This window comes from Chlorocebus sabaeus, chromosome 14, assembly GCF_047675955.1.
Source record: "Chlorocebus sabaeus isolate Y175 chromosome 14, mChlSab1.0.hap1, whole genome shotgun sequence".
NCBI lineage: Eukaryota > Metazoa > Chordata > Mammalia > Primates > Cercopithecidae > Chlorocebus > Chlorocebus sabaeus.
Genome location: NC_132917.1, coordinates 70,048,353 through 70,191,315, shown reverse-complemented (window position 1 = coordinate 70,191,315; position 142,963 = coordinate 70,048,353). Strand labels below are relative to the sequence as shown.

The 142,963-nt window shown below is 43.0% G+C and overlaps 4 protein-coding genes, 3 long non-coding RNA genes and 1 other non-coding gene across 29 annotated transcripts; 6 read left to right on the top strand and 2 right to left on the bottom strand.

Moving 5' to 3' along the window:
* Positions 1-14,144: 14,144 nt before the first annotated feature.
* LOC140713342 (uncharacterized) lies at positions 14,145-19,674 on the bottom strand. The gene is made up of 3 exons (XR_012095361.1): positions 19,481-19,674; positions 15,378-15,504; positions 14,145-15,183 (listed from the first exon to the last, which is right to left on the bottom strand). It is a non-coding gene; the product is annotated as an uncharacterized lncRNA (long non-coding RNA).
* Positions 19,675-54,857: 35,183 nt separating this feature from the next.
* FAM136A (family with sequence similarity 136 member A) lies at positions 54,858-60,995 on the top strand. Its single transcript, XM_007970318.3, has 3 exons — positions 54,858-55,065; positions 56,010-56,150; positions 59,521-60,995. Exons 1-3 carry the CDS (start codon positions 54,979-54,981, stop codon positions 59,707-59,709), a joined length of 417 nt encoding a protein of 138 aa, XP_007968509.1. The 5' UTR covers positions 54,858-54,978; the 3' UTR covers positions 59,710-60,995.
* Positions 60,996-62,931: 1,936 nt separating this feature from the next.
* Positions 62,932-75,031, top strand: SNRPG (small nuclear ribonucleoprotein polypeptide G). Of its 5 annotated transcripts, none has more exons than XM_007970323.3 (5): positions 62,958-63,061; positions 64,702-64,849; positions 67,111-67,133; positions 67,986-68,110; positions 74,729-75,031. In XM_007970323.3, the coding sequence occupies exons 2-5, from the start codon at positions 64,803-64,805 to the stop codon at positions 74,777-74,779; spliced, it is 246 nt and encodes an 81-aa protein (XP_007968514.1). In that variant the 5' UTR covers positions 62,958-63,061; positions 64,702-64,802; the 3' UTR covers positions 74,780-75,031. The 5 variants fall into 5 exon arrangements, with proteins under 5 accessions (XP_007968517.1, XP_072879164.1, XP_007968514.1 ...); XM_073023062.1 differs by lacking the exon at positions 64,702-64,849 and adding an exon at positions 66,323-66,436 and having other exon boundaries at positions 62,959-63,061; XM_007970326.3 differs by lacking the exon at positions 64,702-64,849 and having other exon boundaries at positions 62,932-63,061.
* A 165-nt stretch (positions 75,032-75,196) lies between these two features.
* PCYOX1 (prenylcysteine oxidase 1) lies at positions 75,197-97,492 on the bottom strand. The gene is made up of 6 exons (XM_007970319.3): positions 97,294-97,492; positions 96,005-96,211; positions 94,177-94,351; positions 80,834-81,045; positions 80,340-80,492; positions 75,197-79,631 (listed from the first exon to the last, which is right to left on the bottom strand). The coding sequence occupies exons 1-6, from the start codon at positions 97,403-97,405 to the stop codon at positions 78,973-78,975; spliced, it is 1,518 nt and encodes a 505-aa protein (XP_007968510.3). The 5' UTR covers positions 97,406-97,492; the 3' UTR covers positions 75,197-78,972.
* Positions 89,744-96,597, top strand: LOC140713341 (uncharacterized). The gene is made up of 2 exons (XR_012095360.1): positions 89,744-89,964; positions 96,450-96,597. It is a non-coding gene; the product is annotated as an uncharacterized lncRNA (long non-coding RNA).
* Positions 97,493-104,917: 7,425 nt separating the features above from the next.
* On the top strand, positions 104,918-104,988 carry TRNAG-CCC (transfer RNA glycine (anticodon CCC)). Its single transcript has one exon. It is a non-coding gene; the product is annotated as a tRNA-Gly (tRNA).
* Positions 104,989-105,302: 314 nt separating this feature from the next.
* On the top strand, positions 105,303-142,102 carry TIA1 (TIA1 cytotoxic granule associated RNA binding protein). 18 transcript variants are annotated; one of them, XM_073023056.1, is made up of 14 exons: positions 105,334-105,603; positions 115,436-115,529; positions 118,157-118,259; positions 121,481-121,579; positions 122,962-123,016; positions 123,189-123,221; positions 124,460-124,547; positions 127,688-127,763; positions 134,720-134,828; positions 135,215-135,310; positions 135,415-135,499; positions 136,216-136,339; positions 137,196-137,341; positions 139,460-142,102. In XM_073023056.1, the coding sequence occupies exons 3-14, from the start codon at positions 118,242-118,244 to the stop codon at positions 139,584-139,586; spliced, it is 1,056 nt and encodes a 351-aa protein (XP_072879157.1). In that variant the 5' UTR covers positions 105,334-105,603; positions 115,436-115,529; positions 118,157-118,241; the 3' UTR covers positions 139,587-142,102. The 18 variants fall into 18 exon arrangements, with proteins under 18 accessions (XP_072879160.1, XP_072879158.1, XP_072879159.1 ...); XM_073023055.1 differs by lacking the exon at positions 115,436-115,529 and adding an exon at positions 112,553-112,683; XM_038007058.2 differs by lacking the exon at positions 115,436-115,529 and having other exon boundaries at positions 105,330-105,603; positions 137,199-137,341.
* Positions 136,346-136,972, top strand: LOC140713340 (uncharacterized). The gene is made up of 2 exons (XR_012095358.1): positions 136,346-136,585; positions 136,744-136,972. It is a non-coding gene; the product is annotated as an uncharacterized lncRNA (long non-coding RNA).
* Positions 142,103-142,963: the final 861 nt, after the last annotated feature.

The following is a 142,963-nucleotide window of genomic DNA, read 5'->3' as shown; positions in this document are numbered from 1 at the left end:
ATGGTCTCACCTCTGAAGATGGTAGGGAAAGACCTGCTCCGGCCTCTCTCCTAGCTGCAGGTCGCCTCAGCTGTCCCTTGGCTTGCAGATGGCTGTCTTCTCTGTGTGCCTCTTTACGTGTCTTCCCTCTGTGCATGTCTGCCTCTGTCCAAATGTCCCCACTCCATAAGGACACCCAGTCACAATGGATTAGAGACCACTCTATGACCTCAGTTTAACTAGATTATAAATTAATCCAAGTGTACAGGCTCTATTGCCAAATAAGGTCACAGTCTGAAGTACTGGGGGTTGGGACTTCAACAAAATCATGTTCTCTGTCCCTGGATATTAGGAACAACATCACAGGTAGGTGGACACCCCCTGCGGTATTAGGAGTAATAATATGATTAATTATTGAACATCAATGATCAATTTTAATAATTATCAATGATACTATTATTAGGATACCATTATTCATTATGGATAATTATTTTAAATATATGATTATGCATGCTTAAAATTAATTATTAATATTAATGTCGTTTAACAATATTATTAGTTCTTAATATTAATTATGAGTTTATTACCAACATCACTTAGTATTGATTTAAGTAACATTAATTGCTGATACCATTATTTTATTAATAGTGATATTACTATTAATTATTAATACTAATCATTAACGTTTTTAACCAGTATTAATTTTTACTATCTTTATTGTGATTATTAATATCTATGATTACTATTAATTTTATATTAATATTAATAATTAATAGACTTGTTCCTGATAGCTGGTGGGGAGAGGATATTACTCCCAATATCGAAGAAAGTGTACACCCCTCTATGATGTTATTCCTAATAGCTAGGGAGTAGAGGATGACATTATTGAAACTATCGCAGTGGGTGTACATCCCTTCAGTCATCTTGTTCCTTATATCCGGGGTGGGAGAGGATGATATGACTCCCAATATCACAGGGGGCATACACCACCCCTGTGATATGGTTCCTAATATCCAGGGGGTGAGAGGATGATATTAGTCTCAATATTGCAAGAGGTGTGTGCTCCCTAGTGATGTTGTTCCTAATATCCAGGGACGGAGAGAACGATATCACTCCCAATAGAGCAGGGGGTGTACACCCCTTCTGTGACATTGTTCCTAATAGCCAGCGGGGGAGAGGAAGATATTACCCCCAATATTGCAGGAGATGTACACCCCCTTGTGATATTGTTCTCTATATCCTGGGAGGGAGACGATGATACTAGTGGCAATATCGCAGGGGGTGTACACACCGAATATCCAGAGGGAGAGAAAATGATATGACTCCCAATATCACAGAGAGTGTACATCCTCCTGTGATATTGTTTCTTATACTGAGAGGGAGAGGATGATATTACGCCCAATATCGCAGGGGTTGTACACACCTCCTGCGATATTGTTCCTAATATCCCGAAGGGGAGAGCATAATATTACTCTCAATATCGCAGGGGGTGTACACCTCCTTTGTAATATTGTTCTTAATATCCATGATGGGAGAGGATGATATGACTCCCAATATCGCAAGAAGTGTACAGCCGCCTGTGATATAGTTCCTAACATCTAGGTGGGGAGAGGATGATATTACTGCCCATATCGCACGAGTTGTAAAACCCCTTCGATATTTTGCCTACAATCCTGAGGGGAGAGGATGATATTACAATATCGAAGAAGGTGTACACCCCCATGACACTATGCCCAATATCCACGTTGGGAGACGATGACATTATGTCCAATATCACAGGGGATGTACACCCACCCTGGGATATTGTTCCTTATATCGAGAGGGGGAGAAGATGCTATTGCTCCCAATAACGCAGGGGCTGTGGCTGTACACCCCTCCTGGGATATTGTTCTTAATATCCTAGGGAAGAAAGGATGATACTACACCCAATATCGCAGGGGCTGTACACCCACCCAGTGATATTGTTCTTAATGTACTCCACCTCCCACCACCAGGGATATCGTTCCTAATATCCAGGGGAAGAGAGGATAACATTATGCCCAATACTGCGGGGGAGTGTACACACCCTCTGTGATGCTGTTCCTAGTATCCAAAGGTGGAGACGATGATATTACTGGCCATATCGCAGGGGGTGTACACCCTTCTGTGATATTGTTTTTGACATTCAGTGGGGCAGAGGATAACATTAATCTCAATATTGCAGAAGGTGTGCAGACCCCTTGATGTAGTTCCTACTGTACAGGGGAAAGAGAAGAATATTGCTCTCAATATCGCAGGGGGTGTAACCACCCTGCCCCCCGTATATTGTTCCTAATGTGCAGCGGGGTGGAGGCCGATAGTACTCCCAATATCCCAGAAGGTGCACACACACCTGTGATGTAGTTCCTAATATCCGGCGGGAAAGAGGCTGATTTTACTTTTGGTATCGCAGTGGGTGTACACCACCCCCAAACCCGGGGTATTGTTTCTAATATCCAGGCGGGAAGAAGATGACATGGCTGACAGTATCGAAGGGGGTGTACACCACTTCAGTGATATGGTTCCTGATATCCAGGGGGTGAGTGGATGATATTACTCCCAATAAAGTAGGAACTGTACAGACACTCTGGGATTTTGTCCTTAATAACCACAGGGGAGAGGTGATATTACTACCAATATTGCAAGGGGTGTACACCCCTCCTGTGATATTGTTTCTTATATCCAGGATAGGAGAAGATGGTGTTAGTACCAATATTGAAGGGATGGACAGCCCCCATGGGATATTGTTCTAAAGATACAGGTTGAAAGAGGATGAGATTCCATCCAATATAACAAGGGGTGTACACCCTGCCTGTGATATGAATGGTAAAACCTAGAAGAGAGAATGACATTGCTTCCAAGAACACACGGGTGTACACCTACCCTGTGATATTGTTCCTGTCATCTAAAGGAAGAGATGATGATACTACTACCACTACCGGATTAGATGATGATACTAATACCACACCCCGCTGTGATATTGTTCCTCATCACTTGTGGTTGAGAGCATGATATTACTTCCGATATGACAGTGGCTTAACACCCAGTCTGTGATATTACTCCTAATTTCCACTAGGTAAAGTATGATGTTCCTGCCAAGAGAGTAGTTGGTGTACAGTCGCCCTGTGATATGTCTCCGAATATTCAGGGAAACACAGGACGACATTACCCCAAATCTCCCAAAAAGTGTACACCCATTGTGTGATATGCTTCCTAATATCCGGAGGTGCAGAGGATGGTATTCGTTCTCCTATCGCAGGCTGTGTACACACAACCTGTGAAATTGTTCGTAATATCCTGAACAAAAGAGACTGCTAATAATGGACACACATTGCAGGGGGGAGTAATTGGCTATTATGATCTACATCGCAGAGGGGGTGAGGCACCCCCCGCGATATGGGGAGTAACAGCAACCCCCTCTCCCCACCTGGCTATTACCATCCACATCGCACAGCAGTTCAGGACACCAGCCCTGCCCCAACCTTGACCCAGACAGTGGATGTCATGGGACCACCTCAGGGAGGGTGGCAGCTCAGCTCTAAGGTATCCCTGCTGCCAAAGACCAACTGTTCCTGCTAGTTTGAATCTGGCCACAGGGTCTCTGTTGGTGAGATAGATGACCATGAGGCAGACACGCTGAAATCTAGCACGACAGAGCCCAACGCCCCCATGAGAGGCACCATAGCACGCAGACTTTGCAGACATACTAGCAAAGGCCACAGCAGGCCCTGAGTGAGGAGCAATCTGACCAAGATCCTGGGGTCCTGCCACACAGCCCTTAAACCAGGGACTGGAAACTGTTGCCCTAAAGAGCCAGGAGTCAGTATTTTCAGCTTTGCCAACTGATCTTTGCCTCAAGGATGCAACTCTGCCATGGCTGCACAACAGCAGCCTTCTGCAGGTGGCCTGTTAAGAGATGGGCATGACTGTACCCCCATAAAACTTTACTTATGGACATGGAAACTTCTCAGTATCACGAAGTGTTATTTTTTTATTTGTTCAACCATTTGGAAATGTAAAATCCATTCTTGATTCACGGGCCACAAGAGCAGGCAGGGACGGGCTGCCCCTTGCCAACCTCTGGAATGAGCTTAGAGAAGGAAATGACAAGCTGGGCCAGCGCAGCCTCCTCACAGCAGATCCGCTGCAGGAGGGTCCTTCTTAGCAACCACTTCTCATCCTTCCTCTTGGCTTCAAGTGCAGTTCAGGTGGAGAAAGAGAGAACAGAACTGGCCTCAGCAACAAGAAGGAAGGAGATGCAGGGTCAAGCAGCCGTGTGGATCGATCACACTCAACATTCACACCAAGTGGAGCACAGGCAGGACCAGCCCGGGGGGCGGCGAATGGAAGCTCTCTGGGGTGGGGGACCTCTGGGTGGGCAAGATTCTCTACCTAAAACTCATATAGAAGTTCTACACAGCAGTAGTTACAGAAAACACACTCTAAGAAAAAGGCCAAAATAAAAATAGGACACCAAGTTTGGCCAACTGGGTCTCACAAGCCAGTAGGTAAGAAAGCCCAGGAGGGCCCACCAGAGGAGCTGGGGGTGGGTTCCTGCCTGCAGGGGGCCTGGGACACCCCATTCCCACAGATGAGGACCCAAGCTTTGGGGAGAAAGCTGTCAGAGTCACCCAGTGAGCTGATCAGAGGTGGAGCCACAGAGCAGGTAAGGAGCCCTGGCCACGTCCCCATGAGGGCTGAGAAGCTGGGGTGGGGGCATACCCCCAGGGGCAGATACAACCAGTGGACCACGGGCCCTCCTCCTGCCTAGAGGATGCTCAGCTCCCAAGGGACCACCAAGGCCTGGAACCCAGGGACACACCACCTGACCATCATGCCCAGGCCTCCCGGACCAGGCAATGTCCAGTACAGGCAGGCAGTCTGGGCTTGGGACCAGGACAGGGGTGGATGGTCCTGCTAGGCAGGCCTCCTTCTCCCTACCAGCTGGGCTGGTTGCACTGTAGTTTTGGTTCTGGCAACTTATTGCTGCCCACTTTGGCCACACCAGTCCCTGGCTCCCTGGCTAGGCCCAGTGCTGTCCAACCCACCTACACAGGCCCCACACACCCAGTGCCCACCAGGCTCCTGTCAGCCAGGAGGACCCATGCTCATCCCCTGAAGTGTCCATGGGAGCCTGCATCCCACAGGGACCCACACCTCAGGGCCAACCTCCATGGGGGCCTCTTGGTTGTGGTAGCAGGGGCAAGGGGGAGGTGACCTCCAGCCCTCCCATCCTGGCCACTGTGTTTTGTGGGCATCATTCAGTCCTGGGAACTTCCTGGGGACCCCAGAAGGAAGAGAACAGGGTGGTCATGGCAGCCTCAACCCCAGGTTCTGGGCCCAAGCGCCACAGAAGGAAGATAACAGGGTTGTCATGGCAGCTTCAGCCCCAGGCTCTGGGCCCAAGTGCAACAGTCCTTTGGTTCTGGTTTGATCTGGGCGGTAACAGCAGGTCATGTCATTCACACAAGGATTGGCTTCAATATAATAATGCATCAAGGGACTGTGGAGGACACAGATCAGCCTCCAGGCCAGTTACACCTGGTGGCTTAACCAGTGCAGGCTAGGGAGTGGAAAAGCTGACCCCTGACCTCCCCACCTACCCTGCCCACCAGATGCCAGTAGCAGCCAGGGATCCCTGACTTCAGGCAGAGGCAGGCAGCACAGTTGCTGCCTTCTTTGATCCCATCCCAGGGCCCACAGGGCCTGGAGAAACCTGGCAGAGGCTGAGTTGGGAGAATCAGGCAGGGGGATGCCAAGTGAAGAATGTGAGGGACTGGGTATGAGGGGCACTAAGGGCGCAGGGTCTGCTTCCCCTGGGGAGGTGGCAGTGGGACATATAGTAGCCAAGGCTCCGCAGGCCCCACCCTGCTGCCAGGCACACGTGGTGCCCATACCCACCCCAACGGCTGCAGGAAGGTTCTTCATCAACAAAAGGGGAGAACGCACCCACACCCACATAGGCATTGATGCCCACACACATCAGAGAAGAAAATTCCTGCTGTGCCCAAGGTGTGGAGAAAGGGGCAATGTCCCCTTCCTCCCCATGGTGGGTCCAAAATTCCCTGCTCCTGCCAGCACCCCCACCCCCAACTCCACAAGCTGCTGACCTCCACCACAGTGCCATGCCTCGTGCCAAGAACAGCTCAGCGGTACATCCCAAAGGGTGCTATCCTGGAGCGGCTGTGCTGGGCAAGGGACACGTTTCCTAGTCACAGAGGTTTTCTTTCTTTCCCACTCACTGGCCCTGTGCCTCGGTTTCCCCTACTTGGGCTTTGGGGTGTGATGAGGGCCTGGGGTCAGGGAACAAAGTGTTCTGGTTTGGACACGCAGGAGGTTCTCTGCAGCTCTCTCAGGTACAGGGTATGTTGCTAAGTATATGCTTTTAAAAACCCTAGGAGGAGGGGGCACCCAGAAGGGGCCCTGAAGCCAAGGGCAAGGTCCAGCCTTTCCACCTCCCCAGCTGAAGACATGCTGGAGGACAATTCTCCAGAGTTTCATAACAAAGAGAAGAAAGAAATCAAAAAGACCTGGAGGATAGGCAAGCTAATGAGGGCTTACTGGGATTACCCTGTCTAATCCTCAAAACAAGCCTTGTTTCTGAGGAAACAGGTCACAGTAGGACATTCAGACCCTGGGCAGGGTCTTGTTTTTGTCTCTTTTGAGTGAATTTGGCTTATATTGTTCTTTTTTCTTTTTTTTTTTTTTTTTTTTTTTTTTTTTGAGACAGAGTCTTGCTCTGTAGCCCATGCTGGAGTGTAGTGGCATGATCTCAGCTCACTGCAACCTCCGCCTCCTGGGTTCCGGTTCAAGCAATTCTCCTGCCTCAGCCTCCCGAATAGCTGAGATTACAGGCATGCACCACCATGCCCAGCTAATATGTTTTTCTTTTTCTTGAGACGGAGTCTTGCTCTGTCACCCATGCTGGAGTGCAGTGGCACAATCTCGACTCACTGCAATTTCCACCTCCTGGGTTCAAGCTATTCTCCTGCCTCAGCCTCCCGATTAGCTAGGACTACAGGCGCCCACCACCTCGCCCGGCTAATTTTTTGTATTTTTAGTAGAGACGGGGTTTCTCCGTGTTAGCCAGGATGGTCTCGATCTCCTGACCTCGTGCGACAGAGCGAGACTAAGTCTCAAAAAAAAAAAGAAAAAGAAAAAAGAACAATATAAGCCAAATTCACTCAAAAGAAATAAAAACAAGATGACAAGTCAATGGCACTGAAAACAAAAAATCAACAGAAGAACTCAATAGAACAATAGCTGTTTCTTCATAAAGATCAACAAAATCGGTAACTATCAAGCCAGGCTAACAAAGAAAAAAAGAAATCACACAAATTACTATAAGGTGAGTACAAAAGTAATGGCAGTTTTCGCATTCTTGGAATTTGCTGTTTGATACTGGAATACCCTCTTAAATAAATGTGGTTATGTTATTCATCATTTTAATGAGCATTTCTTGCCTTTTCTTTTTTTTTTTTTTTTTTTGCTAATGACTTATTACTTATTTATTTTAGACTATGGAAATGATGTCAGATAAAAAGCAAATTCAAGCGACTTTCTTATTCAAGTTCAAAATGGGTCCTAAAGCAGGGGAGACAACTCACAACATCAACGCATTTGGCCCAGGAACTGCTAATTAATGTACAGTGCAGTAGTTCAAGAAGTTTTGCAAAGGAGGCGAGAGCCTTGAAGATGAGGAGCGTAGTGGGCAGCCACCGGAAGTTGATAACGACCAATTGAGAGCAACCACTGAATTCGATCCTCTTACAGCTACACGAGAAGTTGGCGAAGAACTGAATGTCGACCATTCTATGGTCATCCGGCATTTGAAGCCAATTGGAAAGTTGAAAAGGCTTGATAAGTGGGTGCCTCATGAGCTGAGCAAATATTTTAAAAATCATCTTTTTGAAGTGTCATCTTCTCTTATGAGGATGACACTATGAAACAACAATGAACCATTTCTTGATCAGATTGTGACATGCCATGAAAAGTAGATTTCATACAACAGCCAGCTCAGTGGTTGGACTGAGAAGAAGCTCCAAACCACTTCCCAAAGATAAACTTGCACCAAAAAAAGGTTATGGTCACTGTTTGGTGGTCAGCTGCTGGTCTTCTGATCCACTACAGTTTTTGAATCCTGGTGAAATCATTACATCTGAGAAGTATGCCAAGCTAATCGATGAGATGCACAGAAAACTGCAGCACCTGGAGCCGGCACTGGTCAACAGGAAGGACCCAGTTCTCCACAATGCCTGACCACATGTCATACAACCAGGGCTTCAAAGGTAGAATAAACTGGGCTATGAAGTTTTGCCTCATCTGCCATATTCATCTGACCTCTCGCCAACCAACTACCACTTCTTTAAGCATCTTGACAACTTTTTGCAGGGAAAACACTTACACAACCAGCAGGATGCAGAAAATGCTTTCCAAGAGTTCATCGAACCCTGAAAGCATGGAATAAACAAGTTTATTTCTCATTGGCAAAAATGTGTTCATTGTAATGGTTCCTTTTTTTTTTTTTTTTTTTAGACAGAGTCTCACTCTGTCGCCCAGGCCAGAGTGCAAAGGTGCAATCTCGGCTCACTGCAACCTCTGCCTCCTGGGTTCAAGAGATTCTCCTGCCTCAGCCTCTTGAGTAGCTAGGATTACAGGCACATGCCACCACGCCCACCTAACTTTTGTATTTTTAGTAGAGACGGGATTTCGCCGTGTTGGTCAGGCTGGTCTCAAACTCCTGACCTCCTGATCCGCCCGCCTCAGCCTCCCAAAGTGTTGGGATTACAGGCGCGAGCCACTGCGCCCAGCCCATTGTAATGGGTTCTATTTTGATTAATAAAGATGTGTTGCAGCCTAGTTATAAAAATTTAAAATTCATGGTCCAAAACCACAATTACTTTTGCACCAACCTAATAATATAAGAATTAAAAGAGGCCTTTATATTAGAGAGCCCATGGATGATAAAATAATAAAGAATATTACAATCCCCATAACCCACAAACTTGGTAACTTAGACCAACTGGATGAATTAAAAGACACAATCTATTTATTCTAAAACACAGGAGAAATAGTCTAAATATATTTATATCTATTAATAAAATGGAATCAATACTTAATAACCTTACAGAAAATTTATATATTCCAAAAATCTGACATTCTGTCATGTTATTCTAACTGGTGGGATTCGGGGATTTCCATTTTGACAAGAACATAGGTGAGTCGCACACACTTAATTTTAGTGCTCATTGGTCAGGAAACCTATGTCCACTATAGGATACTACAGAGCGATGCGTTATGGAGAATTGAGGCAAGATAATATGATTTTCAGAGTTAAAGGAAAACAACCTGTTTTATGTACAGTAATTCCTCATAATATCATAGGGGATACCATATTTAAACTTTGGGGTATCCCTAGGTATAATTCCTATTTGAGCCACATGTGAATTTCAGACACGGAGGCTTCCCAACTTTGGTGGCTTTCAACAAATGTGGAAGTTAATTCACAACCTATTTTGTGAAGGCACAAAATTCAATGAGCACTCATTTAACCTCTTATTTTAAATATTATTTTTGTAACCTTTGCATTTCCAATTAGGTGAAATTTTAAATCTCTTTCAGTTCTTATCCTTTTTTTTTTTTTTTTTTTTTTTTTCCCTGAGATGGAGTCTTGCCCTGTCAACCCAGGCTGGAGTGCAGTGGCATGGTCTCGACTCACTGCAACCTCTGCCTCCCAGGTTCAAGCGATTCTCCTGCCTCAGCCTCCCAAGTAGCTGGGATTACAGGTGCCTGCCACCACACCCAGCTAATTTTTGTATTTTTAGTAGAGATGTGGCTTCCCCATGTTGGTCAGGCTGGTCTTGAACCCCTGACCTTGTGATCTGCCCACCTCAGCCTCCCAAAGTGCTCAGATTACAGGCCTGAGCCACCGCGCCCGGCCTCTCCACTCTTTTTAGGCAGAGGGGAGTAAGGGTTGCTTTAAGTTAGCAGGGACTCCCATGTACCCAACCCATTTGTGTAAATTTCTTCCTTCAGAGCTCTTCAAATCAGCATCACCATTGTTAAAGGCCTCCCACATGGTAATAATTGTGCTACAGGGTTTTACAATCATGAAGTTTATGTTTGGCTGAATTAACCTCGTTGCTGTGGCACAAGGGGGCCATAGGTGTTTTCACCAATTATGAAGGGGGTTCACTGTGCAATGGCTACCAACTTTTCTGAGTACAATGAGACCAAACACATTCATACATAAATTCCATGAAGTGAATTTATTACTTACAAATAGCAAACAAAAGATAACAGAAGTCTAGGATTCAATATGAACCGCTACCACAAGATCAGGAAGGTTACCCAGAGCAGATGGATGGAGTTTTGACTATAAATGCTTCACTTGCACTACAACTGAGGGACCCCAGAAAGCAGCCCACCTTGGGTTTTCTCCCAGGATGTGGTTTGCTGGACACAAGCGTTAAAGGCCATTCTGTTTCGAGCAGGGACTATAACAGAGCCTGGGCTGTTCTGACCAATGTTACCTGATTATCAGGATATTGCATTCCCAGCATATCATACTGTTATCTTGAGAACTACCAGTAAGAAAGGGAGGAAAATGGCCCTGCACCCTTAAAACTGAAGGATCAGGATATTTGTTGTGACAAGAGGCACAGACAGTAGCGACAGAGTGTTCTCGTGAGCCATCTACTAGTTCTCTTGACCGGAGCATGGCACCTGACTGCTTTTCTCTTTCCTTTCAATGGAAACTGTTTCAGAATATTTTGAATATTTTGAGTTTCTACATCTATAGAGTTGCAGCACATGATCACTGGCAGTGTAGACTCTCTGCATGGTTAAAGGAAAGAGTTCAGGAGCCCATCAACCCACACTGGAGGAGACCACCTAATCCTACAGAGAGTGCCACTCCATCTTCCTGGGGTTGGCTCCACATGCAGTAAAGGCCATTATGTCTAAGGCCGTCAAGATTTGCAGTCCGAAGATTAGACTTTTGACATGCTGATAAGCAGCAGTGATAAGAAAAGCCCACACACTGGCTAGGAATTTTTCAATGAAAGCAGCTGAGACGCTTCTTCATATGCCTCGGTAGGGGCTAATATCAAACTCTTTCTTCCCATTTTCTTTACTCATCAGTGCCTGAACCATGAGGCACCATAGAAGTACACCTCATCAGGAGGGTGTATGGGATGGCAGCAAGGGGAGCAGCAGCACAAGAAACAAACAAGGCCACTACTTCTGCCTACATAACAACTATTGTCTTGGAGTGTACAATAATTAATAATGTTCACATGGCTGCCCTAAGCATACAGAGATGGTGACCAGAGTAGATGCAGGAACTACAGAGATACAGCCTGATTCTTGCTAATTAGGACTTAAGTGTTGGCTTATGTGCTGTGCTCTTGTGCATTAATAAGCCGGGGCCTCAAAACTGCCTGCTAAGCACAGGCCAAAAGTCATGCTGGGGTGCAATTAAACATTCATGTCTAGGAGATGACAGCATTTTAGTGTGGGAGAAGATGACAACACCTGAAGACCACAAAACACTGTGCAGACCAAAGGGAAGGCCCATCGTCAGCTCACAGTTCTGACCCAAGTGACTGCTGATGTGTTACAGAACTGTCAGCCAACAGCAGGTAGGTCAAGTTGAGCAGGTGTCCTGCATGAGGGCTGGTCCATTCCATTTGTGTTGCCAATTGCTTCAAATAGCGTCTCATGCACCCCACTGGTGAGGAAGGAATTAGCACCCTACGTTTACTGGCACCGTTAAACACATAACATCTATTACTAAACAGATAAGCCAGACATCAGTTATTAATTACATATAGGAGGATGGTGTAAGCTCCCACAGGCCCAAACATGGATTAACTTGGGAGCAGAGAGTTGTATAGCATTAAAAAAGTGAGGATGTTCCTTTTTTTTTTTTTTTTTTTGAGACAGAATCTCCCTAGAAGCTGGGACTACAGGCGCCCACCACCACGCCCAGCTAATTTTTTGTATTTTAGTAGAGACAGGGTTTCACCGTGTTAGCCAGGATGGTCTCCATCTCCTGACCTCGTGATCCACCCGCCTCGGCCTCCCTAAGTGCTGGGATTACAGGCGTGAGCCACCACGCCCAGCCGAGGATGTTCCTTTGTTCCTACAGGAGTATGTGATTGGTTTGTCTGTTGGCTGGTAGGAAACTGAATCATGTGACACTGACTGGTAAGACTGTAATACCGTAAAATACAATATATAAACTATAATACCATAATGGTGTAATACTATCTACTACAATACCAAAGGCATCGATGAAAAGCCCGACACTATCGTATGTGACTGAGAGACTGAATGCTTCCTCCCTCAGATTGGTTACAACATATTGTCCTATCACAGTTCTCTCTCCTTCCTTCAAAGTGAACAATCCAAATAACAGACAGAAATAATAAAGAATAAAGGGCAACAAATGCAAAGGACTCACAAGATGATACTCTATGGTAAACTTTATGTACTTAGGAATTAATACCAACTCATTATTAGCAAAAAATAAACATCTTTACATCAAAAGTAGTTTTTCCTTTAATAAAAAAAGGTGGAATGTGTATAATGGACAAGGGATAATCAAAATTTGCCAAATGAGGCTAGTAAGACAATCCCAACAATTCACAATCATTATTCACTGGTCCATTAATCACAGGACAATACATACAAATGAAACTTACCTGGCCAGGCGTGGTGGCTCATGCCTGTAATCCCAGCACTTTGCGAGGCTGAGGCGGGCAAATCATTAGGTCAGGAGTTCAAGGCCAGCCTAGCCAACATGGCGAAACCTTGTCTCTATTAAAAATGCAAAGAATGCCGGGCGCGGTGGCTCAAGCCTGTAATCCCAGCACTTTGGGAGGCCGAGACGGGCGGATCACGAGGTCAGGAGATCGAGACCATCCTGGCTAACACAGTGAAACCCCGTCTCTACTAAAAAATACAAAAAAACTAGCCGGGCGAGATGGCGGGCGCCTGTAGTCCCAGCTACTCGGGAGGCTGAGGCAGGAGAATGGCGTAAACCCGGGAGGCGGAGCTTGCAGTGAGCTGAGATCCGGCCACTGCACTCCAGCCTGGGCGACAGAGCAAGACTCCGTCTCAAAAAAAAAAAAAAAAAAAAAAAAAAATGCAAAGAATTAGCTGGACGTAGTGGCGGGCGCATGTAGTCCCAGCTACTCAGGAGGCTGAGGCAGGAGAATTGCTTAAACCCAGGAGGCGGAGGTTACAGTGAGCCGAGATCGCACCACTGCACTCCAGCCTGGGCAACAAAGTGAGACTCCATCTCAAAAAAAATAATAATGAAATAAAAAAATAAACTTAACTACATATTAGAAAAACATCAAAATTCAACCATAAATCCAGCACATTATCAAATGAATAGACAAAAATTCTACCAACAAACTTAAGAAAATATCATTATCTATGAAATTCAAGTACTATTGCTTAAAGAGCATTTGCAGAACTCTCACCTCAAGGTTTCCCTGCAAAACAAGGTGAAATGCATACCCAAGACTCTTTAAGAATGAGCCACTGATAAAAACAACATATTTGTAATTTGTGTAACATTTCATACATTTTTTTCAAGCACTGAACGATAATTAATTTGCATCAGGCTTTCCAAATTAGAAAAACTTCACTTATAGAACTTCTTTCCAGTGGGAGTTTTCACATGACTTTTCAAGTAAATGTTAAAACTGAAAATATTCTTGCAGTTTCTAAACTATTAGAGTTTTAATCCTGTGTACGTTTTTGTATTTACAAGGTCCAGCCAGCTACAGTGTGCATTTTCATATGTCCTTGAGTGGGTATGAGAGAAATGAAACATTCCCACATTCTGGACATTCATAGGGTTTTTCTCAGGAATGAGCTGATGTCTTCAAATGGAACTAACACAACTGAAGGACTTACCACAAATTTAAATTCAAAAGGCTATTCTCCACTCTGAGCCCTCCCGAATCTTCAAAAACAGGAAAATCTGAAGGCTTGACCACATTTCCCACATTCTTAAGGTTTCTCTGCAGTGTGAGCTCTTTCATGTTTATGAGGGAATGGGAAAGAGTAAATGTTTTACCACATTTCTTACATTCAAGGGGCTTTATATATATATATATATATATTTTTTTTTTTTTTTTTTTTTTTTTTTTTGAGATAGAGTCTCACTCTGTTGCCAGGCTAGAGTGCAGTGGCACAATCTCGGCTCACTGCGACCTCTGCCTCCTGGGTTCAAGTGATTCTCCTGCCTCAGCCTCCTGAGTATCTGGGATTACAAGCATATGCTACCACACTCAGCTAATTTTTGTATTTTTAGTAGAGACGAGGTTTCACCATGTTGGCCAGGATGGTCTCGATCTCCTGACCTCGTGATCCGCATGCACAGGGCATCCCCCTAACCCCCCATGGCTTTTTATGTCCTTGAAAAAGAACTAAGACAAGTGAAATGTTCCACCATGCCCAGTTAATTATTTTCTTTTTTTTTTTTTTTTGAGACGGAGTCTCGCTTTGTCGCCCAGGCTGGAGTATAATGGTGCGATCTCGGCTCACTGCAAGCTCCGCCTCCCGGGTTCACGCCATTCTCCTGCCTCAGCCTCCTGAGTAGCTGGCATGAGCCACCACGCCTGGCATTATTTTATTTTTTGTAGAGACAGGGTTTCACCATGTTGCCCAGGTTGTTTCACATTGTTTTAATCCAGGCTGGTTATGAACTCCTGGGCTCAAGCAATACACACACCTTGGCCTCCCAAAGTGCTGGGATTATAGGCTGAGTCACTACACCCAGCCTCTATATCATGACTTCTTTCATGGCGAGTAAGGTGACTGGAACGAGTGTAGGCTTTACCGCATCTCTTACATTCATAGGGTTTTTCTCCAGTATGAATTCTTTCCTGGAGGTGAAGGGAACTGAGGCGACTGAAGGCTTGGTCACACTGTTTACATTCATAGGGTTTCTCTCCAGTATGAGTACTTCTATGGTTACAAAGGGAACTCAAATGACTAAAGGCTTTGCCACATTGTTTACATTCACAGGGTCTCTCTCCAGTATGAATGCTTCCATGCTAAGATTCCTTCAGAGGACTTTATTTCCTCTTCTCAGTGCAAATTATCTTATATCTTTCCCAGGTTTTTCGAAGTGATCTTCAATATTCTGGTCTTTCCATCTGTTTCCTAAAATGCAGACCCACAAAATTATCATGAATTATTACAAACTATAGAAACATTACTAGATGTCATGTTCATTGTACACAGTGCCATGCCTAATTTATTCACCAAATCATTCCCTTGCCACATTCCATATCACAAATAGCACTGATGATAGGGAAATACTTCTGTAATTAAGTGAAATGTGTTGTCATACTTACCTACAGAAGCCAGGTTCCTGCAAGTTTCCTGCATCACTTCTCTGTAGAGATTCTTCTGAGAAGAATCTAGCAAAGCCCATTCCTCCTGGGTAAAGTTCACAGCCACATCCTCAAAAGCCATGGAGTCCTAGAACATTCCACACATGTGGATAGAAGGATGGGTGAGACTGACAGCACTGGGAATCTATACTCAATTCATAAGCTGTTTACATGATTCTAAAATTTCCAAGCATTTATTCTATGACTTGATTGTCACAACTCTTACTCTGTTCACACATACTCCCTCCCACACAGCAGTACTAATGCTAGAATTGAACTATTCAAAAAGGCAACAGCAAAGTAGAAACACCCATCTCATTAGAGAATCCAGGGAGTAAGATGTGCTGCTAGGAGTTACCTTTTAACTTCACTTTGTACATTTCTAGTATCTGTCATAATAAAGTCCTACCTGATGTGCATAAGTGAGTTAATAGTCCTGAGACTATTTATTCTTAAAAATGCCTGCTCGTAAAGTTCAATCTTTGTTTGTATTAGTAACTTACATTTTGAAAAGGATTCCACCAACCCAAGTAATAAGAATAACTCACTGCATCTAAATGGCTTATGCAATATATTTGCCAAAACTTTTTCTGCTGAAGGTCTATTATTTTGTGTCACTGCAGTGGTGCTTAAGGAACCAGACACCAAAACACAATCTGAACACTAAGTGTTCAGTGAGTTTCCCTGGTAAACAATATTTTACATGTGCTGTCACTTGTTAACTGGGGAGTTGAGCCCATTCCATGTGATTACACCAAGAGAGAATAGGCTTATTAAATTTAATTTGAGTAGTAAATAAAACCAATAATTGATATTTAACAATACTAATACAGCAATTTTTAAAATTTCTATTACACAATGTCAAGGCAGAAAGGAATAAGAGGAAATACGACACATGTTTTTTAAAATGACATTAATGTCACCACTTCCAGATGCTGTTCCTATGAAATCACATAAATTCCCAAATCAGGTTGTTTAGGCAAGAAAAACTACTTTTTCATACGTAGTAAAAATGACAAATGTCTAATGATTTTTAGTCATCTAAAAAAAGAGTGATGGCTTGTCTAACATACTTCTAAGATTTTCAAACGAAAATATTCAGGGCAGCACAGTATTAGCAGAGAGATGAGCAAGCAGACCAAGGGAAAAAAAAGTCTTAATGACCCAGCATTTACATAGAAAACTGAAGAATGATAGAGTAGGCACTGTAGAATAGAAAAAGAAATCACATGCACTTTAAAATATGAGGCAAACCAGGCTGGCATCTACTTGGGAAAATGCATTGCATTTTTCTCTGTTCCATGAACAATAATCAACTTATTATATATCAAATATGAAAGATAAAACCAGAACACTTTCAGAAGTCACAGGAAGATTTTTTTTACGAAGGATTAGGCAGAATTTTTTTTATGTAAGAAAAAAGTGATAAAGGAACAGACAAACTCAAACATATTAAAATTTAGGGAATAAAAAGAAAATAGAGTGAACCCGGCGTGGTGGCTCACGCCTGTAATCCCAGCACCTTGGGAGGCTGAGGCGGGCGATCACCTGAGGTCAGGAGGTTGAGACCAGCCTGGCCAACATGGCAAAAGCCTGTCTTTTTGTTGTTCATTTGTTTGTTTTTTGAGACGGAGTCTTGCACTGTCGCTTGGGCTGGGGTGCAGTGGCCAAGATCTTGGCTCACTGCAACCTCCACCTCCCGGGTTCAAGCAATTCTCTTGCCTCAGCCTCCTGAGTATCTGGGATTACAGGTGCCTGCCACCACGCTCAGCTAATTTTTTTGTATTTTTAGTAGAGACAGGTTTTCACCATGTTGGCCAGGCTGCTCTGGAACTCCTGACCTCGTGATCCGCCCACGTTGGCCTCCCAAAGTGCTGGGATTACAGGCATGAGCCACCGTGCCAGGCCTAAAACCCCGTGTTTACTAAAAATACAAAAATTAGCTGGGTGTGGTGGTGGGTGCCTATAATCCCAGTTACTCAGGAGGCTGACACAGGAGAATCGCTTGAACCCGGGAGGCAGAGGTTGCAGTAAGCAGAGATGGCGCCACTGCACTCCAGCAGGGCTACAGAGCAAGACAGCGTCTCCAAAAAAAACAAAAAACAACAACAAAAAACCCTCAGATATCCAGATAAGAGGATACAGATGTGTCCACTGTCATAAATTCTTCACCATGCTACAAGAGAGGAACTGACATTTTGGTGAATCTGTAAATCATCAATTTATCTATCACACTTTTATTTCACCAGTAGCATTTACAAAGCTAAGTCCTACAATTCCATTTGAAATTACCCTTAAAAAGAACAGACCTTTAAAACTTACTACACTCACTCTGGGGAAGAAATAAATACAAATTTTTAGCAAATAAAATACATCATTTTACCTTGCCTCTTTGGAAATAGTATTTTTATCTTTCAAGCTATACTGACAAAATGTATCTTATAGTCAATGAAAAACTGAAAAATAAGTGGACAAGCCTTTTCAAGGTAAACTCAGGGAGAGGCAGTGCTGACTCCAACACAGATCCTTCTAAGTGTCACAGCAGGCCATTCTATCCCTCGGGACACCCATCCTGTTCAGTAAAGTACTCAGTGACCACCTAGGAGGCACTGGCACTGCTCTCTGTCCTCCTGTGTGCCTTAAGTGCATTTTAATATTCAGGTTCTTGCACATCCTCTCTGGGGTGGAATCTAGAGAGCAGAAATCATTTCTGCCTTTTCCTCTCAATATCACCATCCCATTGGCAGACCATCAATGTGTCTCCGAGGAATAAAAACTCGGGCTGGAGGAACAATTTTAATGACCTAACTTTAATGACATTACATTGTATTGTCCATTCATTTTAATGTCCTAAAATTTTAATGACCCTAACGGGTCACCATTTTAGATGAAACTATACCAGGAGATTCCTCTAAGGCCAAGAGCATCCAGCTGCTCCCGTGAGAGACTCTACCCCCTACCTCAGGCTGTCCTTGGGGATGAGACGACCCCGGGGCTGATACTCACTAGACCCTCCAACAGACATGGCCACTGTGGGTATCCTGGGTCATCCCCAGACAGTTCTAAAATGCCAGGACTAGGAAAAGACAGGAGGGTGGCTAAGGACACAACACCCTGTAAAGTTTTCACGGGGGGACCTCAACCTAAAGACACTTTGGTAATACGTACACTTAGGAAAGATGAAGAGAGGCACAAAGATTTTTTTTACAGTAGAGCGTCAATGATTTATTCTCCGCTTTCCTCTCATGTAAAATGTTTGGAAACAGAAAAATATTTTGGCCAAGGTGGCTCACGCTTGTAATCCCTGCGCTTTAGCAGGCCGAGGTGGGCGATCAATTAAGGTCAGGAGTTCGAAACCAACCTAGCCAACATGGCGAAACCCTGTCTCTACTAAAAATACAAAAATTAGCGGGACGTGGTGGTGGGCGCCTATAAGCCCAGCTACTTGGGAGGCTGAGGCAGGAGAATCGCTTGAACCCGGGAGTCAGAGGTTGCAGTGAGCTGAGACTGCACCATTGCACTCCAGTGTATATATGTATATATGTGTGTATATATATGTATGGTATGCTTCCTCATTAACCTTATCAAAGCCTCTCATTTATACCCCTCCTGTGGACCCCAAACCACAAACCATGACTGCAGTAACCGGTTTATGAATCGCCATTTGCTCAAACACACCGTTTAACGTTTTAATAAAGCCTCAGGTTAATTTTAGGGGGAGAAAGGTGGGACTGGAAGCTCCATGAACCACAGCTCCTCCCACACTGGAACCCCGCACACCGAATCGGGGCTCTCCCGGATCACCTTCCCGTGGTCACCGCACCACCTGGGTCGGGGAGGCGCGGGGTTCCCGGGAGGGCTTCGGTCGGCGGAAGCGGCGCCCACAGGTACAGACAGGACGCAGGGGTCCCGCTGCCCGCCCCGCCCGGCCCTGCACAGAAGGGGACTGAGGCCTGGCTGCGCCGCGGCAACTCGGTCCGCAGGTTCCGCAGCCGATGGCTCGTTCCAGCAGGTTTCAACCAGCCCTCTTCCCCACTTCGGGAAGCCAGGCGCAGTCCACTCACCACTCCTCGGCTTCCCGGGTGTCCTGGCGTCAGCTAGGGATGTCCCAATACCCGCAGGTCACAGGGTGGCAGAGGCTGCTGCAGGGCCACCTGGGCCTCCCAGAGCCAAGAAGCAGTAGCGGAGACTAACAGAAAGAGCCTACTGTAGCGAAGGCGAAACAAAGCGCCCGCCAGCCAGATCCCGGAAGCCGCCCTCTCCTTTCCGGCGGCGCGCCTGATTGAAAGGTCCCCACCACAGCGCCCCTGATTGTATGGGGCTTCAGGCCCCACCCCCTCAGGCCCTGAGTGACAGGAGATTGCGATCTCACCTGAGGCTGGATGAGGCCAGAATGACCTTTTTGGCCCAGCGGTTTGTAGGGAGTGCGTCCTTCCTGCGCTCAGATCTGACCGTGCAAGGAGGACATTCGCATTTAACCTTGTATACAAGGTTATAGCTATTTGTGCATAATATGTATATATAATTGCAAGCAATATAATGACAATTCTGTAACTGCCCAGTGGGTTCACCTTGCCCGCTACCTAGACAGAGCCAATTTCTCAAGACGGGAGAATAGCAATAGAGAAAGAGTAATTCACGCAGAGTCGGCTGTGCGGGAGACCAGAGTTTCTTATTTTATTTTATTATTTTGAAACAGAGTCTTGCTCTGTCGCCCAGGCTGGAGTGCAGCCTCGGAGTTTTATGATTATTCAAATCAGTCTCCCTGAGCATTTGGGGATAAGAGTATTTCGAAAGTTTATTTTGCCAAGGTTGGGGATGCTTGTGCATGACACAGCCTCAGGATGTCCTGATGACAGTTGCCCACGGTGGTCAGAGCACAGCTTGGTTTTGTTGGAGATAAATGCTCGGCGCCACAAAGTGAAACCAGCACTCAAGCGAAAAAGTTTTCTCAGCAATGCAATTTACTTCTGCAGAAGTGTGCTGCTCGCATCAATCGCAATCGCAAGAGCACAGGGAACAAAGGAAAGCAGGGGTTTTTATTCCTAACGCAATCCCTACCTCTGGCATGGGCTGGGGCCAGACTTCAAGATCTAAACTGACCCGCTTGGTTATTTGTGAATATTTTCCCAAATAAGGAAGGGGGAAGGGAGATGTGAGTTACAACGGTGGGACGTGTGGTTTCGAAAGGAGAAATGGGTGCAGAGCAGGTAACCAAGGGAACAGATGTGAGTTATTGGTTAAAACTGATGGGAAGGTTTTGTTTGCAGTAACTAAGGGCAAGGAGGCATGGGGAACAAGAAAGCTGAGTTCGAGAACAAAAAACAAGAACGTTAACATGCCAAACCTTGGAAGAGAAACTGACTGTATCCGACAGTTTTATACATTTTAGGGAGACAGAAGACATCAATCAACATATGTAAGATGAACACTGGTTCGATACGGTACAACCTGAAGCAAAAGTGGGTCACCTCGAAGCCAGGAGGGGGCTTCCAGGTCACAGGTAGCTGAGAGACTCTTCTGAGTTTCTGATGAGCCTTTCCAAAGGAGGCAATAAGATATGCATTCTCAGTGAGCAGGGGATGACTTTGAATAGAATGGGAGGCAGGTTTGCCCTAAGCAGCTCCCAGATTGACTTCTCCCTTTATCTTAGCGATTTGGGGGACCCAAAATATTTTCCTTTCCAATTTCCCCCTTTTGTTTTAAAAATGTTTTGGAGATAGCGTTTTAGAAGAAAATCAGTCTCTCGTGCCAGGTTTTGTCCGATTTCTCATGGAGTAGCTGGGATTACAGGCGCGACACCACACCTGGGTAATTTTTTTTTTTTTTTTTTTTTTTTTTTTTTGGTAGAAACGGGAGTCTCCCTCGGTTGCCCAGGCTGGTCTCTGATGCCCAACGCGGGGCTCCCCGTAATCTCTACAAATAATCCAGTGAAGGAACACCAGAGCGTGGAAAGCGGAGGACGATTGACAAAGGACTCCCGAGTAGGTTTTCACTTCAAGCTCTATGGTAAGTAGGGCGCTCGGAGAATTCCAGGGAAACCTCGAGAAAATATGGGTCAGGCTGAGAGTAAGTTCGCTAATTACTTATGCCTTGTGCGGCAGTTACTGCGCCGCGAAGGGGTAATTCTGAGTACCCAAAATCTCACATCTTTGTTCCATCTGGTAGACAAGTATTCTCCTTGGTTCCCGGAATATGGAACCATGAATGTAAAAGATTGGGACAAACTCAGATCAGACTTAAAACGAGCACAACAAGAGGGCCACCATATTCCCGTCTCTGCTTGGTCTGTGTGGTCGGCAATTAAAACAGCACTGGAGCCCTTCCACACTGAGGAGAAGGAGGAGTTGCAGGATGACATAGGAAAGTTGAATAATCAGGAGTCTAATTATCAGCAAAGTGAACCATGACAGTCTAGTTTTAAAAAGGGCGAGAAACGGGAAGGTATGTATGCTAACCTCCAAAAACTAGTAGAAGAAACAGTGCCACCTACTGCGCCTTTAGGGGAAGGTCTGGAATGGCCACCCCCAGGCCACCCTTAAGAATTTTTGGAAGGGGAGCCTGAGGTGTGCCTTGCGGCTCCCACTGTTGCAGGCCCCGCCAGTAACTATGGCGAAGGGAAGCTTCAGGCTTGTCCAACAGCCAATTACGATGAGGGAATGATCCAGGCTTGCCCACCTGTTAGTTATGGTAAAGGAATACTGCGAGCCGGTCCAAGCACAAATTATGGCACAGGGACAATCCAGGCGTCCATTCGCCAGGCACAAGAAATGGGGGATTTGAATGCTTGGCAGTTTCTGGTAATTATTTCGCCAGCTGAGGAGCCCAGAGAACTTGCTCAAGCACGCTGGGAGCCATTTCCTTTTAAAATATTAAAAGACTTAAAGCAAGCAATTGGACAATATGGGCCAAATTCTCCTTATGTTCATTCCTTGTTACAATGTGTGGCTTATAACAGACGTTGAACGCCTATGGATTGGGAAGCATTAGCCCGATCCACCCTGTTCCCCTCTGAATTTCTCCAATTTAAAACCTGGTGGACGGATGAAGCAACAAATCGGGCACGCAGAAATGCTCAAGCCCAACGTTCCGTTAATATCACATCTGATCAATTGCTTGGAATCGGACAGGCATGGGGTACTCTAAATCAACAGATGGTAATGGGTGATGAGGCTGTCGATCAGCTCAGAACTACGTGCCTAAGAACCTGGGAAAAAATTCACGACCCTGCTACTGCTTATCCTTCTTTTAACACAGTTTAACAGAGCCCAAGGGAGCCTTATCCAGATTCTATCGCCCGTTTGCAGGATGGGGCTCAAAAGGTTATTTCCAGTTCTCATGCCAAGAAAGTGATCGTTCAGCTGCTTGCTCGTGAAACTGCTAATACAGAATGTCAGGCAGCAATTAGACCTATTAAGGGAAAGGCAGATCTAAATGAGGAAAAAACTTTAAGTGAATACATTAAAGCCTGCGATGGCATTGGGGAGCACTTATATAAGGCCAGCCTCCTTATATAAGGCCAGGGGGAGACAGGGGGATGATTTTACTCCCCATATCGCGGGGGGTACCTCACCCCCCTGTGATGTGGATCCTAACAGCGAGGGGGAGAGAGGGGGTTGCTATTACTCCCCATTACAATGTGGATCGTAATAATTACTCCCCCCTGCAATGCGTGTCCATTATTAGCAGTCTCTTTTGTTCAGGATATTAGGAACAATTTCACAGGTTGTGTGTACACAGCCTGCGATAGGAGAACGAATACCATCCTCTGCACCTCCGGATATTAGGAACCATATCACACAACGGGTGTACACTTTTTGGGAGATTTGGAGTAATGTCGTCTTGTGTTTCCCTGAATATTCGGAGACATATCACAGGGCGACTGTACACCCACTACTCTCTTGGCAGGAACATCATACTTCACCTAGTGGAAATTAGGAGCAATATCACAGACTGGGTGTTAAGCCACTGTCATATTGGAAGTAATATCATGCTCTCCCCCACAAGTGATGAGGAACAATATCACAGGGGGGTGTGTACCTTCTCCGGTAGTGAGAGTAGTATCATCATCTCTTGCTTTAGATGACAGGAACAATATCACAAGGTGAGTGTACACCCCGTGTGTTCTTGGAAGCAATGTCATTCTCTCTTCTTCTAGGTTTTACCATTCATATCACAGGCGGAGTGTACACCCCTTGTTATATTGGATGGAATCTCATCCTCTTTCAACCTGTATCTTTAGAACAATATCCCATGGGGGCTGTCCATCCCTTCAATATTGGTACTAACACCATCTTCTCCTATCCTGGATATAAGAAACAATATCACAGGAGGGGTGTACACCCCTTGCAATATTGGTAGTAATATCGCCTCTCCCCTGTGGTTATTAAGGACAAAATCCCAGAGTGTCTGTACAGTTCCTACTTTATTGGGAGTAATATCATCCACTCACCCCCTGGATATCAGGAACCATATCACTGAAGTGGTGTACACCCCCTTCGATACTGTCAGCTATGTCATCTTCTTCCCACCTGGATATTAGGAACAATACCCCGGGTTTGGGGGCGGTGTACACCCACTGCGATACCAAAAGTAAAATCAGCCTCTTTCCCGCTGGATATTAGGAACTACATCACAGGTGTGTGTGCACCTTCTGGGATATTGGAAGTACTATCGGCCTCTACCCCGCTGCACATTAGGAACAATATACGGGGGACAGGGTGGTTACACCCCCTGCGATATTGAGAGCAATATTCTTCTCTTTCCCCTGTACAGTAGGAACTACATCAAGGGGTCTGCACACCTTCTGCAATATTGAGATTAATGTTATCCTCTGCCCCACTGAATGTCAAAAACAATATCACAGAAGGGTGTACACCCCCTGCGATATGGCCAGTAATATCATCGTCTCCACCTTTGGATACTAGGAACAGCATCACAGAGGGTGTGTACACTCCCCTGCGGTATTGGGCATAATGTTATCCTCTCTTCCCCTGGATATTAGGAACGATATCCCTGGCGGTGGGAGGTGGAGTACATTGAGAACAATATCACTGGGTGGGTGTACAGCCCCTGCGATATTGGGTGTAGTATCATCCTTTCTTCCCTAGGATATTAAGAACAATATCCCAGGAGGGGTGTACAGCCACAGCCCCTGCGTTATTGGGAGCAATAGCATCTTCTCCCCCTCTCGATATAAGGAACAATATCCCAGGGTGGGTGTACATCCCCTGCAATATTGGGCATAATGTCATCGTCTCCCAACGTGGATATTGGGCATAGTGTCACAGGGGGGTGTACACCTTCTTCGATATTGGGAGTAATATCATCCTCTCCCCTCAGGATTGTAGGCAAAATATCGAAGGGGTTTTACAACTCATGCAATATGGGCAGTAATATCATCCTCTCCCCACCTAGATGTTAGGAACTATATCACAGGCGGCTGTACACTTCTTGCGATATTGGGAGTCATATCATCCTCTCCCATCATGGATATTAAGAACAATATTACAAAGGAAGTGTACACCCCCTGCGATATTGAGAGTAATATGCTCTCCCCTTCGGGATATTAGGAACAATATCGCAGGAGGTGTGTACAACCCCTGCGATATTGGGAGTAATATCATCCTCTGCCCCTGAGTATAAGAAACAATATCACAGGAGGATGTACACTCCCTGTGATATTGGGAGTCATATCATTTTCTCTCCCTCTGGATATTCGGCGTGTACACCCCCTGTGATATTGCCACTAGTATCTCCCTCCCAGGACATACGGAACAATATCACAAGGGAGTGTACATCCCCTGCAATGTTGGGGGTAATATCTTCCTCTCCCCCGCTGGCTATTAGGAACAATGTCACAGAAGGGGTGTACACCCCCTGCTCTATTGGGAGTGATATCGTTCTCTCCGTCCCTGGATATTAGGAATAATATCACTAGGGAGTGTCCACCTCCTGCAATATTGAGACTAATATCATCCTCTTGCCCCCTGGATATTAGGAACCATATCACAGGGGTGGTGTACACCCCCTGCGAAATCAGAAGCAATATCATCCTCTCCACCTTTGGATGTTAGGGACAATATCACAGGGGAAGTCTACGCCCCTTGCGATATTGGGAGTCATATCATCCTCTCCCACCCAGGATATAAGGAACAAGATGACCGAAGGGATGTACACCCACTGCGATAGTTTCAATAATGTCATCCTCTACCCCCTGGCTATTAGGAATAACATCATAGAGGGATGTCCACTTTCTTCAATATTGGGAGTAATATCATCCTCTCCCCACCGGATATCAGGAACAAGTCTATTAATTATAAATACTAATAAATATAATAAAAATTAATAGTAATCATCGATATTAATAATCACAATAAAGATAGTAAAAATACTGGTTTAAAAATGTTAACGATTAGTATTAATAATTAATAGTAATATCACTATTAATAATGATATAAGCAATTAGTGTTACTTAAATCAATACTAAGTGATGTTGGTAATAAACTCATACTTATTAAGAACTAATAATATTGTTAAATGACATTAATATTAATAATTAATTTTAAAGTTGCATAATCATATTTAAAATAATTATCCATAATTAATAATGGTATCCTATTAATTAATAGTATCATTGATAATTATTAAAATCGATCATAGATGTTTAATAAGTAATCATATTATTATTCCTAATACCACAGGGGGTGTACACCTACCTGTGATGTTGTTCCTAATATCCAGGGACGGAGAGCATGATTTTAGTTTTAATGTCGCAGGAGGTGTACACTCACCCTGTGACACTGATCCTAATATCCAGGGGGGTAGAATATGACATGACTCCTAACACAGCAATGAATGGACAGCCACCCGGTGATATTGCTCCTAATATTCACGGAAGAAGCATATGATATTACTCCTAATATTGCAGGGAGGGTACAGCTCTTCTGTGATATTGTTCCTAGTATCCGGAGGGGGAGAGGATGATAATAATTCCAGTATAGCAGGCTGTGTTCACCCGCCCTGTGATATTGTTATTAACATCCTGGAAGGGAGAGGATGATATTACTCCCCGTAGAGCAGGAGGCGTACACCCAGCCTGGGATATTGTTCCTAATATCCATGGAGAGGAGAGGCTGATATTCCTCCCAGTATGGCAGGGGGTGTACATCCACCCTGTGATATTCTTCTTAATATTCCAAGGCCGAGAGGTTGATATTACTCCCAGTATCGCAGACACTGTATACCCCCGTGTGATACTCTTCCTGATATCCGGAAGGGGAGAAGATGGTGTTAATCCCCATATCGCAGGAGGTGAACACCCACTCTGTGATATCTTTCCTAATATGCAGGGGGAGAGAGGATAATATTATTCCCAATATTGCAGAAGCTGAACACGCCCCCCTGTGATATTGTCCTTAATATTCCAAGGCACAGAAGATGATGTTACTCCCAATATCGCAGAAAGTGTACACCCCCTAGTGATGTTGTTCCCATGAACCAGGAGGGAAGAGGATGATACTACTTTCAATATTGCAGGGGGTGTACACCTCACCCCCCGCGATATGGGGAGTAAGAGCCACCCCCTCTCCCCGCCTGGCTATTACGATCCATGGTGGACTCACAGCCTGTTTACGATATTGTGAGTAATATCATCTGCCCCTCTGGATATTATGAACTCTTTCACAGACTGGTGTACATCCTCAGTGTGTACCCCCTCAGAGGGGGTCTGTATTGGGGATAATATCATCCTCTTCCTCCCTGAATATTAAGAACAGTATCCCGGGAGTGTTTCTACTCCCTGCGGTATTGGGTGTCATATCCTCTCCCATGTGGAAATTAGAAACAATATCACTGGGGGCGTGTACACCTTCTGTGATATTTAAAGTAATATCATCCCCTTCCCTCCAGGATCATGGGAACAATACCCCTGGGTGGTGTACACTTTCTGCCATATATGTAGTAATATCATCCCCTAAAAATGGTAAAAGTACGGCCGGGGTGATGGCTCACACCTGTAATCCCAGCACTTTGGGAGGCCGAGGTGGATGGATCATCTGAAGTCGGGAGTTCAAGACCAGCCTGACCAACATGGAGAAACCCCGTCTTTACTAAAAATACAAAATCAGCCCGGCGTGGTGGCGCATGCCTGTAATCCCAGCTACTCAGGAAGCTGAGACAGGAGAATCGCTTGAACCTGGGAGACAGAGGTTGTGGTGAGCCAAGATCACGCCATTGCACTACAGCCTGAGCAACAAAAGAGAAACTCCATCTCAAAAAAAAAAAAAAAAAAAAATGGTAAAAGTACAACCACAACTGGTGCTGGGAAGAAAAGGGTTACAATACTTAACATGTGGTCCATGTACCAGCAGCCTGGGCTCACCTGGGAGCTTGTTAGAAACACAGCATTTCCAGACCTTCTGAACCAGAATCTGCACTTTACCAGGATGCTTCATAGTTTGAGAAGCCCAGGAGTAGGGAGGATTTGACTGATTACAGAGGTAAGGAAAGGTTCCTGAAGGAAGCAATGAGTAAACTTAGATCTGAAAGGAGAGAAGGCACTAAGTCAAAAAGGGAGGGAAGAGTTGCAGGAGGAGGAAAAAGCATGTGCAAAGCCCCTGTGGTGCTGGAAGCCTGGTGCACATGAAGAAATAAAAAGGCCAGTGTGCATGTTTAACACAGAGCACCAGGCAGAGCACAGGGGAGATAAGCCTGGAGACAGAGGAGGGCCCAACATACAGGGCCTTGTGTACTAAGGCGTTTTGCCTTTATATAGGAAACCATGTTGTGTTTTCAACATGGGCATCACTGAATTATATCTCAACAATGAAGTGATCGCTTTTGCTGCCTTTGACCTGTTGATGTGATGAAATGAATAGTTTATACTGATATATCACTTTATATTGAACTATGTCAACATTCCTGGAATAAACCCTACCTGAGTGTGATGTTTAGTCATTAAATATACCCCTGGATTTTGTTTGGAAGTACATTATCATTTTGCATCCACATTCATTCATTAAATCAGTCTACATGTTTTGTATGCTTGTTGGGGGGATGTCTTTGAGTTTTTTGGGTTTTTTCAGACAGACTCTCTGTCACCCAGGCTGGAGTGCAGTGGTGCAATCTTGGCTCACTGCAACCTCCACCTTCCAGGTTCAAGTGATTCTCCTGCCTCAGCCTCCTGAGTAGCTGAGGTTACAGGTGTGCACCACCACACTGGCTAATTTTTGTATATTTTGTAGAGGTGGGATTTTGTCACATTGCCCAGGCTGGTCTTGAACTCCTGAGCTCAAGCAATCCTCCTGCCTCGGCCTCCCAAAGTGCTGGGATTACAGGCATGAGCCACCATGCCTAGCTTGTTGAGGGGATGTTTTGTTCTCTTTTTGTTTCATGCTAGCTTTGTAAAATAAAATTCTCTACTATCCAATAATTTATGTGTTACAGGAATTCTTTTCTTTTTATTTTTTTAATTTATTTTATTGTATTTATTTATTTATTTATTTATTTTGAGACAGTCTCGTTCTTGTCACCCAGGCTGGAGTGTAATGATGCGTTATCAGCTCACTACAACCTCCGCCTCCCAGGTTCAAGCAATTCTCCTGCCTCAGCCTCCTGAGTAACTGGGATTACACGTGCCTGCCACCACGCCCGGCTAATTTTTGTACTTTTAGTAGACTTCGGGTTTTGCCATGTTGGCCAGGCCAGTCTCGAACTCCTGACCTCAAGTGATCCACCAGCCTTGGCCTCCCAAAGTGCTGGGATTACAGGCGTGAGCCACCGCTCCCAGCCAGGAATTCTCTCCTTTGAAGACTTGAAAAAACTCAGTATGCAAGAAGCATCTTGAACATATATTGATAATTTATATTATCTTTAAAAAGAATTCCATCAGGTTTAAAAACATTAGCATAGCATTATGCATTATATTCTCCTAATAATTTTTGTTCAGCATGGTATCTGTGTTCCTTTTCTGATTACTTATTTTGTCTTTATTTGATTAAGTGTGGTATTGCTTTGTTTTTAATAACAATGTGTTGAATCTGCTTATCTACTTATGGTAGTGGCTATATTTTGCAAAGCTCTCTGTTAATCCTCTCCCCAACCCCTTCTCCATTAAGAGACCCTGCAGCCTTGACCTCAGTACACACATGTGAAGTCGAGCCAATCAGGTACCTCATAATTGCTGTTTCCAGGGTATACATGGGACCCAAGCCAGACCAATCAGAGCTCTTTCCCAGGCTTTTTCTTGTAAAAGCTAGCAGTAAGAGCTGCCTTCTTTTCCTCTCTGGGTACAAGCTGAAAGGATGTGACCCTCAAGCTGCCAAGATCCACGCTCTTCTCCACATGGAGGATCAAACAGACCCAACACACAGAGAAATGCAGAAATGAAAACCAAAAATCACTCAAACTGCCCTGGGGTCCTTTGGTTCGGGCAAAGCCAGCCCTGTCTCTGCTCTTTCTTTGATTTGATGACGTAAACCAATACATTCCTTTACTAATATCAGTTAGTCAGTGTTGGATTTATTAAATGTGGGACTCATCTTTTTCCTTGAAGGTCTAAAAGAACTTCAGTGTGTTTTTATCTTGGATTCATTTTTCCTGGTACTGATGCTGCAATCCCTGATTTCTTTGGGTCTGCCTTTCCAAGACTGCTCTCTTATTTGAAGCCTTTCTGGGTTACCTTTGTTTTGAGTGTCTATTAACAATGGCTGTACTTTGCTGCACACACACCAGCGGGATATGCTCCTGGTGAAAGGTGCATTTGTACTTCCAGAGCCTTAGCTTGTTTGTGTCCTGCCCTGAGTGGCCAAGTAAACTCACCCTGCCCCACACCCATGACTCCATAACACAAGGCTCTCTGGCCGTCTACAGCCTCTGGTATTTTCATCATCATAGCACTCAGGGTTTCCATGCCCTGACTCAACTTCCTTCTGTTTCTTTCTCAAGCTTTTCCACCATGCCCACCGGAATTAGTTTTGAGTGTAACAAATGCCCCCATACTGCCAACCTTTCTACGAAGGTTTCCTTTACCTCCCTGCCTTAACTGAAACCTAGATTTTCCCATAAGATCCCCATTTCTAAAACATGTTTAAATTCTATGGAAACCACTACCACATTTCATTTCAAAGTATTCTTTCCTTTTTATTTCATCGTCCTTCCTCTTTATGTACTCCAGTAGGCAGATCCATCTTCATTTCTATTATTGCATTATCGTTTTTTTTCATTTCCTAGAAACTGTATTTTATTTTATCTAAAGAACAATGCAAGCCTTCTCACATCTGTAATCCCACCACTTTGGGAGGCCAAGATGGGTGGATCACCCAAAGTCAGGAGTTCAAGACCAGCCTGGCCAACATGGCAAAACCCCATCTCTACTGAAAATAACAAAAATGAGCCAGGCTTGGTGGCACACACCTGTAATCCCAGCTACTTGTGAGGCTGAGACCAAAGAATCACTTGAACCTGGAAGGTGGAGGTTACAGTGAGCAGAGATGGTGCCACTGTACTCAACAAGACTCTGTCTCAAAAAAAAAAAAAAGAAAAGAAAAAAGAACAATGCAATGCAAGCCTGGACAACATGGTGAGATCCTGTCTATACAAAAAAATTAAAAATTAACTGAGCATAGTGTCATGTGCCTGTAGTCCTAGCTACTAGGAAGGCTGTGCCTGGAGGATCACCTGAGCCTGGGAGTTCAAGGCTATCGTGAGCTTTTTTTTTTAAGAGACAGGGTCTCACTCTGTTGCCCAGACTTCAGTGCAGTGGCACCATCATAGCTCACTGCAGCCTGAGGCTCCTGGGCTCAAATGATCCTTCTGCCTCAGCCTCCCAAAGTGCTGGGGATTACAGGGATGAGTCACTGTATCTGGCCTACAGTGAGCTATGGTCACCTGGTGGCTCTTCAGCCCTTCTTAACATCCATAACAAATCTTGCAACCTCCACTGTGTCTGCTGCCACAGTCAAGATGTTAGGCAACAGCCCTCAGCCACCCATGACCTCTTCCCTTCCTCTCTACCTCCCCCATCCAGCCGGATTACATCAGCCAGCACCTCTTGGATCTGTGAAGAACTTTGCTGGCACTCTAAACTGCTCCTCAAAAACTACTAAGAGATGCAGTGTGGTGGCTCACACCTGTAATCCCAGCACTTGGCAGGCTGAGGCAGGCAGATCACTTGAGGACAGGAGTTCAAGACCAGCCTGGCCAACATAGTGAAACCCTATCTCTACTAAAAATACAAAAATTAGCCGGATGTGGTGGCAGGTGCCTGTAATTCCTGCTATTAGGGAGGCTGAGGCATAAGAATTGCTTAAACCCAGGAGGTGGACGTTGCAGTGAGTCTAGATCGTGCCACTGCACTCTAGCCTGGGTGACAGAGTGTAACCCTGTCTCAAAAAAAAAAAAAAAAATACTAAGAACTTGCTGCTTTGTTACTGCCCCCTGAGTCTCCACTGCCCTTGAATCCCACTGGCCTACAAGGGACGCTTATCAAGAAGCAGGAAGGCATGGTGGTTACAGGTACGGCCTCTGGAGCCAGATAGCCTGGGTGTGAATCCTGGCTTTGCTACTTGCAAACATGTGACCTTGTGTAAGGTGCTTAATTTTTCTGTTTCCTCATCTGTAAAATGCAGACAATAATGATAATGCCATAAGATTAGAATGAGGATTTGAAGACATATTTCCAAAGCACCTAGAATAATACCTGGCACATTGTAAGCCAGGCATTCGTGAATAAATAAATGAGACTCTCTGTACCAACGGAGCTATTTCCCTTATGTCCAGCATTGATCATGGTGTCCCTAGTCTTCTCCATTCATTTTCCTTTTAATTTTTTAATTTGAAATATTTTCGAGCACACAGGAAAGTAAACACAGAGACTAATACAGCCAATGCCTAGTGTGCTTATCAGGCAGACTAATTTTTAAAACATTTGTGTAGCAGAGAGAGAAATATGTGTGTTTGTGTGTATGTGTGTAATATTCTAAGATATAGAGACAGAGTTCTGCCTGAGGAGAAGCGAGTTCTTTTACTTAACTCAAATACAAAAGTGAAGCTTCTAGGACTTGGGCTGGACAGGTGAAAAGAAAACACACAAAGAAGCCTGGGAGATTGGATCCAGAAAGGAAGATATGATAAGGGTGGAGGAAAGAAAGGCCAAACCTCATAGTGAGTAGAATGTTCTTCTCCACAGAAGCAGGAATGGCTGAAGCCTTTCTGAACCACACGATCCTATGTTCAAGTTAAAGCTGTTTGCTCTGCCATGATGCTGTATGACTTCTCTTGTTGCCTCAAACTTTCAGTCAACAACCACCACTCACACTCGCTCCATTGTGTTTGCGGTACTGAGAGGGCATGTAGCAATCAGAGAAAAACCTAGTGTAGGATGACAAGGTCCAAAAATGGAATAGCACATATGGGAGATGAGATGCTGCCCTGCAACCAGCAGCAGCCCGCCGGGAAACCATCCACAATAAACAAACTAGGAGACCAGACTGCTATAAATCAGACTTGCAGCAAGCCAGCCTGCTGTCTCTAGTGACAATCCAGGAGGCAGCCTCCCTAATTTTTGTCCCCACATCCAATTTATTTATTTATTTATTTATTTTTAGATGGAGTCTCACTCTGTTGCCCAGGCTGAAGTGCAGTGGCACGATCCCGGCTCACTGCAACCACCACCTCCCAGGTTCAAGTGACTCTCCTGCCTCAGCCACCCTAACAGCTGGGATTACAGGTGTCCATCACCACACCGGGAAAATTTTTGTATTTTTAGTAGAGATGGGCTTTCACCATGTTGTCCAGGCTGCTCTCAAACTCCTGGACTCAAGCGATCCACCCACCTCAGCCTCCCAAAGTGCTGGGATTACAGGCATGAGCCACCACGCCTGGCCCACACATCCAATTTAAAACAAACCAGAGAAAGCCACATATGCCCCTCTTATGAATCACAGAGGATTGAGCACATTCACTTCGCCTTAGGGGCCCCTACAGCTTCCCCATACTAATTGCCTCACACCAGAGCACACCTGATGCCTTCGCTTTCTTCCACTGTGAAGCTTTCCCACTCTGCTTGCCTTTGAGCCTTCACTAAACACAAGTGGTGGTGGCTGACTCCCTTGCTATAGCAAGTTCATAATAAATAGGCTTTGCTTTTCTCATTCAGCTGGTCTTTGTGTATTTCCACTGTCCCAAGGGATGACCACTCCACATGATGTCCACCTCTCCAGGTTGCAGAGGCCCAGGGTGCCCTCAGGAGATGGCAGCTCCAGTGGAGTAGTGATGGGGATAACCAGGTATGAAGAATCTGGTGCTAAAATATACTTGAGGTTCGTGTACATACAACCTGACTGCACTCCAGGCAACTCTCTGGATACCAGCTGGCTTTCCCACACCTCCCACCCACAACTCATCCCTTTGCAGTTGTCCAGATACAATATCTTGTTTCCTTCATATCTGCCTGTTGAATACATTTAAGCATTATTATTCCTGTGCACAAATGATGCAGAAACCCAACCTTGGCCATGCCCTGTGCCTCACTCCTCTGAATAACACAGGTCTGCCCTGGGTGGCTTGAGGTCTTTCCATGTAGGGGTTCCACTGCACAGGTGGACCAAGGGCATTTACTCTTCCCCTCTGCTCTTCCATTAAGAATATGCTCAGCTGGCCCTCTGCTAAGTTACTCTCCATGCTTCTAACAGGGAAGAGAGAAAATCCCACTAATGTTCTTTCTGGTCATGGCCAGCATAACCTCAAGTCAGCAGAAGAAATGCGTCCCACCTCCTTTGGTGTCTGGTGGAGCCACCCTGCATGTCCACTAAAAGTTCAGCTGGAACCTGATGGTCTTGCCTCTCTTGGGTTCCTGACCAGGAGCCACAAGCCATGGCTAGAGGTCCCAAGCCCAGTGGTGCTGCTGATACAGTGATAGTCCCCCTCTCACTCCCTGAAGCATCTCTCACCCCCTCTCAACACAGACCACCTAAATGGCAATCCCTTCTCAGTCCACCATCACTCTCCCTACACCCCACTAAGTTACGTTGACTTAATGACAGAAGTAAGTGTACAGATCTTGTCTTTAAAGGTTGAAGGCAAGCTGGGGGTGGTGGCTCACGCCTGTAATCCCAGCACTTTGGTGGGGCCAAAGTGGAAGGATTGCTTGAGCTCAGGAGTTTGAGATCAGCCTAGGCAACGCAGTAAGACCCCATCTCTACAGAAAATAAAATATTAGCCGGGCATGGTGGAGCACACCTGTAGTCCCAGCTACTCAGGAGTCTGAGGTGAAAGGATCACTTGAGCTGTGATCGTGCCACTGCACTCCAGCCTAAGTAAGGCCCTGCCAAAAAAAAAAAGAAGAAAAGTTGACGGCAACCTTTTCATTCCTCTAGGATTAAATGACCCACAGTGGTCTTGGTCCAGATACTTGTCCTGTGAGAACTGAGATGTCTGACTTTATGTGAAGTGCCACGGATGTTCTACCATCACCAAGAGAAGCTATGTCCAGCCATTAGTTTCACTCTTCTTGTTGAGCCTGGGTATATTTTTAATATCTGTGTGGCATGGTGTTTATGTGGGTAAAGTATTCAGTATTTACAGTAGATGAAATAAGTCTTTGGCAACTCTGGATTCCCTCTTAAAACTTCTCTCCTAATCCCTGGTCCTCTCAGGAGCCCAGTCTCCACATTCAGCCCTCTAACTGTCCACAACTTTGGCAATGTCTCCTCAAATCCCACCCCCCACCCAGTCTTGTCAACCCCTCAGAATGGATCTCTCCTCTCTTCTTACTCTTCACAATTTGGAGCCAGGGATGTTGCCTAATTAGGAAGGGACTCTTGGCCTCTTTGATAAGGAACCAGAGAGATGGTTTAATCCAGTCGAGCTCATTTTACAGATAAAGAAACTGAATCCCAGAAAAAGGAATGCCTAAGACCAACCCAGATCCAAAGATTTCAACCAAAGTTCCCCGAATGAACCTTTACTGTAAGGAGAAGCAGAGTCCTTTGGGTTGAGTGTGTGTGACAGGCCTGAGGTCGCCTCCTCTGGTGGAACAGAGCCCAGCCCCACAAGAGACCTTCCTTAAGGGGTTACTCAGCACTTCTGCTCCCAAGGCCTGGCCCACAAAAGGTTCCACAAATTATTATTATTATCACCATTGTTGTTTTTGCTATAATAACCACAGTAATAAAAGGGGGAGAGAGGGAAATACAGGATTCCCAGGAACAATAATAATTATTTACCTCATACCTCAGAGACACTAACTCATGGCCTGCCACCACACCCCTGAGAGTTAATAGTATTGTCCACAATTTATAAAAGGGAGAAAGAAGAAAGAGAAAAGGGAGTGACTCTATCACTGAGTTAGCTGAAGGACAAATTGGTAGAAGTAGGCTAAGAACACAGAAGAGTTTGATGCTCAGCCCAAGATTGAATCTGTAAACCAATATTTTCAACAGAAACTAGATCTGCAACCTACACAGTACTTCAACTCAGGACTTTCCAAACTCTTTTGATCATTATCCACAGTAGGAAATATAATTTCACATTTACACCTATGCATATAGCACTTTAAGAGGCAAAGGCGGGCAGATAGCTTGAGCCCAGGAGTTCGAGACCAACCTGGGTAACATAGCAAGACCTTGTCTCTATAAAAAATACGAAACTTAGCTGGGCATGATGGCGCATGCCTGTGGTACCAGTTACTTGGGAGGCTGAGGTGGGAGGTTGCAGTAAGCCATGATTTTCCCACTGCACTCCAGCCTGGGCAACAAAGCAAGACCTTATCTCAAAAAGAAAAAAAAAAAAAAAAAGATGTAATAGCTATGAACCAACCTACACATTCTCACACTCTCACCCTACCCTCACCACCTTGGAAAAATGGGACAGTTCAACTCAATAAGTATCTACCAGGTACATCTGACCAGCACTCTACCAGATGCTGTGAGAAATGCTCTGATTGACAATACAATTTTGACTTGCGAGGTCAGCAGGAGCAGGGGAGAGTACGTGAGTTTTGGAGTCCACAGATCTCATTTGAGTCCGTTTTCCACTGTGTGTTAGCAGTATGACCTTAAACAATGTACTTGACCTCTAAAAGCACTTCCTCCTAACAATGTTGAATTTTACCTGAACCCAGTGATTCTGAAAAACAGTGAAGGTTAAGAAATCCCCAACTCTTTGTGTTCTGGAAAACGCTTACTGCAAGGATCCACACTTCTCCGTATGACTTACAGAAAACTCACAGATGCCTCCCTTGTTTACATATGACCAGGCCAGACACAGTTTCCAAATTCCCATTCTTTGCCTTATAAATAATTACCTGAATTGCTTGCTCCCATTGATCAATAGGAACAAGATGTTGGTTAACCAAACTTTGGATTGAGCTTTCCTCCTCTCTCTAGACCTCTGAGGTTTGGCCACCCTCAGCCTGAGCCAGCACAACACTCCCGAGAGAAACCCCCAGAAAATTTGATAGCCTCACAGTAAAACATTCTCTGATCTACTATCTTGTTGATCACATCGTCCTCTTCTCCTGCTTCCCAACACCTGGTTCTTTTTTTTTTTTTTTTTTTTTTGAGACGGAGTCTTGCTCTGTAGCCCGGGCTGGACTGCAGTGGCCGGATCTCAGCTCACTGCAAGCTCCGCCTCCCGGGTTTACGCCATTCTCCTGCCTCAGCCTCCGGAGTAGCTGGGACTACAGGCGCCCGCCACCTCGCCCGGCTAGTTTTTTGTATTTTTAGTAGAGACGGGGTTTCACCGTGTTAGCCAGGATGGTCTCGATCTCCTGACCTCGTGATCCGCCTGTCTCGGCCTCCCAAAGTGCTGGGATTACAGGCTTGAGCCACCGCGCCCGGCCCCATCTGGTTCTTTTCTAGCTTTTTTACTCCTCTAAAAAAACCCTTGGCCAGGCACAGTGGCTCACATTTGTAATCCCAGTACTTTGGGAGGCTGAGGAGGGCAGATCACTTGAGGTCAGGAGGTCACCTGAGGTCTCAACCAGCGTGGCCAACATGGCAAAACCCCATCTCTACTAAAAATCAAAAACGTAGATGGGCGTGGTGGCACATACTTGTAATCCCAACTACTCGGGAGGCTGAGATATGAGAATCACTTGAACCCGGGAGGCAGAGGTTGCAGTGAGCAGAGATCACACTGCTGCACTCCAACCTGGGTGACAAAGTAAGACTCTGTCTCACAAAAGAAAAAAAGAAAAAGAAAAAATCTCCTCTTCTTTGTCTAACTCTCAAGATCTTAGCAGACGTTATGGTCACAAGGTGCTCCCTACTGTCGTAGTCCCTTCCCCCATTGCAGTAGTCCCCTCCACTATTACAATATTCTCTCTCCCCGATTGCAACAGTCCCCTATCCCAGTGCGATGCTCCCCTCCTCCTACTCAATTGTATCCTCCGGCTAATGCAACAGTCCTTCTCCCTTTATTGCAATAGTCCCCTCCCCTTTTGCAACAATCTTCTTTTTTTAAAGATGGGGTCTGGCTGTGTTGTCCAAGCTGAACTAGAATTCCTGAGCTCAAGTGATCCTCCTGCTTCCCAAATAGCCCTCCAGAGTAGCTGACCATACAGTTGTACGCCACCATGTCCGGCTGCAACAATCCTTTTGAATTAAAGTGTCTCCTTACTAAGTCTGAATGTGGTTTTTATTTGACACTTGTCTGTCAAATAAGGATAACAGTAACATCTGCAAAGCTGTGGAGAGGGTTAGAAGTCCTATCTTTAAGTTAAGTGCCTGGTATATCTGGTGCACAGTGGGTGGTCGGTAAACAGAAGCTACTGTTATTATCATTGAAGGTAAAATCCCAGATGAGAAAAGTGAGGTCCCACTCAGCCCCCACTTGCACTCAGCTCCACAGCCTACCTGGCAACAAGGAGTGTTATCATGAAGTGGCTTCAGGAGAATGTGACCCAGAGGATGGGGAAGACAAAGGCTGGGGTATTCAAGCCATGTCATTTCAGAGGTGTATAGAAAACACACTCGGATGACAGTCAGAGATATCCATGTCTATTCTAATTTCTGACACTCACTGTGTGATGACATGAAACCCATGTCTTTCTAGGGCCAGTTTCATGAGAAGGTCGATTTGGATCAAGAATTATCAAGCTCAGGCCTGGCATGGCGGCTCACGCCTATAACCTTGTTAACAGTGGAGGGTGTCCAGGTTTCTGGTGTCTTGAACAAAGAACTGGACAAAGCACACAAACAAAACAAGGAAGGAATGAAGGGATTTATTGAAAATAAAAGTACACTCCACAGTGTAGGAGCAGACCCAAACATAGGGACTCAAGGGTCCCGTTACAGAGATTTTGTGAGTTTAAATACCCTCTACTTGGGGTACGCCCAATGTAAATGAAGAGGATGAAGTAAAGTTACAAAGTCATTTGTGTATGCCCTATGGAGAGAATATTTCTTCTCATAGCTGAATTCTGAATCAGTCTTATGTTCCCAGCCTCCGGACCCTAATTTCCTGCCTCAGTCTCAGCACTTTGGGAGATCAAGGCAAGAGGATCTCTTGAGGCCAGGAGCCTAAGGCCAACATGGGCAGCATGGGAAGATCTTGTCTCTACTAAAAATAAGTATTTTCTTTTATTTTTTTTTTCTGAGATGGAGTCTCGCTCTGTCACCCAAGCTGGAGTGCAGTGGTGCGATCTTGGCTCACTGCAACCTCCACCTCCTGGGTTCAAGCAATTCTCCTGTCTCAGCCTCCCAAGTAGCTGGGATTACAAGCACGCGCTACCACGCCCGGCTAATTTTTGTGTTTTTAGTAAAGATGAGGTTTCACTGAGTTGGCTAGACTGGTCTCAAACTCCTGACCTCAGGTGATGCACCCACTTTGGCCTCCCAAAGTGCTGGGATTACAGGCGTGAGCCACTGCACCCGGCAAATTATTTTTTTAAAGAGTTTTCAAGCTGTGCCCTACATCACTCTGGGGCTCCACAGAGATGCATTCAGGGTTCCACAAGATATGTGAGAATTTTAATTTTTTTAATGTTTTAAAATTCTTTTTTATCTGCCCTTCAAAAAACACCTGCTCAAGTATATTCTATGCCATGTTTTAGCCTAGGAGACATCACTGGGGAATTTTCTTGTGCTACCAGGTTAACTTGCTTTAATCCAGGCTCAGACTGAAGCTTCTTCTGCCACCTCTGCTTCGTAAAAGAGTATCTCAAGACTGAAAGAGGAAGTGGTGGGAAGAGGCCACCATATGTAACTACTTACCTGGTAAAATCAAGGTTGTCTTGATTCTGTGTAAATAAAGCAAAACTGAGATGTACAATGGAAGCTGAGACTGCCCTAGGACTGGTATGTCATTCATAACCCAGTTTCAATTTTTTTGTGTTGATTGAAATGACCTTGTTGTTCTAGAGCTATACTGGCCAACAGAACTTTCTGCAATGATGGAAATACTGTGTATCTACATACAGCAGCCACAAGCCACATATCCTAGTGAGCATTTAAAATGTGGCTAGTGTGACTAAGCTGAATTCTTTAATTTTTTTATATTAATTTTTTTTTTTTAATTTGAAATGGATTCTCACTCTGTCGCCCAGGCTGGAGTGCAGTGGCATGATCTCAGCTCACTGCAACCTCCACCTCCTGGATTCAAGCAATTCTTCTGCCTCAGCCTCCCGAGTAGCTAGGACCACAGGCCTGTGCCACCACGCCTGGCCAATTTTTGTATTTTTAGTAGAGACAGAGTTTCACCATATTGGCCAGGCTGGTCTCAAACTCCTGACCTCATAATCTGCCCGTCTCAGCCTCCCAAAGTACTGGGATTACAGGCGTGAGAAATCGTGCCCGGGCCCCTTTTTTTTTTTTTTTTTTTTTTTTTTTTTTTTGAGATGGAGTCTTGCTCTGTCACCCAGGCTGGAGTGCAGTGGTACTATCTCAGCTCACTGCAACCTCCACCTCCTGGGTTCCAGAGATTCACCTGCCTCAGCCTCCTGAATAGCTGGGATTACAGGCAAGCACGACCATGCCTGGCTAATTTTTGTATTCTCAATAGAGACAGGGTTTCACCATGTTGGCCAGGCTGGTCTCGAACTCCTGACCTCAAGTGATCCACCCACCCTAGCCTCCCAGAGTGCTGGGATTACAGGCACAAGCCATTGTGCCTGGCCAAAAAAATTTTATGTTTAAAATACAGATGGAGTCTCACTGTGTTGCCCAGGCTGGTCTTAAACTCCCGAGCTGAAGGGATCCTCTCACTTCAGTCTCCCAAAGCGCTACAATTACAGTCCTGAGCCGCCACATCTGCCTTTATTTACTTTTCATTTAAATTTAAGTAACAACAGGTGGCTAAGTGGCTGCCATCCTGGATGGCACAGTAGATAGTCTATTTACAATAAAACTTTGAAATGTAAACTTTAAAAATTAATCAAGATTGTTAAAATAACATCATCCGTTCTTTATACTGTAGTTGTCCCCCCACCCTGCTGCACACCTAGTTGTTAAATTTGAAAAGTAACTAACCAAAGAGAAAATTATTCTTTTGTTGTTGTTGTTTTTTGAGACAGAGTCTCACTCTGTCACCCAGGCTGGAGTGCAGTAGCACAATCTCGGTTCACTGCAGCCTCTGCCTCCTCTGATTCCTGTGCCTCAGGATCCAGAGTAGCTGGGATTACAGGTGTACACCACCACGCCCAGCTAATTATTCTGTATTTTTAGTAGAGATGGGTTTCACCATGTTGGCCAGGCTGGTCTCCAACTCCTGATCTCAAGTGATCCACCCACCTCATCCTCCCAAAGTGCTAGAATTACAGGTTTGAGCCACCACACCCAGTAGGAATTCTTTTTAAAATGTTATAAGCAAAATGATCCATAAGAGCCTTTTAAATTCTATAATTCTTGTCCAAAGACACACATGATCATTAATCTGGAGAAGAAAAATCTTCCCTGGAAACTTCACTCTTTAAAATATCAAGAAGTCTCTTATTTAAAGAAAGAACTAAATTCATTCTGCATGTCCTGAATGGATCCAGCCATCACCCAGGAGTAAAAGTCACAGACCCCGCTGCCAGGTAGGCATTTTAACTACCAATTTTACAGATATAAATTATTAAATAATTGGTCTAAGTTTACATCACTGGTAACTGGCAAAGCAGAACTCAAATCTAGACCTGCCTCAAGTTCTTGACCATTACTCTGAATTTCTATTGACTTCAGCACTCGTAATTGCAAATACAATAGAGAAAAGGTATCACAGGGGATATTTCAGAAGCCACGTGCATGGAAATCCACATTATCCCCTTGGAACTGGGCTCCAAGTCTCTCCAGGGAAAACTTGCTCTCCGCCCCACAGGGGTTGTTAGGAGAGGTGAATTAGACAAGAAGATGCTTTGGGTGAAAATCCCTTCAGTCTTTTGGGGCTTGTCATAAGTGAATCATAAAATTCCCCACATTTCACCTTATTCTCTCTGATAAGCAGTGGCTCATATGCTCAATGATTTGATTCATAACAACAATCCTTGGTATTGAAAAGACATTTTCTTCCAAGAATATAAAAATACTCTGTTCTTCTTACTTCCCTGAAACTGCATACTTTTTTTTTTTTTTTTTCTATTTTTAGATTAGGAAACTGAGGCCCAGAGAGAGGAAGGGTTTCAGCCAGAAGCATGTAGCCTTCCAGCCTGGTCCCTGTGAAAGGAAATTAAATCTTGGGACCCCAAACTCATTAAGCCAAAGGGAAAAGTCAAGCTGGGAACTGGGTCACACAAATCTGCCTCCCCTTTTGGTTCCTAAATAAGATGGCTACAAGATAAAAAGCTACACACCTCCTCCACATTTTGCCCACAAGTAATTTTTCTAGTGAGCTGCAAGATATTTTAAGGTGTTTCTGTTAAAATTTCACCATGGCAATGTAAACTGAGAGCTTATGTTTACAGGTGCAGTCACCCCAGACACAAATGCATATCTGATTGTTCCCCTGCCCCATGTTGTCTATGTTATCTTACGTAAAGTGCAGATCCCCTGTATTTTTCCTCTGCCCCATTTGTCTATGTCATCTTATTTTTAAAAATGCAGATATACAGCCAGGCGCAGTGGCTCACGCCTGTAATCCCAACACTTTGGGAGGGCGAGGTGGGTGGATCACGAAGTGAGGAGTTCGAGACCAGCCTGGCCAACATGGTGAAACCTCCTCTCTACTAAAAATACAAAAATTAGCTGGGCATGGTGGCAGGTGCCTATAATCCCAGCTACTCGGGAGGCTGAGGCAGGAGAATCGTTTGAACCCGAGAGGAGGAGGTTGCAGTGAGCCAAGATCATGCCATTGCACTCCAGCCTGGGAGACAGAGAGAGACTCCGTCTAAAAAAAAAAAAAACAAATAAAAAATAAATGCAGACTCACTGAGCCAAACAAAGGCAGGAATGACTATTTCTCCCTATCCCCTCTCACATGAAAACTGTGTACTTCTCAATATCCCTCCCTTTCCCCTTTAAATTTAGAGCCCTCAAAATCATCTTCGGAGAAAGGCATAGACCTGGCTCCCGAGTGCACGTACTTAACTTTGGCAAACAAATTTCCTAAAATGATTGAGACTTGTCTTTCCCCTCTGAGATTCTAGTTAAGATTATTTCTTGGCCGGGCGCGGTGGCTCAAGCTTGTAATCCCAGCACTTTGGGAGGCGGAGACGGGTGGATCACGAGGTCGGGAGATCGAGACCATCCTGGCTAACACAGTGAAACCCCGTCTCTACTAAATATTACAAAAAAAAAAAAAAAAAACTAGCCGGGCGAGGTGGCGGGTGCCTGTAGTCCCAGCTACTCGGAAGGCTGAGGCAGGAGAATGGCGGGAACCCGGGAGGCGGAGCTTGCAGTGAGCCGAGATCTGGCCACTGCACTCCAGCCTGGGCGACAGAGCAAGACTCCGTCTCAAAAAAAAAAAAAAAAAAAAAAAAAAAAAAAAAAAAGATTATTTCTTCACATGGGGCTTGATTTTGCTCCATTTTTCCAACAACCCCTCACAAGTTACCCAGGACCATCTCAAGCACATAGAAGAAGCCAGAGGCCATGCCACCCACAGGGCAATCTTGGAAGGGGAGACAATTTACAGAAATGTGAGATATTACCTTCCTAGTCATCAATTTATTCAGCAAATATTTCCTAATGAAGTATGTGTGTTGTAGTAACTGGTGCCAAAGAAGATACAGAGAACGATCTGACATTCTCTGGACACTCATTGTCTTGGAGGGACAACGAAAAAGGAAGAGAGAATTACTTTACTGTAGAGTGTTAAGGGGTAGGTTTCCCACATTATGTCTGGGCCCATGGTGATATGGCTCCAATGAGTGGAGGAACACCAGGTTCTTCATCCCACTTCGAATTAGAAAAAACGACAAGGACATACGTGGAGTGGTTTTAAGGAGCGGAGAATTTAATAGGCAAGAAAGAAGGGGAAAGAAGAAAAAGCCCCCTTGTACAGAGACAGAGGGATGGCAGGCTGCAAAGCCAAGAGAGGGACCCCCAAGTGGGGCAGAAACCAGTCAGGTATACATAGAGGCTGGAGTAGGCAGTGTCTGATTTGCATAGGGCTCAGGGAATTGGTTTGAACAGTCATGTCATTCACAGAGTCCTGGAAAAAAACTGGCCCTCCCACTCTAGTCTTTTAATATGCAAATATAGGGCACCCTGATGTTCTACACACGGGGCGGGGGGGGGGGGGGGGGGGCGGGATATGTGGGGACGGCCATGTTGCCAGGAACATGTGGGGCAAGGGCAAGAAGGCCACCGGAATTGCCATATTTGGGTGGACCCAGTTTATAATGGCCGGCACTTGCATATCAGAGGTTGCCCGCCTGCCTCTAAGAGCTGCTTTAAAAATGAAAACTTCCCCAAGAACCCCTTTTCCTCTCTATCAACCTAAAATAATTTCTTTTCTTTTTTTTCTCTTTTTTTTTTTTTTTTTTGAGACGGAGTCTCACCCTGTCGCTCAGGCTGGAGTGCAATGGCATGATCTAGGCTCACTGCAACCTCCACCTCCCAGGTTCAAGCAATTCTCCTGCCTTAGCCGCCCAAGTAGCTGGAATTACAGGCATGTGCCACCATGCCTGGCTAATTTTTTTGTATTTTTATTAGGGATGGGGTTTCACCATGTTGGCCAGCCTGGTCTTGAACTCCTGACCTCCGGTGATCCACCCTCCTCAGCCTCCCAAAGTGCTAAGTGCTGGGACTACAGGCGTGAGCCACCGCACCCAGCCTAAAATAATTTTTTTTCTTTCTTTTCTTTTTGTTTTTGAGACGGAATCTTGTTCTATTGTCCAGGCTGGAGTGCAGTGGTGCGATCGTGGCTCACTGCAACCTCTGCCTCCTGGGTTCACATGATTCTCCTGCCTCAGCCTCCCGAGTAGCCAGGATTACAGGCCCACACCACCATGCCCGGCTAATTTTTTGTGTATTTTTAGTAGAGACGGGGTTTCACTATGTTGGCCAGACTGGTCTTGAAATCCTGATGTCGTGATCTGCCTGCCTCGGCCTCTCAAAGTGCTGGGATTATAGGCATGAGCCACCATGCCCGGCTAAAATAATTTCTTAATAACTCCTACAACAGTGGCATTTGAGGAAAGAACTGACAATGTATGGGCTGGGTGTGGTGGGTCACACCTGTAATCCCAGCACTTTGGGAGGCCAAGGTAGGAGGCTCACTTGAGTCCAGGAGTTCAAGACCAGCCTGGGCAATATAGTGAAACCTCATCTGTAGGAATAATTTTAAAAATTAGCTAAGCATGATGGACCACACCCATAGTCCTAGCTACTCGGGAGGCTGAGGTGGGAGGATTGCTTGAGACTGGGAAGCAAAGGCTGCAGTGAGCTGAGATCATACTACTACACTCCAACCCACACAATACAGCAAGACCCTATCTCAAAACAAAACAAAATTAAGAACGTGTTTTTCAGTCAATCACAGTTCCCATCACTCTGCATGCCTTAGTACTTACACCAAACCAACTTCAACCATTCGTGTTCCCTCCAGGACCCCCGCTGAGGGAGTGCGTCTGAGTCCCCTGCTTTCCAATGGAATAAAAAGGGTATTATGATGGAGGATGGCAGAAAACACAAAACACTATGGGGGCATACAGGAGGGAACACCAATTGTGTGGCATCTGATCCAAGTCTTAAGGAGGAGCCCACAAGGCACAGAAGAGCAGTGAGGAAGCACATCCCAGACAGAGGGCACAGCATGTGCAGGGACGCAGAGGCATGGAAAGGACTGATGGCACACTCAAGAGACTGTGAGTGGTGGCACAGCCTACACATGGCAAGAAATCAAGAGATGGTGTGGAAAGCTAGGTTACAGGCAGGTTGGGTGCGGTGGTTCATGCCTGTAATCCTAGCTCTATAAGGCCTAGGCGGGTGGATCACTTGAGGTCAGGAGTTTGAGACCAGTCTGACCAACATGGTGAAACCCCGACTCTACTAAAAATACAAAAATTAGCTGGGCATGGTGGCACACGCATGGAATTCCAACTACTGGGGAGCCTGAGGCAGGAAAATTGCTTGAACCCGGGAGGTAGAGGTTGCAGTGAGCCGAGATGGCACCCAGCCTGGGCGACAGAGAGAGGCTCTGTCTCAAATTAAAAAAGAAAAAAAAAAAAAAGGCCAGGAGCAGTGGCTCACGCCTGTAATCCCAGCACTTTGGGAGGCCGAGGCGGGCAGATCACCTGAGGTCAGGAGTTCCAGACCAGCCTGGCCAACATGGCAAAACCCATCTCTACTAAAAATACAAAAATTAGCTGGGCATGGTGGCATGTGCCTGTAATCCCAGCAACTCGGGAGGCTGAGACAGGAGAATCACTTGAATCCAGAAGGTAGGTTACAGGCAGATGCTGATGGGTCTGGCTGTCCATCCTAAGAAGTTAGAACTTTCTTCTGTAGGCTAGTGAGGGACTTTGAGCAGACAACAGATAAAGGAGAACTCTGTAAATAATACCAGATTTACAGTTTAGAAAGCTCACTAAAATTTGGAAGGCAGACTGTACAAGGGAGCACTAAACAAAGGACTAATATTACAATAGTTTTGGAATGATAAAGGTGGGAAACCAAGGCAGTTGTTACTGTCACTCATGTCCCATAGCTGATAGTGGTACTCTGGACAGAGAAATAGAACTCACAATTTCTTGGTCACTGTGGAGACCCATGCAGCTCGTTTTTATTTTTTATTTTTTAACTGATTCTTTATCTAAGGAACACAAATCTCAATCTACAAACTGAAATGTACAAGAAATATAACTTTATTTTTCCAAGACTAAAGAATTTCTAGTCATGCATGTTGGCTCACACCTGTAATCCCAGCACTTCGGGAGGCCAAGGTGGGAGAATCTCTTGAACCCAGGAGTTTTAAACCAGCCTGGTTAACGTAGCAAGACCCCGTCTCTACAAAAGAAAAATTTTAAAGTTAGTCGGGCACTGCCTGTAATCCCAACACTTTGCCAGGTCAATGCAGGTGGATCACTTGAGCTCAGGAATTCGAGATCACCCTAGGCAACATAGAGACCCCAGCTCAGGAAAAAAAAAAAAAATTAGCCAGGTGTGGTGGTGCAGGTTCCAGCTACTGGAGAGGCTGAGGCAAGAGGATTGCTTGAGCCTGGGAATTTGAGACTGCAGTGAGCCGTGATTACACCACTGTACTCCAGCCGGGGTGACAAAGCAAGATCCTGTCTCAAAAAAAGAAAGAAAAAAGAAAGGAAAGGAAAGGGGAAAAAATTTCTAATGTGAGCTCCCTTCTGCTGGGTAGCAAGGACATAATCTCAATCAATTTGGGAGTTAATCCCCGAGTTTCATCTGGTGGGAAGGTGGATAGAATCATCTGTCCACACTGGCATCTATGAGGGAAAAGGTCTCCATTCTTGGTTCATACCAGCTGCCTCTTCCGAAGGACGAGATTTCTCTAGGTCCGGTTCTCTCAGATACTTCTGGGCTCTGGGCTCCTCTCAGCTGCCTGGAGATCATTAGGCAATTCCCATTCTGGGCCATGGGAAAGGGATATCGTCGGGCTGTCTGTGGTCCTATTTAGTTTCAAGCTACTCTGGGGCCAGCTCCTACTCACACTGAGCCTTGGAGAACCCTGTGGACTGCCTAAGGCCCTGTCTGCCCAGACCCACCATGCAGCCATCACCCCTCTGGAGCCTGGCCAACTCCCTGAGACTCTACAAAGGCAGACATGACCCCTTTGCTCCTAGATTGCTTAGCCTAGCTGGGGGGTTCTATCAACCGCCATCCCAGGACTTACTCAAATCTTTACATTTGAATTATAATTTCAGCCCTTTTCTGCTTAACATTGATCACTAGCTGTATGCGATGTTTCCTCTTACTTGTATATGACATGGAAACATTTGTAATATAATTGTAAAAGCAAGATACCAAAGTATATATATTTTATTACTACAATTTTTATTTATTTATTTATTGAGATGGAGTCTTGCCCTGTTGCCAGGCTGGAGTACAGTGGTGCGATCTCGGCTCACTGCAACCTCCGCCTCCCGGGTTCAGGCGATTCCCCTGCCTCAACCTCCCCAGTAGCTGGGACCACAGGCGCGTGCCACCACGCCCGGCGAATTTTCTGTATTTTAGTAGAGACGAGGTTTCACCATGTTGGCCAGGATGGTCTCAATCTCCTGACCTCATGATTCACCTGCCTCAGCCTCCCAAAATGCTGGGATTACAGGCGTGAGCCACCACGCCCGGGCTACTACAATGTTTTTTAAAACCCATATAGAAAAAAAAAAGACTGCAAAGAAATAAATCAAGACCATATAGATGAGATTGTGACCCTGGAGATGACAGAACACCTAGAAAAAAGAGACATGGAGCTGCCATATGAGCTCTAGAATGCTTACTTCAGATGATATATGAGAAACAAACATTTATCATGTTTCAGCAAAAGAAAGAAATCAAAAATTTAACAGCGATATTTGAAGTAGTAGTGTAGCCAGGTATGGTGGCGCATGCCGGTAATCCTAGCTACTAGGGAAGCTGAGGCAGGAGAATCACTTGAACCCAGGAGGTGGAGGTTGCAGTGAGCCAAGATCGCGCCACTGCACTCCAGCCAGGGCAAGAGAGTGAGGCTCCGTCTAAATAAATAAATAAAAATTAATATATAAATAAATAAAGTTAGTTGTAGGATAGTATTATGGATTTTTACATTTTTATCTATTTATTGTTGCTTTTCTCTGGTTTCCAAATATTTCTAGCAATCTGATTACCTGTATAATGAAATTAATGAGGGGTTAGTATGTGCCAAACACTAGGCAAAGAATTGGTGAAAAGCAATGAATAAAACAGACATGGTCCCTCTCCTCATAGAGTTTTTAATCTAGCAAAGAAAACCAACATGGGACAAGTAATGAATAATAGTGATGCGCACTATCACAGACAAGTACAGGGTGCCAAGAAAATGTAATGACAGAGGGGCATACTGAGTGGGAAGGGGGCAATCAGAAAAGTCTTTTTTAAAAAAACATTATGCCAGCCAGGCATGGTGGCTCACACCTATAATCCAAGCACTTTGGGAGGCAGTGGCTCGTCATGCTAACCAGGTTGGTCTCGAACTCCTGACCTCAGGTGATCCACCCACCTCGGCCTCCCAAAGTGCTGGGATTACAGGCATGAGCCACCACACCAGCCAAATATAATTTTGTAACTTCTCAAGAATACTTTCAAATCTTGGAGTTAAGAAACTTGTTTTTTGTTTTTTGAGACAGGGTCTCACTTTGTCACCCAGGCTGGAGTGCTGGGGCACAATCATAGCTCACTGGAGCCTCCATCTCCTGGACTCAAGCAGTCCTCCCACCTCAGGCTCCTGAGTAGCTGGGACAACAGCTCCACCATGCCCGGCTAATTTTTTTATTTTTTATTGAGGCAGGATCTCCCTATATTGCCAGGTTGGTCTCAAACTCCTGGCCTCAAGTGATCCTCCCTCCTCGGCCTCCCAAAGTGCTAGGATTGCAGCTATGAGCCCTCTTGACCAGCCAGAAGGATTCTTTTAAAACAAAACACAAAAAGAATTATCCGTAATGGGAAAAAATATAAATAGGATTCTTTTAAAACAAAACACAAAAAGAATTATTAAAAGTCCACAAAGTAGGAGGAAATATTGTAACACATAACTGACAAAGAGCCATTACGATACTATGTAAATATATTCGACAGGCCGGGTGCAGTGGCACAGGCCTGTAATCCCAGCACCTTGGGAGGCCGAGGCGGGTGAATCACAAGGTCAGGAGTTCAAGACCAGCCTGGCCAAGGTGGTGAAACCCAGTCTCTACTAAAAACACAAAAATTAGCCGGGCGTGGTGGCATGCACCTGTAATCCCAGCTACTCAGGAGGCTGGGGCAGAGAATTGCTTGAACCTGGGAGGTGAAGGTTGCAATGAGCCAAGATCACGCCACTGCACTCCAGACTGGGCAACAGAGCAAGACTCTATCTCAAAAAAATAGAATAAAATAAAATAAAATAATAAAATAAAATAAAAGTACTCGACAAGCCAACAAGTAAATAGAAAAGATTTTTTTTTGAGATGGAATTTTGCTCTGTCGCCCAGGCTGGAGTGCAGTGGAGCAATCTCAGCTCACTGCAACCTCTGCCTCCCAGGTTTAAGCAATTCTCCTGCCTCAGCCTCCTGAGTAACTGGGATTACAGGCCTGTGCCACCGTGCCTGGCTAATTCTTGTATTTTTAGTACAGACTGGGTTACACCATGTTGGCCAAGCCAGTCTCAAAATCCTGGTTTCAAGTGATCCGTCCACCTCAGCCTCCCAGACTTCTGGGATTATAGGCGTGAGCCGCCATCCAGCCACAATAGGAAGATTTAAACAGGATCAATTGTAGTAGGCCAGGCAATAATAATAACAATAGTGGCTTTAGGGTGATAACAGTAAGCTAGAGAGATGTGAATAGATTCAAGAGATATTTACATAATTGGATATTTATAATCATAAAACATTTGCTTTATTTTATATTTAATAATATACTTATATAAAATAATTATTCAACCAAAGTTTTGAATATATATGTATTTTTTTGGCAGAGAGCTCTGAAGCAATTGTGTGTGTGCGTGTGTTCGTGTATATATATTTTTTTTATTTTTTTTTTTAATCTGAGACAGGGTCTCTGTCGCACAGGCTGGAGTGCAGTGGCGTGATCTCAGCTCACTGCAATCTCTGCCTCCCGGGTTCAAGTGATTCTTATGTCTCAGTCTCCCGAGTACCTGGTATTACAAGCATTCACCACCACGCCCAGCTAATTTTTGTATTTTTAGTAGAGACAGGGTTTCACCGTGTTGGCCAGGCTGGTCTCGAACTCCTGGCCTCAAATGATCCACCTGCCTCGGCCTCCCAAAGTGCTGGGAATACAGGCGTGAGTCATCATGCCCAGCCAACAATTGAATATATTTTTAAAAAGTACTCATGACTTCCAAAGTGTTGATTGAATTCTTCATTCTGCAGAAGACAGTTTTCTTTGCTTGTGAGCTTTTTTTCCCCCACCAAGGCATCATAATTGACCAAGGAGTATCATGACTAGAGAGTGATAACACTTCAAGCTCATTCTTATTGGCATTAATTTTTTTAAAAAGTGATAACATGAGAATTGCTTTCTAAATTATCAGTTTGATTTATAAAGTTTCATCTGGAAGTCTTCAAGCAAGGTTGGCCATAGCTGGGTTTCTGGCTATCACCCATAGCTAACCTGAGGGTTAGAAAAGGTAGCGGCAATTAGCAAAATTTACTTCCTCCCCTCATCCCAGGCCTCCTGGCCCCCATTTATCTCACCCACATCCTGAACATGAGCAAATAGGAAAGAGCCCTAGTCCCTCTTATGCCACTGTTTGTCTCTGGCAGAGAGGCTGGGAGTGCTTCTGCCACTGCTGGGCTGGCGTTCACAGGATGGCAGGCAGGAGAGGTGGGAAAGGAATCAAGATGACAGAACTGACTACCCAGGATCCTGAAAGAGCTGTGACTTGTTTCCAGTGAATCAGCCCAGGCTTGAGCCAGATAATCCTGAAACCTCATTTTCCCACCCTCAAAGTACCAGGGTAATATATCACAGACAGGTATCTGAGCTTCCTAACATGACATCAAACTCCGCTTCCACCATGACTCCCATCTGATTTCCACAGCCAGCTAACTGCAAGTCAGGAATCATTTTTCTTTTCCTTTTTTTTTTTTTTCTTTCTTTCTTTCCTTTTTTTTTTTTTTTAGGCAGAGTCTCGCTCTGTCACCTAGGCTGTAGTGCAGTGGCACCATCTCAGCTCACTGCAACCTCCACCTCCTGAGTTCAAGTGATTCTCCCACCTCAGCCTCTGAGTAGCTGGGATTGCAGGTGTGTGCCTCTATGCCCAGCTAATGTTTTTAAATTTTAGTAGAGATGGGGGTTTCACCACGTTGGCCAGGCTGGTCTCAAGCTCCCAGCCTCAAGTGATCTGCCTGCCTCAGCCTCCCGATGTGCTGGAATTACAGATGTGAACCACCACTCCAGCCAAGAATCATTTTTCATAAATACTAAAAGTACCATTCAATTTGTGTATACAAACTAACAAGCCTGAATTACTCAAGGACTTTTAAATTCATTTAGCGTGATTAACTTGGTTCTTACAAGTAGGAGCTGTTGGAGAGGTTCTGTCTGGAATTTTAGGAATAAGAGGGAAAGGTGAGTAGTTTCAGACTGTGCTATAAAGAAGAAAGAAAGAACTTTCTGTGGAACATGGGACATAAGTATAAACACTAAGTCAGTCACAATGGAGATTTCCTACTTTTTCTAGTCTGGAGTTAGCCCATCAGGATTGGAATTCTAGCTTCACCAGTTTAAAAATGTGCAATCTCTGGCAAGTGGTTTCACCTCCCTAGGCCTCAATTTTCTGCCCTGAGTGAGAGAAAAGAGGAGAGTAAAGTACCCACCTCATAGGGTGCTTTGTCACGGAAATTAAATGAGATCATCCCATAGAAGGCACTTAAAACACTGTCTGGCACATTATTTAATAGTTGGCATCACCCTTTTTCCAGCTGCTGCTGGGAGCCGCCTATAGTCGAGTTTGAAGTGAACAGGCTGTCTCAAGACCCTGAACTGTGATTTATGGGGAGATACTCATACTTGTACTCACTAGAGAGGGCCTGGTGCTGGAAGAACACAGCTTGCTTTCTTTTTTTTTTTTTTTTTTTTCTTTTTTTGAGACAGAGTCTCACTTTGTTTCCCAGGCTGGAGTGCAGTGGCATGATCTCAGCTCACTGCAACCTCTGCCTCCAGGATTCAAGTGATTCTCCTGTCTCAGCCTCCCAAAGTAGATGGGACTGCAAGTCCCTGCCACCATGCCCGGCTAATTTTTGTGTTTTTAGTAGAGACAGGGTTTCACCATGTTAGCCAGGCTGGTCTCAAACTCCTGACCTCAGGTGATCCACCTGCCTCTGCTCCCCAAAGTGCTGGGATTCCAGGCATGAGCCACCGCGCCTAGTCAGAGCACAGCTTTCTTCAAAGAAGCTTGGGTTGAGTCAAACGCCCCCCTGCCCTCAAACTAGAGTTCTCCTGCCATCTAGTGCCCAATGGCAGAAAATGGTTAAATTCCAATGACGGCCCCATTCCTTTGTTCCACCCCATCCCCATCTTGCACCCCCATGCCTGACAAGGCTTTCTCTTCAGCCCCATATGCCAAGCAAACACCCATTCATCTCAATTCAATTCAAAGCCTCAATTCAAGCCTTATCTCCTCTAAGAAAGCTTTCCTGAGGAACCTGGATGGCTCACTCCCTTCTTGCCAGCCTGGGCCACCTCCTCCAGCACACCTCTTCCAACACTGCCCCTCCCCCTTCTCCATGGAGTGTGCGTTTCCCTTCTCCACTGAGACTACCCTCTGGACCCACACCCCTAGCTGACGTACTCGATAAATGAATGCACACGACAGTACTGTTATGGGTGGGACAGTGAGGCATTCCGAATAAAACTGCTTCAGGAATTCAGAAACAGTTTCATGTTGCTGGCACATAGTGCCTCATTGATGATCTGCAGCCCCTGCTTTTCTCTGAGGTTCATTTTTTATTAGAAATAAATGCATAAACATACATCTACCCTGTGATCCAAGAATCCCATTTCTAGATATTTACCCAAAAGAAAAGAAAATATGTGTCTACAAAAGACTTGGTCAAGGACTGCATGGTGGTGCATGCCCATAATCCATTTGATAGGCAGAAGCAGGAGGATAGCTTGAGGTCAGGAGTTTGAGACCAGCCTGGACAACATAGCAAGATCCCGTCTCCAAAAGAAAAAAAAAAGTGGTCAAGGATGTTCATAGTCACCACTTTATTCATAATAGCTACTAACTGAAAAGATCCAGACACCCATCAGCAGGGGAATGGATCAACAAATGTAGGCTGGGCCTAGTGGCTCATGCCTGCAATCCCAGCATTTTGGAAGGCCGAGGTGGGTGGATCCCTTGAGCCCAGGAGTTGGAGACCTGCTTGGCTAACATGGTGAAACCCCGTGTCTACAAAAAAATACAAAAATTAGCCAGGCATGGTGGTGCATGCCTGTAATCCCAGTTACTCGGGAGGCTGAGACATGAGAATCACTTGAACCAGGGAGGTGGAAGCTGCAATGAGCTGAGTCCGCATTACTGCACTCCAGCCTGGGTGACAGAATGAGACCTTGTCTCAAAAAACAACAATAACAAATGTGATATGTCCATTCAATAGAATACTACTTAGCAGCAAAAAATAACCAACAACGCTGTTCAATATCAAAAGCATTATGCTAAGCAATTTTTAGCAATATGCTATTTTTAAAAAGTCAGACAGAAAAGGAGTACTTATTGAATAACATACATATGACATTCTAGAAAGAGAAAATGTAATCTACAGTGACAGAAGCAGACCAGTGAGGGCAGGGGTGGGGAGATGGGGAAGAAAGGACGGAGATTGGGACAAGACAGAGTTTGGGTTTTTGTTGTTGTTGTTTAGAGACAGAGTCTCACTGTCGCCCAGGCTGGAGTGCAATGGCGTGATTTCGGCTCACTGCAACCTCTCCCTCCCGGATTCAAGCAATTCTCCTGCCTCAACCTCCCAAGTAGCTGGGACTACAGGCATGTGCCACTACACCAGGCTAATTTTTGTGTTTTTAGTAGAGACGGGGTTTCGCCATTTTGGCCAGGCTGGTCTCAAACTCCTGTGCTCAGGTGATCCACCTGCCTCAGCCTCCCAAAGTGCTGGGATTACAGTCCAGTCCTAAGCCACCGCGCCCGGCCGACAGGGTTTGTTAAAACTCATCAAGCAGCACGCCTAACATCTGGGCATTTATCCGTATGTAAATTACATTAAATTATTTTAAAGAATGTAAAGGTAGGGATCAAGGGAGGGGAGGAGGAAAGGCAGGCAGCAACCGCGGGGCAGGTGTTCCGGTGACTGGTTCCCAGGCGGGAGGACGACGGTGGGCTCGCAGACACCAGCATGCAGTAGCTCCGTTCGGCCGCCAGGTGGGGGGCGTGGGCCAGGGAAGGGAGGGCGGTGAAGGGCGGTGAGGGGGCGGGCCCATACGCCGATTCTATATGGGCGCCGGCGCGGAGCGCCGCGGGGTAGCGCGGGGTAGCCATGGCGGAGCTGCAGCAGCTGCGGGTGCAGGAGGCGGTGGACTCCATGGTGAAGAGTCTGGAAAGAGAGAACATCCGGAAGATGCAGGTAGCGAGGTTGGGGCCGAACCGGGACCCTCTTCTCAGCGGGTGGGTTCCGGGCCCTTCCCTCAGCCACCATGCGACGCCTGGCACAGCAGCCCGCGTCCCCGGAGACCGGGTGTGGGCGGCCCTGGGGTCGCCGCGGCTGCCTCGGACAGGACTTCGGAAGCTTTGGCGGATCGGATGAAATCCGTGTGCCCTCGCCATACGCGAGGCTGTTTTCCGCCCCGTCCGGCCCGGGGCAGGAGCGTCCCCGGCGCCAGGTGGGAAGCCCCTGTTGGCAGGCGCTCGCCCCACCACCTTCCCCTCTTACGCGGCCCCTTCCGCAAGTGAGCGGCCCGAGGCCCAGCAGAGGCGCTGCCAAGCTGAAAGACCAGAAAGGCGAGGGCTTCCGGCCTCCCGGATAGCCAGGTCATGCCCTCTTCTCTTGCGCCCAACTCCGCTTCACACAGCGCGGGTTTCTACACTGTTCTCTGAGCCCCGCAATGCCTCTGTGTGTGTCGGTCCTGCTTCTCTCACGGAGTATGCGTTTCCCAGATAGTGCCCCTTGAGTCATTGATTAGAGGGTTGGCTGCCCTCTGGTGGAATTTGTATTACTAGGTTGCTGACCTCTGAACCCCGTGGAAGAAGCACCTAGTTTTCAGAATTTGGCTTCGTCAGACCACCCTACCCTCACCCACTCGGGCATACCTCTGTTCACCCAACCATCGGTGCAACAGGTGCCGATGAGCTAGCAGCAAGGAGACCATGAAACACTACACTAGACATTGAGGATAATTTTCCCCAGTGGTGGTTTTAAGGTCCTGGTGTCTATTCTCAGGGAAGGCGAAAGCAGAAGGTAGAGAGGGAGGTGCAGATATACACATGGCCTTCTGACTCCTGTAGTGCTCCATAGTCATCTGTGTCCCCAGAGGCTTTCCTACCTAATCTCTCTCTGCCCTTTCTCCCCAGGGTCTCATGTTCCGATGCAGCGCCAGCTGTTGTGAGGACAGCCAGGCCTCTATGAAGCAGGTGCACCAGTGCATCGAGCGCTGCCATGTGCCTCTGGCTCAAGCCCAGGCTTTGGTCACCAGTGAGTTGGAGAAGTTCCAGGTGAGAAATATCCTAGACATAGCACTCTAGTCTTTGATACAGACTTTTACAGGAGATGACAAGCATTTGTTCAAAACTCTTGGCTTTAGTGTCTTGGTTCTGTTAAGAGTTGTGATAGTCATGGCCAACCAGGTTTCACAGAATTTGAAATTTTGCAAAAAGTCTTGGCAGTCGAGTGCCTTAAGTTGAACATCATTTCCTATAGAAATGATGTAGGCCAAGTGCGGTGGCTCATGCCTGTAATTCCAGCACTTTGGAAGGCTGAGGCCGGTGGATCATGAGAGCAAGAGATCAAGACCATCCTGGCCAACATGGTGAAACCTCATCTCTACTAAAATACAAAAAATTAGCTGGGCGTGGTGGCACGCACCTGTAGTCCCAGATACTAGGGAGGCTGAGGCAGGGGAATCTCTTGAACCCGGGAGGCGGAGTTGCAGTGATCCAAGATCACACCACTGCACTCTAGCCTGGCAACAGAGCGAGACTGTCTCAAAAAAAAAAAAAAAAGAAATGATGTAATGGGGAGTTACCAGGGGAGTTCATGACCCAGAGCCCTTATACAGTTTGTTGGGGAGGAAGCGTTTGTTTGTTCCTTTTGTCATAACCACCAAATATAATATGTATACTGTATAATATAAAGTTTCCTGACTGGGCGCATAGCTCACGCCTGTAATCCCAACACTTTGGGAGGCCAAGGCGGGTGGATCTCAAGGTCAGGAGTTCGAGACCATCCTGGCCAACATGGTGAAACCCCGTCTCTACTAAAACTACAGAAATTATCCAGGCATGGTGGTGGGTGCCTGTAATCCCAGCTACTCGGGAGGCTGAGGCAGGAGAATCGCTTGAAACCAGAAGGCGCAGGTTGCAGTGAGCCAAGATCACGTTCCATTGCACTCTAGCCTGGGCAACAAGAGTGAAACTCTGTCTCAAAAAAAAATAATAATGGCCGGGCACGGTGGCTCACGCCTGTAGTCCCAGCACTTTGGGAGGCTGAGGAGGGCGGATCACGAGGTCAGGAGATACAGACCATCCTGGCTAATACGGTGAAACCCCATCTCTACTAAAAATACAAAAAATTGGCTGGGCGTGGTGGCAGGCACCTGTAGTCCCAGCTACTCAGGAGGCTGAGGCAGGAGAATGGCGTGAACCTGGGAGGCGGAGCTTGCAGTGAGTTGAGATTGTGCCACTGCACTCCAGCCTGGGCGACAGAGACTCTGTCTCAAAAAATAAAATAAAATAAAAATAAATAAATAAAGTTTCCTAAAACATATTAATTTATTTTTAAAAGAGCAGAATCTCTAGAAAGGTAGGATAGCCTTGAAAAGGTAAAGATTAGAATAACACCCTTCCACCATTTTGTGGACTTATATACCCACCCAGGACTGCCCCTACTTGCTATACCCAGAGGGCCGCCCCTCTGTCACTAAGGAGCAGTCATTTATGTGAATCATTATTACTGTTGACTCACTGATTTCTGGCTCACAAGCCCCTCTGAGGTTACTAAAAGAGCTCCGTCTTTCCTTCTCTGGAGCAAAGAGTATCCACAACTTCATTTTACTCCCATCTTCTAAGTATATTTTTCTGGAAGCTGGGGGAAGCAAACCTACTTCCAAGCCAGCCTTTCATAGCCTGAGGTTCCATCCACATGGAAAACTTATACCTAATGTGATACATCTTTACATTTTTCCATTCAAAACTTCAAAGTTACTGCCATTATGAAGGAATAACTTCTTCAAGATCATGGAACCCCAAAGGGTTTCTTTGTGTTCTTTTTGACAGCTAATTTTATAGATGGGGTCTTTGAAAATTTGATTCTTGGATTGCTCTATAACTCTCCTTGCATTATCTTTTTAGTCCTCTCCAAGTGGACTTCCACTCTTCACTGGACCAGAACTGCTCCTGCCACTCACTTCCATGGGGCCGAATCCGGGGGTCATTTCTCAGTCTTCATCTTACTCTGTCTGCATCATTGACACAATGGATCCCTCTCCTTCTTAAAGCACTTTATTCAGTTGGTCACCAGGATGTCTCACTCGCCTTGTTTTCTGCCTCCTTCCTTAGCCTCCCTTTCTTACCCTCCTTTGCTATCTCTTCCCCGCTCCAGCCTCTGAGCATCAGAATGCCCAGGGCTGTCCTTGTTTCTTTTCTCCTTTCTGACTACTTCTCTAGTCTCCTCTAGCCTCATAGCTGTAAATATAATCTCTATGCTGACAACTCCTGCATTTATATCTATAGGCCAGACCTCACTCATAAACTCCACATTCACATATCCAACTAATTCCTCAACATCTCCATTTACTTTGCCTCTTTCCTCTCACTGGAATATAAGTTCTGTAAGGGTAAGAACTTTGTTTTACTCACTGCTCTATTCCCTAACATTAAAAGAGTGCCTGGCACATAGTAGATGCTCAATAAATATTTGTTGAATTGAATGTTTTCCTGTAGAAAGAACAGACTTTAGACCGGGCGTGGTGTCTCACACCTGTAATCCCAGCACTTTGGGAGGCTGAGGCAGGCGGATCACCTGAGGTCAAGAGTTTGAGACCGGCCTAACCAACATAGAGAAACCCCCTCTCTACTAAAAATACAAAATTAGCCGGGCATGGTGGCGCATGCCTGTAATCCCAGCTACTCAGGAGGGCGAGGCAGGAGAATCACTTGAACCTGGGAGGCGGAGGTTGTGGTGAGCCGAGATCATGCCATTGCACTCCCACTCAGGCAACAAGAGCGAAACTCCGTCTAAAAAAAAAAAAAAAAAAAAAAGAAGGTGTTTGTAAGTCTTACAATAACGTCTAGGGACCTCTCATTTCCTGGAAGAATGTTCTGTACAATTTATTCTGTCATTCACTTGCTTTCTAGTAATAGTTGGAGCCCTCCTGGTGCCATCTTCTGTTTGAGTCAAGACAGTCTCGGAAAGCCAAACACAGTGGTTCACACCTATAATCCCAACATTCTGGGAGGCCGAGGAGGGAGGATCACTTGAGCCCAGGAGTTCGAAACCAGCCTGGGCAACATAGGGAGATCCCATCTCTACAAAAATAATTTCTAAGAAAATATTAGCCAAGAGTGGGGGCTTGTGCCTGTGGTCCTAGCTACTTGAGAGCGGAGGTGGAAAGATAGTGTTAGCCTCGGACGTTGAGTCTGCAAAAGCCATAATTGTGCCACTGCAGCGCAGCACTCCAGCCTGGGCAACAAAGTGAGACTCTGTCTCAAAAACAAAACCTTGGCCAATCACACTACCGTGTCCCTTTAATTGACCAAGATAATACATATTAAACCTGTACCACAGGGCCTAACACATAACGAGCACACAGTAAGTAGATGGAGGCCTTACTCTCAGCTTTTTCTGTCTTCTTCCTTCTTGCCACAGGACCGCCTGGCCCGGTGCACCATGCATTGCAACGACAAAGCCAAAGATTCAATAGATGCTGGGAGTAAGGAGCTTCAGGTGAAGCAGCAGCTGGACAGTTGTGTGACCAAGTGTGTGGATGACCACATGCACCTCATCCCAACTATGACCAAGAAGATGAAGGAGGCTCTCTTATCCATTGGGAAATAAAAGTCTTTGCCAGTGGCCATCGGGGCTGAGGGCAAGAATATATTTTTTATAAGGAATTGGGAATTTTAGTCTTTTAAGCAAGGTTTACAAATGAAGAAATGAAAGATGGCCACAAGTGTAAGGCATATGTCACTTGCCTCTGGACACTGGTTATTTTATGTTTCAGTCCTAAAAAAAATGAAATGGAAAAAAGTGGTGCTAAATCGGGTCAGAGAGATTACAGGAGAGTTTTAGAGCTTATTATTTCCTGTGGCCAGCGCTTGTCCTGTAACAAGCCAGAGCCTTCCAAGGTACCAGACTCTTCTTACTACACAGGTACTAACGGGCTGGCAGGTTAGAGTTGGTGGAGTCTGAGAAGACATATTTTCTCTTTGTTGCCAACATCCTGTTTACCAGAAGTGTCACCATACCATTTTCCATAAGCTGTGAAACAAAATCAATGAGGTCACTAACTTAGAAGGGAAAGAAAGTTTTCTGGGTCTTTGTTTTGTAGGTTTTGGGTAATTTATACAAGGACATACAAGTTGATCTTAAGATGTGGAATTGGGAGGGAGACTAGTTTGGATAAGAACTTTGAAAGGTTCCTTATGGATCCCCATTTCTGGTCATCAAGATGTGGATGTATGTTTCTTAAAGTTATTACATGCTACATCTTTCAGCCTGGAGACCATGCAGAAACATGAGAGGTGATGACACTAATTATGGGAAGCAGAATTACTGGCTGATGGCCCCTGAGGCTGTGTATAGCAAAATGACAGGACAATCCTGCAGTAACACTTTTCCCTTCAAGAGAAGGGGCTTTTGATTGTGATATATACTAGTATCTAGGAATGAACAGTAAAAGAGGAGCAGTTGGCTACTTGATTATAACAGAGTAATGAAGTACTGGATTTGGAAAAACCTGGTTTTATTAGAACAGATGGAATGAACGCCTAAACCTAGCATTGCCTACTTAGCCCCCTGAATTAACAGAGCCCAACTGAGACAAACCCCTGACAATAGGAATTCAAGGGAGAAAAAGTAAGCAACTTGGGCTAGGATGAGCTGACTCCCTTAGAGCAAAGGAGAGGCAGCCCCCATTACCAAATACCATTTTTGCCTGGGGCTTGTGCAGCTGGCAGTGTTCCTGCCCTGGCGTGGCAACTTACTGTTTTGATAGCAACTTCGTTGTATTTTCACCAACTTATTACTTGAAATTATAGCCTGTCCATTTGCTGTTTCTAGGCTGTGACATATTTTCTTAGTGGTTTGGTTTTAAAAATAAATAAGGTTTAATTTTCTCCCCACTATTGTGTTTTCTTTCCTTATATCTGGGCAGTGAATATATAACTTTCTCAGGATGCTTCTCCTTTTAAAAGGTTAAATGAGTTTAAAATGTCCAGAAGAGCAGAAATTAGTTGTTATGGTTCAGATTCAGAACTGGTTCATTGTAAATGGGAAAAACTTTGAGAGGAGACTAGGACATTGTGACTTAAAGTTCATTAATGTAGAAAAGAAACTATCTATGAGGCTAAAAAGAGAAATTCATTATCTATGTCAGTCTCTAGCTTCAACTAAACACTAATAGCAAGTGGTAGTAAAGGTACAAAGCTATGACCCTGCTAGAAAAAAATAGAGTGTCTAAGATTTTGAGTACTAAGAGAGTGCAAAATATGTGATGAGTTTAAGTCTTTACTATCATTGGTATTTAAATAGAGCCATTCCAGAATATCAGGAATTAACTGAATTTTTGAGAACCATCCCCTATTTAAAATCAACACGGCATTTTATTTCGGTTTAGTCTTCTATAATCCGTGCATTCTCCTATTTTGGGGTAACATAACTGGGAACAAGTCCGAGGCCACTTTTTACACATCTTGACATGAAAAAGGAATACCTTGTATTAGAGAATGTTTGTGTGCTGCACTTCACGTTTTATATACGGGGCAATGGCACATCAGTGAGTTCTGGAGGTAATGTTTGAAAAATTGCAGAACTGCCAGGCATGCTGGCTCATGCACTCTGGGAGCTGGAGGCAGGCGGATCTCTTAAGGCCAGGAATTCGAGAACAGCCTGGGCAACAAAGCAAGACGTCGTCTCTACAAAAAAAAAAAAAAATTAGCTGGGTACAGTGGCTTGCGCCTGTAGTCTAAACAACTCAGGAGGCTGAGGTGGGAGGATTGATTGAGGCCAGGGGTTCGAGGTTGCAGTGAGCCATGATCACATCATGCATCCCAGCCTGGGTGACAGAGCAAGACCTCATCTCAAAACAAAAAAAAATTTTTTTTGCAAGACCCGTCAGTCGGAAATAGATTGAAATTCTTGGAGACAGGCCCAGTCACCTTACTCTCCAATGGTGCAGAGGCTGCTAATTTGCATGTTACCGGAACCCTACTTGGTCTGAAAGTATGCTGTAGGATACCTGCCAAAGAAATATAGAGGCCCGGCCGGGCGCGGGTGGCTCACGCCTGTAATCCTGGCACTTTGGGAGGCCGAGGCGGGCGGATCACGAGGTCAGGAGATCCAGACCATCCCAGCTAACACAGTGAAACCCCATTTTTACTAAAAATACAAAATATTAGCCGGGCGTGGCGGCGTACATCTGTAGTCCCATCTACTCAGGAGGTCCTGAGGCAGGAGAATGGCGTGAACTCAGGAGGCGGAGCTTGCAGTGAGTCGAGACGGAGCCACTGCACTCCAGCCTGGGGGCAGAGCGAGACTGTCTCAAAAAAAAAAAAAAAAGAAAGAAATATAGAGGCCCATTCCTCCAGGGATCATTATTTGGTATTTTGGTATATATGAAGAAAACAAGCGATACGATCCACAGACATGCGGGATTTGCCGGGTTTGCCCAGAAGTTAGAGAGGGGACTGTTATCTCAGTATTTCAATTTTATTTTTTAAATAGAGGAGGGGTCTCGCTATGTTGCCCAAGCTGGTCTCGAACTCCTGGGCTCAAGAGATCCAAAGTTCTGGGATTTACGGCGCCGGGCTTTTTTTTTTTTTTTTTTTTTTTTTTTTTTTGGCTGTTCCATAGACAAGAACACGGATACTCCATCGTCAGAATACCCGTTATCTCAATTTTGCACACGGAAAACCGAATTTAGAAAGGTGCCTAGAAGGCCCACCCCTCTGTCCTGGCCAATCGCTGACGACGCAACCGGAAGCTCAGCAATGACCGAGGCGCTCAGATATCGCGAGGTGAAGTGTTAAAAACTGCCAACAATCGATTGGCTAACTAGGTCGATGACGCCAAACGCAAGACGCCGGGCCTACCGCGGGAGCTTGAGGGAAGCAGTGCATTCAGTTCCAAGGCGTCTGTGAGCCCGCGGAGTATACGCCATGAGCAAAGCTCACCCTCCTGAGTTGAAAAAGTAAGTATGTGTGAGAGCCAAACCGAAGTGGTCGCTTCTTTGCGTCACCCGAGTCCCTTGGTGTTTCAAGCCGAATGACTTGAGCCGCTTCACCTTATTTCTTCTTCCGGTCCGAGGTCGCCGGGATCCCGGCCAGGCTCCGGCGCATGAGACGTGAAGCCCGCGCAGAGCTCGCGCGTTGGCGTGGTTACCGCCGGCAGCCACCAAACCTCCTTCTGGCCGACTAGTCTCTCTGTCCCGCGCTCCGGCCCCTAGTCACCCGGCGCTGTCCCTCGTTCCTTGAAGATCTCCAATGCCAGCTTTTGTTGAACATCTCTAATAGCATCATGTTCTAGATAGACGGCTAGAGGGGGAAATTCTCTAAAGGAACTAAGGAGGGGATGGAAGGGAAGTGTTTTTAAAACTACGTGAGGCATCGGAATCCAAAAGCCACTTTAGCCTTAGAGAATGTGTTTGTAGGTGTTTCTTTGAGCTTTTACTTAGAAACCTCATTCTTTTTTCTTGCCTATTTTTACATTAAGCTTGAATGTCATGTGTTATCTTGCTCTGATATTGAAACTATGTAAGAACATTCATTTCTAAAATTAATGTTCTAAAAAATAAAATATTTTTTAGAACATTAATTTTTTTCTAATCAGAAAAGGCTAATTTTTTGAAGTTTTTTTTACACACCCAGTAAAGACAAACAACTTTAAGGAGGAGAGCCTTAATTTATGTAGGACTCAACGTAAAACTTTAAACTCCTCAAATACTTTTTGACTGGACTTAACAGGTTATGTGTTTCCTCAGTACGTTTCTATTTTGCTTGTACTCCCTGATGCTGGAATTCTACATGTATTAATTGGATTACACAAAGGATGCAAAATTTTTACAGGAATCAGTTTTTTCTGGTGTAGCATGTGGTTGGCTTTGTGTATAGTTCATTTATTACCAGGCCCATGGAAGTCAGACATAAGGAAAAGTTCCTATTTAATAATTTTGCGGCCGGTGGCGGTGACTCACGCCTGTAATCCCAGCACTTTGGGAGGCCAAGGTGGGTGGATCACCTGAGGTCAGGAGTTCGAGACCAGCCTGGCCAACATGGTGAAACCCCGTCTCTACTAAAAATACAAAAAATTAGCCAGGAATGGTGGCGCGCGCCTGTAGTCTCAGCTACTCGGGAGGCTGAGGTAGGAGAATCGCTTGAACTCGGGAAGTGGAGGCTGCAGTGAGTCAAGATCTCGCAATTGCCCTCCAGCCTGGGCAACAAGAGGGAAACTCTGTTTCAAATAATAATAATATTGCATTTAAAGGTATATTTGTATCAAAGCCATCTTTTGTATGAAAACTACTTTCATGTATATTTTAGTTAGGTCTGTTAAGGAATTATTAAAACATAGCCTAACGTTAGAAAAATAGAAGTTAGTCAGAAATTATTGTGAAAATTATTCTTTTTATCTGAAAGTTATTTTATTGGTGAGTTGGTGATGTAAGTATCCTCTGGATTCATCAGGGACTGGTGAAATGGTGATTTTTCTTTTTTTAAACAAAAGGACCATTCTCTACTTGTAATCTAAGATTTTATTTGTGATTCATAACATAGGTTTTGAAAATTTCAGAGAAGGAAGCTAGTTTTAATACCTTTCTCTTCTCATCCATAGGTTTCATGAATTGTGAAATCCCGTGAGATCTGCCGTCAAAATGACTTTCAAATTTTTTCTTCCTTTGCTTTCTCACAGATAGCATCTTCTTTTACACCATTATGCCCTCCTTCTGGCTTAGCGTAACTCAGGGGTTCTTAAATGGGGGGTAAGGAATCTGGTGCTACCGGCTTCTAGTGAGTAGACACCAGGGATGCTGCTAAACATCCTACCGTTATTCGGCTGCCCCCGACAATACAAAATTACCTGGTCCCAAATGTCATTAGTGCAGAAGTTGAGATACACTGGCTTAACCGAATTCTTCCTTCCACTTCTTAAAATTTGCTGCCACAGTGGTCTTGCCAGTGACAGCTTTAATAATTTATCACAGTATGCAAAACTGAATCCATACTTAAGCCAGCATTCAAACGCCAAACCTTACAGCTGCTAATACTCACGTGTTCCCTTCTCCAGTCAGACCAAACTATTTGTGTTTGCTCTCACTTGCTGTGTGACTGCGAAAAATTGATTTAGCTTTTCCAAGCCTAGTTCTCCATCTGTAAAAACGGTAGAAATGACAGACCATAATTGCATGCAAAGTCGTTGTAAAGATTGTATAAGATCTTGTGTTATATTTGATATGTTTTATGTATCTTATTAAAATAGTTTTGTTCATCATGCTTCATAAATATGTGTGTATATATTATATATAATATGTAATATATATTACATATATAATTTTATATATAATATTACATATATATTACATATATATATATATATATATATATTTTTTTTTTTTTTTGAGATTGAGTTTCGCTCTTACTTCCCAGGCTGGAGTGCAATGGTGCAATCTCGGCTTACTGCAACCCGTGCCTCCCAGGTTCAAGCAATTCTCCTGCCTCAGCCTCCCGAGTAGCTGGGACTACAGGCATGCACCACCACACCCGCCTAATTTTTTTTTTTTTTTTTTTTTTTTTTTTTTTTTTAATTAGAGACGGGGTTTCTCCATGTTCATCAGGCTGGTCTTGAACTCCCGACCTCAAGTGATCCACCTGTCTCAGCCTCCCAAAGGACTGGGATTATAGGTGTGAGCCACTGCACATGGCCCATAAATATATTTTCACTTGTAAATGTATCTACTCCCTCCTTCAGTCATGCTCCTTGTATTATATTTACATTCTCCCATGATAATCCTATACATTAAAATTGACTAAGTGCCCCACTTCATGGCCCATATACTAAACGTTTTTTTTTCCATTTTTTTATATTTTAAAATTTGAATGAAATTTCATGTTTTCTGGCCTATAAATGGAAGAGGTTAAAAACTGGTTTGACTGCATGGCTTAGTATTCTCGTATTCCACTAAAATAGAATTTTCTTTTAATTCATATTGTTTGAAGTTTCAAATGTGCATTTATTATACTAAAGTATACTTAAATGTTGAAGACTACCCTGAACATTTATGCTTGTTGTTTTAATATTAAATGAACACTATTTATCTCAAATATAAAATACTTGTTGAATTGGATATGATTTGATTACTGTTTGCTGTCTTTACAACTTAGTTTTGGAAATAACCAAATGTAGGCAAGTCTTTGTTTTTCTCTTATGACTATAAAATCCAATCATTGAAAATTAGGTCAGTGAGACCAGATGTGGTAGCTCATGCCTGTGTAATCCCAGCAGCACTTTAGGAGGCTGAGAGGGAGCATATTTTTTGAGACCAGGAATTCAAGACCAGCTTGGCAACATAGTAAGACTCCATCTCTTTAAAAAAAAAAAAGAAAAGAAATTTCGGTCAATGAAACAACATAGTATTGAACAATAAGAATGTTTTCATAATTCACATTAGTGTACTCTACTTAATGTAGATTAATGTAGTTTAAATATATTTCATTTTTATTGTCTTTCCTCTTCCCAAGTTACTTTGCATCGTAGAATGTCTAATTTAGGTAACCCTTTATGCCCCCCCTGTTTTTTTTTTAACCTGAGACAGGGTTTCACTCTACTGCCCAAGCTGGAGTGCAGTGGCGCATTCATGGCTCACTGCAGACTCAACTTCGCAGGCTCCAGTGATTCTCCAACCTCAGCCTCCCAAGTAGCTGGAACCATAGGCACGTGCCACCACCCCCAGCTAATTTTTGTATTTTTGGTGGAGATGGGGTTTCACCATGTTGCCCAGGATGGTCTCAACTCCTGAGCTCAAGCAGCCCACCCACCTCAGCCTCCTAAAGTGCTGGGATTACAGGCATGAGCTACCTCGCCCTACTCCCTCACTCTTTACAGCAATACAGTATTTTTACTGTTTTAAATTTCATTATTCCCATTGTATAAATTTTAGCAAATTATCTTAACTGTATTTATGTACTTGTTTATGCTTAAATTTTTTTAATTGGTTATATAATCTTTACCCTTTTCCTTTTTCAGATTTATGGACAAGAAGTTATCATGTAAGTTTGTTGTTGTTTTGGAGTTTAAGTCATTCAGTTGCTTTTTACATGTGTCTTAGCAATATGTTTGGAGCAACTTTATAAAAATTTAAAGCGCAGAGGACCTCTAATTCACATCCATTAATTAAACAGATTACTTAATCCTAACTTGACAATTTTATTTACCTAATTTCTGATATTGAATTAATTTAACAGCACTTCAGACTTTATCTTATATAAGCCTTTCCTCACTCTGGCAAAATTAGTAGGATTTATCAACCTTTTTTCTTTAAATAAGCTACAAAGGACTTAGACAAGGAACAATTATTTTGTTTCTTGGGAATATGTAGAAATAACAGATTTGTTCAATTTATCTAAAAATCTGACCCACGCAGTACTTGAAATATGTGTAGGGGAAAAAACCGCGAGTGTTAGAAGCAAGCAGCCTTCAGCTTGAGTCTCACTTCTACCATACAGTAGCTGTATAACCATGAACCCAGTTACTTAAAAGCTTGGGCACGGTGGCTTACACCTGTAATCCCAGCACTTTGGGAAGCCAAAGCAGAAGGATCCCTTGAGCTCAGGAGTTGGAGACCAGCCTGGGCAACATAGGGAGCCCCCATCTTTATAAAAATTTTAAAAAGCTCTAAAGTTTAGTTCTGTCCGATAAAGTAAGGATAATACTACTTTTTAGGATTCTTATAAATTAAAATGTGGAAGTAAATACAAAAATGTTTAACCCAGTTCTTGGCATACAGTAAGGATAGTGGGTCAAACATCTCAAATACTTGTGTTTTATCCCACCTGATTTCTAGTGAATGCTTGATAGCTAATGGACAGTTTATCTAAAACGTCTTTTTCCCTTTTTAATAGTGAAATTAAATGGTGGCAGACATGTCCAAGGAATATTGCGGGGATTTGATCCCTTTATGAACCTTGTGATAGATGAATGTGTGGAGATGGCAACTAGTGGGCAACAGAACAATATTGGAATGGTGGTGAGTAAAGATACAAGATTTCTCTTGGATATTTCATTTTTCTTTTGGAATGTGTATTAACTTTCCTAGTTAGTAACCCCCAGAAATGGCAAATAATAGGCAAGATTAGACTTTCCATCTCCTTTTTAGTTGAACATATGGCAGTTACTCAGATGTGGTAATATCCTGGTTACCTGTAGGTAATATCTCAACTATACAGAACCTAAGATCCTAGGGCTTGAAATAGCTGTTGGAAATCCTTTTTAAGCTTTATTCTACAATAGAGGCTCATAGTTGGTCCTTCATTAGAGCAGGAGTTCTGAAACCTTAACATGTATATGAATCCCCAGGGAATCTTGTTAAAATGAAGATTCTACTTCAGTAGGTGTGGGGCGGAACTTATTAAGGTTTTGCATTTCTGCCAATGCCTAATGCAGATCTGCCAGTTCACAGATAACACTTTCTGATTTTACTTGTATACACAGTTAACCTGGGTTTTCTGGTTTACCATACCCAAAATTTTAAGGTAGCCAAGGTAAATGTTACAAGGGATAATCACAGTGACAGTTATTCACATGAGAGAAAAAGCAGGAAAAAATTAAAAAGCACATACTGAGCCCTCATAGGATTAAACATTCCTACATTCATTGGGCTGTAGTTTTAGCGATTACTGAAGAAGAGTTTTGATACCCCCACTTTGAGTCCTTCTTTGTCTAACACAGGACAACATACCTAATAAAGTGGTAGACCCAAAGCTATTGAAAAAGGTGAGCCAAAAAGGACAACTTACTTTTAGCAAATGATTAAGCATAAAGACCTCCAAGGAGTGTTAAGAGTTGCTAATTATTAGCCTTGATTTATTAACCTTGATTTTTAAGTTTGAGCAGTACAGTTGAAGATAGACCTATTTTGACATCTCTGTTTAATTTTTGTACATACCATTCTTTCTAAGGTTTGTGTTATTATTTCAGATACTTTTTTCAGATACTTATTTCAGATACTTTTTCATTACTATATTTTGAAAAGCAAATCGATAGTCATGACTGAAAAAACAGTTTAAGAGTCTCCAGATACCACACTGTACCTCCAAGTTCCTTGTAAATTGACTTTCAGGTATATTCCCTTGTGAGCTTCTGTTGAATAAGGCTGCCAGCATCATTAGTAGACAAGTCCTTATAAAAACACTTTCTAGATACCCCAAGATTTTCCTCTAAGCCCTTATTTTTACAAATAAATTTTCATTCTAATAGAAGCTGGATTCGGTTTTTAGTTCCTTGCAACAAATTTGCTGAAAAGGATTCAGGAAGGAATCCTAATTGTCAATTCTGCTTTGAGAAGATTAGAGAATTATATAACACACTGCTCATTGGAATTTTATCAGAGAAGGAATAGAGCATCCCTCTGTCAATTTTCCCCCAAAACTTTATGGACTTAATTTTCTTTGCACAGAAATTAGTTGAAAGCACTGCCATCCCAAGTCATTTAAGTAATGATTACCTACTTAGTGTGTTGGGCAGCCTCCTCTTCCATCTCTGAGGTTTATGTGACACACATACCCCCAACCCCCAGCCAAAGAAAAAAAAAGTTTTCATCAACAGACAATGATTCTTGCTGCTGAGTCTTCACTTTGAAAAAGAAATAATAATACATCAGTCTTCTTTAATAAAAAGACATTTTAAAAGGCAAGAACAGAGATGAACTTTTTGACTTTTCTAAAGTTGGAAGAAGGGAAACAAATAGGTTAAGATTTTGTTCATTTTGTTAGAAGTTGTTTGACAAAGGACAGTTGGTTTCAATATTACCTTGTCCAAGTCAGTGATCCATTGAGGCCACTGAAATTACTTAATACTGTTTTATTGCAGTTATGTGTGTATTGGCTGGGCACAGTGGCTCACATCTATAATCCCAGCAGTTTGAGAGGCTGAAGCAGGAGGATCTCTTGAGCCCAGGAGTTCAAGATCAGCTTGGGCAACATAGTGAGACCTCATCTCTACAAAAAATTTAGAAAATTAGCTGGGCGTGGTGGTGTGCACCTGTAGTCCCAGCTACTCAGGAGGCTGAGGCAGGAAGATCACCTGAACCCAGGAAGTCGAAGCTGCAGTGAGCTGAGATCACACCACTGCACTCCAGTCTGTGTGACAAAACGAGATCCTGTCTCAAAAAGAAAAAGGATGTATGTGTGTTTTCAGGAGTTTGTTTGTTTTTAACCTGTCAGCTGGATCATTACCTAATGATAAATCTCAACTATTTTCTCTTTTTTTTTTTTTTTTTTCTGAGGCGGAGTCTCGCTCTGTCGCCCAGGCTGGAGTGCAGTGGCCGGATCTCAGCTCACTGCAAGCTCCGCCTCCTGGCTTTATGCCATTCTCCTGCCTCAGCCTCCGGAGTAGTTGGGACTACAGGCACCCGCCACCTCGCCCGGCTAGTTTTTTGTATTTCTTAGTAGAGGAGGGGTTTCACAGTGTTAGCCAGGATGGTCTCGATCTCCTGACCTCGTGATCCGCCCGTCTCAGCCTCCCAAAGTGCTGGGATTACAGGCTTGAGCCACCACGCCCGGCCCAATCTCAACTATTTTCTGAGACATCCCCAGAGTTGTCAGTGGCATCGCCTCTATCTTACATTTTATTATGTTACATAATTCAGGCACTCTTGCTAGAGTTGTGCTTCTGTAGCATCATTGAAGCACAACAAAAGGAGCAGGATGTAATTCTGGACCTGATGGTTCAAGTTTGATTTGGAGAATTAGGCCTCAAACACAGTGGCAAAGAGGAATAGCACTACGGTAGGCCTCCTTTGTCCTCAGAGTAGGTACCAGAAACCACAGATAGTAGTGAACCCTTTGCACAAATTTTGTGTGTGTGTGTGACAGAGTCTCACTCTGTTACCCAGGCTGGAGTGCAAAGGTGTGGTCTCAGATCACTGCAACTCCGCCTCCTGGGTTCAAGCGATTGTCCTGCTTCAGCTTCCCAAGTAGCTGGGACTATAGGCACACATCACCACACCCAGCTAATGTTTGTATTTTTAGTAGAGACAGGGTTTCAGTATGTTGGCCAGGCTAGTCTCAAACTCCTGACCGCGTGATCCACCTGCCTTGGCCTCCCAAAGTGCTGGGATTACAGGCATGAGCCACCACACCTGGCCAGCACGAATTTCTTTTTACTGCTTCACAATCTCACAGATAGAAGATTCGTCCTTACCATAAATCTTAGCAGTCTCAACATATGATTCTTTTTCTTATTAAGTCAAGAACTTGTACCTTTTCACTTAAAGAAAGCACTTTACAGCTTCTCTTTGGCATATCTGTATTGCCGGCATCACTGCTCTTATACTTTCAGGCTATTATTAAGTGAAATAAGGGTTACTTGAACACAGGTAACCCTTTGATAGCACAACAATCAGTCAGAAAACTGAGATAACTGATTAATGGGCAGCATGGAGATGCTAGACAAAGGATAATCCACATCCAGGGACAGTATCATCACACTGTGAGGGATCATCACACTGCTCAGAACAGCATGCAATGTAAAACTTATGGATTGTCTGTTTCTGGGATTATACATTTAATGTTTTTGGACCACAGATAAGATGGGACAAAGTTCACCATCTAACCTTATTTTCTAAATAATATCTGACAAGACAAGTGTGTAAATTTAGCAGGGAGGTAGGCAGGAAGACTAACTTTTCTTGCTTTGGTCAGTGAGATGTGATGTTCAATATCTGTTGCCAAAAAAAAAGTAGGGAATTTAAAAGTCTGATAACTGGCCAGGTGCAATGGCTCACACCTGTAATCCAGCACTTTGGGAGGCCAAGGCAGGAGGATCACTTGAGACTAGGAGTTTGAGATCAGCCTGGGCAACATGGTGAGACCCTGTCTCTACAGAAAATTTAAAAATTAGCCCAGCTTGGTGGCTCATGCCTCTGGTCCCAGCTACTTGAGAGGCTGAAGTGGGAGGATCACTTGAGCGCAGGAGGTCAAGGCTGCAGTTAGCTGTGATAGAACCACTGCATTCCAGCTTGGGTTGACAGAGCAAGACCCTGTCTCAAAATAATAATAATAATAATTAAAATAAAATTCTGATAACTGGGTAAGCATATTTCTACTCCTGGCTTATTCTGGGCACGGTGATGTGCGCCTGTAGTCCCAGCTACTCAAGAGGCTGAGGAGGGAGAACCACTTGAGCCTAGGAATTTGAGGATGCAGTATGCAGTGATTGTGCCTGTCAATAGCCACTCTACTGCAGTCTGGTCAGCATAGCTAGTCCCAGTCTCAAAAAAATGGAGGGGAGCTGTATTCTTACTGGTTTTTGTTGTTGGCTTGAGACAAGGTCTCACTCTGTCACTGAAGCCAGAGTGCAGTAGCATGGAGCTTGGTTTACTGTGGTCTCAACCTCCCTGGGCTAAGTTGATCCTCCCACCTCAGCCTCCCGAGTAGCTGGAACAGAGGTGTGCATCACCACCCTCAAATAATTTTTGTATTTTTTGTAGAGACAGGGTTTTACCATGTTGTCCAGACTGGTGTCAAACTCCTGGGCTCAAGCTATCTGCCCACCTGGGCCTCCCAAAGTGCTGGGATTACAGGCGTGAGCCACCGTGCCTAGCCATTCTCTTTTAAATCTCTTTACTACCTTATCATACTTATTGCTGATAATTGGCTGCCAGGTTCCAAGACACTTTTCCTACCAGTTGTGTTCCCTTCTATTCTGTCAGCTGCAGTATTCACATGTGAGTTCTTTGATTCGTATTTACCAGGTACTTGAGCCCTCTGTGTGCCTGCTACTATTTTAGGCACTAGGGTTTTGCACCAAAGCCCCTGGCCTCATAAAATTTACATTTGCATGGAGAACACAATAAATTACAGTGTATGTGTAAATAAAACAAGCATGATACGGGGAGAAAAGAACAAGTTACAACTACTTTTACTCTAGCTGCCTATAAGTATAGCTCCAGTTTGAATCTTTTTAGAATGCCTCCATTTCTAATAAACACCTCAAAAATATTACATTACTTATCCTTTTCCTCCTGTACCCCTCCATTCACCTATCCAGTTCTACTTGACTGATGGGTGATCTATCGATTATTATGATCTACGGTCTATTAGGGACTTCTTGTTTTTAGTCCCCTAGCCTTCCTGTTTCACTTATTTTTCTACCCCTCTTGAATTCATTTACCAGCTGATTCATTTATACTCTGATGTTTGTTTTTGTTTTTGTTTTTGTTTTTTTGACAAAAGACAGTTTTGCTCTTGTTGCCCACACTGGAGTGCAGCGGCGCTATCTTGGCTCACCACAACCTCCATCTCCCAGGTTCAAGTGATCCTCCTGCCTCAGCCTCCTGAGTAGCTGGGATTACAGGCATGTGCCACCACACCCAGCTAATTTTGTATTTTTAGTAGAGATGGGATTTCTCCATGTTGGTCAGGCTAGTCTTGAACTCCTGACCTCAGGTGATCCACCCACCTTGGCCTCCCAAAGTGCTGGGATTACAGGCGTGAGACACTGCACCCCCTGATAAGTATTCTTATCTTCATTTATGGCTTATCTACTAGGTCAAGCACTATTCTCCTAGGGCCCTTTTTTAATAACCTTTCTGCCTCTAGGTTCTGTCATTTTCAAACTTTGGTGTATTTAATATCTTGTTGCCAGGACACTTATGATTGTCATTCCCCCAAATGTGAAACTCTCACTGGCTCATTATTAGTTTCTGATGTCCTCCAAACACTAAGATTGGCATTTGAAGCTTTCCAAGATTGAGTGCCAAGTATCTTTGTTTCCTGATTCTTTTCATGAACTTTTTACTGCATTCAAATTAGATTACTTCCTTATCCTCTTATACTTTGTCTTCATCTCAGTTCTGTCTAGAATTTCCTAAAATCTCCTTTTCAAAATTCTACCCAATTTTCAAGACCCAGGTAAAATGTCATTTTCATAAAGCATGCCTTTCACAATTTCCCATCCTGGTTTGTTCCCTAAATGATCTTATACCTCCAAACTGTACCTAACATACTCTACTCTACATATTTTACTCATTAATTTTTGGATCCCATAGAGTCAGGGATGGGCATTTAGAGTCCTGCATTTTAAAAGATGAAATTAGAGCCAGGTGTGATAGCTCACACCTGTAATCCCAGCACTTTGTGAGACTAGGGTGAGCAGATCACTTGAGGTCAGGAGTTTGAGACCAGCCTGGCCAACATGGTGAAACCCTATCTCTACTAAAAATACAAAAATTAGCTGGGCGTGGTAGAGGGGCTTCTGTAATCCTAGCTACTTGGGAGGCTGAGGCAGGAGAATCGCTTGAACCTGGGTGGCAGAGGCTGCAGTGAACCAAGATTGCACCACTACACTCTAGCCTGGGCAACAGAGTGAGACTCTGACTCAAAAAAAAAAAAAAGAAAGGTGAAATTAAGTCATTGGAGACTTGGCATTAGAATCTCACAAAGCTAATTGTTAGCCTTAAATCTAGAAGATGTCGGTCTTACAAAGGGCTTAGAGTTGTTTGGTGACCTTTTGGCTTGAACAAAGCTTTACAAAACAAACTGACATGTAGTATTGAAAAACCATTAATGATTTGGTGAAAATTCTTAAATCATCATAGTTATGTTGTTACATGAGTTCTTTTCAAATTTATTTTTCTCTTTCTTAGGTAATACGAGGAAATAGTATCATCATGTTAGAAGCCTTGGAACGAGTATAAATAATGGCTGTTCAGCAGAGAAACCCATGTCCTCTCTCCATAGGGAAATTAGGTCATACACATTTTCATATTAGACTTTTTGTTAAATAAACTTTTGTAATAGTCAAAAATGCTTTCTCAAATGTTCTGAATATAGAATATTAGCTCTCATTCCAATTTTTTCTAACATGAATTTTCCTGATTGACACTGATATCAAAGGGTTTTATGCATTAAAGTGGAAGAATCTTATTAAATGTGAAACATGGCAAGGATTCCTTTTGTCTATCTTTCAACACTAAACAGATAAAGAAGTTGCAAACATGAATGAGTTTCTTCTAAAACACTAATTTTCAAAACTTAAGAATAGTAACTTTGATCTAGTCTGACTTTCCCAAGTACATCTACATTCCAAATATAGTACAACAGAAGAAAAGACAGGAAGTAATGATGTAGTTTATTTTGAACATAATCATTAAGTGGGGAAAATTTTTAATACAAGAGTAGAAAGAGGATTCCAGAGAAAAACATTCCAGTGTATCGTGGTTCTTTGTGATTAGAGGAGGGTAGCGAGGATGCTGTCCACAATGTATTCACCTAGTTAATGAACTGTATGGCCCACAAGCTCAAACAAGAGATACATTATAGATGGTTGTATTATAAACCTAATCTTAAGAAATCTTACCAAGCAAATGCTTAAGGCTGATTTTTTTTGTGATCTGATAAAAAGCCTGCAAATTGTGAATCATTTTTAAACTGTACAGAATGGAATACACACAAGTATGGTAAAGTTCTTGTAAAACACCAAACACAATGGCTCACAGATATATACCTCTCTCACTCTTAAATGGCATTTCCTAATTATAGAAAATGTTTACAACAAAAGAACAAGAGAGATCAAACTAACAATCACAATAAGGAGAACTGATATGAAGTCCCATACACTGTTACTCCATTTTTCAGCAGCTCTTTGTAAATCTTCGTTGACTTATTTTATTTTATTTTATTTTAGCAACAACATAGAGCTGAATTGTAGAACTAGTTCTTCAAGTGTGGTTCCTATAGTAGAACAGCAGCATCACCGGGGAACTTAATAAAATGCAATTTCTTATGTCCCACAACAAACTTATTGAATAGACAGGGTGGAGCCTAGCAATGTTTTAACAAGCCTTTCAGGTAACTGATGCATGCTCAACTCAGAAAACCACTGGAGCAGAGCTGGCTTTCATTCAGCCCCTGCATCATTTTTACCAGTCTCTTCTATTTTAAAAAAAAAAAAAGAGTGGTCTGGAGCAGCAAGCTCTGACAGTGGTTTTTCTTCCAATAAAACTCTTCTTTAATACTACAGTTGCCTAAAACTACCTAATGCGCCTGGAGTAGCAGGTTCTGCTAGAATTTTTCTCCCATTAAAAAAGTACTCAATACTGTAGTTGCATTAAAACTACTAATGTCCTTGGTGTATTGATAACCTGTGTTGGTTTTGCCAAAGCAATTTCACATGCCCTACTGGAAAATTTATCCAGAGTAGGTTTGATGTAATACCAGCAACATTTTAAATTTTTTTTTCTTTTTTTTTTTTTTTTGAGACATAGTCTCACTCTTGCCCAGGCTGGAGTGCAGTGGTGCGATCTCTGCTCACTGCAACCTCCATCTCCAGGGTTCAAGCGATTCTCATGCCTCAGCCTCCCAAGTAGCTGGGATTACTGGCACACGTGCGCCACCATGCCTGACTAATTTTTGTATTTTTAGTAAAGACGGTTTCACCGTGTTGGCCAGGCTGGTCTCAAACTCCTGACTTCAAGAGAGCCACCCGCCTCGGCCTCCCAAAGTGCTGGGATTACAGGCGTGAGCCACCACACCCAGCCTAAAGGTTTTTTTTTCTTTTTTTTTTTTTTTTTTTGAGACGGAGTCTTGCTCTGTTGCCAGGCTGGACTGCAGTGGTGCAACCTCCGCCTCGCGATTGAGGCAATTCTCCTGCCTCAGCCTCCCAAGTAGCTGGGATTACAGGCGTGCGCCACCACGCCCAGCTAATTTTTGTATATTTAGTAGAGATGGGGTTTCAGCATGTTGGCCAGATGGTCTTGATCTCCTGACCTCGTGATCCGTTTGCCTTGGCCTCCCAAAGTGCTGTGAATACAGGCATGAGCCACTGCACCCAGCCTAAATTGGTATAATAAGTAAAAATATATCTCATTGCAAAACAAGTCTACATATGATAGAAATTAGTATTTACCAATATTTAGCATATACATAACAGTATTACATTCTTTACAAATTGTCTTAAAACACAAAAGGAAACAAATATGATTACCTCAACATATCTGTTAAGAATAAAACTAGAAAAAAACACCCTTTTGACAAACCATGAGTTTAATCCCCTACCTATCAAATATATCTTGGCAGTTTTATCAGCATATTAACATTCACAACTGTGGTAGGGAAGAAGTCACTTTTACTCAGAACCAAAGTTAACACTATTTTGCTAAAGTAGCTAATGCCATGATCTTATGAAGGACTTTTTTTTTTTAAGTTTCTATTCAATGGAGGGTTTTTTTTTTTTTTTTTTTTTTTTAAGATGGTCTCTGTTGCCCAGGCTGGAGTACAGTGGCATGATCATGACTCACCGCAGCCTCGACCTCCAAGGCTCAAGTGATCCTCCCACCTCAGCCTCCTGAGCAGCTGGGACCACAGGCGTGCATTATCATGCCTGGCTAACTTTGAAAATTTTTTGTAGAGATGGGGTTTCACCATGTTGCCCAGGCTGATCTAAGCGTTTTATTTTTTTTTAATAACATTACATGTTAAATTGGTTGCATTTACTTTTGAATTCTTAATCTTTTGCTTGTTCTGTTCTACCAGTGTCTTGACAGTTAATCATGATCTTTGTACAGTAGATGCAGAACTAGTTCTCAAGTTTGGCTGCATGTTAGTTACCATTTGGATGCTTTAAAACCCTACAGGTGATTCCAATGTGCAGCCAAGGTTGAGAGCCACTGTCTTAAGATTTCAGCAACCAATTTCTCACCCAGAATGCTACAGTAACTGAAACACCTAACTCTTTGGACATATGCTGGACTTGGTTAACTCTGGTGTCATTCCAAGTATTCTGTTCTAGCGCCAACTGTTAGGCTGTCTGTGCTTATCAAGATTACTTCTAAAGTTCTTACTAAGAGAAGGATCCTTGCAAAATGGATCTGCTTTGATACAGATTGGGTTTCTTAGGACTTCTAAGGCACTAAAACTCCTTTGTAGGCATTTTCACACCCACATTGATGATTCTCAACCCTGGATGCACATTAGAAACTTTAAAAAGCTACAAGGCTAAGGTCCTATCCTCAATCTTTGAATCTAAATCTCTAGTTACGGGGGTCTCTCCGTATTTTTAAAAGCTCCTGAAGTGAGGATTTAATAATAGAATGCCAGTTTCTTAATTCAGTAGCCCATATTTGTTTTTCATTTTACTTGAGATTTTTGTTTAACATCTTCAAGTTACATTACTAAGACTTCTAAATTTCACCCCTAATCAAATCAAGACAGAATAATCAAAAGACAACATTCTGAAAGTCAAGGCTTTAGGCATGGGCACATGTACTTCAAACAGGTATGAGATTACTAAGAGTCAGGCATAAGACACCAGCTCCCATAAATTTTATCTGACTGAAGATTACATCTACCTGTAAAGTTCAAAAGGACTACTCCCCAACTAAGACATCTTTAAGTTCTCCCTCAGGTACTCACCTTAAAATGTTCTACAATTTTGATCAAAATCCAGGGCCCCACCCCAGACCTACTGAATCAGAATCTTCAAGAGAGGAGCTTGAGAATCCATATGGTTTAACAAACTTCAGGTGATTATTTTTATTTGCTTTTTTTTTTGAGATGGAGTTTTGCTCTTGTTGCTCATGCTGGAGTGCAGTGGCACGATCAGCTCACTGCAACCGCCACCTCCTAACTCCAGGTGATTCTTATTATCAAACAAGTTTAAGAAGAACTCCTAATGGATAGTAAAAGAATACTTTGAGATGGCATAAGTGCAATAGCTATACCTTCACACTTAATTAGAACCGTGTGTTTTCCTATGACCAGCAGGGATTACTTTTATTAAACAATGATAATGGCAAACTATCTGGTTCAAAATCACCTCTGCTCAGATTTTCTTCTTTTTTTGCCACTGATAGTCATTTGGAACTAGGAGGGGAAAAAAGAGTGTGTCACTTCATAGCTCAGTTTTCAGTTTCTCATATAAGCCATCCTGGTCAATCATGTCTGTGTGCCCATTCCAGCGGTGATAGGCAAGAAGCGCAGCATTGTGAGCTGCAATGGCACTCATCTCCATGGCACTTGCTGCACACTCTATGCCATTGAGGTAATAAAGTCGATCATGGAGAATGATAGAGGGGCATTTCTCTGGGGGCTTATAGTGAGGATATGCAAGCCATGGCTTCTTCACAGCATAATCATAGGACAGAAAGAGCTTTAAAATTTGTGCTTTAGTTAGAGTTTCTTGGGAAAAGATCTTCCAAACATATGTTCCATCTGTTGATGGCTCAGGATCTTCCTTTTCTCTCACAGAGGACACAATCCCAATACTGTTAATGAACAAATCTGAATTATCAGTGGTTAAAACTGTACTAAGGCCAAATTTATCTATGGGTCTAGAGCTAAAGATAGATGTATTCAATTCCCCTTTAACTAAAGTTGTCACTATATGTTGATAATATTGATGGAATTCCTCAATTGGAGGGTCAAAGTTGAGAAAAGTAATATTAGACATTTTTCGATTCAGTGGAGTGGCCACCAAGACGATGTCATAGAAGTCTGAATGAGTCTCAGTTCCAATTTGGTAGACCACTTCATACATCTTTGTTGGATTTCCTAGAGGAAATAAGGCATTTATTTGTTCAGTATTTTTAACATACCTTCTAAAAATAATTCTATACCTTCTTCATAATTTCTCTATAATTCTAAAGAATTGAAGAAGTTATATCCCTTAAGATAGCTGTCCCTTGCATTTTTATTACATTGAGGCCAATTTCTTACTCAGAATGTCAATAAGTACAAAATACAGAATTTTTACTTTTGAAGATAAGATTATTTTTCAAATCCAAGGAGTCATGCCACTGCACTTAACTACATTGGGAATTTTTTTTTTTTTTCTTTTTAGATGGAGTCTCACTCTGTCACCCAGGCTAGACTGCAGTGGTGTGATCTTGGCCCACTGCAACCTCTGCCTCCCGGGTTCATGTGATTCTCCTGCCTCAGCCTCCCAAGTAGCTGGGATTACAGGCGCCCACCACCAAGCCCAGCTAATTTTTTGTATTTTTAGTAGAGACAGCGTTTAACCATGTTGGCCAGGCTAGTCTCGAACTCCTGACCTCAGGTGATCCACCCTCCTTGGCCTCCCAAAGTACAGGGATTACAGGCGTGAGCCACTGTGCCCAGCCCATTGGGGAATATTTCTATATGGCACAATATATACAATTTTAAGTTTCATCATTTTAGAACTGAGTAAGAGATGACAGAAGAGAGCAATCATTTTCTGCAGGGGAAATCAGGAACAAAAAGACAGAAATTCAAGCTTACCTGTGTGCTTGGTCTTTGTTTTCTCCTCTATGTACATTACTGAGCCAGATATAAGATTGCTTTTGGACGCCTGCAGGAGCCCTGAGCAAACAAGTTTATTGCCACCTTCTACTGCCCAAAGGCCAGAATCAGAACAGGACAGTGACACTGCCCCTGTCAACAGGAAGAAAAAATGTGTTTTAATTCTGACTTTTAAGAGGCTCTCTACCCACTCTCCCTTCCCAATTACATGTTCTACTCTAAATGTCTCTAGACATTGCTAAATGGCCCCTGGGAGCAAAATCTCCCCCAATGAAGAATCACTGAACTAATGAAAGCTAAAGACCCCCTCCCCCTAAAAATCAACGTCTATATACGCACAATTTTGCCAACAATGTCTGAGGTTCACAGAGAAAAGTAGCCTCCGATCCATGGCCTAAAGTCTGGAACTACCATAGAATCAGGTGAGCCCCTTTGTGAACTCATGTCCACCACTGTTCCAAGCCCTGGCTTACCCACAAAGGCGTTGATGTCCGTGCTTTGGCCATAATTGACCCTCATAACAGGAGCAATCATTTCATTGAGGAATTTCTCAGAGAAGCCGGCCTTTTGCAAGGTTTCAAGAAGTGTTCGATTAAGCATTCCAAGGAAGTCATCTCCTCCTAGAGCATGAAGTAATTTTTCAACACTACTGAAGGCATAGTCATGAGATTGGTAGCGGTAGATCCTTTAGAAAAGAGAAATTTCCATTAAATACCAAACAAGATGTGGGGAAGGGGATGTATAAAGAAGGGAAATGGCGTCATAAGATCAAACTGACATCCGAGTGCAGTGGCTCATGCCTGTAATCCCCACACTTTGGGAGGGAGAGGTGGGCGGATCACCTGAGGTCAGGAGTTCAAGACCAGCCTGGCCTGCATGGCGAAACCCCATCTTTACTAAAAGTACAAAACTTAACCGGGCATAGTGGTGTGCGCCTGTGGTCCCAGCTACTGGGTAGGCTGACGCAGGAGGACTGCTTGAGCCCCGGAGTTCAAGGCTGCAGTGAACTGTGATCATGCTGCTGCACACCAGCCTGGGCCAGACAGTGAGATTGTCTCTTAAAAAAAAAGAAAGAAAGAAAAGAAAAAAAAGGGGAGAAGAAACTAAGGAAGAAAGAAAGAAGAAAAAGGAAAAATAAAAAGTAGAAGTAAGGCCAGGCGCGGTGGCTCATGCTTGTAATCCCAGCACTTTGGGAGGCTGAGGCAGGCAGATCACTAGGTCAGTAGTTCAAGGCCAGCCTGACCAACATGGTGAAACCCAATCTCTACTAAAACTACAAAAATTAGCTGGGCGTGGTGGCGCATGCCTGTAATCGCAGCTATTCAGGAGGCTGAGGCAGGAGAATCACTTGAACCCGGGAGGAGGAGGTTGCAGTGAGCCAAGATCGCGCCACTGCATTCCAGCCTGTGTGACAAAGCAAGACTCCATCTCGGGAAAAAAAAAAAGTTAGAAGTAAAAGACTTTGTCTAAAGGTCACATGGCAAGTATAAGGCTCAATCACAACTTGCCCACTCTGCTCTCAGTCACCCACACATGCACAGTCTCCACTGGAGCACATGTGACCCATTCACTGGTCTGTAAATATCCTTACATGTTGTATCCCCACCAGTGCACAAGCTCTTCTCTCCAACCTGAATACACTTCCCATTCCTAACCATGGAACATCTGTTCTTCCTTAACAGAACATGAATCCCACATTCTCTGAAAAGTCTTGCTCAGCTTCCCAGTCCACAGTTATATCATCTCCAAAAGCCTCTTAAAACAGCACCAGTGCCACTCATTCAACAATTAGATGCTTTCTATTATTTATTTTTTAGAAAACATCACTTGACCAAAAACAAAAATATCACCCAACATTTCTCTGCATTTTATGGATTTAAAACAACATTCACATAAATTAGTACATTCAGTAATTCAAACACAATTTTTCACATTGCAAATGGTACAAAGACAGAAAACGGGCTTAAATTTGGGATAAGTAATAAGGGGCTTACAGTTAGGGATAAGTAATAAGGCACATGCAGAGATAAGTATAAGAATATAAGAAATTAAGAGCCAAGGAAAGATCCCTATCACTGATCATGGGAGGGAAACTTTCACATCAAGGTTCTTCTCTCAAAATGAACTGTATTTTTTTTACAGAACAAGGGACAGTATTATAACCATTTCAGTATTACCTACTAAAAGCATACTAAAAGTAGTGTAAGTGTAAAAATGTTAAATATATTTTTATTGGAAAAACATCAGATATCTATGCCAAAACTGAGAAACTAAAATAACACCTTCTAACCACAGCATTTGGGTCCCAGTCTTTAGGAGACTGGAAAAAGTAGGATGGAAACATTGAATTCTTCAGAAAAATAATAGCCTGGATATCTCATATCCAAAGAAGAGTGATCTTTGGCTAATGGTCAACAATGAGAAAACAGCAGTCAATTCAATAAGCTACTAATGATGCTGTAAGAAACATATTCCCCACCTGCTCCTGCCAGAGCTGCAACCTCACTCAAGCAAATCTCCTTGGAGGGGGGTGAGATGAAACTATATACACAACATAAACAGAGAGCACTCTAATTGTTTCATGATACAACTAATTGTATTGGAATAAATACACTGCTGGGTGTGGTGGCTCATGCCTGTAATCCTAGCACTTTGGGAGGCAAAGTGGGGCGGCATCACTTGAGGTCAGTAGTTGGAGACCGCCTAGCCAACATGGTGAAACCCCATCTCTACTAAAAATACAAAAATTACCCAGGCGTGGTGGTGCATGACTGTAATCCCAGCTACTCAGGAGGCTGAGGCATGAGAATTGCTTGACCCAGGAGACAGAGGTTGCAGTGACTCAAGATCACACCACTGCACTCCACCCTGGGTGACACAGCAAGACTCCATCTCAAAAAAATAATAACAATAAATGAAAAAATAGAATAAATACTACTAAAAAACAGCACCCAGGTGAGGTAGCATGCACCTGTAGTCACGGCTACTCAAGAGGGTGAGGTGGGAGGATCACTTAAGCCCAGGGGCACAAGGCTGTAGTACATTATGGTTGCACCTGTGAACAGCCAGCCAACACACTTCAGCCTGGGTGACAGAGTAAGGAGGATACCTTGAGGCCAGGAGTTCAAGACTAGCCTGGGCAACATAGCAAGACTCTGTCTGTACACAAAATGTAAAAATTAGCCAGGCACAGTGGTTCATGCCTGTAATCCCAGCATTTTGGGAGGCTGAGGTGGGCAGATCGCTTGAGGTCAGGAGTTTGAGACCAGCCTGGCCAACATAGCAAAACCCCATCTCTACTAAAAATACAAAAATTAGCTGGGCATGGTGGCGCATGCCTGTAATACCAGCTATTTGGGAGGCTGAGGCAGGAGAATCGCTTGAACCTGGCAGGCAGAGGTTCCAGTGAGCTGAGATCACGCCACTGCACTCTAGCCTGGATGACAGAGTGAAACTCCGTCTCAAAAAAATATATGTATTAAAAATTAAAAATTAGCCAGGCATGGTGAGGCATGCCTGCAGTCCCAGCTACTCAGGAAACTGAGGCACGAGGATCACTTCAGCCCTGGTGGTTAAGGCTGCAGTGAGCTGTGATCGCGCCACTGCACTCCATCCAGCCTGGGCAACAGAGTGAGACCTTGTCTTAAAAAAACAAAAACAAAAACAAAAAAAATAGTAATTGTTAAAAATATATAACTGGGGCCAGGCACAGTGGCTCACGCCTGTAATTCCAGCACTTTGGGAGGTGAAGGCAGGTGGATCACCTGAGGTCGGGAGTTCGAGACCAGCCTGACCAACATGGAGAAATCCCGTCTCTACTAAAAATACAAAATTAGCCGGGCATGGTGGCGCATGCCTGTAATCCCAGCTACTCAGGAGGTTGAGGCAGGAGAATTGCTTGAACCTGGGAGACGGAGGTTGCAGTGAGTCGAGATCGCACCATTGCACTCCAGCCTGGGCGACAAGAGCAAAACTCTTGCCTCAAAAAATATATATATATAAAAATATATATTTTATATATCATATATATCATAGACTATATATTATATATATTATTATATATTATATATTATATATTATATTTTATATATATTATATTATATATTTTATATATATTATATATTCTGATATATTTATATATTATATATGATATATATAAAATCTTATAGTTTCTGCTAGTCTGTTTGCTGAAACAGCTTTTTTTCATTTCAGATTACACTTGTATAACCCCTGATATTTATTTATTTATTTATTCATTCATTCATTCAATAAATGTTGTGGAGCATCAACTCTCAGTCAGGCACTATTCTAGGTACTGAGAATACAGAGGCCAACACGAGAAAAAAAAATCCTGCGCTCATGCATCTTAGGTTCTAGTTGGGGAAACAGTTAACAGGTTGGAGGATGGAAGTGGTAAGGAGAAAGATAAGGCCAGACACGGTGGATGACACCTGTAACCCCAGCACTATGGGAGGCTGAGGCAGGTGGATCACCTGGAGGTCAGGAGTTCAAGACCAGCCTGGCCAACATGGTGAAACCCCATCTCTACTAAAAATACAAAAAAATTAGCCTGGCGTGGTGGCACACACCTGTAATCCCAGCTACTCAGGAGACTGAGGCATGAGAATCGCTTGAACCTGGGAGGCGGAAGTTGCAGTGAGCCGAGATCGTGCCACTGCACTCCAGCCTGGGCAACAGAGAGAGACTCTGTCTCAAAGGAAAAAAAAAAGGAGAAAATAGGTCTGAAAGGAAGACTAGAAATGCATGGGGTTAGAAGGGTTGAAATTCTAAATAAGATAGTCCAAAAGCAAGAGTGGTCAGTAAAAGCCTCACTGAGAAGGTGATATAGAGCAAAGACCTGAAGGAGATGAGGATGCAAACCAGGCAAACACCTGGGGGAAAATATTTCAGGTAGTGGTAAAAGCAACGCAAAGGTCACATGACAGAGGCTTGCCTGGCACATTCAAGAAATAATGAAGCAAGAGCAGCTGAAGCAGAGTGATCTGGGAGAACAGCAGGTGGTACAGCCAGAAATGTTACTGGGGAGAGGGAACTTCCAGAATGGCAGAGGAAGGACCTCTGGAAATCTGCTCCTCCATAAAAGCTATGAGAATACTGCCAAAAATGATCAACATTGACTCTTTCAGAGCTCTGCAGATAAACCAAAGCCTTTCCAAGTCCAAGGAGTATTTATTTAAGAAAAATGTCTGGCCAGGCATGGTGGCTCACGCCTGTAATCCCAGCACTTTGGGAGGCTGAGGCAGGCGCATCACTTGAGGTCAGGAGTTCGAGACCAGCCGGCCCAACATGTTGAAACACCATCTGCACCAAAAATATAAAAAATCAGCCAGGTGTGGTGGTGCACTCCTGTAATCCCAGCTATTCAGGAGGCTGAGGCAGGAGAATCACTTGAACCCAGGAGATGGAGGTTGCAGCGAGCCAAGATCGCGCCATTGCACTCCAGCCTGGGCAACAAGAGGGAGACTCCGTTGAAAGAGAGAGAAAGAGAGAGAGAAAAATAAAATAAAATAAAAAATAAAACCAGCACACTTCCAACTGCAATGTGAAACCAGCAAGCTAGAAGCCACTGGAAAGAACACAAGTTTGTAGCTCCCAAAAAGCACTATCCTTAGAGAACTGTCAATATTTGACCTATCTGGCAGCTCCCAAAAAGCTCTATCCTGAAGGCTTGTCTTTATTCGACCTGATTCAGAGTTCACTCTATGCAACAACCCCATCCTGAGGGCACGTGTCTATGTGTCAAAAAAAAAAAAAAAATCTGTGGCAATTGTTTAACATCACAGACACCGGAGGCTATGATATCAATAGAGGCTAAAAGAGGCTAACCAAAAAAACTTTTAAAAAAAGGCCAGGTGCAGTGGCTCCCCACCTGTAATCCCAGCACACTGGGAGGCACAGGCTGGACGATCACTTGAGGTCAGGAGTTCGAGACCAGCCTGGCCATCATGGCAAAAACCCATCTCTACTAAAAACACAAAAAATTAGCCTGGTGTGGTGGTGCATGCCTGTAGTCCCAGCTACACAGGAGGCTGAGGCACAAGAATTGCTTGAACCCAGGAGGCAGAGGTTGCAGTCAGCCAATATAGTGCCATTGCACTCCAGCCTGGGCAACAGAGCGAGACTCCATCTCAAAAAACAAAAAACAAAAAAAAATTAGCTGGGCGTGCTAGTGCACATCTGTAGTCCCAGCCACTCACGGGGCCTGAAGTTGGAGAATTGCTTGAGCCCGGGAGGCAGAGGTTGCTGTAAATGTACTGCACTCCAGCCTGGGCAACAGAGTAAAACCCCATCTGAAAAAAAAAAAAAAAACAGACAGACAGATCCTCGGAACAAGTAAGAAAACCCAGAAATAAACCTTCATGAATATGATCAAGTGATCTTGACAGAACTGAAATACATAATTCAACAATAATGGAGACTTCAATATCCCATTTTCAATAATGGACAGTTACTGAAAATGACAACAGTGTATTAGTTCGCCAGGACTGCCATAACACAGTACCAGAGGCTGGATGGCTTAAACAAAAGCAGCTTTATTTCTTACAGTTCTGTAGGCCAAAATTCCAAGATCAAGGTGTGGGTGCGTTCAGTTTCTTCTGAGGCCTGTTTCCTTGGCTTGCAGATGGCCACCTTCTTGCTGTGTCCTCACATGGTCTTTGTGTGTTTCTTCTGTGTCCTAATCTTTTTTTTATTTTTTGAGACAGAGTTTCACTCTTGTTGCCCAGGCTGGAGTGCAACGGCGCAATCCTGGCTCACTGTAACCTCCACCTCCCAGGTTTAAGCGATTATCTTGCCTCAGACTTCCTGAGTAGCTGGGATTACAAGCATGCCCCACCACGCCTGGCTAATTTTTTGTATTTTTAGTAGAGAAGGGGTTTTGCCATATTGGTCAGGCTGGTCTCGAACTCACAACCTCAGGTGATTTGCCCACCTTGGCCTCCCTTCTGTGTCCTAATCTTAAGGACACCCATCAAATTGTTTTAGAGTCTACCCTAATGACCTCATTTTTAACTCAATCACATATTTAAAGGCCCTATCTACATATGCAGTCACATTCTGAGTACTGGATGGCTAGTGTTTCAACCTATGAATTTTGGGGAAAATAAATTTAAAAATAAGGGACGGGAGTACAGAATCCTTCTCAGTCACAAAACAGATTTTGGCTATAAATTTCTATCAATGAAATAGAGAGCCACTGAAGGTTTCTGAGCAGTGGAGTGATGTAATGAGCCTTAGATTTTAAAGAACTACTTTGGCTGCTAACCTGAGAACAAATGGTAGCAATATAACAGTAATGGCAGATGATTTAGGAGGTGTATTGGTTTTCCAATTACCAATTGTGGTTTTCAAATTACCACAAACTTAGTGGCTTAAAACAACACAAATTTATAATCTTACGGATCTGTAAGTTAGAAGACCAAAGTCAGTCTCTCTAGGCTAAAATCAAGGTGTGCACAAGGCTGGTTCCTTCTAGAAGCTCTGAGAGAAGACTGTTTGTCTTTTCCAGCCTCTACAGGCCACCTGCATTCCTTGGCTCGTGGATGCACACCCCTTCCTAGCATCACTCCAATCTCTTCCTTCCTGATCCTCCTCCTGCCTCTCTAAGGACCCTTGTGATTATATTGGGCCCACTTGGATAATCCAGAGTAATCTACCCATCCTTAACCATATCTGCAAAGTCTCTTTTACCTCAAAAGGTAACACATTCACAGGTTCCAGGGATTAAGACATGGACATCTTGTGGCAGGGAGCAGGGGAGAGGATTATTCAGCCTATAACAGAAGGCTACTCTAGCAATCCAGACAAAAAACAGTGGTGGTGGCTTGGAACAAAGTGGTAGCAGTAATCCTGGAGAGAAGTAGTGGAATTCTGGACATATTTTAAAGGCTGATAGAATTCAAGACAGAGTGGGTATGGGAAATGAAAGAACAAAAACTGACTCAAAATATTTGGTAGGAGTAACTGGAAGGAAAAAAGGGTGTTTATAAAGCCTTTCCCTTTAAGTCCTATCAGTCTCAGATCAAGAAGTGTTAAGGGTCTTACAAGTCCCCAGAAATGCACTAACTTGAGAGAGAAGAATAAGCTTTAACCTAGTCTACAAGCCAAGATATCTCAACAGGAAGCCATCAGTGGACCAGAGATTTCAATTCCACAAACATCTGAGTAAACATCTACTACATTCTAGTTACTGTGCGTAGTATAGAACACAAGTACATGCTATGCACCATATAATAAGGGATGTTTGAAAAGAAAGATGAATGTTGATTGAAGTATTAACGAAATGCTTTGTTGAAAAAGTGAGATAAAAGGTTGGACTCAGGAGTAAAGAATGGCATCCGGCTGAGCGCGGTGACACATAGACACGTGCCCTCAGTGGAACTAAATGATCACGCCTGTAATCCTAACACTTTGGGAGGCCAAAGTGAGAGGATCACTTGAGCCCAATCAGCTTGGGTAACATGGCAACACCCTGTCTCTACAAAAATTTAAAAAATTAGCCAAGCATGATGGCACATGCCTATAGTACCAGCTGAGGCTGGAAGATGACTTGAGACCAGGAAGTCAAAGCTGCAGTGAACTGTGATTGCACCACTGTACTCCAGCCTGGGTGACAGAGCAAGACTTGGTCTCAAAAAAAAAAAATTTTTTTAGTAAGAATGGCATCCAACTAGAACAACTACATAAATGTATGTGCAGAACTGGAAATTAAGCTAGCTAGTGCCAATGTCAGGGGCTGCAGGATTTCCACCCAAGTACCTCCAACAGCAGAGAATGAATGAATGCATTATTTTCGAGTATTGCCTACCACAAGCTTGAGCCCTCTTTTGAGTGTCATGGTTTACTACTGTTACATAGGTCTTTTTCCACCCTGTGTATACTTTGAAATGGAGGTGCAAAATGAAAATGTGACTCCACAAGGCTGGTCAACAAACCCCCTAAAGGTTTCTGCAGAAGATCACACAAGCTACTTTTGAGAGTACTAACTGTACTCTCATATATATATATAAGGATCACTTGAGCCCAGGAGATGGGGTTTCACCAAGTTGGCCAGGCTGGTCTCAAACTCCTGACCTCAAGTGGTCCACCCACCTCAGCCTCCCAAAGTGCTGGGATTACAAGCGTGAGCCACCGCGCCCAGCTGAGAACTACTGTTTTAACTGAAATGGAGGGTAACTGGTTCCAAGTTCCTCTTTGGTAATCTCTGTGACTTCTAATCCTGGTTTTTGTGACATTCCAGAATATTTCTAACAAGGGGTGATATTAAAAATATTTAAGTGGTACACACGAAACAGAAAGCACACTGGCTGTGGAAGTGGAACTAAACCAAGACTTCCTGCTGAGGGAAGGAAAGAGGGGTTCTTTGGGTAGGGGAGATGCCTCCCCACTAAGGGAAGCAACAGTTTCACCACTCCAGCAGTATTTCACTACTGTTTTTTCTTTGATTTTTCTTTTTTAGAGACAGGGTCTCTCGCTCTGTTGCCCAGGCTAGAGTACAGTGGCACAATCATAGTTCACTATAACCTCGAACTCCTAGGTTCAAGCAATCTTCCCACCTCAGCTTCCTGAGTAGCTGGAACCACAGGTACAGCACCATGCCCAGCTAATTTTTTTATGTTTGTTTGTTTGTTTGTTTTCTGTGGGGTTTTTGTTTGTTTGTTTGTTTTTTGTTTTTGATACAGAGTTTCACTCTTGTTGCCCAGGCTGGAGTGCAATGGCACATTCTCAGCTCCCTGCAACCTACACCTCTTGGGTTCTAGTGATTCTCCTGACTCAGCCTCCCGAGTAGCTGGGATTACAGGCGCCTGCCACCACACTTGGCTAATTTTTTGTATTTTCAGTAGAGACGGGGTTTCACCATGTTGGCCAAGCTGGTCTCAAACTCCCGACCTCAGGTGATCCACCCACCTCGGCCTCCCAAAGTGCTGGGATTATAAGTATGAGCCACCATGCCCAGCCTGTTTTTTTTTGTTTTTTTTTTTTTTCAGACGGAGTCTCACTCTGTCATCCAGGTTAGAGTGCAGTGGCATGATCATAGCTCACGGCAGCCTCAACCTCCCAGTCTCAAGTGATCCTCCCACCATAGCCTCCCAGGTAGCTGGGACCACAGGCACATGCCACCACACTTGACTAATTTTTTTTTATTTTTTGTAGAGACAAGGTTTGGCCATGTTGCCCAGGCTGGTATCCAACTCCTGGCCTCAAGTGATCCTCCCACTTCAGCCTCCAAAAGTGCTGGGATTACAGGCATGAGCCACAGCACTTGCCCATATTTCACTACTTTTAACAACTGGTACATACTGGCTGAATAGCAACAACCTCTCCAACTATCTCATAGGATTTGATAAAATTATCAAACAAGATTACATAATCTTGATTTATTGAAATAAACAGAAACATATAATGCAATATTAGCAACATAAAAGTCAGTGCCATATAATCAAATATTTAAAATGGGGGTAATTCCATGAAATTTGTAAATTGTCTTTTTTTTTTTTTTTTTTTTGAGACAAGTCTCGCCCTGTCACCCAGGCTGGAGTGCAATGACGTGATGTCAGCTCACTGCAAACTCTGCGTCCGGGGTTCAAGTGATTCTCCTGCCTCAGTCTCCCAAGTAGCTGGGATTACAGGCGCGCACCTCCACGCCCTGCTAATTTTTGTATTTTTAGTAGAGACGGGGTTTCACCATGTTGGCCAAGCTGGTCTCAAACTCCTGACCTTGTGATCTACCTGCCTCGGCCTCCCAAAGTACTGGGATTACAGGCGTGAGCCACCGTGCCCTGCCCGTAAATTGTTTTTTAAAGTCAAAAACAGTATAACCTATGTATCCCCTCACTGGTTCTTTTTCCCAGTTCTGTAATACCTTGAATTCACTTCAAAAGTGATTTCTTAGGCCAGGTGCGGTGGCTCACGCCTATAATCCCAGCACTTTAGGAGACTAAGATAGGCGGATCAGTTGAGGCCAGGAGTTCAAGACCAGCCTGGCCAACATGGTAAAACCCCGTCTCTACTAAAAATACAAAAATTATCTGGGTATGGTAGCACATGCCTGTAATCCCAGCTACTCAGGAGGCTGAGGCAGGAGAATCACTTGGACCCGGGAGGCAGAGGTTGCAGTGAACCGAGATTGCGCCACTGTACTCCAGCCTGGGCAACAGAGTGAAACTCGTCTCAAAAAAAAAAGTAATTCCTTAATTTCTCAAAGGGCAATTCTGTACATGTCAAGCAAGCCATAGATAAGAAAAACGAGGCTGGGAGCAGGAGCTCACGCCCATAATCCCAATACTTTGGGAAGCCCAGATGAGTGGAACATTCGAGCCCAGGAATTCAAGATCAGCCTGGGCAACATGGCCAAACTTCCTCTCTACAAAAAAAATACAAAAAATTAGCCAGATTTGGTGGCACGTGCCTGTAGTCCCAGCTACACGGAGGCTAAGGTAGAAGGATCACCTGAGCCCAGGAGGTCCAGGCTGCAGTGGACCATGATCACACCACTGCACTCCAGCCCAGGTGACAGAGTGAAACCTGTGTCAAAAAAAAAAAAAAGAAAAAAAAAAGAGGGCCAAGCACGGTGGCTCACGCCTGCAATCCCAGCACTTTGGGAAGCCGAGATAGGTGGATCATGAAGTCAGGAGTTCAAGACCAGCCTGGCTAATACCGTGAAACCCCATCTCTATTAAAAATACAAAAAATTAGCCAGGCATGGTGGCGGGCGCCTGTAATCCCAGCTACTCAGGAGGCTGAGGCAGGAGAATTGCTTGAACCCAGGAGGCGGAGGTTGCAGTGAGCTGAGATCCCGCCACTGCACTCCAGCCTGTGCAACAAAGCAAGACTCCATCTCAAAAAAAAAAAAAGAAAAGAAAAACGATACACACAAGCAGGGCTGATGCCATCGGAACTTGATCTGCCTGCTGAGTATGCAGTACCATGCCACCCACCTTCTATAAAGTGACTGGCTGTCTCTACGCAAATTCTATATATTTCCTTAGTTGTATCTTGCCTGTCTCTCCACTAGAATATATATTCTTGAGAACAAGGACATGTTGTAGGTCCTATATTCTCAACATAGTACAATGCCTGGCACCTAACAGGCACTCAATATTGGGTGAATGAATAAATGGCTATTTAAAAACCATATGCACTGTAGCTGGACTTAAGGTACCCACGGGAAAGGCAATTAAGGAACTGACCTAAGAATGATGTTGAGAAAGAAAACCCAAACTACCATAAGTTAGAGAAACCAGAGTATATCCTGCTTAACTCTTTTTTTTTTTTTTGAGACAGAGTCTGGCTCTGTCCCCTGAGCTAGAGCGCAATGGCATGATCTCAGCTCACTGCAACCGCAACCTCTGCCTCCTGGGTTCAAGCGATTCTCCTGCCTCAGGTTCACAAGTAGCTGGGATTACAGGCATGCACCACCACACTGGCTAATTTTTTATATTTTTTGTAGAGACAGGGTTTCACCGTGTTGGTAAGGCTGGTCTCAAACTCCTGACCTCAGGTGATCCACCAGCCTCAGCCTCCCAAAGTTCTGTTTAGAGGCATGAGCCACTGTGCCCAGCTCTGCTTAACTCACATTTGTCCTGTTCAATACCTGGTCATATGACACATTTTTGGGTTTTTTTTGGTTTTGTTTTTTTTTTGCCCCTCAAGATGGAGTCTTGCTCTGTCACCCACGCTGGAGTGTAATGGCGCGATACTGGCCTCCAGTACCTAAAACTATAAACCAGCATAAAAATTAGCATGTGCCAGCCGGGCACAGTGGCTCACACCTGTAATCCCAACACTAGGAGGCTGAGGTGGGAGGCTGAGGCTGATCACAAGGTCAGGAGATCGAAACCCCATCTCTACTAAAAATATGAAAAATCAGCCGGGCGCAGTGGCAGGCACCTGTAATCTCAGCTACTGTGGAGTCTGAGGCAGGAGAATCACTTGAACCGGGGAGGCGGAGGTTGCAGTGAGCCAAGATGGCGCCACTGCACTCCAGCCCGGGCAACAGAGCAAAACTCCGTCTCAAAAAAAAAAAAAACTAGCACATGCCAACAGCTTTAAAAAAAACAGATTGTACCCTTCAAAATTAGACTGGCTATTTTATGTTACTCTTCCTGATTACCAAAGCAATGCATATTCACACACATTAAAAAATTGTTTAAATATAGAAAAGCATAAGGACGAAAAGGAAGCACCTGAATTCTTACTACCCAGAACAGTGCTAGAATGTAAATTCTTGGAATATAGAACTTTTACTCTACTTCAGGCTGTTGGTTCACTGAAAACATGTCACTATTAAAGCCCATTTAAGTTTTCTGATCCTTTCTACAAGCTCTTACACACATTATCTCATTCATATACACAATGACCAGCATAGCATAGAGATTAAGAGTGAAGACTCAAAAGCCAGACTGCCTGGGTGGCAACTCCAGCTATACCACTTATGATGTGGGTGAACTTGCCTCTTAAAACCTCTCTGCACCACCACCTTCTGCATCTGCTTAAAGAAGCTAAAAACAGTACCTACCTGAGTAAGTTATCATAAGAATTCAAGGCATCTAACAGCATCTGGCAACACTAAAAAAGCATTTGCAAAATACACTTCGGAAGCAAAAATAAACCAACCTTTCAATTTCCAAGCAAACAGTCTGCATGGTTTCTACAAAACATTTTGCCTAACAATGTTATAAACAGGCCTTGCAGTGAGGTAGAAAATGCTTACAAGAAATTATAATTCCTGAAGTTCATCAAGTTTAATTTAACCTAAATTAAAAGATCTTAGGTTAAATGGAAGGAAAAAAATTACCTCATGAACTTGTCTAACACGTCCTCTACCCACATGTGCATACGGAGGGACTGAAATCCATAGCGCCAAACTAATTTAATCACGTTAATTATGAACCAGTTGCTCTCCTCAAATACCAGAGCCTCTCCATTATATATCCCCAGTAGGCCACCAGAGGCCTGAACAGTAGAGAGACCTGCAAAAACATAAAGCGCAGCTAAGTCAGTGGTGTCTATGCTGACCAAATGAAAGAACGTAATTTGAGTGAATTTGGGGCTTCCCTCAGTTCTCAGGAGACACATAAAGGAGCTCTATCTTTGAACAGTGTGAAACACTATACTTTCACTACACTGTCCAAAAGCAGATGTGCTAGGCGATGGGTCAGATGATCATGTAAATATTAATATATCAAAAGTAGATATATTTTTACCTGGCTATTTTTTAGTCTAAAAAAACTGGATAGTCAAAGGAAAAAAGCCAGAGTAGCAATTGAATTCAATTTAAAAACAAAGATGTCAGACATGTATCTTCATGGCATAATTTGTTCTGGGTATACCTTTGCCCTCGTGGAGGAAACTGAAGCAGAGGCAGCATCTACAGAGGATGTAGAAGGCAGCTAAGGGGAAAGAGGCACTTCCATTCCTGTGAGAATCCTATTTTGCAAAACTGGATATTTCACATAACTGGAGGGAAGCCAAAGTTACGAAATAGTCTCTGCCGAAAGGGCCTGCAGTGGCCTGTCAGACTTTCCCCATGACCTATCCAGCTCCTCTGCTGTCAGGGTAGCAGTTGCAGGTCCCAAGTTCTAGGCACATGTCTGCATCCACAGCTGTGTGAGTGAGTTTGTTTTGTTTGTAGTGGTTTGTTTTGACAGGGTCTCACTTTGTTGCCCAGGCTGGAGTACAGTGGCACAATCAAGGCTCACTGCAGCTTCTATCTCCCAGGCTCACGGGATCCTCCTGCCTCTGCCTCCCAAGTAGCTGGGACTACAGATTTGTGCCATCACACCAGGCTAATTTTTTTATTTTTAGTAAAGACAGGGTCTCACTATGTTGCCCAGACTGGTTTCTAACTCCTGGGCACAAGTGATCCTCTGCCTTGGCCTCCCAAAGTGCTGGGATTACAGGTATGAGCCACTGACCCCGGCCATCGCCATATGTGAGTGACTTTGAGCCAGACACTTCAAGACTCTGGGTCTCATTTACCCAGCTGCAAAATGATCACAATGAGGTAACTATCTCCAAACCTTCTCTGATTCTTTAACACAAGTTTAAGAAGTTTAAGAACAGACAACAGAAGCCGGGCACGGTGGCTCACCCCTGTAATCCCAGCACTTTGGGAGGCCAAGGCAGGCAGATCACCTGAGGTCAGGAGTTCAAGACCAGCCGGGCCAACATGGTGAAACCCCATCTCTACTGAAAATACAAAAATTAGCCGGGCATGGTGGCGTGCACCTGTAATCCCAGCTACTGGGGAGGCTGAGGCAGGAGAATCGCTTGAACCCGGGAGGCAGAGGTTGCAGTGAGCCGAGATCGCACCATTGCACTCCAGCCTGGGCGACAAGAGCGAAACTCTGTCTCAAAAGAAAAAAAAAGACAATGGCAGCCATTCCCACCCCCACCCCATGGCTGTAATTCCAGATAACTAGTGATACAGATAACTAGTGTCCCATTACAGCAGAACTGCTCCTAACTAAGGCAGTACCAACTAACAAGAAATTGAGGAAAACAGTTTTACCAACGTCTCTGTAAGGCAATTAACAAGGCAGAAGTTTCAGTTCTCCATCTGATAAAAATATCTGGGGATGTCACACAGTAATCTGGTGAGCTCCAAGACCAAAATTACATACCCAAGTCTTTGACAAAACGCTTCATGTGCAGATTTAAAGGATGGATGACAGAACCTCCTGCCTCATATTCTTGCCCCTGCACCATCATGGTAGCCAGACGGCCCCCGACCTCTTCTCTTTCAAACAGGTCTATCTTCACATCTTTCCCAAATTTCTGCCGCAGGTAATAGGCTGCTGAAGTGCCACCAATTCCGGCTCCAATAATCGCTATGAGGGAAAAAAACAGAAGATTATTTTTTTCCCCTTTTACCAGCTCTGTGAGTTCTTTTGTTTTTGAAAGACCATTAATAGCGGAGGTTGTTACTCAAAGCTATTACCAACAATTCGGTGGGCAAGAGTGACACCTGCAGCGAAGGTCTAACTCCCTGAATCTGGACAGACACTGCCCCCAGACAAAAGCAGTAGATTAATTAACATATTGACATTAATTCGATTTTTTTTCCAGATGCTCAAAGATTCTCACAGGTCTTTATGGAGGAATCAAGGGACCTGCACACCCTTCTTGATGCCCAACTTACGGGCACATTAGAGGTCGACCTTTCCAGCACGCATCCAGCACGCATTTTTAATAAAGTGACGGCCATTTATGCCTAGCTTTGTTGTGTCTAAATTCAATGTAGAGAGGTTAATGATATCGAAGAACACGACTTTAAAGGAGGGCGGGAGGGAGACAGGAAGCAAAAAGCCAAGGCTCCTGACACTGGAAAGAGAATATAGATTCTTTCTGTGGTTGTGTTAGTCCTAGGCAGAGAAACTGTGCAAGCCAGGCACCTCTGAGAGCAGGCCGACCTCAGCAAAGCGGAGCTGGGGGAAGGGGGTTCAGCCTCCCAAGGGGAGCAGACAGGGTCAGCTTGTTTTCACTCCTCCCTGTGCTGTGTCTGCGTGAGCCTGCAATCTGGCCGCGCGCCCCAGGTCGAGCCAGAACACTGGACTCTTCACCCTCAGTGTTCAAAGGGAAGATAGAAAGAGGAACCTAGGCCTCCAAGAAGCCCCAGGCCTAAGAGACAGGAGCTACAGGTACGCTAGGCGCCTGCCTGCCCGCCCGCCCGTCCCCGTCCTCTCCCATTCCTCAAGTGGGCACCTCTCCACGCCTGGGAATGCACAGTCCTATTCCGAGCAGAGCTGAAAGCCGCCCTGAGATGTGAATGGGGGAAAGCGCGACCTGCGCGGCTGACTCGGCCTGCACCTCTGGCCTGCGTCGCGGCTGTGGGATCTGGGCGCACTGCGCAGCGGCCGCCCGGCGCGGGGCGCGCTCCAGCTCCCTCCCGCGCCTCCACCTTCTCGCCTACCGATTTTATCTGGCGGGGCACGCAGCTCGGCGCCCTCGGGGCATCCGCAGCTGCACAGCAGCAGCCACAGCCCCAGCAGCGAGGAGACTAGCTCCGCGACGGCGCGCCCCATGGCCTCCACAAGCTCCGCAGCTAGCCGCGAGAGCCCCGCAGTCCTCCCACAGCTGCGCGGCTGCGCGCTCCGCCCAGCCCCGCCCCCAGGCCGCCCAGCCCCTGCGAGCCCCGCCCCGACCCCGCCCAGGCGCCTCGCCTCGCCGGTCCCCTTAGTCCTGCAGGAGCTCCCCGCTCTGGGCTACTCCGTGCCCTAAGCACACCCTTCCGCCTCGAAGCCCACCCTCCTTCAGAAGACCTCGAAGGCAGAAGCTGAGGCTCGCCTCAGCTCTCCTCCTCCCTCCCTATTTGGCTGAAGCACCTTAGTTCTTCACTAGTGCCCTCTTCTATCCCCTCCGTCGCTCCTAAGAATGCACACAGCTAATCGCTGCCAGAAACAGACCAAAGGGACAACAGTACTTACTGAGTGATCACCCTGTTGCGAGAACTGTCGGGTACGCAGTGAATGGGTAAATAGTGCTAGTTGAAAAGAAAAATGAGGGAGACTGAAGATAGGGTGGCCCAAGGTGAAGGGGGTGGAATAATAGTAACCGACATGAATAAAAGTAGTGTACCTGTAAGGACACCAGAATGTGCCACCCCAAAATACGCCTCTTTAGCCTAAGGATTAGTTCAAGACTAAGACAATTGAGAAGATGTAGATACGGAGAAAGTTCTCCTCCTTCCCCCATTTGCCTAAAAGCAGGACACAAATTTTAAAAGGCAAAGGTATCCCTCTTCCCGCACAGCCTGGAAGGACAAAGGTTAATCACTGTAGACAATTTTACACCTGTTAAATAAAATTTATAGGAAGCCATTGGTTTGGACTGAGCTCCTGCACCACACTAGGCCCAACAGACTAAACCAAAATGGAGGCACTCATGTCACACATGTTCCACATCACAAGGTCAAAACTAAGTTGTCAATCTGACTTTCTAAGAAATCAGGAGAAAGAAAAATAATAGCCAGATTCCCAAACAGATCAGTTTTAAGTGGCATGATAAGGAAATACCCTCTGCTTTAAACTTTACAAGGAAAGTAACCTCGAAACAACCAATTCACTTTTCTGTTTCTGCTTTCTTCAGCCCTTTCTGAAAGTCAATCTCCTCCACTCAACTCATTCTGTTTTATAGAATGAAGTGTTGCGCAATTCTATCATCGCATAAAAGCCAGTTATGCTCTTTAAATTAGTTGTAATTTTGTCTTTTGACAAAACTTTATCAGCCAGGAATCTACATGACAAACTTCATTAATGAGCCTTTTTCTATTGCTTATTTACCTTCCCATAATTTGCCACCCCTAGAGACTCAAAATCATTTTCCTTCTCTTAACACTTCTCTTTTTTGTTGTTTTTTTGAGACGAAGTTTCTCTCTGGTTGCCCAGGCTGGAGTGCAATGGCGCAACCTCACGGCAACCTCCGCCTCCTGAGTTCAAGCAATTCTGCCTCAGCCTCCTGAGTAGCTGGGATTACAGGCATGCACCACCACACCTGGCTAATTTTGTATTTTTAGTAGAGATGGGGTTGCTCCATGTTGGTTAGGCTGGTCTTGAACTCGCAACCTCAGGTGATCCGCCCGCCTTGGCCTCCCAAAGTGCTGGAATTACAGGTGTGAGCCACTGCGCCCGGCTCTCTTAACACTTCTCTAAACATATGCTGTTCTTTTTTGAAGATGCTGTATAATCCTGAATTCAAAGCCACCTCTTGGAGATTTGCTCATTTCCCTGGTCTCTCTTTTGAATGCATGACATACATGTTTTTAAATTTCTGTTTTTCTTTTTTTTTCTTTATTTATTTATTTTGAGATGGCTTCGCTCTGTCACCCAGGCTGAAGTGCAATGGCACAATCACTGCTCACTGCAACCTCCTGCTCCTGGGCTCAAGCGATCCACCCACCTCAGCCACCAGAGTAGAGTAGCTGGGACCACAGGCATCCACTACTATGCCCAGCTAATTCTTACACTTTTTGTAGAGATGGTTTTTTGCCCTATTGCCCAGGCTGGTCTGGAACTCTGGACTCCCAAAGTGTTGGGATTACAGGCATGAGCCACCATGCCTGGTCCTGTTTGTTTTCTTCTTGTTAATCTGTCTTTTGTTACAGGGTCTATCACAACCAAAAACTCAGAAGCGCAGAGGAAAACTCTTTTTTCTCCCCTACATACCATACAGTAGAACATTATGCATGCATTAAAAAGAAGCCAGGCACCGTGGCTCACTCCTGTAATCCCAGCACTCTGGGAGACAGAGGCGGGCAGAATATCTGAGATCAGGAGTTCGAGACCAGCCTGACCAACATGGCAAAACCCCGCCTCTATTAAGAATACAAAAATTAGCTGGGCATGGTGGTGCATGCCTGTAATCCCACCTACTTGGGAGGTTGAGGCAGGAGAATCACTTGAACTTGGGAGGCTGAGGTTGCAGTGAGCTGAGATCGTGCCATTGGACTCCAACCTGACAGGCTGGTCTCAAAAAATAAAAAGTAAAAAAAAAGAATGCTGGGGCTTGGTGCAGTGGCTCACACCTGTAATCCCAGCATTTTGGGAGGCCGGAGCAGGCAGATCATCTGAGGTCAGGAGTTCGAGACCAGGCTGGCCAACATGGTGAAACCCTGTCTCTAATAAAAATATAAAAATTAGCCAGGTGTGGTGGTGCACGCCTGTAATCCCAGCTACTCAGGAGGCTGAGGCAGGAGAATTGCTTGAACCCAGGAAGCAGGGGTTGCAGTGAGCCAAGATTATGCCACTGCACTCCAACCTGGGTGACAGAGTGAGACTCTGCCTCAAAAAAAAAAAAAAAAAATTGGGTCTATAACTAATGTCCTAGTATTATCAGTTGAGAAAAGCTTGTGATTGCATGATGGGTATAAAATGATAAATGATCTCATTTCTGTAATTACAATACTTCACCCAAACAAACAAAAAAGAATAACTAGTACATGAACATGAATAACAACACAGATGAGAGGAAAATAGGTTGGCTACAAAATAAAGTTAAACTTCGAGAAAGAGGCTAGGCTCAGTGGCTCACACCTGTAATCCCAGCACTTTGGGAAGCCAGGGTGGGCAGATGGTTTGAGCCCAGGGTTCAAGACCAGCATGAGCAAAATGGCAAAACCCCATCTATATGAAAAAATATTTTAAAAATTAGTCTGGCATGGTGGTGTGCACCTGTAGTCCTAGTTACTCAGGAGGCTGAGGCAGGAGGATCACCTGAGCCTGGAAGGTAGAGGCTGAGGTGAGTAGTGATCATGGCACTGCATTCCAGACTGGGCACACAGCGAGACTCTGCCCCCTAATCTCCAAAAAAAAAAAAAAAGAAGAAGAAGATATATGTACCAGGATATAGCTGCAACATTATTTGTAATACAATAGGTTTTTTAAAAGTAGTAACCTGAATATCCATCAATGTCACTATGGTAATTTATTCAATTTACCATCCAATACATTGTGGAACTTTCATTTGATGGACGATTTTGCAACTATTAAAAAACTATTAGGCCAGGACTGGGCGCAGTGGCTCACGTCTGTAATCCCAGCACTTTGGGAGGCCGAGGCGGGCAGATGACCTGAGGTCAGGAATTCAAGACCAACCTGGCTAATATGGTGAAACCTCATCTCTACTAAAAATACAAAAATTGGCCGGGCGTGGTGGTGGGTGCCTGTAATCCCAGCTACTCAGGAGGCTGAGGCAGGAGAATTGCTTGAACCCAGGAGGTGGAGGTTGCAGTGAGCTGGGATCAAGCCATTGCACTCCAGCCTGGGCAACAAGAGTGAAACTCCATCTCAAAAAAAAAAAAAAAAAAATTAGCCAGGCATGGTGGCATGCGCCTGTAGTCCCAGCTACTTAGGAAGCTAAGGTGGCAGAAACACCTGAGCCTGGGAGGCAGAGACTGCAGTGAGCCAAGATCACTACCACTGCACTCCAGCCTAGGCAACAGAGTGAGACCCTAAAGCCCGGCACAGTGGCTCACACCCATAATCCCAGCACTTTGGGAGACCGAGACGGGTGGATCACGAGGTCAGGAGATCGAGGCCATCCTGGCGAACACGGTGAAACCCCGTCTCTACTAAAAAAATACAAAAAACTAGCCGGGCGAGGTGGCGGGCGCCTGTAGTCCCAGCTGCTCAGGAGGCTGAGGCAGGAGAATGGCGTAAACCCGGGAGGCAGAGCTTGCAGTGAGCTGAGATTGGGCCACTGCACTCCAGCCTGGGCGACAGAGCGAGACTCCGTCTCAAAAAAACAAAAACAAAAACAAAAAAAAAACCCTAAAAATCCCAAGTGTATACATGTGCATCTGTATAGAGTAAAATGTGGAACATTACAGATGAATCTATTAATATTACTTACCTCAAGAAGGGGAAGAAGATACATTTTTAATATTTTCCTTATGTATCCATTTCATTTGTAACACTAAACACGTTTTACTTTTGTAACTTAAAAACTACTCTACTTAAAAAAAAAGTACGGCTGGGAGCAGTGGCTTACACCTGTAATCCTAGCACTTAGGGAGGCTGAGGCGGGCAGATCACCTGAGATCAGGAGTTCGAGACCAGCCTGGCCAACATGGTGAAACCCCTTCTCTACTAAAAATACAAAAATTAGCTGGGTGTGGTGGTGGGCGCCTGTAATCCCAGCTACTCAGGAGGCTGAGGCAGGAGAATCGCTTGAACCCAGGAGGCAGAGGTTGCGGTGAGCCAAGATTGTGCCATTGCACTCCAGCCTAGGAGACAGAGAAAGACTCTTCTCAGATAAATAAATAAATAAATAAGTACTTGTGCAATATCCATATAATGGAGTTTCATTTGGGAATAAAAAGGAATGAAGTAATGATACATGTTACAATATGGATGACCCTGAAAAGCATAATGTTAAGTGAAATAAGTCAGTCACAAGAAACCATATATTGCATGCTTCCAATTATATGAAATGTCTAGAATAGGCAAATCTATAGAGGCAGAAAGACTAGTGGCTGGGACATGGAATGGGATGAGGGTCAAGGAGTGACTGCTAATTGCTAAAGGTTTCCTTTTTGAGGTGAAGAAAATGTTATAAAATTGATTGTGGTGATTCTTGCACACACACCTCTGTGAATAAACTAAAAACTATTAAACTGAAAAACACTTTATATGGATGTCCCAAAAAGGTGTTTTAAAAATACCATCCACCATTAACATTTGTTTTATTCACCATCAAAAGACTAGTACTTGATATCTTTGAAAATAATCTGAAGAATGTGCCAGAGACTCTAAAGACAATTCCAAAAAATGAAAATCCAGAGTGTATCCAGTCTGAACAAACTACTTTAAAGAGGACATCACGTTTTTGTTTTTTGGTTTTTTTGGTGTTTTGTTTTGTTTTGTTTTGTTTTGTTTTGTTTTGTTTTTGAGGAGTCTTGCTCTGTTGCCCAGGGGCGCACTGCAACCTCTGACTCCCAGCTTCAAGTGGTTCTCCTGCCTCAGCCTCCTGAGTAGCTGGGATTACAGACAGGTGCCACCACACCTGGCTAATTTTTGTATTTTAAAGTAGACACGGGGTTTCTCCATGTTGGCCAGGCTGGTCTTGAACTCCTGGCTCAAGTGATCTGCTCACTTCGGCCTCCCAAAGACTGGGATTACAGGCATGAGCTGCCTCACTTGGCTGACATCACATTTTTCGATGTGTAAATTCTCCTATGTTTAAAAAAAATTTCTACAACTTAAACTTACATCATAGATATTTTCCAGTTCAACACTACAGATCTGATTAACAGCTTTTCAATAGCTGCAAACTAGGGCCGGGCGCGGTGGCTCACGCCTGTAATCCCAGCACTTTGGGAGGCCGAGGCGGGCGGATCACGAGGTCAGGAGATCGAGACCATCCTGGCTAACACGGTGAAACCCCGTCTCTACTAAAATACAAAAAATTAGCCGGGCGCGGTGGCGGGCGCCTGTAGTCCCAGCTACTCGGGAGGCTGAGGCAGGAGAATGGCGCGAACCCGGGAGGCGGAGCTTGCAGTGAGCTGAGATCCGGCCACTGCACTCCAGCCTGGGCGACAGAGTGAAGACTCCGCCTCAAAAAAAAAAAAAAAAAAAAAAAAAATAGCTGCAAACTAGTCCATAAAATGAATGTTCTGGCCAGGGGCAGCGGCTCATGGCTGTAATCTCAGCACTTTGGGAGGCTGAGGTAGGCGGATCACCTGAGGTCAGGAGTTCAAGACCAGCCTGGCCAACATAGTTAAACCCTGTCTCTACTAAAATACAAAAATTAGCTAGGCTAATTTAGGTGGTGGCTCACATCTGTAATACCAGCTACTGGGGAGGCTGAAGCAGGAGAATCGCTTGAACCCAGGAGACAGAGGTTGCAGTAAGCCAAGACTGTGCCACTGCACTCCAGTCTGGGAGACAGAGCGAGACTGTCTCAAAAAAAAAAAAAAAAGAAAAGAAAAGAAAAAAAGAAAAAAGAAAAAGAAAAGAAAAAGAAAAATTTCCACACATATTCGGTGTAAATTGAATAAATTACCACAAGTGGCATTGATGGATATTCAGGTTACTCAATTTTTTTCTATTACAAACAATGCTGCAGTTGTATCTTGGCACATAAATCTTTATAATTTAATTCTTTTATTTCTGTAGGATAGATTTCTAGATACAGGATTACTTTAGTGACATATATATAATAAGCAATATGAAATGCATACTGAGTATACTGAACCACATTTCAGAGCTCTAATTTCTCTGCCTCCTAAAGTTGGACTGAAGTTTATGTATCTTTTGACTTGTTTACTTTTAAGATTCTTGTGACCAATTTGCATTAAATAGTGGTTTTTGTTTTTGTTTTTTTGTTTTTTATTTTGAGAAGGATCCTTGCTCTGTTGCCCAGGCTGGAGTGCAATGGCAAGATCTCGGTTCACTGCAATCTCTGCCTCCCGGATTCAAGTGATTCTCCTGCCTCAGCCTCCTGAGCAATTGGGATTACGGGCGCCCACCACCATGCCAGGCTAATTTTTGTATTTTTAGTAGACACAGGTTTTCGCCATGTTAGTCAGGCTGGTCTCGAACTCCTGATTTCAGGTGATCCTCCCGCCTCAGCCTCCCGAAGTGCTGGGATAACAGGCGTGAGCCACTGCCCCCGGCCTAAACAGATATTTCTGAAATACTTTTCAATATGCATTCAATACACGGAAGAAATGCAAATATAAATAAAAATCTGGCATCTGGAAATATCGTCCCCGCTCTCAAAAATTTGGCTAGCACCAACGAGGCAAATTCTTAATAAAATCTTTACTTTTTAAAGTAAAACTTTTTTTGTTTTCTTATTTCTTAAGTAAACATTTTAAATTGAAATTTTTTTTCTGTACAGAGAAAGTTGAAACATCCATTCCCGTGTTTGGGACGAGAGAAGATAAATTATTTATGTTATTGGAAAACAAGATTATAGACTGTCAATAAACTTTTACTCTTAAATTAATAAATAATACATGACAATTCTTTTCACATGAAAGCCAACGTCTGCTTTTATTTCCTCCTAAAACACTCTGGCGGCCAACTACACTACCAGCGCCGCTGGTGTAGTGGTATCATGCAAGATTCCCATTCTTGCGACCCGGGTTCGATTCCCGGGCGGCGCAGACGACTTTTGCTTCTCGCTCTCCAAAAACCAAATAGTTTGAATAGTCTTCATAAAAACCAGATAGCTTGAAGAGTATTTATATATCTTTCCTCTTTTGGAAAGATTTAGGCATTTTACTGTCCCTGAAGGTTTCCACTCCCTTATAACTCGCGGTCGAAACACTAGAATCCGCAGCCAGAAGACAAAAAAGTTCACGCAAGTCTTGAAGTAGTTAACCCTTGCGCCTGCGCAGCCTGAGACGTCCCTAGCGTCGGGTGGAAGAGCGGCTGCGCAACAAGTGAACCTATGGATTAAGGTGTAGCCTGGCTGCCAGGAGGTTGAGAGTGCAAGATTATTCTGCGCCTGCGCGGCCCGGGTAACTTCCCTGGCTGCTCCTAGGCGCCCGGCTAGCCGCCATCTTGTATTGGGGCTTCATTGTTCCCGCTGGGCCGGGCGGTTTAGTGTAATTGCCGCGGGAGAAGGAGGCGGAGTAAGCTCTGGTCAGCCGAGAAACCCCGCTATCCCGTAGCCATAACCGCTCAAACGATTTGGGAGGTAGTGAAGGGCAGGGAGTTGGACCCGGAGGCGGCGCCGCGACAGCAGCAGCCATGGAGGACGAGATGCCCAAGACTCTGTGAGTCTGGGGCAGCGATGAGGGAGGCGGGATGGTGGTCGTCCCGGAGGGAAGGCCTCGGCCCTGCGCCGCTCCCAGCCTATTGTTCTCCGTGGACACCGCCATATCGTGGTTTTTGTTTCCTTAGCATGCACCTGAATGCTTAGAACCAAGACCCAATCTGTGAGAGGACAAGGTGAAGGGAGACCGGGCTCAACCCTTTCAATTAATCCCTTCACTTTAGCTACACCATTGCTTGACCTTTGCTCTCGCCGCGGGCCCTCTGTGGTCTTAAACCTGGAGAAAAGACTTTTTCATTCAGATCTCTTTTTAGAACTTGTCGAACCTTCCTTTTGTCCTATGCTTTCTTTCCTTCTCTTTTCCCGCTTCTCCCCCTTTTTAATTAACCTCTTCTTATCTTTACAGCCGTCTTCCTTTAATTTTACTTTTGATTTCCTATTGAAATTCTTCCTTTCATTTTCTTCTCGGTGATAAGATTTCCCCCCCCCCCTTGAGGCTGCTTGTACTCATTTTCAGTGCGGTAAACTTTATTCTTGCAGTTGACATTGGAAAAAAGCCAAGCATTTTTCTTTAACCTCTGGCTTTCCTTCTGTAGCCCCCCACCGACCAAAAAGCCTAACCAGACACTCCAGGGATTTGGAAATCTCACCCAGAAGGAATATATCAATTGTGGGGAAATTGATTTAATATTATTTTTATAGTCGCTTGTTACTGTTGTGATTGACATGGTGTTGAACGAGCGGGCCGTTTTTATGAAGCAACAATTGATAAATGCCCTAACATATTTACAGAGAATTTTAAGAGTTAGCGTTAAATTATCGGAGCGTGGATATTTTCTTTGTCGTGTGGCTTCCCCCACTGCGTTCTTTGTTTTTCAGAGTATTATCGGATGAGTTGATCCTGCCTTTGTTGGCATTTCTCGGAAAGAGAAAAGCTCAATGAGTTCTTGACATAGCTTTTTGTTTATATTCTTGGAATACTGGCAGTTTGAGAGCTCCATGCATTAAAAATGCAATTTTAGGTTTCTCTTTGCAGCTTTCTAGATAATGAAGTTGCTCTGAAGTACGATGTCGTTGTTTTTTTAACCTCCAAATTTTTCCACTTTTAAGTTGCTATTTCTTATCTATATTGGAAATGTGGTTGCACTTGTTTTCTTAATAGATTGTCAGTTAATCTGTTAGTAACCTTGAAATTTCTTTTCTCTATTCCTGAGGCTCAAAAAGTATCTTTTCAATAGGACGTAGCAATTAGTGCATGACCTTTGTTTTAGGAAAGATTGTATCTGTAGATGAATACTCCCTAAAAAACTAACTAGCCTCACGGTGTTGGTGGAGTCTCTTCCCCCTTGCCTCTTAGCTACGACAGCCATCAGCGTTTTGGGTTAAGGCACTGCTCGTGTTTTATAATGTAAACTTAATATTCTTCGTTTGAAAATGTTTAATTTTAAAAACTGCCAGAAGTATCTGTCCACTTAACTTTTTAATTTTGTTTTTACTTTTTAATTTTTTGAGATGGAGTCTCACTTTGTCACCCAGGCTGCAAGGCTAGAGTGCAGTGGTCCGATCTCGGCTCACTGCAACCTCCACCTCCTGGGTTCAAGCCATTCTCCTGCCTCACCCTCCCAAGTAGCTGACATTGCAGGCGGGCACCATGCCCGGCTCATTTTTGTATTTTTAGTAGAGACGGGGTTTCACCATGTTTGCCAAGCTGGTCTCGAACTTCTGACCTCAGGTGATCCGCCCAGCTCGGCCTCCCAAAGTGCTAGGATTACAGATGTGAGCCACAGCGCCTGACCTGTCCTCAACTCTTAACTATTACAGTTATGACTTATTTTGCCTTGTATCCCTCACTAAAACACCCCATCCAAGAAACTCTTCCTCAAAGTAGTCATACTGTAAAAGTCTCTTGTTTCTACCTCCCTCAACCCAAACTCCCATTTTTCCAGTCAGGCAAACCTTGGCTAAACATGAGGGTACTAATCCCTAAGTTTTCCTAGTAGTGTTTTTAATTTTAATGTAAGATTTTTGCTTTAATGACCCTGGAAGTCAGAGGCTTTTAATATATGTTCTTAACACAGTTCTTAGCACATTAAAAACACAGAGCCTCTTAATATATGTTCTTAGTCTGGTCCATGGTAAGTGATCAATAAATTTGTTTAAGAAACTGGTATAATTGGCTGGGCACAGTGGCTCACGCCTGTAATCCTAACACTTTGGGAGGCCGAGGCGGGTGGATCACCTGAGGGCAGGAGTTCAAGACCAGCCTGGCCAACATGCAGAAACCCTGTCTCTACTAAAAATACAAAAATTAGCTGCGCATGGTGGCGCATGCCTGTAATCCCAGCTACTCAGGAGGCTGAGGAAGGAGAATCACTTGAACCTGGAAGGTGGAGGTTGCAGTGAGCTGAGGTTGCACCATTGCACTCCAGCCTGGCGACAGGAGGGAGGCTCCATCCCCCCCCAAAAAAAAAAAAAAAAAAAATGGTAGAATTTCAAGCAGTGAATTAAGATTTTTCTTGAGGATAAAATAGAGTCTTAAGTTTTTATCACCCGCATACCTAAATGGCTCACTGGAAATTCCTTCATTTGCTACATCTGAGTGTTCAGCATCTCCATGTTAAGTTAGAGAATACTAGTATTTGATTTCTTGTCACCAATACTTTGAAAACATATTCTGAGACAAACTTCCCTAAAGTTTATACTGCAGGATTATTTTGAGGAGTATTCAAGGTACAATTAATAAGTTCAAACATTTGTAGTGAGCGTATGAGTGATGTATACTACTATTCTCTATTCATGTATAAATTTGAAATTTTCCATAATAAAAAAATAAAAATATGTGTATAGTGAGTCTGAATTGGCCTTGGTCACTTTAAAAATATTCAACTCGTGAACTAAAAACTACACACTAGACTAGAAAAACATTGCTGGTGTTGATGAAAATTAGGTCCCTCAAATCCAGACACCTTAATATCCTTTGTGTGGTTTACTCTCAAATGCACAAGTGCTCTCTTTTGAGATAACTATACTGTTACTGTGTGGCTTTCACATTTGCTAAGAGTGCAGATCTATAAATTATAGACCATCTTTAAAAGCTTGCAGCTGGCCAGGCATGGTGGCTCACACCTGTAATCCCAGCACTTTGGGAAGCGGAGGTGAGTGGATCACCTTAGGTCAGAAGTTTGAGACCAGCCTGGTCAACATGGCGAAACCCCATCTCTACTAAAAATACAAAAATTGGCCGGGCGCAGTGGCTCAAGCCTGTAATCCCAGCACTTTGGGAGGCCGAGACGGGTGGATCACGAGGTCAGGAGATCGAGACCATCCTGGCTGACACGGTGAAACCCCGTCTCTACTAAAAAATACAAAAAACTAGCCGGGCGAGGTGGCGGGCGCCTGTAGTCCCAGCTACTCGGGAGGCTGAGGCAGGAGAATGGCATGAACCCGGTTGGCGGAGCTTGCAGTGAGCTGAGATCTGGCCACTGCACTCCAGCCTGGGCCTCAGAGCGAGACTCCGTCTCAAAAAAAAAATACAAAAATTAGCTACGTGTAGTGACACATGCCAGTAGCCTCAGCTACTTGGGACTCCAGAGGCTCAGGGAGGAGAATTGCTTGAACCCAGGAGGTGGAGGTTGCAGTGAGCCGAGATCACGCCACTGCACTCCAGCCTGGACGACAGAGCGAGACAGAGCCCAATTAATTGCTATATACTAATGTGAGTCTTGTCTGTCTTCTGCTCCATGCTTGTCTTTCATTCTTGTTGTCTACCCCACTCTCCAAATAGTATTGGCCTTTGTAATTTGTATGAAATAAAATCTCTTGGATTGAGAATCAGACCTATCTTAAAGATTAGATTGAAGGCAAGGTTGACTAAAATGAGATATTTATTAGATAATACTTATGTTTCCAAATAACTGCTAGTAATTAAGAATATGCTAGAAACATTACATTCACTCAGTAATATTGAGAGCATACTACATGGCTGTCACTCTTCTGGGAACTGGGGATACGGTAGTACATGTAGTAGGCCTTTTAAGAATTTATGTAAGTGGCTGGGCGCGATGGCTCAAGCCTGTAATCCCAGCACTTTGAGAGGCTGAGACGGGCAGATCACGAGGTCAGGAGATCGAGACCATCCTGGCTAACACGGTGAAACCCCGTCTCTACTTAAAAAATACAAAAAAACTAGCCGGGCGTGGTGGCGGGCGCCTGGAGGCTGAGGCAGGAGAATGGCATAAACCGGGAGGCGGAGCTTGCAGTGAGCTGAAATCCGGCCACTGCACTCCAGCCTGGGCCACAGAGCGAGACTCCGTCTCAAAAAAAAAAAAAAAGAACTTACATAAGTAATTATGTTAGATCGTAATAAGTGCCATGGAGAAAAATAATGCAGGGTATGCATGGTAAGGAGGAAGGGGTGAATATTTATAGAGAATAATAAAGGAAGGTCATCCTTTGATAAGTGACATTTGAGGAAAAAAGTGAAGGAGATAAGGGAGAGCCATGCTTCTATCTGAAGGAGGGGCAGCCTAGAAAGAGCTAGTGCAAGGGGCCCTTGGGGGCAGGGCATGCTGGTTGGTTAGTCTGAAGAGAGTAAATGTAGTAGAGGAGTAGGAAATGAGGTCAGAATGATAAATAGGAATGTTAGGGGAGATAGAAAATACCAGATTATATGGGTCCTTAAGAGGGCTATCTTATCTGAGTAGGAATGGAAGCTGTAAGTGGGTTTCAAGCATAGTAGTGGTATAGCCTATCTTAACCTTGAAACTGGCAGAAGCAAGTAGCCTAGTCAGGAAGCCAAGCCAGGTTTGAGAGAAAACAGTGCCTATAATTGTAGTTAGTGCTTGTGAAAGTGATGGGAAGTAGTTGAATTACGGATATGTTTTGAAAATAGAGCAACAGGAATTACCAGTGGCTTAGATGTGGCATGTGAGAATGTCGACAATAAATGGATTTATTTTAAAATGTGTAATATCAGTTATCTAAAATGTTATAGTTTGTTGCAAAATATAAGTAAAAATGAAAAGTCTTGAGGATCGATAACCCTTAAGATGTCTGCAGGCATAGTATTGGATACATTTGTTCAAGCTGGTTTACCTAGTGAAGGAGGTCCCAACTAATAAGGCAGTTTCAGCCATCTCTTGTAACAGATTATTCTTTGTGATGGGTATACATTTGTTACATAATAATAAGGTTAGGATGCTGATGTATAGTATATACATGAGCACTTACTATTCCACACAGTTTATTTTTGTTTTAATTGAGATAGGGTCTCATCCTGTTGCCCAGGCTCTGGTGCAGCGGTGCAATCGCAGCTCACTGTAACCTCGACCTCTCAGGCTCAAGGGATCTTCCCACCTCAGCATACTGAATAGCTGGGACTACAGGCATGTACCACCATGTCTGGCTAGTTTTTAAAAATATTTGTAGAGAAGCGATCTCACTGTGTTGCCCAGGCTGGTCTCGAACTCCTGGGCTCAAGCGATCTTCCCACCTTAGCCTCCCAAAGTGCTGGGATTATAGGTGTGAGCCACCGTGCCTGGTGTCTACATAATTTCTTCATTAGTAAAAGACATAACTAATCTTTTCCCCCTAGGGTAACTTAAGCAAAATGAGAGAATATTCTAGCAAATTGCAAATGCTCAGAAGTCATTCTGAGACAGTACATTTAACTCTTTAGCAGATATTTATAGAGCAATAAGTATCACTGCAATGATATTGCAGTGTTCCAGTCAGTATTCTAACTAGCAGTCCCCAGCCTTTTTGGCACCGAGACCAGTTTTGTGGAAGACAATTTTTCCATGGGCGGAATGGTTTCAGGGTGAAACTGTTCCACCTCAGAACATCAGGCATTAGATAAATTCTCATAAGGAACACACAACCTAGATCCCTTGCATGCCCAGTTCACAAATGCTGCTAATCTGACAGGAGGCAGAGCTCAAGCAGTAATGCTCCCTCCCCCGATGCTCACCTCCTGCTGTGTGGCCCAGTTCCTAACAGGCCATTGACACATAATGGTCCGTGGCCTGAGGGGAGTTGGGGACCTCTGTTCTGGATGGTAGATACCAACTAAGAATACAAATGAAAGCCTCTTATGGAATTTATTATTAGGTAAAAAACTATTCATACTTTTTACTCAAATTTTCACAGAGACCTTATCAAATTCTGCCTTTTTTTTTTTTTTTTTTTTTTTTTTTGAGATGGAGTCTCTGTCCCCCAGGCTGGACTGCAGTGACGAGATCTTGGCTCACTGCAACCTCCACCTCCTGGGTTCAGGTAATTCTCCTGCCTCAGCCTCCTGAGTAGTTGGGGTTACAGGCACCCACCACCACACCTGGCTAATTTTTTGTGTTTTTAGTAGAGATGAGTTTCAACATGTTGGCCAGGCTGATCTCGAACTCCTGAACTCAAGTGATCCGTCCACCTCAGCCTCCCAAAGTGCTGGGATTACAGGCATGAGCCACCACTCCCGGCTAATCCTGAAAATTTCTTACAGGCACAAGAGTCAGGTGAGAGTAGACACAGAAGAGATGCAGAGATAGTACAGACTTGTTTTTTTTGCAGGGAAGGGTTTTGCGGAAGAATGGCATGATAACCTTCATCTAGCATCCCTTAATGTTACCATCTTATATAACCATGGTATAATTATCAAAATTAAGAAATTAACACTATAGGCTTTATTCCAATTTTTCCACTGATATCTTTTTTATATTCTAGGATCCAACTCAGGAAAATACCACATTGCATTTCATCGTCGTCTCTTTATTCTCCTTGGTTCTGTGAGATGTCTTTCTTGACCTTAACACTTTTTTTCTTTTTTTAGAGATAAGGTCTCACTCTGTTGCCCAGGCTGGAGTGCAGTGGCACAATCATTGTTCACTTCAGCTTGCCAAGTAGCTGGAACTACAGGTGCACACCACCACACCCAGCTAATTTTTTCTTATTTTTTGTAGAGACGGGGCATATCACTATGTTGCCCTGGCTGGTCTCAAACTACTGGCCTCAAGTGAATCTCTCACCTCGGCCTTCCAAAGCACTGGGATTACAGGTGTGAGCCACTGCACCCCGCCGACACTTTGGAAGGGTACTGTTTCTCCTTTTCTCCAAAATCACCATGACTTATTTTTTCTTAACTTACTCTGTTGGTTAGCAGTAAGTCACCAAGGCTAGCTCACACACTCAGGAAGAGGAAGATTAAGTTATACTTCCTAGAGGGAGGTGTATCCAAAGAATTCATAGTCATTTAAAACCATTAGTTCATTGGTCAAAACCTTTTTTTTTTTTTTTTTTGTTTGAGACAGAGTCTCGCTCTGGTGCCAGGCTGAAGTGCGGTGGCATGATCTTGGCACTGCAACCTCTGCCTCCCGGGTTCAAGCGACTCTCCTGCCTTGGCCTCCCTAGTAGCTGAAACTACAGGCACGCGCCACCATGCCCGGCTAATTTTTTGTATTTTTTAGTAGAGATGGTGTTTCACTGTTGGCCAGGGTGGTCTTGATCTCCTGACCTGTGATCTGCCTCGGCTTCCCAAAGTGCTGGAATTATAGCAGGTGTGAGCCACTGCACCTGGGCCAAAACCAATATTTAATAAATATTTTAGAGGTGGTACTTTGAGGCTATGCAGATACCCTGTTTCCCCTTTTAAGGTTTCATCAACTAATGTGAGCTTCCATGGGTGGATCTTCCTATAGAAATTATTACTATGGTATGTTAATGGTGATTTTCTATTTCACTCATTCTTTCTACATTTATTAATTAATTCTGTAAGAAAAAACTATTTTTCCCTTATCCAGGATCCATTTAAACATTATTCATTGTATTTGGTTATCAGTGTTTTTTATGTCCTTTTTTTTTTTGGTGGGGGGACGGGGAGGGCAGTGTCTTGCTCTGTCACCCTGGGTGGAGTACTGTGGTGCAATCTCAGCTCACTGCAATGTCCACCTCCTGAGTTCAAGTGATTCTTGTGCCTCCGGCTCCCAGGGAGCTGGGATTACAGGCGTGTACCACCATGCCTGGCTAATTTTTGTATTTTTAGTAGAGATGAGGTTTCACCATGTTGGCCAGGCTGGTCTCTAACTCCTGGTCTCAAGTGAACCGCCTACCTCAACCTCCCAAAGTGCTAGGATTTCAGGCTTGAACCAGTGTGCCCAACTTTCTGTTTCTTTTACTTATTTGTATCTTAGAAATGAGGTCTTGCTATGTTGCTCAGGCTGGATTCAAACTTCTGGGTTCAAGGGATCCACCCACCTCAGCCTCTCAAGTAGCTGGGACTGCGGGCTTGTGCCACCGCTCCCTTTTATTCAAGAACAGTCATCTGTTTTGTTTGTTTTAGGACAATAATTTTTTGAAGAGACTGAGTTGTCTTATAAAATGTCCCACATCTGGATTTGTGGAATTGTTTTATATGCCCGATATCCTATAAACTTAAATCTAATTTTCAGCTTGGTTAGATTTAGGTTAGACTTTTTTATGTAAATATTTTATAGGTGATACTGTGTAATTCATATTATATATATGCAGTGTCTCATTGGTTGTTGCCCATCTATAAAATAATGGAAAATTTTATTACTGGGTTATAGTGGTAACAGCCAAAGCTCTCATTTTTGAGGTAAGGTTTTCCCTTTGCAATGAATTAAGTAATCTATGTGATAACTCTGACACCTTGTGACTATTTCCACACCAGCCATTCACGTAGTAATTTAAGCATAGATTAAAGATCCTTCCCTGAATCAGTTGTTTCATTAGGGTTTACACATTGTTAATTTAATACTATCTTTCTACATTTATTAACTAGCATTCTTTTGTAAAGGAGAACTTTTCTAAACTAGAGCTATTAGATTACACTATTTAGGAGTTCCTACTTAATAGGATAAATGCTTAATTCTGTCTCTTTTTCAGAATAGAGACTTGGTGCAGTAATAATTCCCAATACTGGTAAATTGCTGTTGGGTAAATGTTGCTGTTACTTTCTCTTTTGAGTACCATTATTTTACCTAATCTTTAAATGTCATTTGTTATTGACTCAGCATTTTTTCCTTTGCCATCTTAACCTTTTCCGAAGGCTTCATGTTAAGTACTCAATATGTGTTTGTTGAATGGTAGATGGAAAGAAGAAACTGAATCCGCACTTTTTGAGCATGTATGAATATTTATTTTTCTGAGGAGAAAGTCCGTACCTTGTATCAAATTTTCTGAAGGGTACCTGAGAGACAAATGAGAAACTAACGTTTTGGGGAGACTGCATTCTCTGATTCCAGAACTGGTAAACCTCTAACTCTGTAACATGACTAGAGGTAAACTCATCTCAAAATCTCATTTTAAAAACTTATTTATAAACCCTTTTTGGCCGGGCACGGTGGCTCACGCCTATAATCTCAACACTTTGGGAGGCCGAGGCAGGCGGATCACGAGGTCAGGAGATCAAGACCTTACTGGCTAACATAGTGAAACCCCATCTCTACTAAAAATACAAAAAATTAGCCGGGCATGGTGGCGGGTGCCTATAGTCCCAGCTACTCAGGAGGCTGAGGCAGGAGAATGGTGTAAACCTACAAGGCGGAGCTTGCAGTGAGCTGAGATCGCGCCACCGCACTCCAGCGTGGGTGACAGAGCGAGACTCCATCTCAAAAAAAAAAAAAAAAAAAACCCTTTATTTTATTTTTAGAGATAGAGTCTTGCTCTGTCACCTGGTGCAGTGACATAATCATAGCTCATTGCAGCCTCTTAACTCCTGGGTTCAAGTGATCTTCCCACCTCAGTGTCTGAAGTAGCTGGGACCATGCCATGGGACATAGTGCCACCATGTCTGGCTAATTTTTTATCATTTTTATTTTTTGTAGAGACGGGGGTGTCACTGTATTGACTGGGCTGATCTTGAGCTCCTGGACTAAAGTGATCTTCCCACCTTAGCCTCCAAAAGTGCTGGGATTACAGGTGTGAGCCACTACCCCTAGCCTAAGCCCTTTAAATGAAGATCATCACAGTCTTACGGCCTTGTAATGCACTATTTATATTTTTATTGATTACCAACTCATAATCTGTGATCTTTCTACTCCCTTTCACCCCTCTTCTACTGATAAATGGAAGGTTTCTCATCCCACTGTGAGCATTCAAAACAACTGATAATTTACCTATAACTTTTCAAAAATGTGTTCATTGCATAACCAAAGTCTACCTAAATTGAACAAATAAGGGAAATAATGTTAATTTAAAAATTGGGGGTGCCAGCCTAGCCTGGCCAATATGGTGAAACCCCATCTCTACCAAAAATATAAAAAAATTAGCTGGGTGTGGTGGCAGGTGCCTGTAGTCCCAGCTACTTGGGTGGCTGAGGCAGGAGAATCACTTGAACCTGGGAGGCGGAGGTTGCAGTGATCAGAGATCACGCCACTGCACTCCAGCCTGGGCAACAGAGCGAGACTTTGTTCAAAAAAAAAAAAAAAAATGGGAGAACATCAGTGTTCTTAGTAATATTAATACCATAGAAGTAGAAATAATTGCAGTGCTTCTTAGGTTTGATTGTATAAATTTTTTTTCTTTTTTTTTTTTTTGAGACGATACCTCGCTCTGTTGCCCAGGCTGGAGGGCAGTGGCATGGCACTATCTTGGCTCACTGCAAGCTCCGCCTCCTGGGTTCATACCACTCTCCTGCCTCAGCCTCCCAAATAGCTGGGACTACAGGTGCCCACCACCACTCCCGGCTAATTTTTTGTATTTTTACAGAGATGGGGTTTCACCGTGTTAGCCAGGATAGTCTCGATCTCCTGACCTCGTGATCTGCCCGCCTCAGCCTCCCACAGTGCTGGGATTACAGGCGTGAGCCACCGTAGCCAGCCTTCTTTTTTCTTTTTTAAGACAGTCTTGCTTCATTACCCAGGCTGGAGTGCAGTGGCATGATCTAGGCTTGTTGCAACCTCCCCCTCCTGGGTTCCAGCAATTCTCATGCCTCAGCCACTCCCAAGTAGCTGGGATTACAGGCGGGCACCACCATGCCTAGCTAATTTTTGTGTTTTTAGTAGAGAAGGGGTTTCACCATGTTGGCCAGGCTGGTCTCAAACTCCTGGCCTCAAGTGATCCACCTGCGTCAGCCTCCCAAAGTGCTGGGATTACAGGCGTGAGCCACTGCGCCCAGCCATTATTGTATAAGATATTTTATATAACTAACGATGATTCATTTGAGAAAGTTTATCTTCCTAAGGTAAGCCTGGAAACTTAGAAACAAGCAATAGGTTTAATTTGCAAAACCATGACTAAAACAGACATGCACATACTAGCTTCCCCTTCACTAGCAAGGTGTAACATATTTCTTTTCTTTTTTTTTTTTGAAACATAGTCTTACTCTGTTGCCCAGGCTGGTGTACAGTGGTGCAACCTCTGCTCACCCAGCCTCCGCCTCCTGGGTTCAAGTGATTCTCCTGCCTCAGCCTCCCAAGTAGCTGGGTTTGCAGACGTGCACCACCACGCCTGGCTAATTTTTGTGTTTTTCATAGAGACAGGGTTTCAATTTACCAGGCTGGTCTCAATTCCTGGCCTCAGGTGATTCTCCCACCTTGGCTTCCCAAAGTGCTGGGATTACAGGCATGAGCCACCACACCCAGCTAATATATTTTCAAATAACATACTTAACCTCTGTTTTCGAAGAGATTTTTAAGTGTTGGCAAGCTTTTTAAAGTCACTCCCAAATATTATAGTGTAAGGCAAAGATCTGCCTATTTCTCAAGTTTAATTTTTAATAAACAGCTTTAGAAACTGGTGGAGAATAAGCAAATTTAAAATGGTAAATCGAGGGCTGGGTACAATGCCTTATGCCTGTAATCTTTAAGATTACACTTTGGGAGGCTGAGGTGGGCAGATCACTCGAACCCAGGAGTTTGAGACCAGCTCAGCAACATGGTGAAACCCCTTCTTTACAGAAAATGTAAAAAAATTAGCCAGATATGATGGCACACGCCTGTGGTCCCAGCTACTTGGGTGAATGAGGTGGGAGAATCCCTTGAACCCAGGAGGTGGAAGTTGTAGTGAGCCGAGATTGCTCCGCTACACTCCAGTCTGGGCAACCCAGCAAGACCTTGTCTCAAAAAAAATAGATAAATTGAGGTAAATTGAGCTGGATGTGGTGGTTCCTGTAGTCTGTTATTCAGGAGGCCGAGGCAGGAGGTTTGCTTGAGGCCAGGAGTTTGAGAGCAGCCTGAGCAATATAGCCAGACCATTTCTCTTAAAAAAAAAAAAAAAAAAAAAAGGCCAAGTGCAGTGGCTCACACCTGTAATCCCAGCACTTTGGGAGGCTGAAGTGGGTGGATCACCTGAGGTCAGGAGTTGGAGACCAGCCTGACCAACATGGAGAAACCCTGTCTCTACTAAAAATATAAAATTAGCTGAGTGTAGTCGCACATGCCTGTAATCCCAGCTACTCGGGGAGGCTGAGGCAGGAGAATCACTTGAACCCTGGAGGTGGAGGTTGCGGTGAGCCGAGATCGCGCCGCTGCACTCTATCCTGGGCAACAAGAGCAAAACTCCATCTCAAAAAAAAAAAAGGTCAATTGTTTTTCTTTGTGTTTCAGATACGTCGGTAACCTTTCCAGAGATGTGACAGAAGCTCTAATTCTGCAACTCTTTAGCCAGATTGGACCTTGTAAAAACTGCAAAATGATTATGGATGTAAGGGTATTTTACTTAGTTAACTTTATTCTTTTTTTTTTTAAGATGTTGCTTAAAGCAATTGCTTGGAAGGAATTCTTAATTTACCATAGTCTAAATATAGTATAAATTCTTAGTTTACTGTAGTCTAAATATAGTCTTAGTTTACTATATTCTAAATTAATAGGGATTTGGATTTTAGTGAATTTGTAATGAACTTGTTTTGACAGCTGAATTTAATTTGTTTTACTAAATAATGGAAGATGAGAATAGAACTAGTTATTTGTAGATCAGATGGGAACTGTAAAAATGTGGGCTCTTTCAGGTGCATTGAGGCATCAGAAATATTTATATGTGGTGTCAATTGGTTGGCTAATAAATTCAGCTCTTACAATTAAATTGGGAAACAGGTTAAAAAATAACAGGCATTTGATACAGTGAAAGTATTTTTAACTTTATTTTTAAAGGTCATGATTCAAGTTTTTCTTGTATTTAGGCAATTCTTATTTATGAGACCTTAATGTATTAAAAAAAACACACACATTCAACTCATTCATCCAATTGGTGTTAACCCTGATTCATAATATGTATAAAAAGACATTTAGGGAACAGTTACCCTATTTCCCTGGAGTCTTTGTCTCCTGGGGAGGAAAAATACTTTCTTTTTTTTTTTTTTGAGACGGAGTTTTGCTCTTGTTGCCCAGGCTGGAGTGCAATGGCATGATCTTGGCTCACTACAACCTCCGCCTCCCAGGTTCAAGCAATTCTGTCTCAGCCTCCCAAGTAGCTCGGATTACAGGCATGTGCCACCACACCTGGCTAATTTTGTATTTTTAGTAGAGATGGGGTTTCTCCATGTTGGTCAGGCTGGTCTCAAACTCCCGACTTCAGGTGATCCACCTGTCTTGGCCTCCCAAAGTGCTGGGATTACAGGCATGAGCCACCGCACCCGGCCTAAATTTTTTAATGGGAAAGGCAATGTTAAAGAGAAATCCTTTTGTCCCATGGTCTCTCATTTCTGTAAACTTTTGGGTTTTTTGTTTGTTTGTTTGTTTGTCTTGAAAGACAGGGTCTTGGTAATAGCCACTGCACCCAGCCTGCTATAAACTTTCAGTTTTCTTTTCTCCAGAAAAGACAATGTATATGTGTATCTGTTACCTTCTTTCCTGTTGTATTCCAGCTAAACTTTTTTTTACTTGGTATTTTAAAAGTAATTATTTAGCCAGGTGCAGTGGCTCACACCTGAGACCACATCTCTAAAAAAAAAATTAAGTGAAAAGTATTAATTGTACTTGAAATAAAATTGTATATTCCTCTATTTTGGTAGCTTTCTAGTCTTTTGAATTAGTTTTTTATTTTAACAAATCTGTTTAGGAGGTTATGGAAAGAATTTTAAAATGGCCTATAATGTCATTTGGTATTTTGCACTATAGATTTAAAAATTGGAATTTTTTTCTGCTACTTTAATTTATAATTAAACATCCAGGTTCTACTTATCACATAGCCTCACCTACCTGGAACACCAGCAGAAAAGGGAAGATACTTTTTTTCTTTCTTTTTGAGATGAAATCTCGCTGTGTGCCCAGACTGGAATCCAGTGGCACAATCTCGGCTCACTGCAATGTCTGCCTCCTGGGTTCAAGTGAATCTCCTGCCTTAGCCTCCTGAGTAGCTGGGATTACAAGTGCACGCCACCACACCCAGCTAATTTTTGTATTTTTAGTAGAGTTGACGTTTCACCATTTTGGCCGGGCTGGTCTTGAACTCCTGACCTCAGGTGATCCGCCTGCCTCATCCTCCCAAAGTGCTGAGATTACAGGCATGAGCTACTGTGCCTGACAAAGGGAAGTGTTTTTTTTTTAGACGGAGTTTCACTCTTGTTGCCCAGGCTAGAGTGCAGTGGCACCATCTTGGCTCACTGCAGCCTCCACCTCCTGGGTTCAAGCGATTCTCCTGCCTCAGCCTCCCGAGTAGCTGGGATTACAGGCATGCACCACCACGCCCGGCTAATTTTGTATTTTTAGTAGAGACAGGGTTTCTCCATGTTGGTCAGGCTGGTCTTGAACTCCTGGACCTCAGGTGATCCACCCACCTTGGCCTCCCAAAGTGCTGGGATTACAGGTGTGAGCCATCATGCCTGGCCAGGAAGATAATTTTTTAAAGACTTCTGAACAAGGAAAAAATTGATGTCAGAAAGTTCACGTTCTAAAACCTATTGTAAAATTTTACTTACCAGAGAATCTCTTCAGTTTTCAGAGCCTATTTACCTGTATTTTAAAACAGGTTTAAGAAGGTTGGCTAAGATTTTCTGCTATTCAGCAAGCTAGTAGCAGCAAGGAGCTATGTACATTTGTAGCAGTAAAAAGTAACATGTAACAGGGAGGGGATAGAAAATCATAAAAAGCCGAAGTGAGACTTCAGAACCTAGGAGTTCAGTCAAACTTATCTGTGTAGCTTGAACAAATGGTTTTATGATGATGGGGTATTTATAGCTATATATCCAGTTAGGATACCTAGTCATTAATACTAAATTATAGTACTATAGTGTAACCTGTTGAAGAAAATAGCTACATATAAAAGCAGTGTGATTTTAAGTGTTTGTTTTTTTTTTTTTTACTTTTTAATTATTTTAGAGACAGGATCTTGCTGTGTTGCCCAGGCTGGATTCAAACTCCTGGGCGCAAGCATTCCTCCCACCTCAGCCTCCTAAAGTAGCTGTGACTACAGGAGCTCTCCACCAGGCCTAGCTGTTTACTGTTTGTTTTGTTTTGTTTTGTTTTGTTTTTTTGAGATGGAGTCTTGCTCTGTTGCCCAGGCTGGAGTGCAATGGTGTGGTCTCTGCTCACTGCAACCTCCACCTCCTGGGTTCAAGCAATTCTCCTGCCTCAGCCTCCCAAGTAGGTGGGATTACAGAAGCCTGCCACCACGCCTGGCGAATTTTTGTATTTTTTTTTTTGGTAGAGATGGGGTTTCACCATGTTGGCCAGGGTGGTCTCAAACTGCTGACCTCATGATCTGCCTGCCTTGGCCTCCCAAAGTGCTAGGATTATAGGCGTGAGCCACCTCACCTGGCCTACTTTTTAAATCTAAAATGTACTTGCGGAATGGACCATTCATTCTCCATGGCCTGATAACTTAGATGTATAAAACTTGGTTTAAGATTTTTTTTTTTTTTTTTTTTTTTACATAATTTTAAGGTAATGGGTGAATAAAGCTTAAAATTGGCTTTTGTGTTTCTTCTCCCACAGACAGCTGGAAATGATCCCTATTGTTTTGTGGAGTTTCATGAGCATCGTCATGCAGCCGCAGCATTAGCTGCTATGAATGGACGGAAGATAATGGGTAAGGTAAGCTGTCGTAATTAAAGAAGGTGACTTGCACTGACAAAATTTAAGTTACATATGATTTTGTTTACTTTTTGGAAACATTAAACACCTTTTTTTTTTTTTTTTTGAAACGGAAGTTTGCCCTTGTTGCCCAATCTGGAGTGCAGTGGCACAATCTCAGCTCACTGCAACCTCTGCCTCCCAGGTTCAAGTGATTCTCCTGCCTCAGCCTCCCTAGTAGTTGGGATTACAGGCGTGCACCAACACACCTGGCTAATTTTTTGTATTTTTAGTAGAAGCGGGGGTTCACCATGTTAGCCAGACTGGTCTCAAACTGCTCACCTTAGGTGATCTGCCTGCTTTGGCCTCCCAAAGTGTTGGGATTACAGGTGTGAGCCACCGCGCCTGGCTGAAACATTAAACACTTTATAGCAAAAGGTTATTCACATATAATATTAAAAAGGTGAGATAAAGCTTTTAGAGGCCAGAGGCCTGTGTTTATGTTAGTATTTTCTTTTCTTTTCTTTTTTTTTTTTTTTTGAGGCAGTCTCACTCTGTTGCCCAGTCTGGAGTGCAGAGGCTCTGCCTCCTGGGTTCACGCCATTCTGCTTTGGCCTCCCGAATAGCTGGGACTACAGGCACCTGCCACCACGCCCGGCTAATTTTTTGTATTTTTAGTAGAGACGGGATTTCATCTTGTTGGCCAAGATGGTCTTAATCGCCTGACCACATGATCTGTCTGTCTCGGCCTCATGGTGGCGTAAGCTACTGTGCCTGGCTTTTTTTTGAGATAGAATCTTGCTCTGTCACCCAGGCTGGAGTGCAGTGGCACAATCTTGGCTCACTGCAATGTCCGCCTCTTGGGTTCAAGCAGTTCTTCTGCTTTAGCCTCCTCCTGGATAGCTGGGATTACAGGCACCCACTATCACGCCTACCTAATTTTTGTATTTTTGTAGAGAGAGGGTTTCACTATGATGACCAGGTTGGTCTTGAACTCCTTACCTCAGGTGATCCACCTGTCTTGGCCTCCCAAAGTGCTGAGATTACAGGCATGAGCCAGCAGCCTATATTAGTATTTTCCATGGTGGCTTGTACATGGTAAATATCAAAATATTTGCTGAATAACTCAAGCTTGGATGCTAATGGAAAAGAATGAAAGGGAAAAAAATATGTATACTTTAGGTAAGAAAGGTTAATTGAATGTTAACAGACATATAAAGATTAGGATTGGTAAACATTATTTCCCTAAATGTAGGTCAGAAGATTAAGTATTGAAACTTGACCAGAGCTGGTATCTCCTTCAGTGTTTCATCTTAAACAGATATCTTCCTATCTTTTTATAGATGTAAATGTGATTTTGGGTTTTATTTTTGTGAAGTATAAATGTAGAAATTTTTTTTTAGGAAGTCAAAGTGAATTGGGCAACAACCCCCAGCAGTCAAAAGAAAGATACAAGCAGTAAGTATATTTTATGCTCTTTGAGCATTTGTTTTTATTATACCCAGTAGTTTTATTGTAAAGCCTATAAACATCATACATGTTTGCAGTAATGTTTTGATCGTTATCCTAAGATATGATTGAATGTGTTTGTGTTAATAAATTTAAGAACAAATCTAATCTTTGTCATCAGGTAGTACCGTTGTCAGCACACAGCGTTCACAAGGTAATTGTATCTTCTTAAACATAAAATGAAATCTCTTGAAAGGGTATTCACTAACCACCTGAGGTTTTTTTGTTTGATATTTGGGGGGGGGGGGTGGGAGGAGATATTATTTCTATTTGTCTCTCTAGCAATATTTTTCTCCTTTCTCGGTGTTGACCAAGTATAGCTTGTCTGCTACTTTGGTGCTAGTTCAAGCTTTCTGATCCCTTTGGTAGCAGCTGATGCCTTAGAACTACTTTCACCAACTAAGGGGCAAAATATACCCTCCTTTCTTGAGGTTGCCATCTGGGCTTCATACCCAGATCTTCCAAATGCTTGAGTTGCTCCTCAAATTTTGTTTCCCAAAGAGCATTCCAAAATGTTGTTTAAGGCCTGTCAAATATGGGTAATTTTTCTTTCCAAATATGCTTTGTCAAATTGATGTATGTGTCCATTTTAAAGTGTTGGTCCAACAATTTTGCATTTTTAAAGTGTTTCTTTTTTTGATAGTTGTCTTTTTTAAAAACTTCAGATATGGGATGGTTATTTCTCTCCAATGCTTTTTTAATGGTTCTGATATAAAGTGAAGGGATTACTGTTTTCATTCTGTTGCCTTCAGTCTTAGTTCACTTGCACATGGATTCACATAAACTGAATGGTGTAATGTCTGGGCAACCAAAACTGTTGGCTTTTGAGAAAACTGTCAAATACTTTAACATCAAACTGTTGCAATGCAAGGTATTTCTTTGATTGTTCTTCACAAAATATGGTTAAACCAAGTATATATCATGTAGCTAGCTTCAGTAAATTGTGTTAACTGAGGCAAATCTAGTCTACATAATTCACAGTACCACTATTTTGTTTTAATTTGTAAAGCCTTAATATAGTGGTAAACTGAATAAAAGTAAATAATTATTATTAGAATGGTAACTAAGTCATTAAATTTTTTTGCAGAACTGAAACTTGTATATTATTAGTTTATTTTCTTAGACCAGTATAATAATTGACTGTAAATAGAAATATAAATGTCACTTTACAGTTAGATGTATCACAGTCGTTTCAGGAGAATTTTTCCTATATTGTTACCTTGATTCATTGTTTAAAATTGATAGGATTTGTATAGATATAGGATAGTGTTTTATTTATACTTTATCATAAGTCATAATCATTTTAAGAATACTTTATTGGATAGATTTTAGTACTTTTTAAATTCTAAAGTTCTATTTTTCTTTTCACTTCCCCTTCCTTCCCCTTATAAGATCATTTCCATGTCTTTGTTGGTGATCTCAGTCCAGAAATTACAACTGAAGATATAAAAGCTGCTTTTGCACCATTTGGAAGAATATCGTAAGTAACAGAAGATAAATAAAATCCTTTTAATTAGAAACAATTATATGTAGACATAACTTGAAAATAATTGTGAATTTTGATAAAAGTGATAAAACATTAATTTTATCACTTGAATATAATGTATTACATTGTTTAGAGATCATTCAAGAAGTTAACAGCCAAAGATTGTTTTCCCATTGATGAATAAACCTTTGGTTTTCAATTATCTTAAAATCCTTTTTCAATTAGCATAGCTCTTAAGAGACAAATTTGCCATTGTACATTTTATAGTTTATTATATAGGTATCAAGCTAGCTTGGTGACAGTCTTTAGTAAAATTGTGCTGTAACTAGGAATTTAGATCTGTTGGGCACTTCTATGATACCATGCATTTTGTGTTAATATATTTTAACAAAAAGAAACCTTAACAATTCAACTTAAAAAGCAGTTGTTGAATATTATTTCCTAGATATTTATACCCTTTTAAAAAAACTGCTAACAATAATAGTGCCTTAATAATATTTTATGAAGCACTGCCTTGCCTACACTTGTTATTAATCATACATTTTAGGCCCTTATGAATAAATACCTTACTTAAGATAGCATTCATCATAGAAGAACTTTAAAATTTTGAAAAGCATGCCATATTAGAGTAAGAATAAACAAGTTGTTTGTAGTACTTTAGAGTAAATAGTTTAGAAAACTTCTTCAGGATTTCCAGTTGCTTTATTATTTTCCACCTAGAAGAATAGTAAAAAGGCAATGCTAGCTGTGGTTTGGTTTGAATAGACCAACAGCAGAGATGAGATGAGGAGACTGGAAAGTAAATGCCAGTAGTATTGGTGATTAATTTTGGGAGCTTTCATTTCAAGTATTACAGTTCGTTGATTAGGGGATGACAGTGCATGTTACCAAAGGATTACCAACTTTAAAGGTGGTCACAGAATTAGGGCTTATAAATGGACTTCTTTCAGATGAAATTTTTCTTTGTGAGACCTGATGAGGAAAATAAGTACAGCTTTCATTTCTTGATTGTCCCTCCTAATAATATCTTAGAGTTTCAATAATAATTAGCTTGCTTTTGAATATCTGGACTTAGACAGCCTTAGCCTTTGGCCTCTCAAGGGCTCTAAATCTCTATGCAAAATTTTGTGTTTTCATTTTGGTGTGGAAAATCTTTGTAAATTTTATCCTATTGTCAGAGTAGTCACAGGACCATAAAAGGATAAAGAAGCCTGATCTAGATCTTTGTTGCTGCTTCTCTAGAGAATCTTTTCAGAGAGAAATAAATATGAGTTGAATATTTTTCAAGGTTAACATTTTCTGAAACTTTAACAAGAAAAAAATTTTCTGACATTGTGAACAGATTAAGTAGCTATTTTATTAAATGCTTTGATTTTGACTGAGGTATTTTTTTGAAAACATGGGAATTTTAGTTTGGAATTAGGCAAAGCTTGTTTAACAGTTGGTGAGTTTAAGTGACCTTCAAATTTTAGCAATTTCAAATCATGGGTTATAAATGATTTACAAATCATGGGTTATAATTTTTTCTCTTAAATATATTTCTGTATCATATTTTTAGTTTGTAGATTTTCTTATGGTCCCATGATTATTGGTGTATGCTTTTTTTTTCTTGGTAAGACCTTTAAGTTTCATGATTTTCAATTGAGATAATGTATAATGTTTGAGTTTTAGGCTATATAAGGAGTTAGCTTTCCTACATTTAAAGGAATCATTTGGCAGTCAGTAGCATATTTTCCTGATTTTTTGTTTTTAAAGGAGATAAGTTGATGACTATATATTGAAGGGTCCTCATGATATTCTCTAGAAAGTGCAAATATCAGTGCTTGATTTATAGATGTGTAATAAACAGTGGTCTGTAAAAGCATTTAGTATAAAAAATATGGTGCTTTCCCTTATATACAGCCTATAAACTCTTCCTGTTCCTTGAGTTTAAGGGTAGACTAACAAATTACAGTATAGAAGAGAGTCAGCTACCAAATTAAATGCATGCGTACCATACAGATAGTTTATTAAGTATTTTTACTTATTGAGCATTGACTTACATTAGTTTTCCCTTTTCACCACCATGTCTTTGTCATTTTGACCCTGAACACTTAATAAATCACTCAGATTGATCTAAAATATGCTTATGTATACTTTAATAGAAAATTATATTGCATGGCTTTCTGACTTGGGTTTTTGTTATAAAAGTGCCTGTTTTGTTCATGTGTCCTGAGAGAGCAAGCATTGTGACATACCTGACTAACTTAAAAGCAGATTGCCTGTGAAGCACAATTTGAGTCCAATTTTTTGAGGTATGGAGTTTTAGCTATCATGGCTGGGTTTTTACTCAATCTCAAATAATAGGGCTCTGGTTATTTTGCAGAGTGTCTCTGAAGAATGGACAGAATTGCCCTGGCTAACTACAAGCTACGGTTCACAGTGGATAAATGTTGGCGTGCTTTTTTACTTTCTGACTTTTTAAAATTTTGCTTTTATATCTTGTAGTTCCAATCAATTTTATATGAATGCTATTTTAAAATTCAGTGTAAAATCTTTTCTTGTCTAGCTTAAAACGTGTGTGTGTCTAGTATTTTTCTTCAATGATTTAACATTTCTGAAAATGTCAAGTTCTCAAAATTTAGACAAAAAGGGGGGTATAAATTGATCTGAAAAAATGAAATAGTTTAATTAGTTTAGGGAATATACAACTTTTTCATTCTTTTGGTTTCCAGTTTTCTTTTTTTTTTTTTTTCAATGATTAGGTAGAATATAGTGTCAAATAAGTTATAAATTGCATGGTTAAAGAAAGCCATTCATCTAATGTCCTGTGAACTTTATAAGTGGTTAAGTAGTTCATGTGAGTAGCTGCTTTCACCATGCTTAATATTTAAAAGTTTAAAAAGTGTTTTGAAGAGAGAGGCAATTTCTGTACAATATAAATATACGTATATACTTAAGTTATTGATTTGCATGTCTATAAAATTAAGCCTCATTTCCTAATACATGATAAATTTTGTAGAATAAAAGGTGAATTTGCATTAAAGGTTCACTTTAATGAAGGCGAAACATGAGAATGAGATGTGTGTGAAATTCTCATTTGATATCCAGAGGACAGTTTGCAAACCTAAATTTCTGATTGTTTCTGATTTCAGAGATGCCCGAGTGGTAAAAGACATGGCAACAGGAAAGTCTAAGGGATATGGCTTTGTCTCCTTTTTCAACAAATGGGTGAGCTCAATCAGAAGTGCATGGACAATGCTTAAAGAGTAAAGAATGGAAGCGCTCAGTTTTAATTATTAATCTTTTTTAATCTGTTGTTTACCCTCACTAGAAGATATCTTCTTCTGTTTTGTCTATTTAACATTTATTGGCACCTGAGTACTGGCATGCAGAGTACTGATGTTTTCAGAATATAGACAGTAAAGTTGTTTAAATTATCAGCCAAAGGTAGATGTTGAAAATCTCATTTATGGATTTAATTCATTATCTCCCTAGTTTATATTCCCATGGTAGTTTAGAAGTAGCTAATAAAATACCGTGAGGAGGCCAGGCGCGGTGGCTCACATCTGTAATCCCAGCACTTTGGGAGACAGAGGTGGGTGGATCACCTGAGGTCAGGACTTTGAGACCAGCCTGGTCAATATGGTGAAACTCTGCCTCTACTAAAACTACAAAAATTATCCGAGTGTGGTAGCGGGCGCCTCTAGTCCCAGCTACTCAGGAAGCTGAGGCTGGAGGATCACTTGAACCCAGGAGGCAGAGGTTGCAGTGAGCTGAGATCATGCCACAGCACAGCCTGGGTGACAGAGTGAGACCCTGTCTCAAAAAATAAGTAAATAAAATAAAATACTGTGATGGGTAGGAACTTTTTAAAAAATTATATATTACCCGGGTACAGTGGTTTATGCCTATAACCTCAGCACTTTGGGAGGCTGAGGAGTTTGAGATAAACCCTGGCAATATAGTGAGACCCTATCTCTACAAAATATATATATTTTTTTATTTTACTTTACTTTATTTAATTTATTTATTTATTTATTTATTTATTTATTTATTTATTTATTTCGGAAATTCCGAAAATTCAGCCGAGCCCAGTGGCTCACGCCTATAATCCCAGCACTTTGGGAGGCCAAGGTGGGTGGATCATTTGAGGTCAGGAGTTCAAGACCAACCTGGACAACATGGCAAAACCCCATCTCTACAAAAAATTAGCCAGGCATGGCGACGCATGCCTGTAGTCCCAGCTACTTGCGGGGCTGAGGCGGGAGGATCACTTAAACCCAGGAGGTCAAAGCTGCAGTGAGTCGTGATAAAGCCACTGCACTCCAGGCTGGGTGATAAAGTGAGACCCTGTCTCAAGAAAAAAAAGAACAGTTGAAAATGGTAAAGTATATTGAGAGGTGAAAACAATACAAGGTCAATCATGTACATGTCCTATCTACCAAAGGTTTTTTTTTTTTTTTTTCCTGTAGGATGAGAAAATAAAATTAAGAGAATTTATTTGGTTCTGAAAATTTTACTATTAATCATAGCATAATATTTTAGAAACGTAGAAAAATACTTTCTATAATGAATTAATAGCCATGATTAATTTGAGTTCCTTAGAGGATTGATTCATAGGTTTTAGGATGTTTTAGTGCAACTTAGGAAAATAAATTGGGGGTTTGGTGGGCTAGGAACTCGTTTTTCACATTTTCAAGATTGTGGACTATAGGGTTCTGCTATATAAAAATCACTATTGAATGTGTATGTTGTATGAACTAGAGTCAAATAGCAAAGGATGTCTATTGATACCTGTGTATGACCTCTGGAGTTAGCCAGAGGTGTATACAAATTCTGACAACCATTTTAAAACAGATGTAACTTTGAGTAAATAATATAATCTTCTATAAAATCTTCTATAAATTTCAACTTACGTAAAATTTGTGATATATGCTTGGCTGTGTTATGCAGTGCTACAGCCCTGATTGCAGTTACCCCCAGCCTCTCATCCTGTGTTCTACATGCTAGGAAAACCACAATACTGATTGAGCTTAGCTTCTCTGCCTACCCCAAAATAACTGAATGTTGCTGGAAAAAAACTGAGTTCAAGTGGTTTTGCTCTTAATTTAATGGTCACACACTTTAGATGAGTACAGAGTACTGTCTTGGCAAACATGTTTCTCATCTTTCAACCACCAAATTTACATAAAATTCATCCACCTTCCCATTCTTCCTCCTATTGTAGTACAGGAAAGGTCCTTCCTGTCAAAGGCAAAATCACTTATGATTGTGTCCCCACCTCTCTTGCCTTTTCAAGGACTTTGAGCTTATGCTGCCACTGCTTCATTTTTTTTTTTTTTTTAAACAGCAGCTTTATTGAGATATAATTCAAGTATACAGTGTGGTCAGGTGCAGTGGCTCACACCTATAATCCCAGTACTTTGGGAGACTAAGGCAGGCAGATTACTTGAGCCCAAGAGTTTGAGAGCAGCCTAGGCAAAATGGCAAAACACCTTCTCTACAAAAAATGAGCCAGACATGGTGGTGCACACCTGTAGTCCCAGTTACTTGAGAAGCATAGGTGGGGGATCACCTGACCCCAGGAAGTTGAGGATCCAGTGAGCTGAGATTGCGCCACTGCACTCCAGCCTGGGCGACAGACAGAGACCCTGTCTCAAAAAAAAAAAAAAAAAAAAAAAAATTATTTTTTTAAAAATATACAATTAAGTGGTTTCTAGGTAATTCACAGAACTGTGCAACTATCACCAAAATAAATTTTAGAATATTTTTACCACCCCAAAAAGAAGCTACATGACTCATTAGCAGTCACTATCCTTTTCCTTTCATGCCCCTCCTGCCAGCCCTGAACAATTGTCAGTCTACTTTCTGTCTCTAGATTTCCCTGTTCTCAACATTTCCTATAAATGGAATCATAATATGTGCTGTTCTTGTTGTTACTACTATCCTGTGTCATCACTCTATTCCTTCGCTACTGGATCATTCTCATCAATCAAAAAACACCTAGGATCTCTCTCTCTCTCTTTTTTTTTTTTTTTGGACAGAGTCTCACTCTGTCACTCAGGCTGGAGTGCAGTGGTGTGATCATAGCTCACTGCATCTTTGAACTCCTGGGTGCAAGCCATCCTCCTGCCTCAGCCTCTGGAGTAGCTGGGAACACAGGTGTATACCACCATGCCCAGCTAATTTTTTTTTGTAAAAAAAGTCCTGGCTCAATGGCTCACACCTGTAATCCCAGCACTTTGGGAGGCCGAGGTGAGCAACTCATGAGGTCAGGAGTTCAAGACCAGCCTGACCAACATGGTGAAACCCTATCTCTACTAAAAACAGAAAAATTAGCCAGGCATGTTGGCATGCGCCTGTAATCCCAGCTGCTTAGGAGGCTGAGGCAGGAGAATCGCTTGAACCCAAAAGGCAGAGGTTGCAGTGAGCCGAGATTATGCCACAGCACTCCAGCCCGGGCGACAGAGCGAGACTCCATCTCAAAAAAAAAAAAACACACATTTTTTTTTTGTAGTAACAGTCTCCCGTTGTCGCCCAGGCTGTCCTCGAACTCCTGGCTTCCACCAGTTCCCCCCACCTCGGCCTCCCAAAGTGGTGGGGTTATAGGCATGAGGCACCGTTCCCGGCCATCTAGGATCTCTTAATCAAAACCACTGTTTATCTTCACATCCCTTCCCTACCTATATCCCCATTTCTTGGCTATAATTCTCAAGAGTTGTTTGCATATGCTTCCCTTTTATCTCCCATTCACAACCATCAACATAGATACATCTATGTTTTTTCTCCACTTTTTTGAGTGAGTGGTTTTATTTTTTTCCTGAGGAGCTGTATCAAAGTATCATAAACTGGATGACTTAGAGCAACAAAAATTTATTTTCTCAATGTTTTGGAGGCATGAAATTCACAATTAAGGTGTCAGCATGTCCATGCTCTCTTGAAGGCTCTGTGGAAGAATCCTTTGTTGCTTCTTCCAGGCTTCTGGTGGTTGCTGGTAATCCTTGGCATTCGTTGGCTTGTAGCTATATAACTCCAATCTCTGCCTTCATCTTCACATGACCATCTTCTCTTGTGTATCCATATAATATCTTTTTTTTTTTTTTTTTTTTTTCTTTTGAGACAGGGCCTCACTCTGTCTGTCACCCAGGCTGGAGTGTGGTGGCACAATCACAACTCACTGCAGCCTCAACCTCCCAGGCTTAGGTGATCTTCCCATCTCAACCTCCTAAGTAGCTGGGACACCAGGTGTGCACCACCATGCCCAGCTAATTTTTCTATGTTTTGTAGAGATAGGATTTCGTCATGTTGTCCAGGCTGGTCTTGAACTCCTGGGCTCAAGTGATCCACCTGCCTCAGCCTCCCAAAGTGCTGGGATTATAGGTGTGAGCCACCATGCCCAGTCTAATCTTTACTTTTTATAAGGACTTGGATTTGGGGCCCACCTTAATCCAATATAACCTCATCTTAATTACTTCTGCAAAGACCCTGTTTCCAAATAAGGCCACATTTCACAGATACCAGGGTGTAGGACTTCATATCATTTTGAGGGACACAATTCAACACATAACATTAGTTAAGCACCTCATGGAGTTCGGACAGGTTAGTATGATAATTGTTTCTTTTTAAGAATGTACATTTCCTGCCAGGCACAGTGGCTCATGCCTGTAATAACAGAACTTTGGGAGGCCAAGGCAGGAGGACTGCTTGATCCCAGGAGTTAGAGACCAACCAGCCTGGGCAACATAGCAATACCCTGTCTCCATTAAATTAAAAAAAAAAAAAAGCCTGGTAATCTAGTATGTGGACACCGAATCCCCTCCCATTGCCTGTTGCAACCAGTAAAGGCCGTTCTTATCATAGTAAAAAAAATAGCCAGCCGTGTCGGTGCATGCTTATAGTCCTAGCTACTAGGAGGCTAAGGTGGGAGTATCACTTGAGCCCAAGGAGTTCAAGGCTACAATAAGCTATGATCATGCCTAGATGACAGAATAAGACCCTGTTTAATTTTTTTTTTAAAGAGTTTTTTTTCGTATCTCAAGAAAGGCCTTGAATTTGCCTGTTCCTTCAGTAGTAGGTTAAACTTACCTTTGATGTGTGCACACAAAAGTTATACCCCATTTACTTTTTAGTCTACTCTAAGCTGGTTTCACTCTCACTTTCTACCAATGCTAGTGTATTTTCAAGGTCACCTCTTAACCTCTGTTTTCTTGGCTCCCTTGACCATACACGTTTGTGGCTTCTTTCTTCATCACTGGCTACTCCTCCCTAGTCACCTTAGCTAGTGATTATTCCTTTACCCATTTTTCAAGTTTTGCTGTTTTTAAGGGCTCTATCCTAGGCTCTTTCTCTAGTCTGCATGAATTTTGTGTCTTCAGTCTACTTCTCTGTGTTCCACACTGACTAACAAATGGTCTTCATTTATATGTCTCACAGGCATCTCAAAGTTTTTTCTTAATGGAGCTTTTTGATTCTTCCTCAGACCTGTTCCCCTTTTCTTTACTAGTCTTTCTCCCCATTTCAATAAATGCTGTCTTTCCAATTTCTCTAGAGGAACCTAAGAGTTATCTTCGATTTCTCTCCTTTTGCTTGTGGTGTCCCCTCCAGCCCCCATTATTTTGGCCCTGAGTTTAGGTTACATTCACTGTTACTGCAATGCTGCTGGCCACCAACACTTTTTAAAAATCTAGAATATTGCACAAGTTTCATAAAGTATCTTTATCCCCTTACTACCCATTACCTGAAGCCATTCTCCTCTTAGCACTAAGAGTGGCCTTCTTAAAACATAGGTCATGATGATTCCTTGCTTAAAATCTTTCAGTTTCATTCTCTGACATTCTTTTTTGCTCACTAGATTCCACGAAACTAGTCTTTCACATGCTTCTTTCAGATACATACCAAACTCCTCGAGCCTTAACACACTTTGCAATAGTTCTCTCTCCACTGGGGCTTTCTTCTCCATTGTTTTGACTTGGCTATCTCCTATTGCTCTCAGGCTCAATTTAAATGTCGTTTCAGAAAGACCTTTCTTATTTATCCTGTCTGTAGTAGATCCTTGTGCCCATATTCTCATATCTCAACCTTTTGTTTCTGTCATAGGTCTTACCACAATTTGTAATTGCTTTATTTGTTCCCCACAAAAGAATGTAAGAGACCATATATGCTTGTTTACCAGTGTGTCCCTAGCTCTTAACTGTGTGCCTGGAACATAACTGTTCAATATTTATTTGTTGGATGAACGAGAAACCAAATATTGTTAACAAGCTTGTTAGATTGTTTAAAGTAAGATTTTCTTCTATAATAGTCTGAGTTGCATGAACTTTATGATATCTACTTCATTAGGGCTTTTGGACTCAGGACCTTTTCAGATGATTAACGTTCCCACAGTTTAATATTCAAATAAGAGAAGAATAATTTAAAAGCACCATTGGGTTGAGCACGCTGGCTTATGCCTGTAATCCTAGCACTTTGGGAAGCTGAGGTGGACGGATCACTTGAGATCAGAAGTTCGAGACCAGGGCCGGGCACAGTGGCTCACTCCTGTAATCCCAGCACTTTGGGAGGCCGAGGTGGGAGGATCACGAGGTCGAGACCATCCTGGCTAACACGGTGAAACCCCATCTCTACTAAAAATACAAAAAATTAGCTGGGCATGGTGGCGGGCGCCTGTAGTCCCAGCTACTTGGGAGACTGAGACAAGAGAATGGCATGAACCCGGGAGGCGGAGCTTGCAGCGAGCCGAGATTGCACCACTGCCCTCCAGCCTGGGCCACAGAGCGAGACTTTAAAAAAAAAAAAAGAAGTTCAAGACCAGCCTGGCCAATATGGCAAAACCCCATCTCTACTACAAATACAAAAATTAGCCAGGCATAGTGGCGGATGCCTGTAATCCCAGCTACTCAGGAGGCTGAGGCAGGAGAATCACTTGAACCCAGTTGGCAGAGGTTGCAGTGAGCCAAGATCAGCCTGGGTGAGAGAGTGAGACTCCATCTCAAAAAGTAAATAAAATAAATAATTTAAAAATATGAAAAACACCACTGCATTTTAGGAAAGCTATCATATATTGTGTATTTTGTAAAGCATTTTCACTTAAACATTTGTGAAAAGCACCAAGTTTTCTCTACTGCTAAAAGTTGTTTAACATCAACTAATAGTGACTTCTTTATTGTTTCTAATGTGCGGAACAGGATGCTGAAAACGCCATTCAACAGATGGGTGGCCAGTGGCTTGGTGGAAGACAAATCAGAACTAACTGGGCAACCCGAAAGCCTCCCGCTCCAAAGAGTACATATGAGTGTAGGTGTATTGGAGAAGAAAAGGAAATGTGGAATTTTGGAGAAAAATACACTAGATTTTAAATGTTAGAGCTGTTCCCGGAGACTTATTGCAGAAATAGATGAGAAGCAAATCAAGACTACTGTTCAAAAATGTACTTAGTTTTCATTTTTGTAATTATAAATGATATTATTTCTAATGTCAAGTCTCCTATTAAGTAGAAAATACTGGGTAATTTTTTAGACATTCGTGGGGGAGGTTTAATCCTGAACTGAAGTATAATATGTATAATATAAGCATTTTGATCAAGGTTAATGTTACCTTTACAGTAGTGTAGTGAATATTGCTTTTCTCTTTCTGTACATTTTATTTAATGAATTAAAGACATAAACCTTTTCTCTCACCAGCAAATACCAAACAGCTATCATATGATGAGGTTGTAAATCAATCTAGTCCAAGCAACTGTACTGTATACTGTGGAGGTGTTACTTCTGGGCTAACAGGTATGGGAGCCTTCCCTGGGTGGCATTAATTTTTAAAGTGCAAAGCTTAATATTTGTAGGATTTTTATATAACTTAGTGTGATTTTTGTTTTTTTGTCTAACAGAACAACTAATGCGTCAGACTTTTTCACCATTTGGACAAATAATGGAAATTCGAGTCTTTCCAGATAAAGGATATTCATTTGTTCGGTAGGGATGGTTTTTTAAAAAAAACTTTTTTCTTGGTAATGTAACTGGAAAACCAGAAAATAAATAAAAATAAAAAATAAACTTTTTCCTCTGAAATATTTTTTGGATATTTACCTTGTTTTCTTAAAAATTTACCTTGGTTATAAAGAAGTTGAAATTTCGGCCAGGTGCGGTGGCTCATGCCTGTATTCCCAGCACTTTGGGAGGCCGAGACGGGTGGCTCACCGTCATGAGTTTGAGACCAGCCCGGCCAACATAGTGAAACCCCTTCTCTACTAAAAATACAAAAATACAAAAATTAGCCGGGCGTGGTGGCACATGCCTGTAATCACAGCTACTCGGGAGGCTGAGGCAGGAGAATCATTTGAACCCAGGAGGTGGAGGTTGCAGTGAGCCGAGATAACAATCACTGCACTCCAGCATGGGCAACAGAGCCAGACTCCATCTCAAAAAAAAAAATTGAAATTTCTCTAGCATCTAGCATATTTGCCTCTGTGATTTTATAGCCCCCTCCCTAACACAAGGCCAGTGAAACACACATTCTCAATTAACACACATTTCCCCAGAACTACAAGATCTTTGAAAAAAATAGCAAAGAAAATACACCATGTTATGCAAACTTTTACCTCAGACTCACCTTGATTTTTAAAAATTGGTTTTATTCATAAATATTTAAAAGAATTTGTATTGGTGATTCTTAATATTGTTTTCAATAGGTTCAATTCCCATGAAAGTGCAGCACATGCAATTGTTTCTGTTAATGGTACTACCATTGAAGGTCATGTTGTGAAATGCTATTGGGGCAAAGAAACTCTTGATATGATAAATCCCGTGCAACAGGTGAGAGGGTTCTTAACTTTGAGAAGTAATTGTTGGGCTAATAATGTTATTTTAAAGTGAAGATTGTTGCTAATCCTTGTTAATAAGTTTCTAGCTAAAATGATAGTATATAAGGGCTCTTCCTACATGTATTATAGTTCCAGAATGGTGTTTCATGGATTGCAGTGGTGACATGATGAATGTGACCGCCTCAGTTGACTCATGCTCATACAGTGGATTTTAAAATGCTCCGAGAAACCTAAAAGGGTATTAAATCTTTTTTTAATACTTGGTAGATTTATTCACATACTATTTGGAGAACTCACAAGCATGCTTGACTCAACTGAAACAAAAATAAAGCTGTAAATATAGTTAGGGCCTTGGCATTTTTCTTCCAGATTTTGCTGCCTTTTTTTTTTTTCCAGGCAGCTTTAGTGGTTCAGACTTCATTCCACAAAGATTTCTATGAGGAAACTGTAAATGGAGCACAGAGATGGGAGTAAGCAAATCCTAAACTATATAAGTTTCTTAAGTAAGCTGAATATAGAAATAACTAATCACATCTTCCCTATCTAAAGGAAACAATCGTGGATAGTATACCAAACACTTAAACATTCTACTATGTTTAACATTTATTACTAGGGTATCAACTGATGCCTTCCAAAAACTATGCCATTCAGAGTATCATGTAGAGTTACAGCAGTATAACCTAAGTTTGTTTTGTTTTGTTTTGTTTTTTAGCCGTCAACTCTTGTTTATCCTGTCATTTTAATTGTAATGATGGCCCTGTGTGTTTTTGCTAAGAATTTGTGGTATCAACATATTAAGATTGTATATTTACAGTTAACTTCAAGTAATACTAAATTTTATTTAATAGCAGAATCAAATTGGATATCCACAACCTTATGGCCAGTGGGGTCAGTGGTATGGAAATGCACAACAAATTGGCCAGTATATGCCTAATGGTTGGCAAGTTCCTGCATATGGAATGTATGGCCAGGCATGGAACCAGCAAGGATTTAAGTAAGCATATCTGATCTCTTCCTTTACTAACCTTTGAAAATGTCTAAAAATATTTTAAGTAGGAAGAAATTTTAAGGATTAGTGGATAATAGGGCCTCTTATATAAAGCGTAACTATAGCCTTCAAAGAACTTAATTGTTTTTTAGTAAGAAAATAAGAGCTTAATAGTTGTTAAGGTTTTCACATGACTAATGGTAACTTAGTCATTCTTATATACACTGACTTTGATGCTAGTTGTTGTATTCATTATGCTTTTTTCTGTGCAAAGGGTTTTTTCATGCATTGTTATATTGCAAGCTTCCTTATACACCCTAAATTACATTATTTTACTTACATTTCTGAAAAACACACTGAAAATAAAAATACTTGGGAGGTTAAAAAGGAATGTAGTGGGCCGGGCGTGGTGGTTCATGCCTGCAATCCCAGCATTTTGGGAGGCTGAAGTAGGCAGATCACTTGAGGCTAGGAGTTTGAGACCAGCCTGGCCAGTATGGTGAAACCCCACCTCTGCTAAAAATTCAAAAATTAGCCAGGTGTAGTGGTGCACACTACTAATAGGTTCCAGCTATTTGGGAGGCTGAGGCAGGAGAATCACTTCAACCTGGGAGGTGGAGGTTGCAGTGAGCTGAGACCATGCCACTGCACTCCAGCCTGGGCAACAGAGCAAGACTCTGTCTCCAAAAAAAAAGAATTTTGTGGTGGGAATTTTGTGGTTGGGCACGGTGGCTCATGCCTGTAATCCTAGCACTTTGGAAGGCCAGGGCAGGTGGATCACTTGAGTCCAGGAGTTTAAGATCAGCCTGGGCAACATGGCGAAATCTCATCTCTACAAAAAGTACAAAAAAAAATTAGCCAGGCATGGTGGTACGTGCCTATAATCCCAGCTGTTCAGGAGACTGAGGTGGGAGAATCGCTTGAGCCTGGGGAGATGTAGGTTGCAGTGAGCTGAGATCATATCACTGTACTCCAGCCTGGGTGACAGAATGAAAACCTGTTTCAAAAAAGAAAAAAAAAGAAAAAATCTTGCAATGTTATGAATTTTTATGAGCTTATATTTGTTAATAATTGTTTTGATTTCTTCTTTGAGTAGTATAATGTTAGTTCTTTTTTCATTGTGGGGAACCTACCTGACTCAGGTAGTGGCTTCCTCAGCAAATATGTTTAACCAAGATACAGAGATGAGATGGACAGTTTTCTTTTCCGAGAATGGGGTTAAGTTTTTCTGTGTTCAGGGGAGATGAATGTTGATAACTTCAGGGTATTTTCTTAGCTTTAATTTCTTTTTTTTTTTTTTTTTTTTTTTTTTTTGAGATGGAGTCTGGCTCTGTCGCCCAGGCTGGAGTACAGTGGCCGGATCTCAGCTCACTGCAAGCTCCGCCTCCCGGGTTTACGCCATTCTCCTGCCTCAGCCTCCGGAGTAGCTGGGACTACAGGCGCCCGCCACCTCGCCCAGCTAGTTTTTTGTACTTTTTAGTAGAGACGGGGTTTCACCGTGTTAGCCAGGATGGTCTCGATCTCCTGACCTCGTGATCCGCCCGTCTCGGCCTCCCAAAGTGCTGGGATTACAGGCTTGAGCCACCGTGCCTGGCTCTTAGCTTTAATTTCTTTTTTTTTTTTTTTTTTTTTTTGAGACAGAGTCTCGCTCTGTCGCCCGGGCTGGAGTGCAGTGGCCGGATCTCAGCTCACTGCAAGCTCCGCCTCCCGAGTTCACGCCATTCTCCTGCCTCAGCCTCCCGAGTAGCTGGGACTACAGGCGCCCGCCACCTCACCCGGCTAGTTTTTTGTATTTTGTTAGTAGAGACGGGGTTTCACCGTGTACCTCGTGATCCGCCCGTCTCGGCCTCCCAAAGTGCTGGGATTACAGGCTTGAGCCACCGCGCCCGGCCAGCTTTAATTTCTAACAAAAGCAAACTGTCCAAAAAAACATACAGGGATGCTTGTTTTTAAGAGAAAAAAAACTTTAGTAAAAGCTTTCGTTTTCCCTGGCGTAAGTTATTCTATTTGGGTTTAAGAAAAAGTATGTTTCCCATTTCCCATATTTGTTATTTGTTCTTGCCAATACTTTATTTTAATCAGTGGATTTCCTCTCCCCTCTGCTTCTTTCACATTCTCCACCAGTCAGACACAGTCTTCTGCACCATGGATGGGACCAAATTATGGAGTGCAACCGCCTCAAGGGCAAAATGGCAGCATGTTGCCCAGTCAGCCTTCTGGGTATCGAGTGGCAGGGTATGAAACCCAGTGAAAAAGGACTCCAGAATCTAAAGCCAGTGGCTTGAGGCTACAGGGAGTGTAGTAAAGCCGTTGTTTACTTAAAGATTTATCAAATCAGTCAGTGCAAATGTCAGATACAATGTATTTATTTAAAAGATTCATTTTTAATCATGAAATTACTTATCATCCACATTGTTTTAAAAAGAAACAAGATGCTGGATGTCTGCCAATTTTTGCCTTCATTACCTTTTTTGATAAAGTTTCTCAGATCCTTGTTTCAAACACAAATGCAGGGATTGCTGCCACTTTTTAACTATTAAGAGGCAGAAAATTGCACAATATTGAACTTTTTTCCACTAAAGTAGTGTGCAGTTATAGTTTGCATTCCTGATATGATTTAAAACATGTAATATAAAGATGTTAAAAAAAAAAAACTGTGCAGAGTCCAGAAGTTCTCTGTCATCTTCAGCTTGTGCACAATTCTGTTTTAGGTTAAAAAAAAAAAAGGCATTGTTTGAGCTGTCCCATCTCCACTGTTATCCCTTTGTGGTTTTTTAATATAAATTATTAGTTTATGTCATTTTTGTATCTACATCTTTTTTCACAAATTTGTCTTGCCTTATTAAACTTCTGTAAAATATACTTAAATGGAAAAAATGATGTTCATTTAAATTGAAAACTTTTCTCAGATGGATTGATAATTGCATTCATCTTGTGTTTTATATGAGAAGGTGCCTCAAGAATTCCCTGTTGGATTTGTTTAAAAGAATTTTTATCTTCTGTGATAAACTTTGCTGTGTACCAGGAACTATAAAAACAAAAACTTGTTACTAAAGAAAATATCTGAAATGTGATAAGTTCTTATGTCATGTTAATTTCATGTGTCAACTTCAACATTTACATGTATTATTATGTAAAATGTTTTAGCAATTTAATATTTTGCACAGTTAGCAAACTTTGTATGTCATTTCCTTCAAGGTATCATGCAGAGTTTACATGAAATTTATAAGGTTTTAAGTTGTTTGCATGTAAACATCAAATACATACTTTGGTAGTCTTTGAATACAAAGTCATCTGCTCTTGTTTTTCAAGAATTTTGAGACACAAAGTTGTATGTAAAGGAATATATTTGCTGTTTTATAGGTAGATTTGCTCAAAAAGAGTGAATCAACTTAACATGTACAAATGATAGCTGTGAAACTGTAGAATATCTATGTGTCAGGCTTGGAGTTCATTGTGACCTCCAAATTTTGCCTGAAGGACCAGCTGGGCAAAGCATTTTTTAAATGTTCAGAGGCCAAAAGATAAACAAAAAAAAAAAACTTAAAATCCTACCTCTTTAAACAGCCTTCAAATAAGAATCCTCAGTGCAATCATTATTTTGATTCTTTTGGTACCTGTTTTCCTGGAGTTCCCAATTTTATTATTTTGGAGTGGCTCCAAGCATTAAGAGGTTTAATCTTTGATGGCATTGTTCTAGTTTTGAAATTTCTATTGTATTTCAGAGTCTCTTAGAAAACTTGTGTGGGAAGTTTCATTTTGTTTTTGGTGAAGGTCACAAACCTCCTTCTTCCTTGACTCAGAGAGGAAAGGTCCCAGTATATATATTTGAATGGTCAGTGGTTTTCAAGACCTTCAGAGAGCTCCCTGCATTTTACCTAGAAACAGAAAAGGCCTGCAAAATCTTAAGTTTCCTGGCCTGCATTTTCCAGGTAGGGGCAAATGACTCCAAGCTGGTCTCTAAGCCAATACCCTTGTAAACCAGAGTCCAGGAAAGATAGCTCAAGTGTGTAATTCTCTGGAGCTCAATTCTATGCAGTTGTGCTATTTCATTAAGTCACTGTGTCACTGTGTATTTTTAAGTGTTGATACATTAAAAGTCGCTTTATGGAAGATGAGTAAATTTTTTAAATACTTGGAAATTTTATTTCCTTATTAACTTCTACAGATCAGGGCATGCAACCAAAAGCAGCTTAAATGAAATATTTAAAAAAATAAAATATCAGGAAGCTATTTTTAGATTTCTTCTGGCTTATGTTTCTATTTTAGGACCCTCATTTTTCTCTTATTAAAAAAAATTATTTCCTGTACATCTCATGGACTGCAGGGTAAATTATTTGGGCATAAATAATTTAAATAGTTTTCTTTCATTTTGACTATCTCCAGTAACAACAGTTTTTATTAGCCAGCATATTGGCTTATTGCACAAATCTTAAAATGTACATTGACTACTTTTTGAGAAGAAAGTGGTATCAGTACTCGCGATGAAAAGGTTACTACTGAACAAATTCACATTTCAGGAACACCTATCTATCTTTGGTTTAAATCTTACTCTTAGTTTTTCAGTCTAAAAATCATACTGGTATTAGTATCAGGTAAGGAAATTAAAAGTTTTTTAAATGGTTTCATTCTCTGCAATATGCAAAATTTAGATTTTACTTTCTGGTACTGTAAAGAACCTGAAGTGATTCACACTTAATGGGTCATTAATCCAGTATTCTTTACCCTGAATGTTTGGATATTAAAGTTCCTTTATGTTTTCTATAACCTGTGGGATTTTCTTGCAGTGATTATTGTGTGTGAGATTTTTTTTCATTTTGGTCTAGCCATATTGTTATATTCACTCAGGTATTTGTTAATTTTTTTTAAATCTTATTCCAGAATCAGTGGTTTACATTGGGTTACTGTTTAACACCAAACGGAATTGACATTCTGCAGATTTAATTAATTATGAAACCAGGGTCTCATTTTCCTTGCTGATACTTGTTGAAAATGAGATTCCCATTCTAGTCTTTATTTTCCTCCTGTTTGTCCTTGTGCTTGCTCATCTTCCTTTTATTTGTGTGTTATAGTTCTATTCCATTTGAGAAGGCAGTTGGTAAGAACTAGAGTCCATGTACAAAGACAGGTTTACTAAGTGCTGTACAGTGGTCCTGAGGTTACAGTTGAATTAGAAAAACAAAATGTACTTATAGGAAATAAGAAAGCAAACCTTTCAAATGAGAGTGATGATTTCTTTTAAAAAAAAACAAAAATCTTTTTTTCTCTCTTAAATAATGTTCTTTATTTCACGAAATCTTTTTTTTTTTTTTTTTTGGTTTTTTGTTTTTTTTTTTGAGATGGAGTCTCACTTTGTTGCCCAGGCTGGAGTGCAGTGGTGCCATGTTGGCTCACTGCAAGCCCCGCCTCCCAGGTTCACACCGTTCTCCTGCCTCAGCCTCTGGAGTACCTGGGATTACAGGCGTCCACCACCACGCCCAGCTAATTTTTTGCATTTTCGGTAGAGACGGGGTTTCACTGTGTTAGCCAGGATGGTCTCAATCTCCTGACCTCGTGATCCGCCCATCTCAGCCTCCCAAAGTGCTGGGATTACAGGCCGGAGCCACTGCGCCCAGCGAAATCATTAAT

What these genes read in the sequence shown, in the direction of transcription:
- FAM136A (XM_007970318.3), top strand. Translation starts at nt 54,979, where the DNA reads ATGGCGGAGCTGCAGCAGCTGCGGGTGCAGGAGGCGGTGGACTCCATG. An exon ending in AGAACATCCGGAAGATGCAG is followed by an intron (nt 55,066 to 56,009) that starts GTAGCGAGGTTG and finishes CTTTCTCCCCAG; the next exon opens with GGTCTCATGTTCCGATGCAG. An exon ending in GTGAGTTGGAGAAGTTCCAG is followed by an intron (nt 56,151 to 59,520) that starts GTGAGAAATATC and finishes TTCTTGCCACAG; the next exon opens with GACCGCCTGGCCCGGTGCAC.
- SNRPG (XM_007970323.3), top strand. Translation starts at nt 64,803, where the DNA reads ATGCCCTCCTTCTGGCTTAGCGTAACTCAGGGGTTCTTAAATGGGGG. An exon ending in CAGGGGTTCTTAAATGGGGG is followed by an intron (nt 64,850 to 67,110) that starts GTAAGGAATCTG and finishes TTCCTTTTTCAG; the next exon opens with ATTTATGGACAAGAAGTTAT. An exon ending in TATGGACAAGAAGTTATCAT is followed by an intron (nt 67,134 to 67,985) that starts GTAAGTTTGTTG and finishes CCTTTTTAATAG; the next exon opens with TGAAATTAAATGGTGGCAGA.
- PCYOX1 (XM_007970319.3), bottom strand. Translation starts at nt 97,405, where the DNA reads ATGGGGCGCGCCGTCGCGGAGCTAGTCTCCTCGCTGCTGGGGCTGTGG. An exon ending in GTGTTAGACAAGTTCATGAG is followed by an intron (nt 81,046 to 94,176) that starts GTAATTTTTTTC and finishes TCTTTTCTAAAG; the next exon opens with GATCTACCGCTACCAATCTC. An exon ending in GGACATCAACGCCTTTGTGG is followed by an intron (nt 80,493 to 80,833) that starts GTAAGCCAGGGC and finishes TCCTGTTGACAG; the next exon opens with GGGCAGTGTCACTGTCCTGT.
- TIA1 (XM_038007057.2), top strand. Translation starts at nt 105,578, where the DNA reads ATGGAGGACGAGATGCCCAAGACTCT. An exon ending in TCAAAAGAAAGATACAAGCA is followed by an intron (nt 123,017 to 123,188) that starts GTAAGTATATTT and finishes CTTTGTCATCAG; the next exon opens with GTAGTACCGTTGTCAGCACA. An exon ending in TCCAAAGAGTACATATGAGT is followed by an intron (nt 134,829 to 135,214) that starts GTAGGTGTATTG and finishes TTCTCTCACCAG; the next exon opens with CAAATACCAAACAGCTATCA.